This window comes from Callospermophilus lateralis, unplaced genomic scaffold (assembly GCF_048772815.1).
Source record: "Callospermophilus lateralis isolate mCalLat2 unplaced genomic scaffold, mCalLat2.hap1 Scaffold_300, whole genome shotgun sequence".
Lineage (NCBI taxonomy): Eukaryota > Metazoa > Chordata > Mammalia > Rodentia > Sciuridae > Callospermophilus > Callospermophilus lateralis.
In genome coordinates, this window is record NW_027513641.1 from 929,601 (window position 1) to 1,073,779 (window position 144,179).

General features: G+C 43.5%; 1 protein-coding gene and 2 pseudogenes across 7 annotated transcripts; all 3 read left to right on the top strand.

The window, feature by feature from the left end:
* The first annotated feature begins 31,766 nt into the window (after nt 1-31,766).
* On the top strand, nt 31,767-54,142 carry LOC143388597 (phosphatidylinositol 4,5-bisphosphate 3-kinase catalytic subunit delta isoform-like). Of its 7 annotated transcripts, none has more exons than XM_076842263.2 (22): nt 31,767-31,910; nt 33,444-33,672; nt 33,770-34,002; nt 34,406-34,585; nt 34,739-34,888; nt 35,269-35,358; nt 36,419-36,640; nt 37,281-37,377; nt 37,465-37,595; nt 37,949-37,999; nt 38,072-38,244; nt 38,322-38,447; nt 38,643-38,786; nt 38,932-39,031; nt 39,149-39,327; nt 39,465-39,577; nt 39,740-39,818; nt 40,295-40,462; nt 41,021-41,144; nt 41,316-41,461; nt 41,808-41,940; nt 54,005-54,142. In XM_076842263.2, the coding sequence occupies exons 1-22, from the start codon at nt 31,767-31,769 to the stop codon at nt 54,140-54,142; spliced, it is 3,150 nt and encodes a 1,049-aa protein (XP_076698378.2). The 7 variants fall into 7 exon arrangements, with proteins under 7 accessions (XP_076698378.2, XP_076698380.2, XP_076698379.2 ...); XM_076842265.2 differs by having other exon boundaries at nt 38,072-38,239; nt 38,326-38,447; XM_076842264.2 differs by having other exon boundaries at nt 38,075-38,244.
* Nucleotides 54,143-79,266: 25,124 nt separating this feature from the next.
* LOC143388615 (atypical chemokine receptor 3-like) lies at nt 79,267-80,356 on the top strand (annotated as a pseudogene).
* Nucleotides 80,357-89,488: 9,132 nt separating this feature from the next.
* LOC143388620 (ubiquinol-cytochrome-c reductase complex assembly factor 3 pseudogene) lies at nt 89,489-89,858 on the top strand (annotated as a pseudogene).
* Nucleotides 89,859-144,179: the final 54,321 nt, after the last annotated feature.

The window sequence follows — 144,179 nt, forward strand, 5'->3', positions numbered from 1 at the left end:
CTAAATCTTTTATGGTATTTAGTGTATCTGGTTGACTTTACCCTATCTTTTAAATTCTGTTGTTAAAAACTGTTTTTATTCTTTGGCTATAAACCATAAAGAGTTGATAAAGAATGATGTAGATTGTCACTTAATTATTTGAACTTGTCTATGAATTTAGGGCAATGAACAAAGGCTGATTAAACCAAACAGATGTGTATACATTTTGTATGAGATAAAGAAAAGGCAGCATAACATTTCCACATCTTTATGTTGTTTTTCATGCATGTTGAGGACTAATACATGGAACAGATCTAGCTGGTAGACTATGAGTTATTCTAGGTCTAGAGAGAGATCTTTTGGACATCACTGTTGATGGGCAGTAGAACTATTTATGTTAAATCATTTCCAACTATTTTAATCTTTGCCAAATTCTACAAAATAAAGATTATGTTTTGATATTTTGTTTGAAAGGGAATTATATTGAAATGCTATTCTATATTAAACCACTGAGACAAAAAATGTTGTGAATTTGCTGGGATTTATATCATCTGATTGTTCATGACCCATAGTAAGCATTCTAGTGTTAGCTTCTGCTATTATAATTATTATCATTTCCTTGTACTATGTGATTGCTACTTTGTTTATCCGCATTTTAAGAAACCAAGTTATGCTGGGTATAGTGGATTTAGTCATCTCAGCAACTGGCAAGGCTGAGATAGGAGGATTGCAAGATCAAGCCTAGCTTCAGCAACTTCTGCCCTAACCAATTAAGCAAGACCCTGTCTCAAAATCAAACAAATAAGCAAAAAAAAAAAAAAAAAAAAAAAAAAAAAAAAAAAAAAAAAAAAAACAACTAGGCATAAAACTCTGTGGAAAAGTGCCCCTGAGTTAAATCCCCAGTTCCAAAAGTGAAAAAAAAAACTTGTACAAGGTTACTTACCTAAAAGATCTCCCTAAGCTTTTCTGCCAGTTAAAAGGCCTATTCCTCATTATTATGGGTTCCTTATTGCAGAGTCCTTCAAGGATAACTGAATTTGTGAAGTAGATATTTCTAGCCCACCATAAACCTTCTCTGGCCTGTTCACCATGGGCAATCACAGGTAGTCACTAGGCAGGCAGATGAGTTTACCTGGTGAGCACTTCTGTGTTCAAAGGAAGAGTAGGGAAGTTATTGACCCAGCAGCCAGCTGGGCATGAGGAGAGAATGTGGGGCAAACACACTTCAACTTCAACATGGGCTGTCAAAGTGCTAATTAAACATACACATGTGCACATGCACACTCATACATGGACTGCTTAAAATCAAAGAGTTCCTAGTTGATATTATTTTTTGCTACCCATTTGCCCTACTTTTATATTTCTAGTCATAGATTTCTGTAAGATGGATAAATGTCAAATAAAATGTATCTTTTGGATACCATGTGTCTTTCTAGGTAGAATTTCTTAACTGGTACATTTTTTAAATTCAAAATGACATTTTATACCTTTTATCCAGTTTAGAACCCAAGACAGACTTAGGTTCATCAGGGAAGCTTTCTCTGGCTCCCTGAGGTGGCATGAGCACCTCCCTATACACCAGCCTATTGCACATAGGGCTTTTCCCTGTCACAGTAACAGTGGACATTTGAGTTTTCTTTAAGTTATTGGCACAGAGACACTGATCATTTATAATCTTAACTATTCTTTGTAATAATAGCACCCAAACAACACAGAGCTACTCAGGTCACACTTACGTTTGACTATGGGACACAGACACTTTAGAAGGTGTACAGAAGAAATCAACATAATCTGCTTCTAGAAAGCATGGCTGAATGAAGGAAGAGAGCACAAAGGAGAGAAGATCATGATACTACTACTGAAGCAGTTCCTACACTGGGGCACTGTGCTGTGTGCAGGAAAAATCCTGCTCAACAAACAGGGGACCCCAAGCTATATTGTACAGTATCTGTTACAGTTTCAATATTAGATGTCCCTCAATAGCTCATGTGTGAGACAATGCAAGAAAGTTTAGAGGTGTTATATTATTCAGTTATAAGAGACTGAACCCAATCAGTGAATTAATCCCTTGATAGAGATTAATGGTTTGATAACTGTAGGCAGGTACGGTATGGCCGCAGGAGGTGGGTCTCTGGGGATGTGCCTTTGGGATATATGTTTTTTGAGCTGGGCTTAGTTCTGTGCTTTCTGGCCTCTGACCAATTCTCCCACCAATGTTTTGCCTCACATAAACTCCCAAGGAATGGTGCCTGCTGGAAATGCACAGATATCTGTGAAACTATGAGCTCCAAATAAACTTTTCCTAATCTAAATTTGTTCTTGTTGGCTGTTTTAGTCACAGCAGTGAGAAAGTTCACTAAAACAGTTATCACATTTCATATATGAGAAATCAATCCAGATAAACCAATTGTTACAGGTCAGTCAGTCAGATTCTCAGGTCCTCCTCATGTAGAGATGGGAGCTCCACACTGTCTCAGAGGAATTTACAAATTAAGTGAGTCCTTATTACACTATTCTAATGTGTGTATGCTTAAAATTTTCCACAAAGCTATTTTATTAAAGTTGCTCATCTAACTGATCCAAAATTTACTTGAACCAATTATTTGAGATCAAGGAAATAGAAAATATTTTTTATATTTACTATCAGCTTAGATTTAAAAACTACACAGGAAATTCTCAAAGGTATACATAGCATTCCAATTATGTAAATATTTTTAAATCACCTAGATGGATATCAAATTTAACATTCACTCATTCATCCATCTATTTTGGTGCTAGGGTAGAACCCAAGGCCTTGAGCATGGTAAGAACATGTTCCACCACTCTAGCTACACCCCCAGCCTCAACGTTAATTTTTGATTAACCAACTGGATAGTACCACTTTTGTTGGCAAGAGAAGTTGTTTGTGATTTGTTTGTTTTCAAGATCATCCTTATTTTGCTATTTCTTTTTCAACAGCACTGAATCCGGCACGCAAGAACTGAGGAAGTGGTAGATATCAACTATATTATTATTTATAAATGATAGTCAGTAGTAAATGACTAATAAGCCCTTTTTCCTAACCTATAATTTCCACTGTTTAAGCAGTCCAAAGAATTACCAGAATACGAGAAAAGAGAAACTGCTTTCCATATATGTAAGGAGGCTCTATTTATTTAGTCACTGGTGATATACAGTGATAGTTTTCCCATGAAGGATACTTAATAGAAATGTACAAGAGTAACCTTAACAGGTTAAATCAAGAGCTCCATAAGCCACTGCAAACATTTGATACTAAAGGGCATAGTTGTCTTCCTTGGTTGGTGTCATTAAACAGATGAGAAGCATCACAAACCACCAACTGTGGCTGATCAGTTACAATTATCTCAACTTATAAAAACCCATTACATTTTTATTGACTACTTCACTTATTTTTCTGCTTAATGCATCCCTTAACATTACTATCTACACAAGTTCCTCCTCTGCTAAGTCTTCTTTCACATGTTCAAATTGCTCTCGAGAAATGCCTCCCCACTCTACTGAAGACATCGTCTATGCTCTTCTTCAGATTGCATGTTTCCTGAATAAAGAAACCCAAGGAGTTCCCCTTTCTTTACAGAAAAGCATGCCTCCAACTGTCACACCCAATCTCTTGGTCCAGGCATGGCTATGTTTTTGTATTCTTTATTCCAAGAAATGCCTGGAACAACTAGATGAAGATTTTTAATGAGAGGGATATCTCCTTTGTTCTTAGAGTAAAAGTGAAGAATCTAATCTCCTCAGGTTTACACATACAATTGTTCCTACAATGCAATGCTCCCCACTTCAAGGCTCTCCAGAAAATACAGCATTATATTTCCTGGCATTCTTCAGCATCCACATGAAAAATTTTCCTATCATTAACAGAGTCTCAGATGTAATGGGATTCCCAAGCTGATGTAGAGGATATTAGCTAATGATGATTTTTTTGCCCCCACAAACTTCATGCTATAAGGAAGACAATGTTTGTAAAGAACAGAATATCAGCATGAGAACAGAAATGCACAATCAAAAACATCACTCAATTTCTATCCATGCATTTCACCAAGTCTTCTTGATGGACATATCACTGGTGACTGATGGATTTCTAACTCAGGTGACTGGGATCATAAAGTCTCAGGTAAATGAGATTCCCAAATCCACTATCAAAACACATTGCCTAATTTCTAGTCCTGGCCTCCAGAATATTTTACACAAGCTGAAAATTGGAAATGAGGATCATTTAAGGTCACGGCTACCACCTGGCTATTTTATAAAAGCATAGTGCCACATCTCTTGGAACTATGAAAAGAGTGACAGCCAAAAGCCTCACAAAACTTACCTAGGAATTCAGGCTAGATATAAAATGATTCTCCTGAGATCCTCCTGCCATATACTGTCATGATTGCTGCAGGGTGAAAATGTTAAAAGTGACCTCCATGCTTACCTCTACCACCTAAAAAACAAACATTGGGAACACATTTAGACTAAGGAGGATGAGATGAGACTCTCTACTCTGCATTTCAAGTCGAATGTTCTCATCTATTCACTCAGTCCAAATGATACCTAAGTGAACTACAGAGTGTGGAAGAATCACTCACTGCCCATGATTCCTCAGGTCATCTGAGCTGTGTAAAGCTCAGATGGGACTCAGAAGAACAAGTCTTAGTTTGAAGGACAAATAGAAGGTTCAGCAGATAGCTTGTCTTTTCCTTCAATGTGTTGGAAGAATGCCTTCCTTTAAGTTAATATGTGGGGAGAAAATGTTCGTGTGTGTGTGTGTGCTTTCTTGCCTCTCTACTCCTTCCTCACTACCCCTTTTCTAAGCCCTTCTCTGCATTCTGAACCTTCTTTTCTTCTGAATCACTTAAACTGGGTTCTTAAAAGTCTTAAAAGGAAAAAGAAAAGAATGCTATTCAAACATTATCCCAATGATGACTTATTAAATGTGATATCTGCTGCATCTGACCACAAATAGCCAAGCTTTGTCAAACTCTTAACAAAGTCACATACACAAAAAGAGAAAGATGGGCAAGAAATCTCTTTAGAGAAGAACTAGATTATCTCAAGGACTTTTGAAAAATTACAGCATACACCAGGAGTACAAATCTCAGGCAGGCATATTTCTCATTGAAAGGAACACAATTCGAACACAGTAAGACTGAGTACTTTTGGTGAAACTGTCATATTTACTCTGTATTTCTCTCAAGGTTGTTAGTAATGTAGAAAATGAAAATAAATCCTTCTATAAGAGGTCCTTCATTTAGTTTTATGATTCTGATCATCTCTCTTCAAAAAATCTCAAACTTCAAGTTACAATACAAAAACTCTTAATTATTCTGTATACCAAAAATAATTAGCAGGGATAAAATTAAAATCCAAGCAAGAAAACAACAAAAATACCTTCCTTTTAGTGTGATAAAAATAATATACAATTCTGGGTGCAGAGTGGCATGCCTGTAATCCTAGCAGTTTAGGAGGCCAAGACAGAAGGATTGCAAGTTCAAGGCCAGCCTCAGCAACTTAGAGAGGTCTTAACATCTTTTCTGAAAATAACAACAAAGCAAACAAACAAAAAAATATATACACACAGCAGAAGATGCTGGTATTTTGAAAACAAATTTTATCAATATGTTTTTTTATAATTTTCTAGAATGATTACACACATTCTAAACAGTATGAAACTTAATTCTGACTGTGAATACTTAAAATGATTCTCATGTACTGTCTAGTCATGTAAACTAAAAGAAGTCTTAAATATCTGTAACTCAGTTATTCAGACAATCAGGGGAGCAACACCAAATCACAGATATCAATAAATCCTGACCATCATGAATGGTTAACATAAGAAAGGGACAACCAGACTTTCCCAATAAATGCCCCACAGAACCAAACACCACCAACAATTTTACCTTCCTACCCTGCAAAATAAGCCAAGTCTCATCAAGCCTCAAGATCTAACTTATAGTTTACAGGAAACTCAGAGGGAAGAGAAACATGGTGAATGAGCACACAGGGACACAATGAACAAAATATAGAATGATAAAAAATCTACATTAAAACATTCAATTTCCTCACTTACCAAAGGAGGGGATAAGGCTTAAAAAAGCAAGAAGGATGAAAAACCTATAGAAGAAAAGGGACTTATCAGATATCTTAACCAACTGCAACATACACTTGTTAAGAAACATTGAGAGAGACAAGCAAGGAGACTGAATACTGATTGGCTTTTTTGGTTTAAAGAATGATAATTCAATTTTAGATCAGCTAATGATAGTGGGTTTTTAAAAACTTACCTTTTATGTATATGTGTGTGTGTATATATATGTATAATAAACATAATAAAATATATATTATTTATATATATATATATATATATATATATTATAAATATGTATATGCATTATTTATAAATATATTTGAATTATAAGCAAAATTGCAGATCTAAAATTTATGTCAAATTTATCCAGAGCATGGTGTGCACACATATGCCACACATGTTATGTTTTTTCCTGTATATGCATACCTATGATAAAGTTTAACTTATAAATTAGTTATTTATTAACAATAATAACTCAATAAAAGAAATTAATAACAACTCAATAAAGAAACACAACAATAGGCTGTAATAAAGGATTTTCTCACATGCTCTAATCTTTCTGGAAAGAGTGAAGACATACTGGTAATTCAACCAAAGCTTGACCATGGCGGGGGTAAAGGAAACCATGGGAAGTGAAACCTCAGATAGGGGCAGGGGAGACTGCTGTGTATAAACCACATTCAATATAAAGTCACACATACAAAAAGAGAAAGATGGGCAAGAAATCACTTTAGAGAAGAACTAGATTAGCTCAAGAACTTTTGAAAAATTACACCATACACCAGGTGTATTAATTCAATATAAAGTGTAGAACATTTCATTAACTGACTCTGACTTATTCCACTTGTGCTACTAGAACAGAATACCACAAATGTATAACTTATAAGCAACAGAAATGTATTTTCTCCTGGTTCTAGAGGCTGGGAAGTCTAAGGCCAGGTGATGGCAGGTTGGGTAACCTGGAAAAGAGAACTTCTTCCCTGGAGGAGGGTTGGGGTGGGGGGTGATGCTGCATTCTCACACAGTGTGCAGCTTGCCCAACCTGGGCTGATGATTGAAGCTAGGCTGCACATACACAAAGCAAGAGCTCCACCACTGAGCTACATCCACAGCCTATGTAGCCTTTTCTAAGACCATCATGCTACTAACTCCTTACCTGTGGAGAGAACACATTCAAACCACAGTGTCAGATGTGCCAGGTAATTTCATTTAATTCATCCTAAATGAAGGACATAATGTGTAGCAACCTTACTTCAATGCAATGAGTATTTTTAGCATAGCTAGAGATAAGACGAATGATCCAAAATATTCAAATTCATGGGATTCTAAGTGTTTTTTTAAGAGATTCTGCCATTATAAGTATGTCTTAGAATCACTTACCTTTTATCTTGCTTTTACTAAAGCCCCTTTTGGGCCACAGCTACTACTCCTCCCCAGACACTCGCCGCTGCCATGCCTGGCCTGCCATCCTCGGCCCAGGGCCAGCACAGTACCTGAGAGGACGGCCCATCTTGGTTGACTGCCATCCAGACCTTAACTCCTCTGCAGTGCCCTTGGACCTGGGTGTCGGGGTGGGTGGGGGAACTCTCCCCCCGAACCTAGGGGAGAGGACACTCCCCCTTCCTTGGGGAGGCCACTTGGACTTGGGTATCGGGGTGAGGGGTGAGCTCCCCCCCGCACCCAGGGGAGAGGGAACTACCCTCTCCAGGGGCGAGGGCCCTCTAACCTGGGTGTTGGAGGGGAGTTCCCGAGCGCACCCAAGGGAGAAGGCACTCCCCTCTGGTGGGGGGAGGCCACTCGGACCTGTGTGTCCGGATGCGGGGGAGCTCCCCTCCGCACTCAAGTGAGAGGGCACTCCCCCCTCAGGGGGAGGCCCCTCGGACCTGGGTGTGGGCGGGGCTCACCCCATCCGCAACCAGGGGACAGGGCACTCCCCCATCCAGGGACGAGGCGCCTCTAACCTGGGTGTGTGTGTGTAGGAGCTCCCCAGCGCACCTAGGGCAGAGGGCACTCCCCCCTCCAGGGTTTGAGGGGAGCTCCCCAGAGCACGTTGGCCAGAGGGGTACTCCCCCCACTCTAACCTGAGTGTCGGGGGGGGGGGATCTCCCCAGCTCACCCAGGGAGAGGGGCACTCCCCCCTCCAGGGGGGAGGGCCCTCTAACCTGGGTGTTGGGGGGTGCTACCCAGCGCACCCAGGACAGAGGTGCACTCCCCCCTACAGGGGGAAGGCCCCTTTGACCTGGATGTGGGGGGGAGCTACCCCCCCACCCCCACCCATGGTAGAGAGCACTCCTCACTCCAGGGGGAAGGCCCCTGGCACCTGAGTTTTGGTGGGGGGGGGCAGAGCTCCCCCTCCCCCGGCACCAGCACCCAAGGAAGAGGGCACTCCCCCCTCCAGTGGGGAGGCTCCTCAGACCTGGGTTTTGGTGGGGTGTGAAGCTCCCCCCGCACCCAGGGGAGAGGACACTCTTCCATGGGTGGGAAAGGCCCCCCGAACCTTTGTGTGTGGGGGCGAAAAGCTCCCCCGCACCCCCGCACCCAGGGCAGACTTGCACACCCACCTCCACGGGGGAGGACCCTCTAACCTGGGTGTTGGAGGGGGGAACTTCCAACGAGGCCCCCCAGCCTGGTTGTTGGGGGAAGCTCCCCAACGCACCCAAGGCAGAGGGGTACTCCCCCCACCAGTGGGGAGGCCCCCCTAACCTGGGTTTCCAGTGGAGCTCCCCAGCGCACCCAGAGCAGAGGGCCACTCCCCCCACCAATGGGGATGCCCCCCTAACCTAGGCGTCGGGTGGAGGTCCCCAGTGCACCCAGGGCAGAGGAGCACTCCCCCTTCCAGGGGGGAGGCCCCTTTGACCTAGGTGTTTGGAGAGAGTTCCCCGGGGCACCCAGGGGAGTGGGCACTCCACCTTCCAGGGGGGAGGCCCCTCGGACCTGGGTTTTGGTGGGGGTCGGAGCTCCCCCCTGGCACCCAGGGGAGAGGGCACTCCCCTCTCCAGGGGGAGGCCCCTAGGACCTGGGTGTCCGGGTGGGGGGGGAGCTACCCCCCTCCCACCCCGACACCCAGGGGAGAGGGCACTTCCCCCTTTGGGGGAGCGGCCCCTCGGATCTGGGTGTCGGGGTGGGAGGGGGGAGCTCCCCCCTGCACTCAGGGGAGAGGGCACTCCCCCCTCCATGGAGGAGGCCCCTTGGACCTGGGTGTCTGGGTGTGGGGGGGGGTGGAACTCCCTAACTCACCAGGGGAATCGGGGCACTCCCCCCTCCCGGGGGGAAGCCCCTCTGACCTGGGTGTCCCGGGAGCTCCCCAGCACACCCAGGACAGAGAAGGCACTCCACCCTCCGGGGAGAGGCCCCTCTGACCTGAGTGTCGGGGGAGCTCCCCAGCGCACCAAGGGCAGAGGGGCACTTCCCCCTCCAGAGGGGAGGCCCCTAAGACCTGGGTGTCAGGGAGGAGCTCCCCACCGCACCAACAGCAGAGGATCACTCCTCCCTCCAGGGATGATGGCAGAGTTGGAGAAAAATGGGGAAAAGGGTTTTATTGTTTTGTTAGCTAAGGAGAAACATGGTGGTCTCCTGTCCCAGAGAGTGTGATTCTCCCTGCCTGGGGGAATACAGGGCTGTTAAGAGGAAAATGGAGGCTAGCTTTCAAATATGATGGGTAGATATAATTAATGGGCATCTATTGGGTGTCCTTGACAGCTGTTGCTGGAATTCCTAGTGTTGAGATTTTCTTTCTTCTTGTGGGCAGTGACAATCTTCCAGTGAATAGCCTGATAGCTTAGCCTGGGACTGGGAAAATGGTAATCTTGTTTCCCTTATGTTAAAGATAGAGTTGGAAGAAGGAAAAACCATGTCAGTTTTAAAATAAGCCACCTGATCCCGTATGGTAGCACATACTTGTAATTCCAGTGGGTGCAGATGTTGAGGACAGGAGGACAGGCTCAAAGCCAGCCTCAGCAACTATGAAGGGCCCTAACCAATTTATCCAGAGCTGTCTCAATATGAAAAGGGCCAGAATTTTTGCTCAGTTATTAAGCACCTGTGGGTTTAATCCCTGCTACCAAAAATAAATAAATTACAATGAAATAAGCCACCTAAGGTGTACCAACAGAAAATGATCCCAAATATATTTCCTTCTTTCTTGGTATAAACCATGATTAAGTAGGTGTATTCATAGGTGAATAACCATGGTTCTGCACTTTTAATCAGTGTATTTTGTGCACTTACAGATATATGTTTTCTCTCAAAAAATAGAGTAGGTACAAAGATCCTAGACTAGAATTTCAAAATGATATGAGACTGGTAGGACTATAATAAGTAACACTCCCCCCCAAAAAAATTTGGGAATACAAATGCACACCAAAATGTGCACTGTCTCCACCAATTAAGGGAAAATAGTTGTGATTATATTTTTCAACTCAACTTCCCCCTAAACTCACTCCACTCCAGTTATCTCCTTCCAAAGGATACTACTGTGCTCTATGTGTTACTCTCTTAAAGTCTTGGGTTCATGGACTCTGTGCAGCAAGGAATTGAAGAACAGGACACAGAGACTTATTGCAAGTAACAGCAATAGACTTCTCTGAAGAGAGTGGTCTTTAGTCAGAAATTTTGGAGTATTCTTTTTATAGATTCTGGATTTTCTCCTTTTCTTATATTCTCTGCTCTCCATGCTTTTCTCTCTTTTGTTCATTTTTGCCCTAACAATTGTCCATGCCTCTATTTCAGTTGTTTTCTTGGATACCTCACTTTGATGCATGAATACGGAAGTAACTATCTGACTAGGTTCCCTTCTTGTGCTCATAAGCACTTTTCATCACCCCAGAAGTTGATCTCACTGGAGGACCTTCTCCATGCTCCTCTGGTCTGCACCCACCCATGACTTCTTCACTTGGCATCTTGCCCTGCCTGGCTATGCCCTTCTACATCTCTCTCATATGGACAAAGCCAATGGTTTTTATGTCAGTCTTGGATGTCAGGAACAGGTCCACGTTCCTCCAGTTATTGAAGATTAACTCCCTGAGAAATGTTAACCAAGCATAGAATGCAAGATTTTTATTCTTTTAAATTTGTTCTTTTTAGTTATATATGATAGTAGAATGCATTTTGACATATCATATATACATGGAGTACAAATTCCCATTTTTGTGGTTCTATATGATGTAGAGTTATACTGGCCATGGATTCATATATGAACGCAGGAAAGTTATGTCTGATTCATTATACTGTATTTCCCATTCCCATCCCCAACTCTTTCCCCATTTCCCCCTGTCCAATACTGTGGACCTCCACTCCTCCATGCCACCTATTGTGAGTCAGTATCTGCATATCAGAGATAGCGCATTCAGCCATTGGCTTTTTAGAGTTGGCTTATTACTTAGCATGATAGTCTCCAGTTCCATTCATTCACTGGCAAATGTCATAATTTAATTCTTATTAATGGATAATATTCCATCATATATATGAAACACATTTTCTTTATCCATTCATCTGTTGAAGTACACCTTGGTTGGTTCCATAGCTTAGCTATTGTGAATTCAGCTGCTTAGAAAAATAAGTGGGGTCATGTGGAGTGCCTCTCCCTGATGAAGAAGCAGTATCTAAATGGCTTTTCCAGCAAGTTTTATTTATATATGTCTCTTCATCAAGTTAAAGACTATAGAAGCATTATGCTTTGTGCTCAAGAAAGTTACAGGACAAGAACCATCTATGTAGCTTTACCACAGTTGCAATGTTCAACATTAGGAGCTTTGGACAGCAGTCAAGAGGCCCAGTGTCTAAAGTTACGGTTAAGCAGGCATGCTCAGGAGTAGCAGTACTGGTGAGATATTGTGGTTATCCTGGATGCTCAGAATTTCTCTATCCCTAGGAGTTATGCACCTGAGAATAAGGTCAAAGCTGATAGGACTCTTGCACAGAGCCTCTCAGGGTGGGCCATCACCAGGCAGCAGACATGCCACAGACATGAAGTCATTAGAGACCTCCAATCTCAGTCAATGCTCTCCCACTCTCTGTCATTGCTCTCCACACCTTTTTTGTCTCTTGTCTTCTTGCTCTTATTTGAATCCTTGTCTGTCAGTGGGGAACCCAAACTAAGGCCGTCAAATTTCTAGTTCATTTATCATATACAACTGTATACAATTCATAGTATCTCTGAATTTCTGACCATTTGGTTAATAATTCCATTTTATTGTGCTTTAATAATTTCTATTGTGTATTATAATAACAATAATTGTTATCATTTACTTTTTAAAATAACTTTTACAAGCATATTAACCTAATTCAGTGTTCCTTCACTCATATTTTTCTTTTAAATGTTTTCTGTGAATTATAGAAATATCAATTGACAAGAGATATGAAAGATTACTATTAGTAGACCATTATCACTAAACTCCTAAGTAAAAATGAAAAGAAGAAAAGCAAAACTGTTTTGGAAAAAAAGTTAGGTGGGGTAGATGCAGAAGAGCTTATATTCCACTTAAAAGGTCTGGAATACCTGAAGTTTTTAATTTCTTCTTCTGCAGATAAATGGGCTTTGCTCTGTCCTATTAAATCACTGTCTAAAAAGTGACCTAGAATTGTAAAGGTGATTGAACTCTAAAAAATTCTTAAGTTGTTGGAGGTAAATCATCTCAGTATTACCAGGCATTACACTTCTTAGAGAGAAGGAAAGGGTATAGGGATGTTAGGAGGAAAGTCACTTGATTTAAGTCCCCCTGGGGTAGATTGTTAACATACTGGGGATACCTGCCTTTTTTGAACACTCTTCCTGTGCTGGAAAATTCTCCAACTTTTGATTCCAGGCCTTCCTGTGACAGAGTCAGACACCTTCTCCTAGCTCCCACTTAAATTGGAACCAGTGAGTGACACAGGATATTCTAATAAGACACACTCATGCAACACCTCAGAACAAAGACAAGCTTCCAAAAAACTTTCTGGGTCAGCCGTGAGCTGCCGTGATGATGCCATTTGGTGACTCCAATGGGACCCATCTTCTGGTAGCATTTGCACATATCTCTGGGCCTTATGACCTTCAAAACTGATGTTCTGCTCCTCCTGAAGACTCTTGTGCTACCAATAACATTTGATGCATTTCATTACTGCTTAAAATATTTAGAATTAATTTCCCTTACTAGGAACTATAACTTTAACTATAACTTTCATTTGTTCCATTATATATAAAACACTTTTGTTGTGGATAAAGTATCTCTGAAAGTTATAGTCTCATTGAAATCCTAATCTCAAAATTGTATGTCTAAGACAGGAAAATTTGTCCCTGTATTCCTTGGTTAAATTTTGTACCATTTTACTGGAAGTCTAAAAGTAAGGGAGAGTGCTGTGGTTGTGACTCAGTGATAGAGCACTCTCCTAGCACACTTGATGCCCTGGGTTCAATCCTCAACACCACATAATTAATAAGTAAATAAATAAACAAATAAATAAATAAATGTATTTTAAAGAGTTTTAAAAAAGCAAGGGGGACTTTTTCTTTTGTTGTATTTGGAGAAAATCATTATTAGCCCAGAAGCAAGTGAATTAACACTCTCTAAAATTTCCAATAATTTGGAAATTGAACATAAATTATTTTATATCATATATTTACAATTTTCATTTGTACATTTTTAATCAGTATGATTTGGGTTCCAGTAAAGTTAGAACTGTTATTTTTTAAAGTACAAATTAAATACTAATTTTAAGGACACAGAGTTTCCTTTTCAAATACTGACACTAAATTCTCATTTTACCTCAAAATTTTGGTAATATTAAGATACTAGGACAATGAACTTAAGGACCCTGAGTTCAATCCCTTCTACAAAAACAATAAGGCAATACTTAGGACATTATTTTTGAATAGACTGAAAATAAGACTAGTTATTGAAAACATATCCTGTAACAGGCTACATTTGGCTGTGTCCTTGATCATTGTTACTCTACTTCAAAATTGGAAGTGAAAAGGAAAATCCCTAATTCCAAGTATTAAGAAAGCAGTCAAGGTATCACCTCTGCATCTCTCCAGCATCTCCTCAATTCACATGAACATTCTATTATTTGGATCTGTAGATAATTGGGAAACCTGTATAGTCTTTCCTAACTTCTTTAGGAGATTGTGATGTTCCACCCTCCTTATCCAACAGATGTGACTTGTTCATTGATTGATAATTCTCTAAGATCTAACCTCCAAATTTCCAGGACAATTACCCTACATCTTACTCTCATATGTTTTTCCCATGGGGAAAGATGAAGTTGACCATGGAAAAGGCTTAATATTTTTGCTGTGAAAGACCTGCATTTTAATTGTGGCAATTTATATGAGTCTCATGTTTAATGGTGAACAATATGTATTGAAATGTTTGCTAATGTGACATGACACTTAGGGAAGAAACAACCCTTCACAGGCAACATGTGGCAGTGAGTTAATTCGCTATGGTAGTAACTTACCAGAGCCTGAGACATCACCTCCCTTTATGAATAATTTTACATAAAAACTTATGGGTGTCTGAAATTTTATTTACATGTGCCATGGGGAAAAAATACAAAAAAAAAAAAAACAACAACTAACATTATTTGGTTTGCTGTCAAATGTTGTCTCTATTTTTGTTGTCTGCAGTGCTCTCATTCAATGCGTTCTAATAAGTTTTTAAGAATGCATGAATTACAGTCAGAGAAAGGCTGGGATGACACACACTTATTATAGAATATGAAGGAATGAAACATTATCTATTGATTGGCATGCCAGAAACTCTTAATATCCTTTCTCCTTAAGAACTGAAACATTTTCAGTGCAACTGGGCATACACCACGTGGCATAATTTGAAGTGCTTCTTTAAGAGTCTTTAAATCTTAAGTTATGCTTGAGGTATTCTGCAAATTTAATGTCCTCCAGATTTTATCAGGCTACATTAGTACCTGGGCTTTGGAAAGCCTCTTCCCTCCATGGCTATTAGAGGTTCATCGTTCATTGGGTGTATCTTGGACCAAGCAAAGGTAAATGTGAAATACAGTGTTGTTTCTGTGAAGGCTGAAGGCATCCCTTTTTCTGCATGCTCATCCTCTTGATCTTTGGCATATTATATCCAGTCAATGATGAAACAAATTTAAAAGTTATAGCATTAATTATATCAATTGTTTTAGGTGAAAAAATAATTTGAACTCTTATTTGTGCTTCAATTGACCCTATACAATGGCAAATCAGTATATTCAAGTTGCCTGCCTATTGCTGGAAGTAGAGCTTGTATTTTAAGTGACCAGAACTAAGAAACTTCCCCCTGGGTCCATAGCCAATTTCTGCATGCTAAAGCCTTCAGCAAGAAATTTCCTAATGCCAAGAACAATCCTAGTGTATTCTAACACTAGCTGATATTCCCAGCAGCTGCAATAAGAATGTGTAGCCCTTAGGAGAGGATTCTGTACAGGATACCACAGTATCTAGAATAACTAGGTAATGTGCTCATGATCACAGAAATAGTAAAATGCTGAAATCTAACCCAAGTCTGTCCAACCTTAGCCTGCCCTCTTAGCTTTGATGCTATATCTGCAATATCGGTTCCCATTGCCATACCTATCTGGCCAAATTGCTACTATCTGATAGAAAATTTATATTTATAATACATTTTTTATGGTTTAGAAATGTCTAGTACACCTTGTCCTTCAAATTATCATCTGCTGAGGTACCAGTTCATTGCTTCGTGTTCTCCCTGGGTCAGAGACAGGGTCAGCCACTCTAAAATTGAAACAAAGCCAGATGTTAGTTTAGGAGTAATGATAGATCTTAATAAATAATACACTGTTGCAATGGAGAAGAGTACAGTATGTACTGAACTAAACTTACATTTATACAGTGGTGACTCAACATTTTAGTTTATTTTTGCTAGTTTTTGTGTTTTGGTACCAAGGATTGAACCCAGGGGTACCTAACCACTGAGCCATATCCCCAGACTTGCTATCTCCACTTTTTTGAGACAGTATTTATAAAACACATTTGTTGATAGTCTTTTCCCCCATAATTAAAGGTCTTTTGGGGTGGTTGGTATGAAAATAACATTGGTTTTCCAGGGCATGTGGGTATATGCCTGTAGTCTCAGCTCATTGAGAGTCTCAGGCAGGAGGATCACAACTCCATGCCAGTCTGGTCTCAAGTAATACCTGGTGTCAAAATAAAATACCGAAGTGAAGGGGTACCCTTCACCCTCAGTGGTAGAGTGCTTCTGTAACATTGGTCATGAGTCATTCTAAACTTAGTAATTTAAATCTTTTCATTTTTATTTATCTCAGTGTTTTTCCAGTGATTTCATCTTAGATATATTGATTATTTAGATACTCATTGTTCCTCTCAAAAGGTTTTTTTTAAATGTTTGGTTTTATCTATATTTTTTGAAGTTCTATTTTCTATTTTATTAATGTCTGTTCTCACTTTATTATTTCCTTCCTTTGTTTTCCTTAGATTTCTGGTTTGCCTTTTCCTTTTTTGTAAGTTAGAAGGGTAGATTATTGGGTTGAGAGTGCTTTTCTTTTATAATTTTTTTTGTAGGTTTCCATGTTCAACGAGGAAATTCAACTAAAAAAATTGCAAAGAACTTGGAAATAAATGAAAGTAAAAATGTAAGGTCGCAAAACTTATGGAGTAAAGCAGAAGCAGTTCTTACATGAAAAGTAGTAGCTTACATGAAAACTAATAGCCATAAAAAGCTGCATTATCCCAAATCTAGGAATTCCAGCAACAGCTGTCAAGGACACCCAATAGATGCCCACTAATTATATCTACCCATCATATTTGAATGCTAGCCTCTGTTTTCCTCTTAACAGCCCTTTATTCCCCAAGGCAGAGAGAATCACACTCTCTGGGACAGGAGTTCGCCGTGTTTCTCCTTAGCTAGCAAAACAATAAAACTCTTTTCCCCATTTTTCTCAAACCCTGCCATTTTTATTGGATAGGCAATGAGGACAAAGACTACGCTTTAGGTAGCAGAAAGGGTACTCCATAATGTTCCTTCTGCACCTTCTCATTTTATTATCCCTCAGAAGGGTCAATCAGTATTATCAGTGCTATCAACATCTGTTCCCTTTAATTACAACAAAATCAATGAAACAGGGCTGGTGTTTTGGCTCAGTGGTAAAGGGCTTACCTTGCATGCGTGAGGCACTGGGTTCCATCCTCAGCACCACATAAAAATAAATTAAAAAACAAACTAACACATTGTGCCTATCTACAACTAAAAAACATATTTTTTAAAAAATCAATGAAACACGAAAACAAAGAGGGACATATGGCAAATGCAAGGAATTGAAGAACAGGACACAGAGACTTATTGCAAGAATCATCTTAACAATCAGCTTGAGCGATTGTTAAATGCCAACTATCTGGCGATAAAACCCTGGTGCCAGCCATTTTTCAGTGAAGGCGGGTCCCACTGCGCCTCATGGCCAGCTTCGGACTTTTTGGGGAGGTTGGAGCAGCAGCACACCGGCGGGGTAAGGCAGCGCCCCATGCCTAGTTTCTGACTTTTCCCGTGTCAGACCAGCTGCGCCTCAGGAGGGTTAAGGCACCGCCCCCGCCAAGGTTGGGACTTTTGGCAGGGTGGACCAAAGCACAGCAGGCGGGGTAGGGCACCGCCACCCGCCCAGGTTGGTAGTTTTCTCGGGGTAGACCTGCCGCACTGCAAGAGGGGTAAGGCAGCACCCTACGCCCAGGTTGGGACATTTTGCAGGTTGGGTGAGCGTCACCGCCCCACGCCCATTTTCAGACTTTCCCCGCACTGGAGGCAGGGTAAGGCACCGCCCCATGCCCAGGTTAGGACTTTTCACAGGGTAGACCAGCCACACGCAGGCAGGGGTAAGGCACCGCCCATCCACGCCCAGGTTGCGACTTTCGTGTTGGACCAGCCGCAAGCAGGCGGGGGGTAAGTCAGCGTCCCACGCCGACTTTCGGACTTTTGGCGGGGTGGACCAGCTGCACGCAGGCGGGGTAAGGCAGTGCCCATGCCCAGTTTCGGACTTTTCGGTGGATTGGACGCACCACACCGCAGGCGGGGTAAGGCACTGCCTTTCAGTCCTGCGCACTGGGATTAGCGGGCTACCTCATTCCCTCCTGGCTCTGACCTGGATCCTGCTGGTCGAGTGCACTCGCTGCACCCCTGTGCGCATGAGCAGAAGACTGGTCGCGGCTCTGTCCCAAGGGTGGACATGAGGCGGTCCAGGCGCACTCTAGAGGTTTCCTTGACAGTGTGGGTGCAGTTGCTTGGCGGGTTCCGTGGACCCACGGGGTGAAGCGACTGAGGAGAGCTGGAGGGAGCTGCAGGAAGGAGCGTGGATGGCAGAATTGTGAGTGTGGGGCATTTGTCTCGAGACGCCGGCCGGGGTTCCTATGAGCCCGCACACCCGACATTGCCTCCCAGTCACGGAGCTTCGCCCAATTCCTCCCGACACCCAGCTCCCCAGGGGGCTGCCGCCACCTGGGTGCCTCCTCCTGTTTTCCCACCTGGGAATAGTAAGCTGCTTCTGCGTTTCTTTGCCGTGCTGTGGTGTGCCACAGGATCTGTGCTGCGTCGGATTCTCTCTGAACTTTTTGTCAGGGAGAGATTGGGATTTGGAAATAATGGATGGGGTGGCCTCTGACTAGTTCCCATGGCGTTTGTTTGAGAATGATCCTTTACAGACATCCAGACTTACTTTCGTTAAGCTTTCCGCACAATCTCTAGCCTTTTGTTTTCCTTAGGAAACATCCGTTTGTGCTGCTGGAATTTGGGATTTATTTTGTTGTTGTTGCACATGCTAAGTGTAAATAGGGTTATTTTAAAATATGCGTGCCCCCTCCTCACATTCTCTTTCTGCATCTCATTTTTCCATTGTGTATTCACACTGTAGAGGATCCTTGATTTTGTGACTCCTCAGACTTTGTAAGTGATATTGCATTGAAAGATAGAATGAATTATTACGATGGTTATTACAAACTCCTAATAGAGCTGGGTTGCAGTAGTTCAAACAGACTCGTGTGTCTTGTGTGGTATTTTGATTTAAAGTCCTTCTGCTGAAGTAGGAAATAGCTGTCTGTGATTTAGATGCTAAATGGTTGTTGTTGGTGGTAGTATCACTGATAGGAGTCGGATAATCGGTATTGGCCAATAGCATTCTCTATTGTCTGTGCATTGCACTTTTTAAATACATTATCGTACTTAATTCAATAATGATAGCATTATCCCATGAGACAGAGGAGAAACAAATGCCTAAATACCTTAATTGACCCATGCGGCTATTGCTATACTAGCTTTCTTTGGGCCTCCAGAATAAGCATTGATTGTTGGAACACCTGCATCTTTAATACTCAGGCAAATACTCATGGAACCTGGATGAAGTAAATTGGCAGTTAAGGAGCCAAGTGTGGGTGGACATGCCAAAAAGACAACCCAAAAGACAGGGTCAGTGACTTTCAAGTCATCAAAAATAAGAACAAAAATAAGATAGGAAAAAATGTTTAGTATGCATATAATCTGCAACTTGGTGGAAGGAGTCTTCAGGCACAGTTGAAGCTGTGGAGGAGAGGAAGTATAACCATTGGCAGTATTTGTTTTTTCCATCAGTAGATTGTTTTAGATGGGGACCTGTAAAATAGCTAATATTATAAACAATATGTTAAGCACTAGTGATTGTAAATTTATAAAATACAGTCAAACATTACTTCAGGATATTTTTTATCTTATTTGGTCAAACTGTCAGTATAACATCAGAAGAGGTATTAAGGAGAATATAACAAATATACTACACTGATGATGAGCTAAATCCAAATTAAAGCATTGATCAGAATCCATACGATAGTGTTTTCCTTCATTGTCCTTGGCTAAGCATTCTAAAGGTTCAAGAATTCTTTTAAAAATACAAGATACAATGGTTTGTAAAAAGCAAGGATTGCTGCACAGGGTGGCACACACCTGTAATCCCAGCTGCTCAAGAGGCTGAATCGAGAGGATCACAATTTCAAAAGTACCCTCTGCAACTTCGCAAGATGCTGTCTGAAAATTTATGGGGGGGGGGGGGGCTGGAGATGTGGCCCAGTGGTTGAGTACTTTGGATTCAATCCCTGGTAAAACAGGAAAAAAATGAAAAGAAAAGAAATAAACAAAAATATTTACTAGCCTTAACACTCTGCTTTTCATTACAAGTGAGTTATTTTCAGTTAATGTATTTCTGATCAGAAGTTGTTATAGAAATATTTTAATTAAAAAAAAACTTATTGTTAAGGAGTTTGAGTTTTATGTATAGTACTACTTTGATTTACTCTCCAGTGCCTGTTTTGGGAATTTCTCCTAAATCAGGTCAAGAAAATGAAAATACAGAAAGTGTATTTTTTTTAACACTTTTATGCTTCATTTGTTCTGGTTCCATAAGCTGAAGAAAATTTCAGAAAGCAAAATTTTAGGAAAAAATTAGGACCTGAGAAGATTATGAATGCCATTAAATTGCTAGTGTGGTTGGGCATAGAATTTGTAAATCCAGGGTGTTGGAAAATGACTTGCCAAGAGTTTTATTTGTTTGTTTGTTTGTTTTTAGCCTGCTTAATATTTATGTGGGGGTTAGGTTTTGAAATAATACGTTTAAATAAAAATGCAGGTCTCTAGCTTCTTTTAATATTAATAGGTCTCCTTCTTGGGCCAGCCATCCCTGTGGCAGTTCTACAGCATAGTAGTAGCTGCCTTAAGTTGGAACTTGGGTTTCCTCATTTACCATAGACCAAGGTACTTTTTAAAAATTTTTCCAACAACTTACATTTGATTCTGCTGTATATAATTCTAAAAGTGATAAATTAAAAAAAAAAATTGAGGCTTTATGTGGCCACATCGTAGTAGAAAAATCCAGGGGATTTTAAGGAGCGATTATTCATGTGAAAAGGCTCTTCTAACTTTAAAAATTTATTCTAAGGATTGCTATTATGGACGGTTATCATCCTTAATTAATAGTTCTTTTTGTTTTCAAGATGCAGCATGACTATTGTGAAGATAAATAGCCATCTTTGGTGGGGAAAACTCACAGAATGATTAGTCATTTATAAGGTTATGTTATCTGAATCTCCTCTTTCCACATTATATGCTCCAAACCTTTCATTACATTTTGAAGACATAATGTTCTACATCTACTTAAATTAGCCACAGCTACTTAAGCCCAATTCACTTATCATCTCTCTGATGGAAGCTCAGCATACAGTGACCGCCAAAGCAGATTCCCTGGTTATGTATACAACTCATTCCTTGTTTGTGTTGTTTGCATTGCTCTAAGGGACGTTGGATACATCATCCTCTCCCTATTTCTCTTTTCTATTTTTGTGCTCTGGTCTCCAGATTAGTATTTAAGTTGTTTTTGAGAAGTCTTATAACACTCTGGTCAAAGACGATATTGGCCATGCCATCATTTGCAACTCACCAAGCTTCAGAATAAGGGCATAGTAGTAATAGGACCTTAAGTTGGAACTTGGGTTTCCTCATTCACCATAGCCCTAGGTACTTTCTATTTTTCTTTCAAAGTCAAGGTCACATTTTTATTTGACTATAAAATTGAATTTTGTATCTAATACCTATGAATTGAGAATGTGGGCTCTTAATAACAAAGCCCTAAGGTCATAAGGTCAAATACACTCTTGTGTTCGTTCCCTGCACAAGTAGTAGGTCTTGTCCTTGAAGCTTCTCTCTCTACCAGCCTCAATCTTATTCAGGGTTGTCACAATAAACCTGGGTACCTGGTTGCACTGTCCCAAATTGTAACAGTAGGAACCATTTATTGATCACTTACCTATTGCAACTCCTGAAGTTTTGCATTTCTGGTTTAATCTTCATACAACCTTATGAGATATAAAATATATCATATTGCAGATAAGAAAACAGGTTAATTCTCAGTCAATAGTGCTTGACACATGGTTAATTACAAGTGTAAGCTGGGATTGTCACCACCTTTATTATGAAAGATTCATAATCTTTCGCATTTTAGCAGCAACATAAACTGTCATTTTCTTGTATGTCAGGTATGATTTAATTTGAAACCAAAAACCTGTTTTTCTTCTTTAACTCATCCCTAGTATTTTTAATAATTATGCATCAGTGTAATTGATCAAGTGCTTACATATATACACAAATGTCTTCAGTAATCAAACTTGACAAATTTTAAATTGAGCTAATATTCAGTAATGTGTTTTCTAAAGTTGTTTTAATTACATAATTTGAATTTTCATCATTTATAACAAAACTCAATTATTTTATGCACAATTTCCACAATCTTAATATCATTGAAATAATTCAGAATCACCTTATACTTAGTGATTTTCCCATATAAAACCTGCTCTATGTCCTTTATCATGTGTAGGACTGAATGTAAGGTTTATCATAACTGCTGTTCCTACTCTTAGTCAATAAGTATTTGAAGATTCTCAGTTATGGAGAAGGATGCATCATAGTTTAATCATATCTGTAGGCATCTACCTAGGATCAGGTTTGAAGAGCTGAGGTAATCTCATTTAGCAAGTATTTTAGAGAGCTCATTTTGCTTTACTAGTACCCTAACGTCATTTAGAGAGAGAAATGACACATGAAGCAGTCATGGTTGTCAGAAATTTGCAGTTATTTGGAAAGTGATGCTCTTGTGAAAAGGTGTGATCATGTTCAGCATAGGAGATTATTGAGCTTAGAGTGCTGGTGAGTCCTTTGGGAACAGGGTGAGGGGGAATAACTTGCTATTTGCTGGAGCAATTCCCGGAGCTAAGACTTGGGGAGGAATTAGTGGGTGATACAGTATTTTTAAGTCAGAATGAACAAAGGACTCTTTTCTGAAATATCAGGTCTTTTAGTTTTATTGATATTCAAATCTGGAGTTTAAAAATCTCAAATCTGCCTACTGGCTGTGCACCTTGATGTCATTATCTGGTAAGCAAAACATTAAGGAGTACTTCTGTTCATCTAAAATTTTGCAAACAAGGTGGCAATTCTATTGAGTATGGAGGTACATGCTTGTTATCACAGTGATTCAGGAAAACAGGAGAATCGCTAGTTTGAGGCCAGCCTGTGCAATTTATCAAGACCCTGTCTCAATGTAAAACAAAATAACAACAACAACAAAGGTTGGAGATGTATCTAAGTGGTACAGCACTCCTTGATTCAATCCCCATTTCTGCAAAAAGAACAATATAAAAAAATTGGGAAGATCCTTGTTTATGTATATATCTTGTTTTTTCTTGTCCACTTTTCTAATTTCATTTTGGCATTTTTAGTCACCCATTCTCCCTTTGTATCTATTTAAATTTCTTTTTTTCTGTATCCTGTGTTTCTCTCCCTCTCTTTTCACTCATTCCTTTTTCCACATCCCCTTTAGTTGGTTATAATCAGTATTCCTATTTATTTTTTACTTGTCAATACCCATGAAGTGATGTGGAATACACTGCCCTTTTTCTCATGGCACTTACTTTGCCTTTTTCTCTGAATTTCTCCCTGTTGCATTATTACCCTTCCCTCAAATAATAGGTTAAACTCTATCTTCTTCTTCAAACTTTGTGGCTTTGTGGGAACTTCCTTGTGGCCATTTTCTCTGGATGGAAAAGGATCCCCTAATCCTGTGGTAGGTAGGTAGTAGGGAACTATTGAGATTTTGCACTTGAAGATGCACAATACTGGAGAACATTTAGGACAGTTGGAGAGAATCCAATACATTGGGAATGGGAAGATGGAGGTGGTAGAATGAAGAGTGCAAAGTTGATTCTACATAGAATCATTGAAGTCACTGGAAGGAAAGCACTGCCTGGATGCTGCCTGTAATTTAAAACAGGATGGCAGAGATGATATATGATGGAAGGTATCATGAGGGTGGAATTTAAACTTATAATTTAAAAATAACTATTTTTTATGTTTCAGGCACTATTTTAGTAAATTTTCTAGTGGAAATTTTGTATATATATATGTAAATATATATAATTATCCATAAGACCAAGTCTGACCCCTGCCTAAAATCCTCCCATGGGCTCCTGTTGCAGTTATAGCAAAGCCTGGAATCCTGGCTGTGGCACCAGGGCCCTGCAGAATCACACGCTTGCTATCATCTCCCTGTTCCCAGTCACCTGTCTTGGGGCCTTTGCACTCCCATCCTGCTGCCTGGAACCCTATGGTTACTCCCGTGTCTTGGGTCTTTGTTAGCTTGTCTCTCATCAGGGCCTCACCTATTCAGTGTAACCTCCTCTGATGACCGTCTGCTGCCAACCCATTCTCTTTTCCACATTCTAGGCATTTTCTTCTTTGAAATTATCTTGTTTATTCATTTCCTTCCTTTTAAAATTTGTCTGTTTCTATTAGACTACAACTTCTCTAGGAGAAGGGGTGGTGCCTGTGCAGTACCTAGTGGGAAACAAGAAGGTGCTCACAGAAATGCCTGCGGAAGAACTGGGCCAAGGAGAGGGCCTCCTCCATCCCGCTACTCCTGGGGTCTCCAGGAGGCTGTGGTGGTTGAAGGGTCTTTGTGCTTTTTGTGGTAGACAGAGCCAGATGGAAGTTTCTGGGACCTTCCTGTCTAGTATCTAGGAATTCTGTTGGGAACTGGGCCCCCTGGCAGAGCACCTTCTGACCCTGAAGTGCCCACTCACTTGTACACAGAGGTTGGACAATAGGAAATGTGTCAATTTCAGTTAAGAAGGGCATCTATATATTGAACCCAGGTCAAGGAGCCAAGCCCAGACACTGCTGGCTCAGCATGGTGCAACAGGCTGGCCTCTGCGATCATGGGTCACGTACCTCACAAGTACCTCTGCAGGTTTTCTCTTTCTCCTTGGTTTAGGAGGCTGTTGGTCTTGTATCCTCCCAGGTTGGGTTTGGGGTAGACACTTGGACTGTGTGAATTTCTGCCTTCTTGAGGTTTCTGTGAGAAAGGCACCTTTCTCAGGTTAGTTGGGTTGTGAATTTTGGCTCTGGTATCCAGAAGGGAGATGATATCTTGTCATTAGATTCAGTCTCATAGGCATGGCTCCTGTGCTTGAGCATCTCATGGATACTCCATAGTCGACGTGGAGGGACGATGGCACACATAGCCTGGGGTTCCCTCAGGGAGATGCTTGTCACACAAATGGGCAGGACACAACTTCACTTCTTTCTCTCAGTGCCTGTCCACTATGCCTGCAGTGACTCATGTGTTCCCATGGAAAGCCATTGCCCAGGATGTGTTACTTAAGGTCCCAAAGCCTGTCTTTACATCAGCAGAGGCTGGTCAGCGCTGCCTGGTCAGTTAGTCACATTTGAGATGGCCAGGGAAAAGCAGTAGAGTCTACCAGACTGGGAAGGTTCTGGCCCAGAGCCCTGGCAGAGCTTTAGGATAAAGAAAGGGAATCCCTCAGGCATCCTGGGCTCAGCAGGCCACAAGCCAGTGGGACTATCAGCCTAGAGGGGCAGTCAATGGTTGCAGCTTCAGCTGGAGGAAGGATCTTCAGTTGTGGGGTATGCCCCTACTTGCCCTCCCTCAGAAGGCACAGAAGCATTCCTGCTCCTGGCAGTGAGGCCCGGGGGCCACAGTGTGTTCCTTAAGATGTTTGTGGAAATTACTTTGCTGCCTCTGCAGGGCCCAGATCAGACCCCAACATGTTCCTTAGCCTTGGGCTAGAGAAAGAACAGCCAACAGGGACACTCCAGGACACTGGAAGGGATGACAGGGTTTCCTGCGATGGAGACCCACAAGTATCTCTGCTGTCCTTCAGCTGCCTTTTGGGAACTAATGGCCAAGAGGTGGGAGGAACTGAGTCTGTGCTCTGCTACTTCCCTGATGCTCTCTGAATGTCAGGCTTGGACAGAACAGTCAGCTTGGGAAGCAGAGGCCTGGGAGGGAGGGATTGCTAAAGTTTCATCCTGGAATGATGCCACCCTTGGTCCTGGGGTGCCCCTGGCCTTCTTTGACCCTCTGTCTAGGCCATCTTACCTGCTCCCATTGGTCTCCATTTGTCACATGCTGGCCCCAGATTAAATCATTGCAACCCCACAGATGGCTCCCATGGGTTCTGGACTGGGTCACTTGGCCTCTGATAGGGGCATACCTGTCTTTACTGGTGTCAATCAGCAGTTCAGATTTCATCTGTCTGAGATGGACCACCTTTTGCCTCATCACCAGGGCTCTCCAGCCCTGCAAACTCCCAGGCCCAAACCTGTGGCTATCCATGGCTCCTCTCCACCTGAACCTTTTCCTTTTGGGAGCATGTTGTATTCTGCTTGATGTTCATTGCTGGGTCAAGAAAACTCACTGATGCTCACCCACTCCCTCCTTGACTTGATTCTCATCAGTCCCTCCATAGCACTGCCAGTGGCTTTGTCTTGGATGAAAGTCACATGCCATCATTGATTTTCCAAAAAACCCTCCTAGGCCACCCATCTCACTAAGAGCAGAAACCCAGGTGCTGCCCTGTTCTCCAGGATGTGCAGGATTTGGTCCCTCATGACCTTGACCCCCATCTCCACCACGTCTCCCCTCCACTCTCTGGCCCTCACTCCAAGTCCTCTCCATGGGGGGTCTTTCCTAGCCTACTATATGTGGTGTCCCTGCTCCCCAGCTACTCTCCATGACAGCGCCATGTGGCACTGTCCTCCCCTACATTTGGGCCAGTGTGGGCACTCTGCTTCCCTGCCTATGTACTTGTGGACCAGTGTCTCCCTGTGGAATGTGAGCTCTGTCAGGGCAATCACCACCCTATTCCCAGCACCTCCTGCAATCCCTAGCACTTAATCAGGCTTCATACTTACTAGTGGAATTAAGGAATTCATCCAAGACTGAGTGATATATATAAAATAAAAAAATCCAGTAATGCATGAATGCAAGTTATGAGATGAAACTATTAAAGATAGCCATGAGTTCTTGAATTCATAAATCAGGCAGTTGTTCCTGGACAGGCATACAGAATGTGGCTTACTTTGAAAAATGCCAGGAAGGCTGGCAGCAAGCTCAGCGATGCAGCCAGCAAGAAAGTTTTCTGGGGACTAGGGAGGGATTGTGGCACACTTTTAGACTCTGCAGGAGCTTGGTACCTGAAACATTCTTCTACGATTTGTCCCTAGAGGCCTCTCTCCAGCCATACATTGCCACTACCTTTCTCTGTTCTCATTATGAAACTGTTTCCAGACACTTTGGGCAAAGTTTGGAATTCTGAGCTAACCAGATGCTCTAGATGGGATCTTCCATCAGTGACACTGGTCAGGCGGACTGCCTGTTTGCCTCTAGATGGCAGTACAGAGGACACAGGTTGGCTCACAGAGGCAGGGCACCTTCCAAGCAAAGGACTTTCTAGACACTAGAAAGTTCCAAAAAGGAAACGTGGCTGCACTCATGGAAAGATATGGCAAGTGGCAGAAAACCCAACTGAAACTTCTCTGGAGAGAAGAGAGAGTGAGACAGGAAAGGAAGAAGGGACAAGCTGCAGACATGGTGAGGTCCAGGGACTCAGTGACATCCACGTGCCCATGCTTGTGTTCTCCATTTCCATTTGGAGTTCTGCTTTCCTATGTGGGTGTCTTCTCGGTTTCTGCCCCTAAGGGCAGTGGACAGTTCCTGGAAGCTTCATGTCAATAGTATATCTTTTCTGCTACTCCAGAAGGAAGTCTGGAAATTGAAACCTAGTTAATTGACTTGATATTCACATGCCCTTCCTGGGATTATTTGAGCCAGGGAGGTAACATCCAGGGATGGATTGGGCCTGAGTTCCATTCCAGTGTCCCATCTGACCCACAGTTGAGGGGAAACTCTGACTTCTGATGGGCTGGGCATGTGTCTCATGCCATCTTAGTGGCTAGGAGTGAAGTCAGCCCATCTGAACCATGTGGACCAAGGGTGTGAGGCACTTGTGAAAAGTCTCCAGTTCCCAGATAGAAAACCAAAATGCTTTCAACACCCAAAAGCCCCTCAGGCCCTCAGGCTTGGGTAACTCTGCTGACAACATAGATGAGCGGTTCTCCCTTGTCATTCTCCATGTGGTTGAAATCATGAGCACGTGGTTTTGATTCCAGGATCCTTTTGTTCACCCTTCTGTCTATGAGATTCATTTACATTGTGGCATTGTGTGTGCCTTTGCAGATTATTCATCCTCCCTGTGATATAACATTATACTTGGAAAGAATAACCGCAGTTTATTTCCCCACCCTACTGCTGATGTGAGTTTGTCAGGGCTGTCACAAGCAGTGATGTCACAGTCACTCTCACGTGTCTCTGGGCCCATCTGTTGAGGAGTGGATGTGTTGGTGCAGGGCACAGGTGTGTTCTCCTTTCATAGATTCTGACAGAGAGTTTTCCAAGGTGGTTATATCAGTTTGCATTCTTGGACAGTTCTGAAGTCCCTGAATGTGCTGACATCTGTGAGAGGGAGAGTGTTGGGTCTGGGCTTTGTCCAGAGCAGAGGGTTGAGGCTTTTTGGCTGATGGACTCTGAGGCCTGGCAACAGAGACAGGGAAGGAGATCTGGCTTTCTCCTGTCCTGTCTCCTCTTCACTCTCTATCCTGCACAATCCTTCATGGGTCTTCCATTTTTTCACTTTCTGTGGAATTATTTCCCTGCCACTTAGCTGGGGAAGTATGGTTGAAGACTTCACTTCCAGTGTGCTTAGGGCAGGGGAGCAGGAGTGTATTTTCTCAGAACCCAGGCCTTTTGTCCAGAGCTCCTGGTAGGTCTTCCCTTGTGTGCTCATCTTGGCCTCACCAGATTAGGTGACCCAGTGTGTCCCACTGACTTCCCCAATTGGCCAAAGAATATATGGTGTCATAGACAGATCATCCAGGATTCCTGATAGTCCCACAGGTTTTGAATAATAAAGGAAGGCTTTGGCCTGGCCATTCTAAGAAAGAGGAACCTCAAATAGGATGTGGTTTCATAATCCAAGGAATCGTCTGCCAGCAGCATTGCCCTGGGAGGACAAGGCAATGTGTGAATCACACTGCTCTGAGCCACTTCCACATCCCACCAAGGATGCCTGGCCCCAGCTGGCACTGTCACCAGAGAATAACACTCTTAAATTAAACATGTCTGTAGCTGGGCACCATTACACATGTTTGTCATCCCCACTACTCAGGAGGCTGAGGCAGGATGATCGCAAGATTGCATTCAACCTGGGAAACATAGTGAAGCGCACTCTCAAAACAAACGAAAACTAAATGTCCTTTGACTACTTTCAAAAGTAATTTAAATACAGGAGACTGTGATGTTACGGTAGATAGGGAAGTTTCATGGGATTGATTTCCTTTTTTGTAGTGCTGTAAGGTCTTGTGCATGCTAATTATCTCTAATACTGAATGACCTCCTCCGAAAACATTGATATATTTTATTGCATCAATAATGAAAACTTCTATTCACCAAAAGGGACCATGCACAAAGAGAAAAGATGACTCAGAGTAGGAAGAAAACATGTCCAGCTCATTTAATCCACAAAGAAATAGAATGTAGAATATATAGATTCTATAAACTAACAAGAATAAGATAAATAACCCCAAAGGACACATGCCAAGGTTATAAGTAGGCTTTCTGCAGAAGCTAAACATTTTGTGCATTATCAGAGAAAAGCAATTTAAGCAAAGTAAGCCAATTTCATACCCATCAGATTGGCAAAAATGAGTAAGTTTGACAATAGCAAATGCTGAGGGTAATTTGGAGATCAAGCATGATCTCATGATGGGCAGCACCACTTTGAGGAAAATATGGGGGTATTTGAGCAAGTGAATGATGGATTTATACCTATCATAGGTTTCACTATATGGGACTCTTGGTCACTTGAAATGTACATAGTGTACAGTTGAAGAATGAACTTCAAAACATCTTGTTTGTTTGGGAGGCAGCTCAGTAGTAGAGCAATTGTTTCACACACACAAGGCCCTGGGTGCCATCCACAGAATTTCACCTCCATCCCCCCCCCCCAAAAAAACCCCACAGTTTATTTAATTTACATTAATTGAAATTTAGAAATTGATACCTGTCTTTATCATTAAAGCAATATATTTTTTTGGAAAAACTTGGGTTGGTGAATATTTTTAACCTGTAAATAGTGTGAAAATTTTGAGTAGACAAAATAGTTCTTGTGGCATTTGTTTGGGTTGGGCTGGGGATAGAACCCAGGGCCTTGAACATGTTAGGTAAGTGCTCTGACACTGAGCTAAACCACCATCCAAGGCCAGTTATTTCTGATTAAAATCTGAAAGGGAAATGGCAGAAAACAAAAAGAAAAAGAAAAACTGGTAATGAAATAAGCATAAACTATACAAAAAATTTCAAAGGTTCAATACTAAAAATAGTTGGAATATCTCTAGTATTTTTTTCCTGTGTTGATTTCATGTCAACATGATGATAATTTGGATACACTGGATTAAATAAAATGCATTCTGGACCTTAATTTTACCTGTCTTTTCTCTTTTAATCCACATTTGTCCTTGACATCAAACATGAGGTTCACATACTGCTCTTGGACCAGCCTCCTCTCTGCTCCCAGGTGCAGGCTAGGAACCAGTATAGGAATATACATTGTAGCATTTTTTGTAACAACTAAGGAAAATAGAAACAAACCTTCCCAGTTTATCACCATGATCGGGCAAATACAAGGTGCTTTCTTTATACAGTGAAACACCTTGCAGGAGTTAAAATGAATGTACTACTGCTACATGTATTCATCCACATGTATGGATCTAAGGAACATAAATTAAGTGGCCAAAGCAGGTTGCAGAAAATTCACTAGTTTAGGAAGATTTAAGGCATTCAAAAACATTAGGACTTCTTTGTGGATACAAATTAGTAGTAAAAACACTGATGGAGGCTATAGGTAAACAGATTCCAGATGGTGGTGACCTGGAGGGGGAAGCTGGGGGTGAGGGAAGTAAGGGGCTGATCTGGTTCTGGAGTGTATGGAAGACAAAATTTCTCTGTAATGTTTTGTTATGTATGTGGTGGGGGCAGGTTTGGGGCTCAGTTCAATCAATATATCTCAACAGACCTTACACACACACACACACACACACACACACACACACACACAAATACACACATGGGCACACACTCTGGGGTGCACACCTGTTACTCCAATTGCTTGGGAAGGTGAGACAGGAGGATTTCAAGTTCAAAGAGAGCTTCAGAAACATATCAAGGCCCTAAATACCTCATGGAGTCCTTGTGTCTAAATAAAATACAAACATAGGCTGGGGATGGGCTCAGTAGTTACATTCCCCTGGGTTATATCCCTGTGGAGGAAAAAAATCAATAAAAAGGATGGGGGATGTAGTTCAGTGTTAGAGTGTCCCTGACTTAAATTCCCAGTGAAAAAATAAAAATACAAATTTTGTTCAGTCATAGCCTTTGGCCTTTCTCGAATCCTGAGTTGTATACCCAGCCACACTGCCATCTGTCCTTGCCAGCTGGTGGCCATGATAGCGTCTCCCTGATGCGTAATTTCCAGAGAAAAATTATTTGGTCTATGGCTCTGGGCCCGCTGTGAGGGAGGCAGATGTTTCCACCAGGGTGAGAGACAACCGAGTGCAGACAGTTATCTGGGGCAGTAGGGGCAGCAACTACCTGGGCAGTGGGGACTCTGTGGGAGGAGAACACCATGTGCCCACCTGCAAGCCCTCAGCCCTGAGCCTCACACTGCCCAAGGCCCCCATACACTATTCTCAAAGGACTCTCTACCTTTGCTTCCTTTACATGTCACGTGGCCACAGAGAAATAATAAAGCAGAATGCCCCCAGGGATTGACTATCCCATGGAATTCTGGACCGAGGAGGAGAAGAATCAGAGTGTGGTGGTTGACTTCCTTCTGCCCACAGGGATCTACCTGAGCTTCCCTGTGTCCCGCAATGCCAACCTCAGCACCATTAAGCAGGTACTGCCTGGTCTCCTGTCAGCCCTGGGAGCTCAGAAAGACAGAGGCATTGTTCCTCACACTTGAGAACCTCAGATGTAAATTCTGAAAGATATACAATGTCAAGAACTTGTATAATATGTGTGGTTAAACTCCACTTACTATCCAAATTCCACATTACCCCATGGCAATGTGTTCCCCTCCCTAGTTACCAGAGGGCCAGCTACTAGCCTCAGTTGCCCTTAAGTCTCCAGTGCTGGAATGGAACTTTGAAAATTTGACTTACATTATGCTGTCTGTCACTTTAGTGACCACAGTCTGCTCCCAGCCACATAAGGGCCTTGCAGGAATTTGTCTTTAAAACTGTTGCCAACATAGTGTCCATCATCCCTGGAAAGGGTCCTCAGGTTTATTGAATAAATTTCAGGATGAATTACTGAGTCAAAGCAATGAACATCTGCTTTGATAGATGCTGTCCTGTGGCTTTCAATGGGGTTATGCCACTTACAAATTCAGGTTTAATGGGTCATGCCTTGGACTGCCTGGGGGCAAGAATTTATTTCACAATTTTAAAAGCTATTATTGAGAACAGGAAAAAATAATAGAAGCAATGGACCACACTTGAGGGATTTTTTTTAATGTCCTGGAAGATTTCTCTCTGCCTTCCTTCCATCCTTCCTTAAATTTTTCTACTTCAAAAGTAGCTGTGTGTGTCCCCAAATGTTCCAATGGCTGAGTCAGGAGGATTGCCAGTTCAAAGCCAGCCTGAACAACACAGTGAGATTCGAAGCAATTAAGTGAGACCCTGTCACTAAATACAAAAAAGGGCTGAGGGTATAGCTCTGTAGTTGAGTGTCCCTGAGTTCAATAATAATAATGGCCCATAAAATTTTGGAAAATAAGAATGAGAAGGAAGAGATCTGCCTGTGATTCTGCCATAGAAGACAGCCACAGACACTACCTTAGCCATTTCCTGTTTTCTAACCACATTCTAACTAAATTCTGATTATGAACTTTCATGACTTGTTTTTCTGAGTGACCACAGTAACATTTTGTTCATACTCTAGTTCCTCTAAACATCATTATATGGTTCACTTGATGTGCTTACAGAACTTCAAACAATGTGACTAAACAATGTGACTTGTCTCTAGGGTCCCATCTCTCACTTCATTGTGGTTTTGATTTCTTCATATTTTTATTGATATGAAGTTTTGTGGGCTACGTGTTATGTGTCACAGTGGTTCAGCTCTGCCATGGCTCAAGGCCACCATCACCTTGGTGGGGTGAAAGCAGCCCTAGATAATGCGTCTATGGTGGGCGTGACTGCTCAGTCCCCAATCTCCACACATCAAGTCCTTCACAGAGCACAGGGTCAGGAAGCTTGCTGACTAGCTGGTTGGTCCCAAAGGCCAAAGGGGTCCTAGGAAGCAATGCTTGGGTCTCCCTTTGCCCTCTATGTGGCTCAGGCAGAGTGAAATCCCCAGACTAGAGGCCTCTGTCTGCCTCCCAGCAGTTGTCATGGCCAGCAAGGCTGACCATAACCATTCCTCCCAGATGCTGTGGCACCAAGCCCAGAATGAGCCCCTTTTCCACATGCTCAGTGACCCCGAGGCCTATGTGTTCACCTGTGTCAACCAGACAGCAGAGCAACAGGAGCTAGAGGATGAGCAGCAGCGGCTGTGTGATGTCCGGCCCTTCCTGCCCATGCTGCGTCTGGTGACCTGCGAGGGTGACTGCATGGAGAAGCTCATCAACTCACAGATCAGCCTCCTCATCGGCAAAGGTAGGGCTCGTATATCAGCCCCCTCCTCGGCAAGGTAGGGCACACCTGGGTGCCTGGTCCCACAGGCACCTGCACTGAGCCTTCTCCTGCCCTATAGGCCTCCACGAATTCAACTGCCTGCAAGACCCAGAAGTGAATGACTTCCGCACTAAGATGCGCCAGTTCAGCGAGGAGGCAGCTGCCCGCCGGCAGCAGCTGGGCTGGGAGGCCTGGCTGCAATACAGTTTTCCCCTGCAGCTGGAGCCCTCCACCACGAGCTGGGGGGACAGCAACACCTCTCAAATCTCCAACCCAGACCTGCTGGTTAATGTCAAATTTGAGGGCAGCAGGGTGAGCCCATAGCCCATGTCCTAGGGAGGCTGCCCCAGCTGCAGCACATGGGCTGCTGTGCCCATGGCAACCTTCCACTGATAAAACACTCCAGTGTCCCAGGCCCCCAAATTTCCCTTCTCTCACTGGCATCAAATGGCATTTGCCAGGTATGCAGGCATGCAAGGGGTGTCATCAAGCATCCCACCAGGTAAGCTCACCAAGGCCAAATTGGTCCCTTAGTTCACTGGACAAGTATTTCCTGGGTGTCTGCTGTTACTTTCTCCAGTGAATGACCCAGGCCCTGCCCTTGTGGGGCTCACACTTGGGGATACCCAATAAAGGCAGGCAAATGGCCTTGCCCCTTTTCCCCAGAAGCCCATGGTCCTGAGAGCAGCATGCCAACCTTCCCTCCTCCCCACAGGAGAGCTTCACCATCCAGGTGTCTACCAAGGATGTGCCCCTAGCACTGATGGCCTGTGCCCTCCAGAAGAAGGCCAAGGTGTACCAGCACCTCACAATGGAGCAGCCTGAGGACTACGTGCTGCAGGTGAATGGGCGGCATGAGTACCTCTATGGCAGCTACCTGCTCTGTCAGTTTAAGGTGAGGCCTGCAAGGAGCCCTCTGCACTCTGGGATCCCTACCACTCTAGAAGGGGCCAGCATAGGAGTGAGAGAGCCGGACTGTGGGTCTCTCTTGGTTCCAGGGAATGGATATACCACCCATTGACAATTCAACCTTACACTCTCATCTCAGTACATATGCAGCTGCCTGCACAGTGGAATGACCCCTCACCTGACCATGGTGCACTCCTCCTCCATCCTTGCCATGCGGGATGAGCAGAGCAAACCTGCCCCTCAGGTCCAGAAACCACACACCAAACGGCCCCCTACTCCCATGAAGAAGGTGAGATGGTGTCCTTTCCTTTCTTACCCTCTTTCTCTTCCTCTCTCCTTTTGGCCAATCCTAGTGCCTCTTGGGCAGCACCAGGGCTAGACGTTGATCCAGGGGACTTTGGATGGTGCAGTCCTTTTGGAGAGTCAGGGCCTTGAGCTGACACCCAGGGTGGTCCTGTTTGAGCTACTGGAATCCCAGATTGCCTACTTCTCTGCAGGTCTCAGGGGGGCTGGGACCCCGGGGCCCCTGTGTGTCAGATTGGTAAAAGATGGCATTGGTGACAAGTTTCTGAACCTTGCCACAAAGTTGTGACCCTCTCCCCCTCTCCCCAGTCTTTCAGCATCCAGGGGAATAAGCTGGGATTTAAGCCCCGCTCCTCTCCTCTCTAGCACTCCTCTGTGTCCCTTTGGTCGCTGGGGCAGCCTTTCTGCATTGAGCTGATCCAGGGCAGCAAAATCAATGCTGATGAGCAGATGAAGGTAGGAGCTTGGGTACCAGGTGAGGGCACAGGTGGTTTTTTTGCACAAACAGGGTGTGCTGTAGCCTGGAGGGGCAACAGAGAAAGAAGAGTGGGAGGGTGTCACACAAAAGTCACCTGGACACATTACTCATTATCTCTGCCTGGATTGGCTGTGAACCACATCCAAACAATAAGAGGGGAGGGGAGAAGGCCAGCAGGCCAGGGAGGTTGATTAATGGAAACCTGGGCCAAGCAACTTGTGGGTATTTGACTTTGGTGGAGCTTGTGGAATCAGACACAGCCCATTGAAGTAGGAGGCCCAGTCAGAGATGTGTAAGGCACCATAGAAGCTGGCTGCATCTGGGCTGAGGTGCTTCCAGGAGTTACCCACCCAGCGGTGCCCACAGTCTGGGGGACACTGCACATGGAAGCTGAACCCCCATGGGCTTGGGGAACAGTGCCCTGTTGTCTCTTCTAAAAGCACTTTCATGGCTCCTCTGTACTCAGAACCACCTGCAGAGGTGGATTTATTGTCCCATTTCTGGGAGGTGATGCCTGTCTGGGTCCACAAAGCATAGCATGTCTTGTCTGGGTCTCTCTTTTTGGCATTACTTTACAATCTGTGAAGGAGGGTGTGTCTGCAGAAGTCAGGGAGGATTGGGTGGGAGCAGCTCTGTGGATGGGCTGGCAGGTTGGAACTGGAACAGGTGCACTGAAGACTGATCAGGCAGTCTTATGAGCCCATATGGGGCTCAGAAGACGCTAGGCATGAAGGTAGCCAGAGCTGTTAGAACCAGAAGGGACCCTGGAACTCCTGAACCCTGATGGGCAAACTGAGGTTCTGAGTTGACCCACAGAGTCAAGTGTACTGAGACTGGCTTGCCCCAGCACAGCCTGGGGTACCAATGCCCCAAGACACCTGTACCACTGAGCTGCCAGCCTACACTCTGCTGGACCACTCTCAATGCAAGAAGTAGATTTGGACCCCTATGTAAATGGGGACCTTTAAGGAGAGGATTGGAACTTTAGATGGGGTGGGGCCTTCGCTCCCTCACCCATGCCCTGTACCCCTTCCCCAGCTGGTGGTGCACGCTGGGCTCTTCCATGGCAATGAGCTGCTGTGCAAGACGATGTCCAGCTTGGAGGTGAGCGTGTGCTCAGAGCCCATGTGGAAGCAGCATCTGAAGTTTGACATCAATATCTGTGACCTGCCATGCATGGCCCGACTCTGCTTTGCACTCTATGCGGTGATGGAGAAGGCCAAGAAGGCACACTCCAGCAAGAAAAAGTCCAAGAAGGTGGTGAGTTGGGCTGACTGGGAGAGGCCCAGGCCTCAGACGTCCAGTGAAACCCATTGCTGGGGCCTCTTGCTATCCTGCTCCCACAGGCAGGCACCCTGAGGACAGGGGTCCTGGGAGAGCCTGGGGACCCTAGTATCCCTGCCCGCCCTAGTCTGGCTCCTTAGTCTGGCTTCCTGTGCTGCCTGAGTGATAGCTCATGATTTGCCTGACTTGAAATATCTAGCCCAGGCCTCTGGTCCTTAGGGGTCCAGGAGGCAGCTCCCTTGGTGGAAGGACAGTGTTCTCAGGGGGACAGAAATGATGAGTTAGTGGTTTCCTGGGGAGTGTGTGGCTGGGCCCCAAATCACTAGACCCAGGTTGTGACTTGCTCCTTGACCTGGGCCAGTTATGGGTCTGGTGGGCTTACACAAGTGTCTCTGGATGCTGGGTGTGAAGATGCAGGTAGCCAGGAAGGGATCTTGCTGGTTTAATTACTGAAACTCTGACAGGAAAGAGGTAGCAGGTCCTTCCCCTCCTCCTGGGTCTAACTTGGTGACCTTCCATGCGGTCTGGGTCTTCTCTCCTGGTTGGCCTGGAGACTGGTTCCATTCTGCATATGAACAAGAACAGGCTCACTCTGATCTGTAGTATCCTTCTCCAGGACTGCCCAATCACCTGGGCCAACCTCATGCTGTTTGACTACAAGGACCAGCTCAAGACTGGGGAGCTCTGCCTCTACATGTGGCCCTCTGTCCCAGGTGGAACCAGGCCCAGCAGGGAGAGACTCCTGGAGGGTGAGGGATCCAGAACTGGTTCCCTACAACTACATCTGTCCCTGCCTTCAGATGAGAAAGGAGACCTGCTGAACCCCATGGGTACCGTGCATAGCAATCCCAACACAGAGAGTGCTGTCACCCTGGTCATCTGCCTGCCCGAGGTGGCCCCTCACCCTGTGTACTACCCTGCCCTGGAGAAGGTCAGTGAGGCCTTTCCTGGAAGCTGAGCGCTAACCAAGGAAATTTCCTGGAGCTCCTCAGAGGGGGTTCCCTGGTCACCCCAGGCTTTGCCCATTTCTGGGGGCTGGGTCATCATGCTGATTTGAGGCCTTCCAGTAGCTATGTGGCCCACCAGGGGATGTTGGTGATGTCTGATGACATTTTGTTGTCATAGCCAATGGGAGAGGTGCTAGTGGCCTGTGGCAGGCTGAGCCTGAAGATGCTACTGAATGCCCTGCAGTGTGCAGTAGGGCTGAGGTTCAGACCCCCTTCCTGGAGCCCTGCCAGTGCTGGCCCAGGCCTGGGGAGCTCACAGCAGGGATACTTGTTGCAGATCCTGGAGCTGGGACGTCATGGGGAGTGTGGGCCTACCACCAAGGAGGAGGTGAGCTGGGGTGCTGGTGGGGCATGGAGCCAGGTGCTGGGCTGGAGGCCTCACTCTACCTGCACCCATTAGCAGCTGCAGCTGCAGGGAATCCTGGAGCAGCGGGGGTCGGGAGAGCTGTATGAGCATGAGAAGGACCTGGTGTGGAAGATGCGGCGTGAAGTGCAGGAGCACTTCCCAGAGGCTCTGGCCCACCTGCTGCTCGTGACCAAGTGGAACAAGCACGAGGATGTGGCCCAGGTGGGTGGAGAGGGGCACCAGGGGCACAGCTGGAGTAGAGAGATAGCAGTGGGCCGCCCACCACCTGACTGCAAAGCGTCCTCCAGATGCTCTACCTGCTGTGCTCCTGGCCCGAGCTTCCTGTCCTGAATGCGCTGGAGTTGCTGGACTTCAGCTTCCCTGACTGCCACGTGGGCTCCTTTGCCATCAGGTCCCTGCGGAAACTGACGTGAGTCCCAGCTGGGCACTGAGGCCCACGGGCTGCCAGCTCCTCACTAAGACAGCTTGCCCTGGCAACCTGGAAGTGGGTGCTGGGTGGAGATGAGCCTAGGCTGGCCTCACCCTCTTTCCAGTCACCTGCCAGCTGGAGACCTCTTTCCTGAGTTTCAGAACCCCAGACTCAACCAGCCTTCCTTACCTACAGGGACGACGAGCTTTTCCAGTGCTTGCTGCAGCTGGTGCAGGTCCTCAAGTACAAGTCCTACCTGGACTGCGAACTGACCCAATTCTTGTTGGACCGGGCTCTAGCCAACCGAAAGATTGGCCACTTCCTCTTCTGGCATCTTCGGTAGCTGGATGCACGCTGATTCCTTGGGAACCTAGAAAGGCCATGGAGGATGAGGCTCTCCTGGCCTGCTGACCTCATATTTACTGGGCTGGGGAGGGGCTATGTTCCACTCCTGGCCATTCTCAGCCCCATCTTCTCCCTCTAGCTCTGAGATGCATGTGCCGTCCGTGGCCTTGCGTTTTGGCCTCATCATGGAGGCCTACTTCAGGGGCAGCATCCACCACATGAAGGTGCTTATGAAACAGGTGAGGCTCAGAGTGCCTGTGCCTGAGGCAGGCTCCCCTTCCAGGCCCCTTCACAGTCATACTCCTGGTTCTGGCTCAGGCTCATATGCACTGCTGCTACTCCATTCTGCCCACCAGGCAGAAGCACTGAGCAAGCTGAAGGCCCTGAGCGACTTTGTGAAAGTGAGCTCCCAGAAGACCACCAAGCCCCAAACTAAGGAGCTAATGCACTTGTACATGCGCCAAGACACCTGCCTAGAGGCCCTTTCACACTTGCAGTCTCCATTGGACCCCAGCACAATGCTTGCAGAAATCTGGTGAGTCCCAGGCCTAGCCCCACGTGGAGCCAGGCCCTAAGCCCCCTCCTCCACCCTAAAACACCTCCCCCACCCTAAACCCCCTCCCCCACCCTAAGCCCCCAATGGCCGAGGCCAACACTGCCCTCTGCCTGCAGTGTGGAAAGGTGCACCTTCATGGACTCCAAGATGAAACCCCTGTGGATCATATACAGCAGTGAGGAGGCAGGCAGTGCTGACAGCATTGGCATCATCTTTAAGAATGGGGATGGTGAGCCAGTCTGGGCAGGGGACATGCTGAGGCCTTGGCCTTCTCACCTAGGCCCATACTTCTCTGTGGTAGGGCCCCAGGGGGGTTCCCTGAGAAGACAGAGCTCAGATACTCTGAGCCTTGTATGGGTATATAACCCACTAGAAACTCCTGCCCTTCCAGACCTCCGCCAGGACATGCTGACTCTGCAGATGATCCAGCTCATGGATGCCCTGTGGAAGCAGGAGGGCTTGGACCTAAGGTGGGGCCTCTGTCCATCACCTGTGTGTTTGGATCTCTATCTGGCCTCAGAGCCGGTGCCTCTGGAGGAGTTCCTGGTCTAAACTGACACCACCATGTTGACTGTGAGAGGGGCTGTTCTCACAAAAGGGTTAGGGCAGCTGGAGGGGTTTGGGTAAGGCCACTCCTAGGGCTTGCTCCTATTTCCTGGTTTCCCACCCCTTGGGGAGCAGTACCACCTTCTTCCAAGCCCGCTGACTCATTCTCTTCAGAGCAAACATGAGGCCAGCCAAGGTGTGCTCTGCATCTTGGGTGCCAGTTGTGTGTCTCTGAGGCACCTTCCCCAGGGCCCCATATCCCTTCTGGCATCCTCAGGACCTTGAGCAGTGTCCCCTGTGATTTTGTTGGGCGCCTCAATTTCCTGGGGGATCCAGGTCCAGTATCCCCAGAGAATGTCCTTAACCATAGTGTCTCCCTGTGCCTCCTCTCATGTGCTAGGATGACCCCCTATGGCTGCCTTCCCACTGGTGACTGTATGGGCCTCATTGAGGTGGTGCAGCACTCGGACACCATTGCCAACATTCAGCTGAACCAGAGCAACCTGGCTGCGATGGCTGCCTTCAACAAGGATGCCCTGCTCAACTGGCTCAAGTCCAAGAACCCTGGGTAGGCTTTCTTATTCCTGGGAGAGGCTCGATAGAGTGAAAAGTGAGGGAAGGCCTGTGACAGTTTCCATGGCTGCTTGGCTCAGCTGAGCACCGGCCCATATCTGATTTGGGGCAGGACAGAGATGTCACTGTTCCTGTGTGTTCATTTTTCATGGCTGTGTTATGCTACTTAACTCTTTGGGCATTAAAACCACCACCATATTTAGTCACAAATATGTAGCTTGAGTGGGTTCTGCTGAGTGTTTCTGCTGTGGTTTGAAATAGCTGATGCTATGGCTAGCATCTGTGATATTGCCTGAGCCCAGAGTATCTACCAAGGGCCCAGTTACATACCTAGGGTCTTGGCTCTAAGTTGTGCCTCTTTATGCAGCCTCTCTTCATCTAACACATAGGCCTTGGCTTCTCTGCATGGTATTGTGTGGAAGAAGGGGGCAATTTCAAGCTGGGCATGGTGACCTATGCTCCAGAATAATGCCCTCCTTCTTGATTAATAAAAGGCTAGTTTCAAGAGGAGGGAAAATATAAGGAGCCCTGGTTTTCAATCTTTCCCACCCAGAGAAGCCCTGGATCGAGCCATTGAGGAGTTCACCCTCTCCTGTGCTGGCTACTGTGTGGCCACATATGTGCTGGGCATCGGTGACCGGCACAGTGACAACATCATGATCTGTGAGAATGGGCAGGTAAGGGGCACTGTGTTCAGCTGCCCAGTGAGCTTGTCCTACATGCCTGGTCCAGTGGCCTCTCTGCCCTGCCCACAGCTCATAGAAGAGTGCCCCAAGTCCTGCTGACTTCCTCTAACCGGAACCTCCCTTTGTGAAGCCTATTCAGTAGCTGCCCTTCCCTCCCCTCAGCTATTTCATATTGACTTTGGCCACTTTCTGGGGAATTTCAAGACCAAGTTTGGAATCAACCGTGAGCGAGTTCCATTCATCCTCACCCATGACTTTGTCCACGTGATTCAGCAGGGAAAGTCTAGTAATAATGAGAAGTTTGAAAGGTGAGGGTGCCCAGGGCCCCAGGGAGGGGACAGTGATCAGACAGGGGCAGGGATGGGGACATAGCCCTCAGCCTAACTCCTGCCTCCACCCTGGGGGTGCTGCCTTCTCTGCAGGTTCACCCCAACCCCAGAGTACACTGTTGGGCAGTGCAAAAAGGAGGTACATGGAAGGTGTAGGAGGCAGGCACAGGCAGGGGCATTGGTTAGAGGATCTGGGTACACCCATAATACGACCAGGGGCAGACACTCAGAGGCAGGTGCTGGTTGGATGCAGAACCTCTGCTGGTTTGGGGCTGGGGGTGGCTGGGAGGACCCAGGGCTTTATCTATTTCCTTCTCCTCTGCAGGTTTCGAGGGTACTGTGAACAGGCCTATAGCATTCTGCGGCACCATGGGCTCCTCTTCCTCCAACTCTTTGCTCTGATGCGGGCAGCAGGCTTGCCTGAGCTCAGCTCCTCCAAAGACATCCAGTATCTGAAGGTATGCCAGCACAGGGCCACACCAGACTGGAGCCCAGGGTCTACCACATACTTCCCAAGGCCTGCCTGAACCTCTACAGCTGCAGAGGAGTCTGCCTCCCCTATATATAGTATAAAAAATGAGCTTGGCAGAGCTCATCCTGGTCAGAGTGCATCTTGTCTGAACAGCTCAGGGACCTAGGAGATTCACCTCACAGGTGGGGGCCCTCATGCCATTCCAGGCCCAGCAGTGCAGTATGGTGGAAAGTGGCCAGAGTGGTGTGCTCCCTGGGCCTAGTCCCTCCCTGTTGCAGGTGAACTGTGATCTTTTTTGGTCATCCCATGTGTCCTCAGTGTCTTTCATGCATGAGATAAAGTCCCTTGTAGGTTTGCAAGACACTTTCCATTCCTGTCTTTTCAGTTGGTGAGAGGCAGAGTGGGAGGGGGTGTATTCCTTAAAGTTTCTCCTGCCCTTCTCTCAGATAAGGTGAGGCCTGGGTGACAGAAAAGGAAGTTTCTGGTCCTGAGAGGAGTGCATGAGAAGGCAGGGACCCCACGGCTCCCATCCCAAACATGACGCTAGAAGTGTGCAGAACCCCAAAGACAAAGCCCCATTTCCAGACTTCAAACACAAACCACTACTCTGGTCCCAAACAGCATACCAAATGCTACATAGCCTCATGCCTAGAACAAAGTGAGTAGGCCTCCCCTCATAGTTTCTAGAGGGAGAGGAAACAGAAGCAGGGTCACTGCACTTCGCATCCTAGTCCTGAGTACACTAGGACAAAGGACACAGAGAATTACAATGTATTTACAAAGCATTAAAAAGTCAGTTGATTATCTACATATTAACCCCATTCTATCACTTGTAAAAGCACTAGTTTGGAAAAAATAAATACAGACCATCAAAAAGAAAAATAAAAAATGATGATCAATTTTTACTCTTTGTCAGCTAGTCTAGTCCCTGCAACTTTTCTGGAGGTGCAAGAGTTGTGCAACTCACTGGATGGTAGGAGCCTGGAGTGCTGCAGCCCCTGAGCTGGAAGGACATGGCAGGGAGGAAAAGTCAGCTTCCAGATTTTGGGAAAAAGAGATCCAGCAGGGGTGGGCAGATAGTGGGAACCTACAGTCCCACACACTGGGCATGAGAGCATAATCAACAATGGGGGTCCTCAGACCTGCTGGCTGAAGAGATTTTGTACTTGAAGTACCCGCTGGCTGGGAGATGGGTAGCCAACATTCTGAGGTAGGAATGCAAAGTCCAGATTGCACTCACTAGCTGTGTGTGGAGCTTTCTTACTTCAGCTGCTGATGCTGGTTGAAATTCTGGCTGTTGGTAGGGCCACCCTCCTTCTCCTCACAGCTCTCCCACAGGTGGATAGTGATAATTTCCTCCTCCTCTTCTCCAGCCTCACACTTCTCTTCCTCTTCCTCCTCCTCCTCCTCCTCACAACTGTGCTAGTCCTGGTAAGTCTGCAAAGAGAGGGAGGTGCGAGTCCAGCTCATGGCCAAGTCACCCAGTGTCCACATTCCAGGAGCAGCAGCAGAAGAGAGATGTCCCCCAGTGAAGGAGAATGTCCAGGGAAAGGGGCCTAGGCCTCACTGGAAGTGGCCTCTCCATGGAGTCCAAGCATGCAGAGAGCTCCTGGATGGGGATGCTCAGTACCCTCCTTGGAGCACTGTCCCTGCATAGAGTGGAAGGAGCACCAGCCTGAAGCCAGCTCATCTCTGCAGTTACACTTACTAGGTTGTATGAACTTCAGTGAGACTTCACTGAACCTCAGATTACCCACCTGGATTTGAGGATTCTAGCTCACCGAGTTGTGTTATAAGGTGCAGGCACTTGAACATGGAGGAGCCTGGCCTACAGTGCTATGCAGCCTGGGGCCCTGTCTGCTCCTACCTCCTTTTGGAGTTCATGGTGAAGGTCAAAGCAGAGTCATTGCCATCCATCTCATTCTCCTTCCCTGTGTCCTGGCCCTGTGAGGTTCACTGATGTGCAGCCCAGATCTGAAACACCTCCAGGATGATCATAAACACCAGGAAGTAAATGCAAACAACAATCACCATGGTGGCAGGATTCAGGATGACTGTCAAGGGAGAAAAAGGACAAACAGGGCTGCAGAGAGGTCACACAGATTGAGGCTTCCCACCTGTGACTGGCTATCCTAGGTTGGTGCACTCCACCTAAACTTCAGAGACTAGAAAGCACCAGAAACAGCTTTGCGTGGCCTCAAACTTGCTGGGTCACTGTGGCTGTGGGTAGGCAATCATTTCCTCATGTGTGATGGGGAGTGGGAATGTACTTCTGTGCTCCCAGCCAGGTAGGAAAGGATCATATGCCTAAACTCTGTGTGATGCTTAGTGTTTGCACCTAGGTGCCTCCCACCTCCTTCCTGTAAATGATTGAGGACTGAGCAGGTTGTGGCCTGAGAGGTAAACAAAAAAGCATTGCTTAGGGTGAACAAACTGTGGTTGGGCAGCCATGTGGCTGGCATGTTCCACAGGATTGGCAGCATGGATCATGTTACCTGCAGTGGACAGGAAGAAAGGATCACTAGGGATGAGCATCCTGACTGTTTCCAAGAGGAGAAATGGGGCAGCAGCAGCTGTGAAAAATGCTAGTCTGAGTAGCCCCTGGGCCCTGCTGTAAGAAAATGTTGCAAGTGTCTGTGACCAGAAAAAACAAACAAATAAACAAACAAAAACAATACAAAACAGAAAAAACTCTTGTAAGCACTTAGATACCACTGTAAATCTGAGGTTGTTCCATGTTCAAGAAACAGCACTTTTCTAATAATTCCTGTATAGTTAACTTTAAAAATAATCCATCCATGAGAGCAGAGTGGCAAAGCAATCTCAGGTCCTAGTCACTTGGGAAGTGGATGGTTTAGACATTTCCCCTGCTTTAACCGAAAACCTAGAAACAGGAAAGATGACACAATTCATAATCTTTTATTTCCTTTCATGGTAAAGATGGTCAGTTTCTAATAACAATCCTGGATCCAATTCCCCAGACCACGGAGCCCTTGAGCAAAGAGGAAGCCATAGAAGATGCTGATGAAGGCTTCAGAGCAGGGTGCTGCTCTCCCTGCTGTGGTCTGACAGTGACCACTGCAAGCTAGGGCAGTGTTAGCCCTGTGTGTGTTGGGTCCCTGCATCAGTCCAAGGACCCAACTTCACTGCCAACAGGGCCAGTGACCTGACACCAGTACAAGGATCCTTTAGTTAACCAGCTGCCATTCTTTATAGAAGAGCATCCTTGTGTCTCATGTGTGAAAACTTTAGCAATAACCTTGTTCCTTCCTGTGGTATTCCCTGACACTTGCTCTCTATCACCTCCCTCCAGGGTTCCTCAGGCTCTCACTCAGAATGCAGCAGATGGTGGAATGGAGAAGCAGCCCAACCTGTCAGTACAGACTGCACAGGTCTAACCACAGCAGGCCAGGCTGAAGAAGGCCACCACTCCTGGGGTAAGCCTCATTTGCCATGATGAGTGTGCTAAAGTGTGTCTACAAACATCAGGGCCAAGAGACAGGGCCCTCTGTCACCACCACAGCTGGCTCTTCTGGGTAGGAGTCCTATACACAACTCCTCCTTAAGTTCATTGCTGAGATAGCAGCCATTTAGCTCAGAGCAGATGAGAATGAACTACCAGTTGGTCAGTTGAACTACCAGTTGGTCAATGAACTACCAGGTATGCCAGTTCCAGCAGCATAGGAGTTACAAAGCCTTTTGGTAGCTGGTCATGGTGCCACACCTGCAGGGTTAAGAAAAGTACCAGGTGGCTCAAGTTAGGAAGCAGGGTGGGGCCAGAACAAGGGCCCCAGAGGCTAAAGGTAGGCTCATGGGTTGCTGAGCCAGCAGGCTAAATGCATGTGGTTTTCTAAATGGGGAGACAAACAGCATGCTTGGAGTTTTAGGGGCATATGCTAGTCCTTTGTAAGTTAGTGCCACATGTCCCCTTCTTGTTCAGAAGGGGGACGCTGTGCAACAATTCTGCTCTCCACAAGTTTGCAGATGGTGGGAGCCAGGTGGCCTCCAGCTGTCTCTGGCCTCTCACCTGTGAAAACCATGCCCAGGTCTGCAGAAATGGCCCAACCAGATTTCACTGAGACTGTGGGGCCCACCAAAGCTGGTCATATCTAATGGTCACCCAACTCAGGCTCAAGCTCACAAACCCCTTTTCAGGAAAGCAAGAGAGCTAAGGGAGAGTCAAATTCAAGAACTGGGGGCTACTGAGGGTGTAGCTCAGTGGTAGAGCATGTCCTTGGCACACACAGGGCCCTGGGTTTGATCCCAGTGCGAAATAAACAAAGTAAACAAACAAATGAGAGCACTGCACAAATCCTGGGCAACAACAGCAGTAACACTGTCCTCCTATTGAGTGAGCCAAAAGGCATATCTCAGAGCCACAGATCAGTCAAGGAAAGGTGGAAAGACCCTGAATTGGTTTCCAAAGAGCATGATGACACCAGGAAAGCAAGTAGCTCTCTCAGGAACAGAATCTCCCAAAACCTCAGAGGGAATGAAGGTGGGTACATCAGCAACAGAGAGGAGTGTCCAGGAAGGGAAATAGGCCTCCCCATGCAGAGCGGCTGTTACCCTGAGGTCTTCAGATTCATCCTCCACGAGCTACACTTCTCATGTGATTGTGCTGTTATTTCCAAGCTCAGGGAATAGGAAAACCCCTAAGAGCTCTGAAATTTAGAAGCAGTTCAGGCAAAGCAATGACTATACTCAGGTTGATCCTGGATTCTTCCAGCTACCAAACCATGATGTACCTTTTGACTGGGGGGACTGCAATGCAGGGCACCTTATTCAAACACCTGCCACCAAGAAAGAGGCTCTCAGGGCTCTGAAAACCACCTGGGAACCCACAGGTGCAAATGATGGTGGAGGGGGACCACACAGGTTCTCACTACTTTGGGACAGAAGATTGTGGCCCCTCCAGGAACCACAGCCATCAGCCCAGTTCTCACCCCCACCATGTGGAGTGTGGTGCTGGCCAACTTGGAAAAATATCATAATAATCATGCCAAGTTACAGAAGTTACACACAATGTCTGCATGCTGTAGGCTTTCATTTAGGTAAAGCACTAGAAAATACAAAATAATGTATGGCAACAAAGAAGAGACCAGTTGTTGGTTTGGGGTGGGTGACTGGGGAGTGGGTGGTTAGCAAGGCATTAGGAAAGGGCTAGAGAAATGTTTGGGATAATAAGAGAGGGGTTCACTATGATTGTGGCAAAATAAATCATGGGTACATACATATATCAAATTTACCAAACTGCACACTACTAAACATGTGAAGTCTATTATGAGTCAATTATATTTCAACAAACTCATCTTTAGAAAATACGGGGGGGGGGGGATAGTTTCCTGCCCTCTGGAACCTGTGTCTCTCCAGCAGAGTGAATTCCTCACATCCGTGGACTCCCCAGCCCACACTGGGCAGAAAGCCTCACCTGTAGATGTCCCCTCAGGGGCCACTGCCAACCATTGGGAGGAGCTTGAGATCTACCCCAGAGTCTGTCTCAGGACTTCCAAAGAAGGCTGTGGAGGGGCCTCCCTCTCAGCTCAGGGTCGGTGCCACCGGCCCAGCCTGAGTTGCCCTGACTCCCACTATGGAGCATGAAGGGTGCAGCTTCCCAGCAAGGAGTGTCAGCCTGCAGCTCCACCTGCAGGAGGAACAAGGGAAAGCCCTGTGGGCATGGATGGCTGGGACCAGCATCAACCCAGGGCCTTCGCTTCCCTCCTGTGAGAACTTAGGATCATGGGCCAGGATGGCTCCCAGCGCCCTGCAGATCCTTTGGTGCCACAGCTACTATGCCTCCTTTACACTTGCCTCTGCCATGTGCGGCCCTCCATCCTCTGGCCCAGGGACAGCGCAGTACCTGAGAGAACTGCCCGTCTTGGTTGACTGCAGTCCAGGCCCTAATTCCTCTACTGCACCCTCCATCCTGGATGTCGGGGTGGGGAGGAGCTCCCCCCCAGGGGAGAGGGCACTCCCCCCTCCACAGGGGAGGCCCCTTGGACCTGGTTGTCAGGGTGGGTTAGGGGGGAGCTCCACCCCCCCACACCTTTTCACCGAGGGGAGTGGGCACTCCCCCCTCAGGGGGGAGGACCTTCGGACCTGGGTGTCGGGGTGGGAGCTCCACCATCCCCCACACACAGGGAATAGGGCACTCCCCCCTGGGGGGGAGGCCCTCAGACCTAGGTGTCGGGGTGAGGGGCGGGAAGCTCCCACCCTGTGCCCCGCACCCAGGGTAGAGGGCACTCCGCCATCCCGGGGAAGGCCCCTCTAACCTGGGTGTGGGGTGGAGCTCCCCCCGCTCTGTACCCAAGGGAGAGGGTACTTTCCACTCCAGGGTGGAGGCCCCTCTAACCTTGCTGGTGGAGTGAGCTCCCCAGCACACCCAGGGCATAGGGGCACTCCCCCCATTAGGGGGGAGGCCCCTGTAACCTGGGTGTCTGGGAGAGCTTCCCAGTGCACCCAGGGCAGAGGGGTACTCTGCTCTGTAACCCTAACCTTAACCCTCCAGGGTATGGGGTGGCCTCTGGAACCTGGGTGTGGGAGTGGGGGAACTCACCCCCACTACCCGCACTCAGCTGAGAGGGCAGTCCCCCCTCCTGGGAGGTGGCCCCTCGAACCTGGATGTCGGGGTTGGGGGGTGGGGGGGAGCTCCTGCCCCCCATCCCGCACCTAGGGGATACGGCACTCCCCCCTCGGTGGGGTGGGGAGGCCCCTCCTACCTGGGTGTAGGGGATGCGAGCTCTACCTCAGCACCCAGGGGAGTGGGCATTCCCCCCTCCAGTGCGGAGGCCCCTCTAACCTGGATTTGGGGTGGGAGCTCCCCCCACATCCAGGGGAGAGGGTACTCCCTCCTTGGGAGTCGCAGCCCCACTAACCTGGGTGTGAAAAGGGAGCTCTTCCTCAGCACCCAGGGGAAAGAGCTCTCCTGACTCCAGGGGGGAGGCCCCTCTAACCTGGGTGTGTGGTGGGGAAGCTCCCCATCCTCACCCAGGAGAGAGGGCACTCCACCCTCCATGGGGGAGGCCCTTCTAACTTGGGTATTGGGGGGAGCTCCCCCCATCCACACCTAGGGGAGAGGGCATTCCCCCTCCAGGGGCGAGGCCCCTCTAACCTGCGTGTTGGGAGGAGCTCCCCAGCGCACCCAGGGTAGAGAGCACTCCCCCCTCCAGGGACATGGCTTCTCTAACCTGGGTGTCAGGGGGAGCTCCCCAGCGCACACAGGGCAGAGGGGCACTCCCTAATCCAGGGTGTAGGCCCCTCTAACCTGTTTGTAGGGGAGAGCTACCCAGCGCACCCAGGGTTAGAAAGGCACTCCCCCCTCCATGGGGGAGGCCCCTCTGACCTGGGTGTGGCAGGGGGAGAGCTCCTTCCCCCCACCCCGCACCCAGGGAAGAGTGCACTCCCCCCCTCCAATGGGGAGGCCCCTCTGACCTGGGTGTGGGCGGTGGTGGACGCTCCCCCCCTGCACCCAGGGGAGAGGACACTCCCTGCTCCAGGGGCGAGGCCCCTGGGATCTGGGTGTCGGGGTGGGTGGGGAGCTCCTTAGTGCACCCAGGGCAGAGGCGACACTTCCACATCTGGGGAGGGCCCTTCTGACCTGGATGTGGTGGAGGGAGCCCCCAGTGCACCCCGGGCATTTCCAAACTCATGAGAGTAGCATTACATTGATATTAAAGAGGCAATACAAAAATGGAAATTATAGAGCTCTCTCTCTCCTGATCAAGTGAGACTTAGTTCAGATCCACATATGCATATTAATTTTATATGGATATATATAAAAACAGCACTATGATATATATATATATATATATATATATATATATATATATATATATATATATATGTAAAACAGTACTATGATAATGAAGCACAGAAGTATTTTAGGTAACTAGTTGTTTTTATCTTGTAAAAGAAAAAAAAACATTTAAAATGAATAGCATATATCCACAGCCTATATTCCTAACCAGCACCCTAAAATTGCTCTATCTGCAACTAACTACAGTTTTAGAAAACATAAAGGATAGGGTCATTATTATACAAAATACTTGTATGAAGATGTGAATTTGGTGTTAACATACCTTATATACAGAGATACCATAAATGGTGGTATAAAGGTGAATTAAGAATTGTATGCAAAAAAAATAAGAGAAAATAGGAAGGATTTCAAAGTTGATAAAAGAATGGACCAGCAGTGTGACAAAAGGACAAAAAGAACAAAATGATATGAATGGAAAAAACTAAATAGTTCACGTAAAGGAGTATTGAAGTGTGCACTTTAATAAGCACTCTAATTGATTCTCATACAGGTATATTGGAGGGTTCACTCCTGATCAACCATTACAGAGCAACCTCCAACGATATCTGTATTCTAAGAAAGAGGAGAAAGACCAATAACAAGAAAATTACAAAAAGTTCACTGGTGAAGAAAAGGTAAGTAAAACCTTTGTGAAAGGCATCAGTCCTCCCTAAGCATTTTTAAATTTAAAATAAAGTATTCTTATTTGTAACTCTTGTTAACTCTGATAAAACTGCTTGGATGGCATGCATCAAGACTCTGTGTGTGATCACAGGAATGGGAAAAAAATATTGTAGGCTGTGGCCCCTCTCCCACACAAGACTGCAGGTTAGACTGTCAGAACAATCATGACAACTAACTAGGTAACATAGTATATTAATTCCTCTTAGGGTGAAACAAGCTATAGAACTTTTGAGACAATCATTATCGGTGAAAACAGCTGTGAGGATCTTAGACTAACTGGCACTTTATTAATGGGGTAGAGTTCAAACAAGGAGAGGTGAATGGTACATCATGAAGGGGAACACTAAGGGACTACAGACCATATGAGGTCTGGGAAGGAACACCAAGGCACTACAGACCATATGAGGACATCTGTGGATATATGCTGTTCATTTTAAATTTTTTAAATTTTTTTTTTCTTTTACAAGATAAAAAAAAAACTAGTTATCTAAAAATATTTCTGTGTTTCATTGTCATAGTACTGTTTTATATATATATATATATATATATATATATATATATGTGTGTGTGTGTGTGTGTGTGTGTGTGTGTGTGCGCAACTCATAGTGATATATATATATATATATATATATATATATATATATATCTCCATATAAAATTAATCTGCATATTAATTTACAAATACTCTATCAGATTACAAATTTCTTGAAGTGAAGGACTGCTCTATTAATTTTTAATGGATTTTTCATAATAAAGTGTGCAGTAAATAGAGTAACCCTCTCTGTGTTAACTTCTACCACTGTCTATACAACATCTACACAGACTGTATGTGGATGGGCAGCCACACAACACACAGCCATCCTTAATACTAGCAGTGAGGTCACAGGGGCAGTGTGCAGGATGACTCCCTGGTTTACAGTCTAGCATCTGACATGTACATGAAGAGCAAAGTTCTGTGTGGCTCTAGCCCCAACTTCTTTCTCTCTTTCACCTTCCCATGGATCAGAGCAGCAGAAATCCTGGCTACTGGAGTGAGGATCTGACCTCAGTGCAGGAGCATTATGCAGGAGCAACCCACAGGGGCTGGGGTGGGGTAGATGCAGACAGTTTTGGAACATTCTAGCACTCTTTCTCCATTATAAGTGCAGATCCTTTAGGAAACCACTGTTATCTCCAAAACAAAGTGGAAACTGGTCAAGTGATCTGCACCACAGCTGTCAGTTTCCATGATCCACAGGGAACGTCCCCAGCAGGAACATGTACATTTATGAAGCCTCAGTACAGGAACACAAGACCTGGGTGATATCAAAGGAAGCTGCTGGTCCTGAGAGGCCAGGGACCCCACAGCTCCCATCCAAAACACAACGCTAGAAGTGGGCAGAATCCCAAAGACAAGACCCATTTCCAGACTTCAAACACAAAACACTGTTCTGGTCCCAAAAAGAACACCAAATCCTACATAGCCTCATGCCTAGACCAGAGTGAGTAGGCCTCCCTTCCTGGTTTCCCAAGGGGGAGGGAACAGGAGCATTGTCCCTGAACTTCACCTCCAAGTTCTGAGTACACTAGCACAAAGGACACAGACAATTCCAATGTATTTATCAAGTAGTAAAAAGTCAGTTGATTATCTACATGTTAACCCCCTTTTACCACTTGTAAAAGCACTAGTTTGGAAAAAAATGAAGACCTTCAAGAAAGAAAAAATGATTACTAATTTTTACTCTTTGTCAGCTAGTTTAATCACTCCAACTATTCTGGAGGTGCAAGAGGTGGGCAACTCACTGGATGGCAGGAGTGCTGCAGCTCCTGTGCTGTCAGGAGGTGGCAGGGAGGAAAAGTCAGCTCCTGGCTTTGGGGAAAAGAGATCCAGCAGGGGTGGGCAAATGGTGGGAGCCTACAGTCCCACACTTTGGGCATGGGAGGATAATTAGCAATGGGAGTCTGTAGACGTGCTGGCTGAAGATATTTTCTACATGGAGGACCTACTCGCTGGGAAATGGGTAGCAGACGTTCTGAGGTGGGGATGCAAGATTCCAGATTGCACTCAGTAGCTGAGTGTGGAGTTTTCCCACTTCAGCTGCTGATGCTGGTTGGACAGGGCCAACCTCCTTCTCCCTGAAGCTCTCCCACTGGTCAGTAGTGATGTCTTCCTCCTCTTCCTCTTCTCAAAACTCATGCTGCTCTTCCTCTTCCTCCTCCTCACCACTGTGCTGGTCCTGGTAGGTCTGCAAAGAGAGGGAGGTGAGAGTCCAGCTCATGGCCAAGTCATCCAGTGTCCACCTCCTAGGAGCAGCAGCAGAAGGGAGATGCTCCCCAGTGAGGGAGACTGCCCAGAGATAGGGGCCTGGCCTCACTGGGAGTGGCCGCTCCACAGAGTCCAGGCATGCAGAGAGCTCCTGGATGGGGATGCTCAGTTCCCTCCTTGGAGCACTGTCTCTGCATAGAGTGGGAGGAGCACAAGCCTGAAGCCAGCTTATCTCTGCACTTACACTTCCTAGGTTGTATGAATTTCAGTAAGGCCTCACTGAGCCTCAGATTACCCCCCCCCCCCCGATGGATTTGAGGATCCAAGCTCTCTGAGTTTTGTGGTTATAAGGCACAGGCACCTGCTTCAACTTTAGGCAGTAACAGCTATGTCTCTTCTCCACCCTCCCAAGGTGGTGCCACTCCCAACCCCTGAGGGGAGAGAAGGGTGTGACTGCAGGATGGCACACCTGTCCCAGAAACACTGTGAGACTTCAGGCCCAGAGGGCAGATGCAGAAGCAACAGGGCTGGATCAGAGTCCCTGAGCCTTCCCATTATCCAAGTCCACTCTGTCCTGGTTTTGAGGGTACTGTGAACAGGCCTACAGCATTCTGCAGCACCATGGGCTCCTCTTCCTCCAACTCTTTGCTCTGATGCGGGCAGCAGGCTTGCCTGAGCTCAGCTCCTCCAAAGACATCCAGTATTTGAAGGTATGTCAGCACAGGGCCACACCAGACTGGAGCCCAGTGTCTACCACATACTTCCCAAGGCCTGCCTGAACCTCTACAGCTGCAGAGGAGTCTGCCTCCCCTACATATAGTATTAAAAAATGAGCTTGGCAGAGCTCATCCTGGTCAGAGTGCATCTTGTCTGAACAGCTCAGGGACCTAGGAGATTCACCTCAGAGATGGGGGCCCTCATGCCGTCCCAGGCCCAGCAGTGCAGTATGGTGGGAAGTGGCCAGAGTGGTGTGCTCCCTGGGCCTGGTCCCGCCCCATTGCAGGTGAACTGTGATCTTTTTTGGTCATCCCATGTGTCCTCAGTGTCTTTCATGCATGAGATAAAGTCCCTTGTAGGTTTGCAAGACACTTTCCATTCCTGTCTTTTCAGTTGGTGAGAGGCAGAGTGGGAGGGGGTGTATTCCCTAAAGCTTCTCCTGCCCTTCTCTCAGCTAAGGTGAGGCCGCCTGACCATCTGCTTGCAGTTCTTTTAGGAAGAAATTTGAACAACCCTAGGGGGCAAGAGTACAGGGAGGCAGAAGGGATTGCAGATGCAGCAGGGTCAGGACCCCTGAATATTGATACAGTTGTGATGATTCTGTCCCAGGACACTCTGGCACTGGGGAAGACAGAGGAGGAGGGGCTGAAGCATTTCCGGGTGAAGTTCAATGAAGCCCTGAGGGAGAGCTGGAAGACCAAAGTGAACTGGCTGGCCCACAACCTGACCAAAGACAACCGGCAATAGTGGCCACCTCTGAGCGGCCACAGGCTGGCAAACCTGTTCTGAGGACAGCTACCCTTGGTTGTCTTAGTTGGGGCCTCACACCTGAACTGCATCTCATGGGAAAGAACAGCACAATTGCCTTTTGTTTACACTAGTTATTTAGACAGACAGGAAATGTTTCAAGATGATGGGGGAATGTGATGGACATTATTATCCAAAGTAGATGTACGAAGACAGAAATTGGTGTAAATATACTCTGTATACAACAAGAGATATGAAAAATTTTGTTCTGATTGTGTAATAAGAATCGTAATATATTCCGCTGTCATATTTAAAAAAAATAAAAATAAAAATAAAAACTCTAATAAAGAACCAAACAGCCAGGCCTGGGATTGTAAGCTCAGTAGTAGAGTGCTTGCCTTGCACGTGTGAGGCACTGGTTTCAATCTTCAGCACCACATAAAAATAAATTAAAAATAAAAGTATTTGTCCATCTACAAGTAAAAAATATCAAAAAGAACCAAACACCATAAATGCAAATGCATCCTCGGGCAGAGGATGGGTGATGCACTGTGTCCAAGCACTGTGAGTTGGGCACCTTGAGGTTGTACCTTGCTCTTGTCTTAGGATGGGCATTCCAGGTCTTCCAGCTAGTGGATCTTTCCCAGCAAAGACTGACCTCCTCTTGGGGAAGCCTTGTTCCCAGGCTCCCCACCTAACAGTTATTTTGCCTCCTGTCCACTTAGGACACCTCTATCCCCAGATCACGTTGTGCCACCTGTGTGGCCCACCCTGCGTGTTCTTTATTGACCAAGTCCTGGGCAGCTCCCAAAGAAGCCAGAGTAACCTCTAGACACAGGGATGCTTTCTCTTCACTGCTAAAGTGACTCTCAGGTAGAGAATGCCCTCACCTCTTTCGTCTTCAGGTAAGAAAATAATACCACTCTATTTACTGAACCTCTACAGCTACAGAGGAGCATGCCTTCCCTATGTATAGTATAAAAAATGAGCTTGGCAGAGCTCCTCCTGGTCAGGGTGAAAGGTCAGAGGGGGTCTGTGTGGTCATGTATGAATAGGTTGCCTGCTCTGGCAGGGTTAAGGGAGGGATGGGGCTTGATGTCCTCCTAGGGTTCACCTTTGAGGAACCATCTTGGAATAATCTTGGACCATATCAGGTGGGGTCTTTCTCTCTGAGGGTACTTGCTCTGAGATAGTCCAAGCTTAGCCTCAGTAATCCAAAAGGGCTCGACAAGAGAAACTGTCCCTACTGCAGGTTCCTGTGCCTCTTTCATCTTTCTTTAGCCCACTGTAGTGAAGCATCCAGGACTTGGGCTTTTAGAAACCCACAGTGGGCTGGGGCCAGAACCCAGTCATAGAGCATGTGCTGAGTATGTATGAGGCCCTGGGTTTGATCTCTAGCAGTGTAAACAAAAAAAAAATATGAAGAAACCCTGGTAATCCTGATGCACAGTTTGCTCACTCAGGACCTGCTGGGCTCACTGCTGATCTCTCAGTTGTCTCCCAAGACTCAGAAGAGCCAGCAGACTCTGGCCCTTAGCAGCAGAGGTGCACAGCTTAAAGGAATTCCAGATGCCAGCTCTCTCAATTTTCAATAGCTGTTGTGGCACCAGAGCACCTGTCTCATCTGCAGTAGCCAGAGATGACACTTTTGTTCCCAAATAAATGCTGAATTTAATCAGGCCACCTTCCTCCTTTACAATATAAAAAACCTCCTTTACAATATGAAAAACCACACACATGTTTATGTATTATGCTTCAAGGCGTGGGCTACAGACCTTGCACACCCTCAGCAATTTCTGGGTATATGGTCTGTTGCCCAAAACAGCTTCTATCTGTTTTCAATCATTTCATGTTGCAAGTTAAATATCACTGATGTGGGTTGAGTCTGCAGTCTTTTGTCAAAAGACAGAAAGGCACGTTGAAAGAAATTAAAGCCTTTCTATGGTCTTATGTTCTTGGCTCAAAATAAATCAAGGGAAAACAAAGTTTAAACAAGGCAATAAACAGGCATCACTCCAGCTGGAGTTAGAACCAGAACTTTACTGTAGTGTACACACATTCCCACCTAGCATCAATACATGCATCTGGGCAGAAACACCAAGGCACTACAGACCATATGAGGAAATCCCTCTCTGTAGGCTTCTACCACTGTCTAGACAGCATCTCCACAGACTACATGTGGATGGGCAGCCACACAACAGCACAGCCATCCTTAAGACTGGCAGTGAGGACACAGGGGCAGTGTGCAGTATGACCCCCAGGTTCACAGTCTAGCATCTGACATGTACATGAAGAGCAAGGTTCTTTGTGGCTCTATCCCCAACTTCTTTCTCTCCTTGACCTTCCCATGGATCAGAGCAGCAGGACTCCTGGCTACTGGAGTGAGGATCTGACCCCAATGCAGGGGAATTCTGCAGGAGCAACCCACAGGGGCTGGTTTGGGGTAGATGCAGACTGTTTTGGAACATTGTAGCCCTCTGTCTTCCTCTATTTATGAGTGCAAATCCCTCAGAAAACCACTGCTATCACCAAAATCAAGTGATCAAGTGATCTGCATGACAGCTTTCAGTTTTAATGAACCACAGAAAACTTCACCAGCAGGAAAATGTACATTTATGAAGCCTCAGTACAGGAACACAAAGCCTGGGTGACAGAAAAGGAAGTTTCTGGTCCTGAGAGGAGTGCATGAGAAGCCAGGGACCCCACAGCTCCCATCCCAAACATGACGCTAGAAGTGTGCAGAACCCCAAAGATGAAGACCCATTTCCAGACTTCAAATACAAACCACTACTCTGGTCCCAAACACCACACCAAATCCTACATAGCCTCATGCCTAGAACAAAGAGAGTAGGCCTCCCCTCATAGTTTCCAGAGGGAGAGGGAACAGAAGCAGGGTCACTGAACTTTGCATCCTAGTCCTGAGTACACTAGCACAAAAGTCACAGAGAATTACAATGTATTTACAAAGCATTAAAAAGTCAGTTGATCATCTACATATTAACCCCAATCTATCACTTGTAAAAGCACAAGTTTGGAAAAAATAAATAAAGACCTTCAAAAAAGAAAAAGAAAAAATGATGATCAATTTTTACTCTTTGTCAGCTAGTCTAGTCACTGCAACTTTTCTGGAGGTGCAAGAGTTGTGCAACTCACTGGATGGCAGGAGCCTGGAGTGCTGCAGCCCCTGAGCTGGAAGGACATGGCAGGGAGGAAAAGTCAGCTTCTGGCTTTTGGGAAAAAGAGATCCAGCAAGGGTGGGCAGATAGTGGGAGCCTACATTCCCACACACTAGGCATGGGAGGTTAATCAGCAATGGGGTCCTCAGACCTGCTGGCTGAAGAGATTTTGTACATGGAGTACCTGCTGGCTGTGAGATGGGTAGCCGACATTCTGAGGTGGGGATGCAAAGTCCAAATTGCACTCAGTAGTTGAGTGTGGAGCTTTCTTACTTCAGCTGCTGATGCTGGTTGAACTTCTGGCTGTTGCTAGGTCCCCCCTCCTTCTCCTTACAGCTCTTCCACAGGTGGATAGTGATGATTTCCTCCTCCTCTTCTCCAGCCTCACACTGTTCTTCCTCTTCCTCATCCTCCTCCTCACAACTGTGCTAGTCCTGGTAAGTTTGCAAAGAGAGGGAGGTGCAAGTCCAGCTCATGGCCAAGTCACCCAGGGTCCACCTTCCAGGAGCAGCAGCAGAAGAGAGATGTCCCCCAGTAAAGGAGAATGTCCAGGGAAAGGAGCCTAGGCCTTGCTGAAAGTGGCTTCTCCATGGAGTCCATGCATGCAGAGAGCTCCTGGATGGGGATGCTCAGTACCCTCCTTGGAGCACTGTCTCTGCATAGAGTGGAAGGAGCACCAGCCTGAAGCCAGCTCATCTCTGCAGTTACACTTTCTAGGTTGTATGAACTTTACTAAGCCTCAGATTAAGCCTTCACTGACCCTCAGATTACCCCCCTGGATTTGAGAATTCTAGCTCACTGTGTTGTGTGGTTATAAGGTGCAGGCACTTGAACATGGAGGAGTCTGGCCTACAGTGCTCTGCAGCCTGGGGCCCTGTCTGCTTCTACCTCCTTTTGGAGTTCATGTGATGGTCAAAGCAGAGTCATTGCTATCCATCTCATTCTCCTTCCCTGTGTCCTGGCCCTGTGAGGTTCACTGATGTGCAGCCCAGTTCTGAAACACCCCCAGGATGATCATAAACACCAGGAAGTAAATGCAAACAACAATCACCATGGTGGCAGTATTCAGGATGACTGTCAAGGGAGAAAAAGAACAAACAGGGCTGCAGAGAGGTCACACAGATTGAGGCTTCCCACCTGTGATTGGCTATCCTAGGTTGGTGCACTCCACCTAAACTTCAGAGACTAGAAAGCACCAGGAACAGTTTTGCGTGGCCTCAAACTTGCTGGGTCACTGTGGCTGTGGGCAGGCAATCATTTCCTCATGTGTGATGGGGAGTGGGAATGTACTTCTGTGCTCCCAGCCAGGTGGAACAGGAACATATGCCTAAACTCTGTGTGATGCTTAGTGTTTGCACCTAGCTGCCTCCCACCTCCTTCCTGTAAATGATTGAGGACTGAGCAGGTTGTGGCCTGACAGGTAAACAAAAAAGCATTGCTTAGGGTGAACAAACTGTGGTTGGGCAGCCATGTGGCTGGCATGTTCCACAGGATTGGCAGCATGGATCATGTTTACCTGCAGTGGACAGGAAGAAAGGATCACTAGGGATGAGCATCCTGACTACTTCCAAGAGGAGAAATGGGGCAGCAGCAGCTGTGAAAAATGCTAGTCTGAGTAGCCCCTGGGCCCTGCTATAAGAAAATGGTGCATGTGTCTTTGACCAGAAAAAACAAACAAACAAAAACAATACAAAACAAAACAAAACAAAAACTCTTGTAAGCACTTATATACCACTGTAAATCTGAGGTTGTTCCATGTTCAAGAAACAGCACTTTTCTAATAATTCCTGTATAGTTAACTTTGAAAATAATCCATCCATGAGAGCAGAGTGGCAAAGCAATCTCAGGTCCTAGTCACTTGGGAAGTGGATGGTTTAGACATTTCCCCTGCTTTACCCGAAAACCTAGAAACAGGAAAGATGACACAATTCATAATCTTTTATTTCCTTTCATGGCAAAGATGGTCAGTTGCTAATGACAACCCTGGATCCAATTCCCCAGACCAGGAAGCCCTTGAGCAAAGAGGAAGCCATAGAAGATGTTAATGAAGGCTTCAGAGCAGGGTGCTGCTCTCCCTGCTGTGGTCTGACAGTGACCACTACCAGCTGGGACAGGGTTAGCCCTATGTGTGGTGGGTCCCTGCATCAGTCCAAGGACCCAACTTCACTGCCAACAGGGCCAGTGACCTGACACCACTACAAGGATTCTTTAGTTAACCAGCTGCTGTTCTTTATAGAAGAGCGTCCTTGTGTCTCATGTGTGAAAAATTTAGCAACCACCTTGTTCCTTCCTGTGGTATTCCCTGACACTTGCTCTCTATCACCTCCCTCCAGGGTTCCTCAGGCTCTCACTCAGAATGCAGCAGATGGTGGAATGGAGAAGCAGCCCAACCTGTCAGTACAGACTGCACAGGTCGAAGCACAGCAGGCCAGACTGAAGAAGGCCACCACTCCTGGGGTAAGCCTCATTTGCCATGATGAGTGTGCTAAAGTGTGTCTACAAACATCAGGGCCAAGAGACAGGGCCCTCTGTCACCACCACAGCTGGCTCTTCTGGGGAGGAGTCCTGTACACAACTCCTCCTTAAGTTCATTGTTGAGGTAGCAGCCATTTAGCTGAGAGCAGATGAGAATGAACTACCAGTTGGTCAGTTGAACTACCAGTTGGTCAATGAACTGCCAGATATGCCAGTTTCAGTAGCATAGGAATCACAAAGCCTTTTGGTAGCTGGCCATGGTGCCACACCTGCAGGGTTAAGAAAAGTACCAGGTGGCTCAAGTTAGGAAGCTGGGTGGGGCCAGAGCAAGGGCCCCAGTGGCTAAAGGTAGGCTCATGGGTTGCTGAGCCAGCAGGTCAAATGCATGTGGTTTTCCAAATGGGGAGAGAAACAACATGCTTGGAGTTTTAGGGGCATATGCTAGTCCTTTGTAAGTTAGTGCCACATGTCCCCTTCTTGTTCAGAAGGGGGACACTGTGCAACAATGCTGCCTCTCCACAAGTTTGCAGATAGTGGGAGCCAGGTGGCCTCCAGCTGTCTCTGGCCTCTCACCTGTGAAAATCATGGCCAGGTCTGCAGAAATGGCCCAACCAGATGTCACTGAGACTGTGGGGCCCACCAAAGCTGGTCATATCTAATGGTCACCCAACTCAGGCTCAACCTCACAAACCCCTTTTCAGGAAAGCAAGAGAGCTAAGGGAGAGTCAAATTCAAGAATTTGGGGCTACTGAGGGTGTAGCTCAGTGGTAGAGCATGTCCTTGGCACACACACGACCCTGGGTTTGATCCCTGTGCAAAATAAACAAAGTAAACAAACAAATAAGAGCACTGCACAAATCCTGGGCAACAACAGCAGGAACACTGTCCTCCTAGAGAGTGAGCTGAAAGGCATATCTCAGAGCCACAGATTAGTCCGGGAAAGGTGGAAAGACCCTGAATTGGTTTCCAAAGAGCATGATGACACCAGGAAAGTAAGTGGCCCTCTCAGGAACAGGATCTCCCCAAACCTCAGAGGGAAAGAAGGTGGGTACATCAGCAGCAGTAAGGAGTGTCCAGGAAGGGAAGGAGGCCTCCCCATGAGAGTGGCTGTTACCCTGGGGTCTTCAGATTCATCCCCCATGAGCTACACTTCTCATGTGATTGTACTGATGTTTCCAAGCTCATGAAACAGGAAAACCCCTAAGAGCTCTGAAATTTAGAAGCAGTTAAGGCAAAAAAGTGGACTCCACTCAGGTTTATCCTGGGTTCTTCCAGCTACCAAACCATGATGTACCTTTTGACTGGGGGGAATGCAATGCAGGGCACCTTATTCAAACACCTGCCACCAAGAATGAGGCTGTCAGGGCTCTGGAAACCACCTGGGAACCCACAGGTACAAATGATGGTGGAGGGGGACCACACAGGTTCTCACTACTTTGGGACAGAAGATTGTGGCTCCTCCACGAACCACAGCCATCAGCACAGCTCTCACCCCCACCATGTGGAGTGTGGTGCTGGCCAACTTGGAAAAATATCATAATAATCATGCCAAGTTACAGAAGTTACACACAATGTCTGCATGCTGTAGCCTTTCATTTAGGTAAAGCACTAGAAAATACAAAATAATGTATGGCAACAGAGAAGAGACCAGTTGTTGGTTTGGGGTGGGTGGCTGGAGAGTGGGGGGTTAGCAAGTCATTAGGAAAGGGCTAGAGAAATGTTTGGGATAATAAGAGAGGGGTTCACTATGATTGTGGCAAAATAAATCATGGGTACATACATATATCAAATTTACCAAACTGCACACTCCTAAATATGTGAAGTCTATTATACGTCAATTTTATTTCAACAAACACATCTTTAGAAAATAAGAGGGAAGAATAGTTTCCTACCCTCTGGAACCTGTGTCCCTCCAGCAGAGTGAATTCCTCACATCCGTGGACTCCCCAGCCCACACTGGGCAGAAAGCCTCACCTGTAGATGTCCCCTCAGGGGCCACTGCCAACCATTGGGAGGAGCTTGAGATCTGCCCCATAGTCTGCCTCCGGACTTCCGAAGAAGGCTGTGGAGGGGCCTCCCAATCATCTCAGGGATGGTGCCACTGGCCCAGCCTGAGTTGCCCTGACTCCCACTATGGAGCATGAAGGGTGCAGCTTCCCAGTAAAGAGTCTCAGCCTGCAGCTCCACCTGCAGGAGGAACAAGGGAAAGCCCTGTGGGCATGGAAGGCTCAGACCAGCATCAACCCAGTGCTTTCCCTTCCCTCCTGCAGGAGCTTAGGATCATGGGCCAGGATGGCTCCCAGTGCCTTGCACATCCTTTTGTGACAAAGCTGCTATGCCTCCTTGACACTTGCCTCTGCCATGCGCGGCCCTCCATCCTCTGGCCCAGGGACAGCGCAGTACCTGAGAGAACTGCCCGTCTTGGTTGACTGCAGTCCAGGTCCTTATTCCTCCACTGCACCCTCCATCCTGGATGTCGGGGTGGGGGGGAGCTCCCCCCCCGCACCCAGGGGAGAGGGCACTCCCCCCTCCACAGGGGAGGCCCCTTGGACCTGGGTGTCGTGGTGGGTTGGGAGCGAGTTCCACCGCCCCCCGCACCGAGGGGAGTGGCACTCCCCCCCGTCTGCGGGGAGGCCCTTCGGACCTGGGTGTCCAGGTGGGAGCTCCACCCCCCCCACACACACACAGGGGATAGAGCACTCCCCTCTGGGGGGGTGGCCCCTCAGACCTGGGTGTCGGGGTGAGGGGCGGGAAGCTCCAACCCCCGCCCCGCACCCAGGGTAGAGGGCACTCCGCCATCCAGGGGAAGGCCCCCCTAACCTGGGTGTAGGGTGTGGGAGCTCTATCTCAGCACCCAGGGGAGTGGGCATTCCCCCCTCCAGGGCGGAGGCCCCTCTAACCTGGATTTGGGGTGGGAGCTCCCCTCACACCCAGGGGAGAGGGTACTCCCTCCTTGGGAGTCGCAGCCCCACTAACCTGGGTGTGAGGGGGAAGCTCTTCCTCAGCACCCAGAGGAAAGAGCTCTCCTGACTCCAGGGGGGAGGCACCTCTAACCTGGGTTTGTGGGGGGGGAAGCTCCCCATCCTCACCCAAGAGAGAGGGCACTCCCCCCTCCAGGGGGGAGGCCCTTCTAACTTGTGTATTGGGGGGAGCTCCCCCCATCCACAAACAGGGGAGAGGGCACTCCCCCTTCAGGGGCGAGCCCCCTCTAACCTGCGTGTTGGGAGGAGCTCCCCAGTGCACCCAGGATAAAGAGCACTCCCCCCTCCAGGGACATGGCTTCTCTAACCTGGGTGTCAGGGGGAGCTCCCCAGCGCACCCAAGGCAGAGCGGCACTCCCTGCTCCAGGGTGTAGGCCCCTCTAACCTGTTTGTAGGGGAGAGCTACCCAGCGCACCCAGAGTTAGAAAGGCACTCCCCCCTCCATGGGGGAGGCCCCACTGACCTGGGTGTGGCAGGGGGAGAGCTCCTTCCCCCCACCCCGAACCCACGGAAGAGGGCACTCCCACCTCCAATGGGGAAGCCCTTCTGACCTGGGTGTGGGCGGGGGTCGACGCTCCCCCCCCCCCCCCGCCCCGCACCCCGTGGAAAGGGCACTCCCCCCTCCGTGGGCGAGGCCCCTGGTTCCTGGGTGTCCCAGTGCGTGGGTGGGGAGCTCCTTAGTGCACCCAGGGCAGAGGGGCACTTCAACCTTTTGGGGGGGGGCCCTTCTGACCTGGATGTGGTGGGGGGAGCTCCCCAGTGCACCCCGGGCATTTCCAAACTCATGAGAGTAGCATTACATTGATATTAAAGAGGCAATACCAAAATGGAAATTATAGAGCTCTCTCTCTTTCCTGATCAAGTGAGACTTAGTCCAGATACACATATGCATATTAATTTTATATGGATATATATAAAAACAGCACTATGATATATATATATATATATATATATATATATATATATACACACACACACACACATACACACACACACACACACACACACATATATATATACATATATATATATATATATATATATATATATATGTATAAAACAGTACTATGATAATGAAGCACAGAAGTATTTTTAGGTAACTAGTTTTTTTTATCTTGTAAAAGAAAAAAAAAACAATTAAAATGAATAGCATATATCCACAGCCTATATTCCTAACCAGCACCCTAAAATTGCTCTATCTGCAACTAACTACAGTTTTAGAAAACATAAAGGATAGGGTCATTATTATACAAAATACTTGTATGAAGATGTGAATTTGGTGTTAACATACCTTATATACAGAGATACCATAAATGGTGGTATAAAGGTGAATTAAGAATTGTATGCAAAAAAATAATAAGAGAAAATAGGAAGGATTTCAAAGTTGATAAAAGAATGGACCAGCAGTGTGACAAAAGGACAAAAAGAACAAAATGATATGAATGGAAAAAAGTAAATAAGTCACGTAAAAGAGTATTAAAGTATGCACTTTAATAAGCACTCTAATTGATTCTCATACAGGTATATTGGAGGGTTCACTCCTAACCTACCATGACAGAGCAATCTCCAACGATGTCTGTATTCTAAGAAACAGGAGAAAGATCAATAACAGGAAAATTACAAAAAAGTTCACTGGTGAAGAAAAGGTAAGTAAAACCTTTGGGAAAGGCATCAGTCCTCCCTAAGCATTTTTAAATTTAAAATAAATTATTATTATTTTTAACTCTTGTTAATTCTGATAAAACCGCTTGGTTGGCATGCATCAAGACTCTGCGTTTGATCACAGGAATGGGGAAAAAATATTGTAGGCTATGGCCCCTCTCCCACACAAGACTGCAGGTTAGACTGTCAGAACAATCATGACAACTAACTAGGTAACATAGTATATTAATTCCTCTTAGGGTGAAACAAGCTATGGAACTTTTGAGACAATCATTATCGGTGAAAACAGCTGTGAGGATCTTAGACTAACTGGTGCTTTATTAATGGGGCAGATTTCAAACATGGAGAGGTGAGTGGTACATCATGAAAGGGAACACCAAGGGACTACAGACCATATGAGGTCTGGGAAGGAACACCAAGGCACTACAGACCATATGAGGACATCTGTGGATATATGCTGTTCATTTTAAATTTTTTTAAATGTTTTTTTTCTTTTACAAGATAAAAAAACTAGTTATCTAAAAATATTTCTGTGCTTCATTGTCATAGTACTGTTTTATATATATATATATATATATATATATATATATATATATATATATATATGTGTGTGTGTGTGTATCTCATAGTGATATATATATATCTCCATATAAAATTAATATGCATATTAATTTACAAATACTCTATCAGATTACAAATTTCTTGAAGGGAAGGACTGCTCTATTAATTTTTAATGGATTTTACATAATAAAGTGTTCAGTAAATAGAGTAACCCTCTCTGTGTTAACTTCTACCACTGTCTATACAACATCTACACAGACTGTATGTGGATGGGCAGCCACACAACAGCACAGCCATCCTTAACACTAGCAGTGAGGTCACAGGGGCAGTGTGCAGGATGACTCCCAGGTTTACAGTCTAGCATCTGACATGTACATGAAGAGCAAAGTTCTGTGTGGCTCTAGCCCCCACTTCTTTCTCTCTTTCACCTTCCCATGGATCAGAGCAGCAGGAATCCTGGCTACTGGAGTGAGGGTCTGACCTCAATGCAGGAGCATCCTGCAGGACATCCCACAGGGTCTGCAGTGGGGTAGATACAGACTGTTTTTGGAACATTCTAGCACTCTTTCTCCATTATAAGTGCAGATCCTTTAGGAAACCACTGTTATCTCCAAAACAAAGTGGAAAGTGGTCAAGTGATCTGCACCACAGCTGTCAGTTTCCATGATCCACAGTGAACATCCCCAGCAGGAACATGTACATTTATGAAGCCTCAGTACAGGAACACAAGACCTGGGTGATATCAAAGGAAGCTGCTGGTCCTGAGAGGCCAGGGACCCCACAGCTCCCATCTCAAACACAACGCTAGAAGTGGGAAGAATCCCAAAGACAAAACCCATTTCCAGACTTCAAACACAAAACACTGTTCTGGTCCCAAAAAGAACACCAAATCCTACATAGCCTCATGCCTAGACCAGAGTGAGTAGGCCTCCCTTCCTGGTTTCCCAAGGGGGAGGGAACAGGAGCATTGTCCATGAACTTCACCTCCAAGTTCTGAGTACACTAGCACAAAGGACACAGACAATTCCAATGTATTTAACAAGTAGTAAAAAGTCAGTTGATTATCTACATGTTAACCCCCTTTTACCACTTGTAAAAGCACTAGTTTGGAAAAAAATGAAGACCTTTGAGAAAGAAAAAGTGATTACTAATTTTTACTCTTTGTCAGCTAGTCTAGTCACTCCAACTATTCTGGAGGTGCAAGAGGTGGGCAACTCACTGGATGGCAGGAGTGTGGGGTGCTGCAGCCCCTGTGCTGGCAGGAGGTGGCAGGGAGGAAAAGTCAGCTCCTGGCTTTGGGGAAAAGAGATCCAGCAGGGTTGGGCAAATGGTGGGAGCCTACAGTCTCACACATTGGGCATGGTAGGATAATTAGCAATGGGAGTCTGCAGACCTGCTGGCTGAAGATATTTTCTACATGGAGGACCTACTGGCTGGGAGATGGGTAGCAGACATTCTGAGGTGGGGATGCAAGATTCCAGATTGCACTCAGTATCTGAGTGTGGAGTTTTCCCACTTCAGCTGCTGATGCTGGTTGGAGTTCTGGCTGTCCCCAGGACCAACCCCCTCTCCTTGAAGCTCTCCCACTGGTCAGTAGGGATGTCTTCCTCCTCCTCCTCCTCTCAAAACTCATGCTGCTCTTCCTCTTCCTCCTCCTCACCACTGTGCTGGTCCTGGTAGGTCTGCAAAGAGAGGGAGGTGCGAGTCCAGCTCATGGCCAAGTCATCCAGTGTCCACCACCTAGGAGCAGCAGCAGAAGGGAGATGCTCCCCAGTGACGGAGACTGCCCAGAGATAGGGGCCTAGGCCTCACTGGGAGTGGTCGCTCCACAGAGTCCAGGCATGCAGAGAGCTCCTGGATGGGGATGCTGAGTTCCCTCCTTGGAGCACTGTCTCTGCATAGAGTGGGAGGAGCACCAGCCTGAAGCCAGCTCATCTCTGCAGTTACACTTTCTAGGTTGTATGAATTTCAGTAAGGCCTCACTGAGCCTCAGATTACCCCCCGATGGATTTGAGGATCGAAGCTCTCTGAATTTTGTGATTATAAGGCACAGGCACATGAACATGGAGGAGCCTGGCCTGCAGTGTTCTACAGCCTGGGGCCGTGTCTGCTCCTGTCTCCTGGAGCTCATGGTGATGGTCAAGGAAGAGTCATCACCGTCCATCTCATTCTTCTTCCCTGTGTCCTGGTCGCACATGATTCACTGATGTGCAACCCAGATCTGAAACACCCCCAGGATTATCTAAAACACCATGAAGTAGATGCAAACAACAATCACCATGGTGGCAGTACTCAGGAAGACTGTCAAGGGAGCAAAAGGACAAAGAGGACTGCAGAGAGGTTACCCAGATAAACGCTTCCCACCTGTCCTTAGCTATCCAAGGTTGGCATACTCCACCTGACCTACAGAGAGTAGAAAGCACCAAGAACAGCTTTGCATGGTCTCAAACTTGCTGGGTCACTGTGGATGTGGGCAGGCAATCATATCCTCAAGTGTGATGGGGAGTGGGAACTGTGCTGCCATGCTCCTTGCCAGGTGGGACAGGGGCATCTGCCTAAGACCTGTGGTGTTTGCACTTAGATGCCTCCTGTGACATTCCTGCAAATGGTTGAGGACTGAGCAGGTTGTGGCCTGACAGGAAAACAAAAAAGCAATGCTTAGGGTGATAGACTGTGGTTGGGCAGCCATGTGGATGGTGTGTTCCTCAGAATTGGCAGCATGGATCATGTTCACCTGCAGTGGACAGGATGAAAGGACCACTAGTGATGAGCTCTTCTCTCTGTGGTCAGTGGCAGATTGGCGACCCCTGAGCTGGTGGGCTGGCTGCGACCCTGGTGCTGACCCACAGGGCCCTGTGTGGCAGCCAAGACCCTCATTGGTGGCTGCAGATGTTGGGCAAGTCTGGCGCTCCAGCACCACTTGTTCCAGGGCAAGGTAGGTGGCCGTGGAGTTGGCGCCGCTGGGAGGGTGCGAGGCTGCTCTGGGCTCAGATATGGTGGTCTCAGCTGGGCACAGGCATGGGGCGCCTCCTCATTGGGCTTGGATGGGCACAGAATGGGTGCTGCCAGGGTGGCCTAGGGTGGGCACTGGTCGGGGTGCTGCCTGGGTGGCCTACGGTGGGCACAGGTTGGGGTGCTGCTGGCCTGGACTAGGGTGGCTGCAGGTGCTGCCGGGGTGGCCTAGGGTGGGTGCAGGCTCGGATACTCGGTGGAGCAGGGAGGGCCCACATGGTGAGCTTTAATTGCGTGAGATTCTGGTCCCCAGGCATTAGCAGGTAGAGTTCTTTTGCCCTTTCTGCAGTGCCTCATTCTGTGGATATCCCTGGGTGATAAGTTGTTCACAGTATTGTGTTGTTCCAATTGTCTTTGAACAGTTGTACAGAGGGATAGTTTCATGTTTGTCCACCTTTCTGGAAGTACAATTGTTGTAGAAAAGGTCTGCAGTCTTTTCAATATGAAATCCCTGAAACAAAATCATTTATCCTTGGTTTTTCTTTTATCACTCCCAATTGTATTGGGGGTGATAAAAGAAATTCTTCCTGTAAGAATTGCTGTAGAGTGCACACTTAATGCTCACCCAGAACATTTACTGACCCTGATAACTGGCACTTGAATATTTTACAGTATTTAGCACTATATTTAACAATTAAATTCCATAATGGGAAACTCCAAATACAAGAGGTATGTGCCCATTCCAAATGATCTTTTATGTTCAACTGAAAATCTTAACATTGATGTGAGTGCTCAATGGGTTTAGATTTTCACATAAGGGAAAACAGGTCCACAGGCGGTTAAGGAAGAGTGCCATCCTGCCTTCCACAACCACTTGCTGGTCTGCACGCCTGCACATGGCCTTTTAAATTATCTCTTTCCTTTTTTTTTTTTTTTTTTTTTTGAATGACAGTAGTTGCTAGGATTGGCTTAAATAATGTAAAAACCCCACCACACTGTTACTGGTTATTGTTTACTCTTAATCTGTTATCATCTTTCCTTTGCTTATAACTTTTCTCCCTTTGAAGGATCAGGAAGATGCTTTCTCCTTCACAGGTTTTCACTATTTCACCCAGCTAGAATAACCTCTTATGTCTTATAGCATTTTTCTAAATCTTTGTGGTAGTACTTGGAAGCTTCTGTCTAGCGTTAAACATAAATAAACTCATTCAGACCACAGATTGTCTTTCTTAGAGACTTCAGGACATTGCATGCTCAACCAGTTAGAGCTGAGCTTTTTGAGTGAATTAATGTGTAAGATGACATTAACTAGCCAAGTTTGATTTTTCCTTTTCTTTTCTGCCACATATGTGTAGATGTTCTCCAGGTTCCACCTGTGATCTTTTCTAATTTGTAACTACATCAGTTCTTTGGTGCTATCATTACTAAACAAATGGATTCACAAGTATTCTCATATTTAACCTTGGGTCTGATTCAACCTACCATAACTCAAATGCAATACTCCACAACTAAAGTCATCATTACATTATCTAGAGCTGCATATGACCTAGGGAAATGCTTTTGTGACTTTTTTTTTTTTTTTGGTGCTAGGGATTGAACCCAGAGTTGATTATGCACTGAGCCTTCTCACTAGCCCTTTTTACATTTTTTTCTTTAGAGACAGGGTCTCACTAAGTTGCTGAGGCTCATTTTGAGCTTGCAATCTGTCTGACTCAGCTTCCTAGTCTCCTGGAATTACAGGTGTGTGCCACTGTGCCTCTCCTGGGGCTAGTAGTTTTTGGTTTTGGAGTAAGTACATAAATGTTTGAAGAGTTTTTCATCTATATTTTTATCTTACTTTTAAGGTGATGTTACTCAGACCCTTTTGAAAGCACTTGTCTGATCCATTGCTGACCCCATTGTTTTTACATGGAAAAAAAATCACCCTTTGTGAAAATAATCTCTTCAGCAGAGGCTGTGTCCTATAGAGGGAAGACTGTCTACTAGAGAGGGGGGACACAGGGAAAAACACCTGACATGCAGAGGGGTGTTTTGAGTATTAAATTGACAATGCCCTTTCCAAACATGTAAGGAGGACTTTCAAATGACAATCAGGATAAGAGTGAATCTTTATGGAAGATAAGAAAGGTTTAACATTTAGGATACAGAGGAAGAATTACAGCATCAGTACAGGGCAAAATAAAGTCTGAACTAGAAGGCAAGATAAATAATTATGTCATTTCTGCATTTAGGGAAAAAGGAGATTTTAAAAGTACGTGTTGTGACTAATTATGTGTGTGAGTGATAGAGTGCCTACCTAGCATGTGCAAAATCCTGGATTAAATCCCCAGTACTGCAAAAACAAAATGTTGGTTCACACTGTTAAGTACTGCATGGAGGTCAAGGAGTGTGAGGCCTAGAAGGCAGTCAAAATCACTTTTTAGTCTTAGAAGATGAAATTTATTTACCTTTGGAGTGAAAAGCAATAAGTTTAAGTTTAATTATAAGAAATTGGAAACTTTCTTAAAATGCTTTACTTCTTATAATTCTTTTAATTGAATTAGTAGTAAAATTTGGAGCCTGGACTTATCCTTTGACTTTTCTTCCCATTTTTAATTCATATGTTTTGTTAATTGAAAATTCTAATATTGAGTAATAGGTGACATTTGTCAGCTCAGAGATCCTGTTGCAAACCTCGAATGTGTTATGTATCTGTGATTCTTCTCAGCAGAACTTAAATGCAATAGACATGTTGCCATGAAGTGAAAAATGTGCTAATGCTCACCTGGAAAATCTGCCTTTTAATGCAGTACATTCTCTTGTTCATACTGATTCTTCTCATTTTTATTGAATACTTTATATCTCATCTCTTCATATTTAAAAAAAAATGTCACCTGGTTTGACTATCACTTGAGAACAACAAACTAGGAACTTTTGTGACTAACTTGTTTAACTGCTATGAGGGCTATATATTTAAGTAAAACAGTCCATATGGACCTCATTTAATGCTATGTCAGTAGTCTAAGTTTCTTTTGTTGAAATTTTAATCAGGACAAGTTTATTTACATATATTTCCTATAATTCTGCCAGTCTTATCTCTAAGCTTTACATGTAATAGAACAAGTATTTCCTTTGAAAAAGTAAAGACATCCACCCTTTTTGGTCTGGTGTCCAGCAACCTCTGTGATACTCTTGATTTTGAATTGTATCTCCTTCCTTTCCGTGCAGAAATACTCAGCAATAAGGCTTGAACAGGGCTTTGTGTGTGACAAGTCTGCCTGTGGCTCTCCTGTTTCATTTCTGCACATCACCTGCAGGTCACACTCTGTGAAAATAGTGTTCTCTGAGACTCCTACATAAGAACTGTGCCTGTTATTGTTTGTTGGGTGCTGTGGGATTTATAACACCCATTTTCTCATAGCTTTAGTGTTCTTACTTGTGATATTGGAGTGACAGTGGCCATGTCAAAGGACTGCTGGTAAAATAAGAGATAGAATGCATGTGCAGGCCACTGCTTGCCTCCTGGCACAGGGTGAGCACTCCAGAAATGTGCCCCGTTCAAGATTACTGAGCACAGCACTGGGGCTCTTCCCAGGGCTTGTCAGCCAGGTTCATAATCTACTCTGCAGCACTTTCTAGCCACACCCAGCCATATCCCATTGTGAAATGCCCACCCTTGCATCTAGGTGGTGTGGCGTGGTGCTTGCTCCTTGCTCTTCTATCAAACATCTTCCAGTATTGGTACAGGCCATACTCCTCCAGGGTATATTCTCCGTCCTTACCACCCCAGGCAAAATGCGGTCCTCCTTGCCCTTAATCCCCAGGCTTCCTGTGTGTCAGTGCTACAGGAATTGTCCTAGTAAATTTTAGTCCTTTCTTGGGTTGTGGCTCCTTTGTTCACATTATGATAACCACATACATTTTAAACTATTCAAATTAATTATTTTTTTAAAAATTCTAAGCACCAGATATTTCATACATGTAGGCATGCATGACATGACACCAAGTTAAACAATTATGAATATTTTAAAGAATTACAGTTTTTCACATAGCCTGATGTTCTTCCAGCCCATTTTTCTTTCTCCTTTTCAGAGCTTAGCCGACATTGGAGCTGCTCCTTCTCATCCATGTTTTGTATATCCTATCTAGCACATATTCTCATTACTGAGATTCTACACAATGAAATATCATTTGGCTATGTTTAAATGTATACAAATATTTCTGTTCTTGGAGTGGTCACTCTCAAATATTTAGCACACATATTTGACTTTACAGAGTCTAACATTAACCAACATATCCTGAAATGAACCTACATCCTTTTCTTAGTGCCTTACATCTATAATCCCAGTGACTGAGAAGGCTGAGCTAGGTTCAGAGCCAACATGAACAGCATAGTGAGGCCATATCACAAAATAAAAATTATAATGTAACAATAAGTCACAAAGGGGACTCATCTGTTATCTCTTTCACATGGTAGACTTTTCTTTTGTTTTTGTACCAGGGATTCAACACGCTGGAGCCTATCCACAGAGCATGTACCCAGACCAAGCGGGCTGCAGTATCCATCGCAGGTCCACAGGGGTCTCAGCCAGCGCGGGAGACAGGGAAATTGCAGGCGGGCGGGCCTGGTGAGTTTTAAAAATAGCCTTGCACGAGGGGGCGTGTCCAGAGCTAAGCCGCCTCTCTCTGCTAATCCTCCTCAGGCGGGAGTGGAGGCCCCACCTGGAGGCAGGAGTGTGGGCAAGCGATCTTTCTTTCCAGCCTAAGGTGAGAGCAGCTACCAGTGCAGGTGGCGTGGGTTGAGCTAAGCATTTTCCCCAACTTCTCTAGGCCGTTTCTGAGGCCCAGGCTGCTGAACCTCAACCCGTGTCACTGCCTGGCTGAGATCTTTCCCACCAAGTGGCAGCTGCTGGGGCCCTGCCCACGTGGGCACCCAGGACCCCAGCTCCTGGTGTTCCAGCTGTACCTGTTCCAGGTCAAGTTATGAGGGAATGGGCATGGGCATGGACACAGGTACTGCAGGGGCCGGTTGGGCACAGGTTTGGAGTGCCTCCTTGGTGGGCTTAGGTGTGCACAGACCAGGTCCCTACCTGGGTAGCTTAGGGAGGGTGCAGGCTGGGCGGACTCTGAGTTCAGCTTGTGGGCAGAGAACCGGCATCTTGAACTTTATGAGCATGAATTTCTGGGTCACTGACTTTGTCCCAAACCACTGTATGCTTTTGGTAATTGTCAAAGCAGCACTTTGGTAAGTACAAAGAATTTCATAAAATAAATAAAAAGTACTGCCTTTCAATGTGAAATTGATAAACTCTTCTATTAAAGGTGAAAAGAAATGAAAACTGTAAGCCATGGATATTATATTCTCAGAGTAAAACACATATGAGCCATATCATTATGTAGAGATTGTAAACGTGCTCTAAATTTAATGCCAAATATTTTGCTTGAAGAGAATGTTGGAATTCCTATGTGGATTGTTATTGTTGGATGTTGCATAATATCACTGGCATACAATGTTCAGGCCAATTAATCTCATGTGTAAGTACATGCTAATATTTATGGTTCTGTTGAAGCCAGGCTGTGCAGGATGAATCAGAACTTGGCCATCTGTGTGGTATGTAAGGGGGAAGGATGCTCGGTGAAGCTCTTCTCCACGGAAATCTCAAACTAAAAAATATTTTCCTTACTAGTTCCTACTTTATGATCCATGTCATGAACTCAAATAGAGGCATTCAGATGGTTATGATAGATTGTCAGCTATGTTTGCAGCAAGGAAGATTGCCATTCTGTTCTAATATGTTAATAAAATAGATCTACTGCTACTGTGTTCATATAGAAAACACTGGTAGCTTATGTATTTTTGGTGATGAAGATAAACATAACAAAAATAATCAAAATGAAGTAACTAGTTAAATGACTTTCCATCATGCTAGGGGACAGGCAACAACTTGGGAAGCATGAGGAAGATGGGATTCTGTCTCCTGGGAATAGGTGACATTCAGTGCCCCTGAATGAGCATCAAGAAGGGAAAATTCATCAAGATTACCTCCTTAACTTAGCCAGATTTGTGAACTAAGTTTCAGTGTCAAATTAATAATAAAAAAGTGGGTGAAGTACTGATTTCCTGTAATCCCAGACTCTCTAGAGACTGAGACAAGTTCAAGGCCAACCCCAGCAACTTAGTGTGATCCTGTCTCAACATAAAATAAATGGGAATGTGGTTCAAACAAACAAAAAACAACAAAATAAATAATACAATGGGCTAGACATGAGGAATACCTCATTCAGTCCCCTAGGCACTGAAAGGGATAAAAGTTAAAATCAACCAAAACAGTTTGTAGCTTTCATGATAGTAGGAAATTGGAGAGAATGATTTTTTTTGTCAGCAGGGAGGCATGATTTTGAGGACCCTGCATTAGAAATCGCTTGCTATAAATCATTATTCTAAGAGAAGAGGAGGGATAACTAATCCAAATCAAATAAGGTGATCTGGAAAAGATGCTCCTAATATTGAAAAAGGACAACATAGCACAGTGTGATGATATATAGATACAAGCAATTCTGGCAAATAAAACAATGTGAATAAAAGGCACAAAAGCATAAAAGAAGACAAATAGTGACAAAATTATAGGCAGTTGATTGTTGCAGTACAGAGATTAAGATAGGCAGTGTTAAAAGATGAAACTGGAAGGCACTGAGAATTATGCACAATGAATTAACTTTTTTGGCCATTAGGAAATTCCTGGTATTGCCAGAAGACAAAAATTAAAGACAAACTGGTGGGATTATGAATGAACCCTCTTCATGAATACAGTTGGTTCTATGACTTATGTGTGTGTGTGTGTGTGTGTGTGTGTGTGTGTGTGTGTGTATAATCTAAATGTACAACTTTCCATAAAATAAGAGTAGAAAAATGTCTAGTAGCATTTAAAAAAAAAGACAGTTTCATGGAGAAACCTACCAAGTATTTAAGAAACAGATAATTCCAGTAATTTTTTAAGTTTTTAAAGAGTATTTAAAAAAAGAAGGAAAACATCCATTTTTTTTTCAAAACAGATATTTCAGTGATTATAAATCCTGCCAGGATTGCATTGTAAAAATCATATCAGACACTATTGTTACATAGTGTGTATGGTAGGTGTACGAAAATGATTTTTGAATGAGTTAAAATATCAACTTCAAGAAGGCTGAAATGAGATAACATAGTTGACTTCAAGTATTTGAAGGGTTTCCACATGGAAGACACTTGTTCTCTTTACTTCATTAGGTAGTATTAGGATCATTAATGTCTGGAGTTGTTCAGATTTAAACAACTACCTCATGAAGCACTGACCTTTCCTTGTTTCTTTTTGTAGCACTAGGGATGGAACCCAGGACCTTAAGCATGCTAGGCAAGTAATCTATTACAGAGCTCTATGCCCATCCCCTTCTTGCTCTATAATAATGTAAAGCAGAACATGAACATATTGTAGGATACTATAAAAATATTGTGGAATTGAGTTTTCAAATGATTTTTAGGCTGTAAACCTTACAGGATTTTATTATGGCTTGATCTCCATTGTCCTTCAAAAGTGTCATATCCTGAAGGCTTGGTTCCAGCTGATGGCACTACTTCTAGGAGGTGAACCCTGTAGGAGGAGGGCCTAGTTGAAGGAAGTGAAGTAATAGGGTTTGTGTCCTTGAAGGTTATACTTGGACCCAACTCCAACCCTTCCCTTTCTCTCTCTTTCCTGGCAGCCATGAAATGAGCAGTTTGGTTCTACTACATTCACTTTGCCATGATATTCTGTCTTGCCACAAGCCCCAAGCAACAGATCCCAGCCACCATGGGCTGAAACAAAGCAGAAACAAATCTTTCCTCCTTTTAAGATGATTTTTTCTCAAAAAATCTGATTAATATAGATTCTAAAGGGTCACTTCAGAACTAGGAGAGGGGTGAAGGCAAAGGAAGAGAAAAGCTAATCAAATAAATTTTTAATCCCCTATTTTTCCTCTGTAATAATAGTTTTGACATTCTGGGATTTCTGCTACAATATATAATCAATAAAGAGTCTTTTAGGGCTGGGTATGTGGCTCAAGCAGTAGCGCACTGGCCTGGCATGCACGGGGCACTGGGTTCGATCCTCAGCACCACATACAAATAAAATAAAAATGTTGTGTCCACCATAAACTAAAAAATAAATATTAAAAATTTCTCTCTCTCTCTCTCTCTCTCTCTCTCTCTCTCTCTCTCTCTCTCTCTTAAAAAATTTTTAAAAAGAGTCTTTTACATTCCATTGATGAGGACATACATAGCATGTGTGTTTGCTCTCTCTCATGCTCTCTCCTTCACTTCACTCACTCTCTCCCTGTGCACACACACATTCACACATTGCTTGCTTCAATCTTGGGCAATAACAGCTGTGTCTCTGTTCCACATCTCCCATGGTGGTGAAGGGTGTGACTGCAGGGTGGCCCGCCTGTCCCAGAAATACTGTGAGACTCCAGGCCCAGAGGGCAGAGGCAGAAACAACAGGGCTGGATCAGAGTCCCTGAGTCTTCCCATTGTCCAAGTCTACTCTGGCCTGGAGGATACTGGAGGTTCCCAGCTGCCAGGTGCAAGGGATGTGTCAGAATTGATTTGGGGGAAACTGGAGGGGCCTAGAAGGACATTGCTCAGCCCCAGGAGGAGGTTTCTCTTATTCTGTGCCCTTGCCCTTGTCTGGGACCATTCTCATTGGACTGCACCAGGGCCACAGTGTGCATGCCCTGGCAGGAAAGGGAGGTCAGGCCAGAAAAGCATCCCAGGTGTGAGGGAGTGGCACATGGGTTAAAATCCTAGTGCAGGCTATCAAAGGCTCAGGGTTCTTCATTTCTTTGAGCTCTAGGATTTAATTCTGTCCCTGCCAAGTACCCAGGCTATGCCAGTAGGGCAGAGAATTGCCACAGCCACCTCCAACAGAGCATTCTTGGGTTTCCATGCCTGTGGGGCTCCTCTACTTCCAGTGACTATGAGAGCAGATGAGATTTGGGGGAGAAATAATACCTTAAACTAAGTCAAACTGCAAATGTGTTTCATTTTAAGGAAATGGGAAGGAAGAAGCAGGGCTGCTACCAGGGGCCTCTGCACTGGAGCCATGTGAAAGAGCAGCGGCAGCATCCATCTGGGATCACAAGTGCAGGGTGAGGGTCTGCACAGAAACTTTTTGTCCTAGGGGAGGTGGCAGGAGTATCTTCCATACAGCTTGGGGCTGGCTGGATAAACCGAGGCCAGTCCGGGAGGCCAGAAGCCCATCTCTAGCATCACCCTCCACAGCCTTGCTAGGCAGATATCCTTTTGGAATCCTTGAATCTGTCTTAGGACAGGACACCTGATGATGAGGGTTTGTTTGTCCTGATTCCATGTTGCCCCCTGTGAGTGGCCTCATGTGCCTGAATGTCAGCTTCCAAACACTGGAGGTCACTGGGCTTTGGGGACTTCCTGGCTGCTGGGCTGGTGATGTGGTTGTAGAGCAGAGGGTATATCACTACCCTGGGATGCTCAGGCCTTCTATCTGCACATGGAGCCTGGGTTGGACCACCAGGAGGGGATCCTACAACCACCTCCATCCCCTACCTCCCACAGAGGGAGCTGCCAGGCCTCCCATAGTCTCCCTGGTTGGGATTCAGGAGTGGGCCACCTGTTAAATTTTGAGGCTGTGGAGGTAAGCAGCAGGTGTCCTCCATAGTTAGGGACTCTGTTCCATGCTTTCCTAAGGAGGGCCTGATTCAGCTGCATGTCCTCTGTGGGCTCCTGGGCCCTCTTTGGGGGTGGAGGTTATGCAGCAGTAAAAGCCAGTTTCTCAAGTGGAGAAGAACCAAGATGAGGTTTTGCATTTCTGCTAAAGAGGAGAAGCTGATTGCTTCTCCTGGACAGTTGCAGGTGACAGGTCATTAAGTAATATGTATTCCCCTACATATTTGGGGATAGGCCCTTTGTCCCTAAGGTAATGCTGAGGTGGGTGAAGCTGTCCTAGTGCAGCAGACACAATCAGGATAACCAATACATCTTATGTTGGACACTATTGGGTGGAGGAGCCATAATTCTAACCTTGGAATGTTCCTGCTTTGGTTTCTGAAACAGTTGGCAAGGCCACCTGGCACACACTGAATCTTGTCCTGGATCCTGCAGAAGTTGCTATGTGTAACATGGAGTCACTTTGAGTAACCCATGGTAGCCTGAATTTCAGCTAGTCACCACCTGTGGCAAGTGACAGAACTGCCCCCTACATAGAGGGGACAAATCAGGTCTGGTGTCCCTGTCTATCACTCCCCACAGCATGCAGTGAGGTTTGAGTGGGTACCACATCCTGGAAGGACTTCAGGGCTGTCAAGGTACACAAGGACACTCAAGGATAGCTCCTGGCAGCTCTCACAGAATCTGAGGAAAGTCACTCTAGATCTGAGGCTACCTTTGACCGAACACTTGCTGGCTATGAGAAGCTGATCATGGGGCTTGCTGGCCTAAGGTTGGGTTAGCAGGTAGAAGCTGGCAGATCATCATCCCTCCAGAAAGGCAGTAGGCAGTGACCTCTGTGCTTTGGGTCTAGGCACACTTTGTTCCTGAAGCAGTTGAATAAAGAAAGAAATGGAAAACTATGCAAAGGCCAGGGCCTGAGGCAGCTGGTTGGTTGCCCAAAGCTGATGTGGCACAGACAGCCCCCAGCCTGTGGTTTTGGAGTGCATTTGGACTATGGGGCATCGCACACATGCTGGCCAAGCTCCAAGTGGCCTATTGGTTTAAGTGAAGTTGCTAATGATCTAGGTTTGCACATGAGGTTTCCAGAAAGGTTATAAGTGCTAAGTCATGTTTAAAATGCAAATTGTGTTGAGAATTTTAAATACTCTCATCCAAACACTGAAGTGGCATGCTTATAATTCAGCATTCCAGGGGTAGACCAACCTGCCATTCATGGGGGAATCACGATTCCCTGTTGAGAAGGAGCAGGCCTCCAGCACTGCTGTGGCCAGGCTCAGCAGCCTGATGTTTCTTTGGCTCTGTACCATGTTGATTTCACACTCTGGGCACAGCCAGGTTGATGGTGTCTGGAGAAGACAGACAATGAAGGATAGAAAACCAACATTGTGTCTGTCTTTGGACACTGTGTCATCGAGACTCTGGCTGTTTGTTTATGTGACACAGTTCTCGTGTGATTGATTTCTTTTCTCCTTTCTTTATGAGACACCTCAGAACTTGGGCAAAATTTCTGGGTCTTATTAGGACCCCAGAAAAGTGTTTTGACTGGAAGTTGAGGTTCCCTGATGAGTGATTTCTCTCTCCCATCTCTCTTGGTTGCTGTAGGTCCTTCTCACTCCCCCTACCATGGATCTGCATCTCTTTGACTACACAGAGCCAGGAAACTTTTCTGACATCAGCTGGCCATGCAACAGCAGTGACTGCATCCTGATCAAGACAGTGCAGTGCCCCACCATGCCCCACAAAAGCCTCCTGCTCTACATACTTTCCTTCATTTACATTTTCATCTTCGTGATTGGCATGATTGCCAATTCTTCGGTGGTCTGGGTGAACATCCAGGCCAAGACCACAGGCTATGACACCCACTGCTACATCTTGAACCTTACCATCACGGACCTGTGGGTGGTCATCACCATCCCCATTTATGTGGTCAGCCTGGTGCAGGACAACCAGTGGCACATGGGCCTTGGGCGAGCTTACCTGCAAGGTCACGCACCTTATCTTCTCTGTCAACCTCTTTGGCAGCATCTTCTTCCTCACGTGCATAAGCAACGACCGCTACCTCTCCATCTCCTACTTCACCAGCACCTCCAGCCGCAGGAAGAAGATGGCGCACCACATCGTGTGCATTCTGGTGTCGCTGCTGGCCTTGTGCATGTCTCTGCCCGACACCTTGGAGACCGTGGTGTCTGCTCCCAACAACGAGACCTCCTGCTGGTTGTTCTATCCTGAGCACAGCATCAAGGAGTGGCTGATTGGCATGGAGCTTGTCTCTGTTGTCTTGGACCTCATTGTCCCCTTCTCCATCATCACTGTCTTCTACTTCCTGCTCTCCAGGGCCATCTCAGCCTCTGGTGATCAGGAGAATCAGAGTATCCGGAAGATCATCTTTTCCTATGTGGTGATATTCCTTGTGTGCTGTCTCCCCTACCACGTGTCAGTGCTGCTGGACATCTTCTCCATCCTGCACTACCTCCCCTTCACCTGCCAGCTGGAGAACATGCTCTTCACAGCAGTACATGTCACATAGTGCCTGTCCCTGGTGCACTTCTGCATCAATCCTGTGCTCTACAGCTTCATCAACCACAAGTACAGATACAAGCTGATGAAGGCCTTCACCTTCCAGTATTATGCCCAAACAGGCCTCACCCAGCTCACCAACACCTCCAGAGTGTCAGAGACAGAGTACTTGGTGCTGGAGCAAAACTCCAAATGACCTGCTGTGCAGAGGCCACATCATGGAGCTTGTGAACATGGCTTATGGTCTTCATAAGAGAGCAAGGGAGCTTTGGGTTTGATGCCCAAGTGACATGAAGAGGAGAAGGTGTGACGTTGTGCATCTTACTCTCTGTCCAGTGCTGTATGTCAAAGTCAGCTTCAGGAAACACTTGACTGGACATCTATACAATAGAACCTTCTGCTCTTCCTGAAATTTTTATATGTTGAATTGTATTTAAGTCTTCATTTTCTCACTATTGGCATACTGCATAAAAAGTATTGGAAAGTTAAATGTATTTTAAATATTGCAAGGGAGGTATAATCCTGACATACTCAGATTGCTTTAGTTTTAAGATTAGTTTGACTTTAGTTTTACTAAGGGTGTCATTTTTAACTAATTTAAAGTTATGTATTTATATACATGTATATGCATATATATAACTGTATACCATTCTTCACTGAGATATGTTCTTTATAAAAGTTTTATAGCTCTTTAATGGGTTGTATTTGCACAGGATATGGAACAAAAATGGCTTCGTAATGCTGTTTGTAACATTAATAGTTTTGCAGAGTTACATTTAAAACAAAAGAAGACTGTTACAGTCTACAAACCTGTGCATACAATGAACAGAGTTCTCTTAGTCTGTAAGTTGTTTCTTTAATAAAGAACATTGTTTCCTAAAAGTTCATTCCGGAAAGTGTGCCCAACATTGAGGTAGCATTCATGATGTTGCTATGTGGACACACCTGGCACACACAGTCAAGCTGAGCAAGAATAAAGAAAGAACTGCCACAGAGCAAACTGGAGGGTTAGTGTGGGTGAGTGGCATGGAAGGCACAGCATTCAAAGTGCTGAGCATGTTTTAGAAGCTCTTCAGGTGGTGTTGGGGAGGGAGGTGGTGGGCAGTGAGATATCTGGAGGCAGAAATGCAGGAAATGTGAGCCTGGATTGGCCAGGGCTCCTCTGCTCCTAGCACCAGTGTGACATCCCCTCACGCAATCCCTGCTGAGAGTTGAAGGCAGTACTGCTTTCACATTCTTAGCAGACCTAAGAAAAAGCTGCAAAGGAAATGCATATTTTCTACTTACCATAGACCAACTAATTACATTTGTCCCCTGTCATCTTCACCAGATATGTCCCAAGATCCCCTGAAACCTGGAAAGTATCTGACTCATTGTGTATATTTTATGTATTTACTATGCATTCTCCTAGACATACACATCTACCATACATTTTAATTTATAAAGTAGACACAGAGATCAACAATTATGAAAATTAGAATGACTATATAATTTTCTGTTATAAAAGTTATTTAAAACTTAGGAATTATGTACTTCTAGAGTATCCCATTTAGCATTTTTTTGGGCTGCAAGTAACTGAACTGCAGAAAGTGAGCCTGTAACTAAGGGAAGGCTATTGGCTGTGCTTGAGGCAGTAACCAAACTCTGGCTTCTGCATTTCCACATGAACCTTCACTGGGAAGACTCCTTGGAGGAGCACTCTCAGAGCCACAGGAGCCACAGACTTCTACAGACCTGACTTTTAGGTGGGAGCTCAGGGAAGTGTCCTTCCCCTCTTAGCACAGGTGAGACCATCCACAGGTGGGTCTTCTTGAGATCCAGGGGCTACTGACCTTTTGGAAAGTTCCTGAACATATGGGCTCACCCAGACTCACAGCCTAGGGGTCTATGGGGGTTACAGATAGCACCACTTGCAAAGGCTGCACAATCTGAGTTCTGAGGCCAGGCAGTGTGGCATGCTGACTCCAAATCACTTGACACATGTACGCAGGTGTATGCACACTGTCATGAATGCTGTAATAATAGAGGATCAATAAGTGAAAATGCAAGAGAAAGGAAAAATAACACAAGGAGCTCACAAACTTGGGGAGAATCATGACGTGATTAACACTTATTACCATTAAAATGTGGCCATGTTTGCCCTGAGGTTTCTACAGGTCAAGTTCAAACAAAACTCCCAACCAGTGAATTGAGGATGAGAATGGAGAACAGAAAAGCTGAACTTAAGTTCAGTGTTCAGGCTCCTCCCATTCATTGTGAACCCCTCCTAGCCCAGGAGTTCAGGCATGTAGATGCATAGTGCTGGGTTCAGGTGGGGTTCCTTATCCATTCACAGACATCTCCTGTGCCACCCAACTTACTGACTCCTATTGCCCTTGCTGAGTGGGACCATGGACTACTTTCTTACCACTCTGTAGAGCCGGGTGACCACTCAGTAGCTTGCACCCACTCTTAGGTGCAGAGCAGTTAGGAGGTTTGTGGAGAGCAGAGCAGACTGTGCTGTTCCAAGCCATTTCACACTATGCAGAAAAGTACTGCCCAGACCAGAGCTACCCTGTTTTAAAAAGCAGCAGATTTCCCTGGGCTACACACTTCTGAGTGCAAGTGAAGAGGCAGAATGACTCATGCCTTGACAGACCAAGTGGATAACCACCAGATGCTGGGCATATAGAACTTACTGGAAAGAATTAACCCAACTGGGCACAATGGTGCATGTCTGTAATCCTAGCCTCACAGGAAGCTGAGGCAGGAGTATCACTGGTTTCAGGCCAGCCTAGGTAACTTAGTGAGTTCCTGCCTCAAAATAGAAAATAAAACTCTGACAGGTAGCTCAGTGGAAACATGCCATGCTACGAGGTTCAATCCCCAGAACCACATACAAATAAATAAGAAAGAAGGCAATGACCCAGCTGTGCATCAGCAACATAAGGCACAAATGGATACATAAGTGAATCAGGTTAGTAAAAAATTACTCCCCCTGCATTCACTAAATTAAATCAGATACACATGGACTCCTAGGCACATGAGAACCTCATCCAGGAAACCAGGACCATGAGCTTACCAGACACTGCAGACTCATCACTGAAACACCAGGAGAGGCACCTGGGACTGTGGCAGTGATATTTACTTCTTCATCTTGTGTTTTAGTAATCTGACTTTTTTCTCATTTTCCCTTCATTAGCATGGGCAGAGGTTTATCTATTTTATTTTTCAAAGAACATCTTTTTGTCTTGTCATTCATTTCACTTGTTTCTTTTGTTTGAATTTCATTGGTTTCAGCTCTGGTTTTATTTATTTCCTGTCTTTACTGTTTTTGGTGTTGATTTTTTTTCTTTTTCTAGGGCTTTGAGATGTAGTGTTAGAGATTTTGATATGTTGTATAAGTGTTCCCATTTACATCTTAGAATTTTTTTCTATTTCACCCTTGATTTCTTCAACTGTCCATTTATCAATCAATAGTGTATTATTTAGTCTCAATTTGTTAGATATTTTACTTTATCATTGATTTCTAATTTCATTCCATTGTGATCTGAGAGAATGCAGAGTATTATCTGTTATTTTGTATTTATTCTTCCTTTGCTGTGTAATTTATGGTCTATTTTAGACAATGAGCCTTGCTGTGGAGAAAAAAGTATATTTGCTCATTGATGGATGAAATATATATATATATGTGTGTGTGTGTGTGTGTGTGTGTGTGTGTGTGTGTGTGTTTGTGTAATATCTGTCAATTCTAAATTATTGATTGCATTATTTAGTTCTATGGTATATTTAATTAGATTTTTTTGGGAAAAAAGACTCTGCTAAGAGGAAAAAAGATAAGCAACTGAATTGGAAAAATATTTTGAAAGGTCATACCTGACATAGGATTTGTATCTGGAATGTATAAAGGCATATAGAGATGTATACACAATTAAAGTTATTGAGGTGTACGTGTGTGTGTGTGTGTGTGTGTGTGTGTGTGGGTGTGAGTTTATGGATAGAATTTTATTTTCAAAATTAACCTTTAAATTATGTTTAATTGCAGGTGAATATTTAGGTTGTTTGAAACTTTCTGATTGTTTTGTGCTCCTGGTAGTTGTACACAGGGACATGTGTGTTCTTGGCAATAACAACAGCACTTACATCACATCCCAAGCCTTTTCATGTTTGGAGACAGGATGTCTAGATATTCCCTGGCTACATGGGAAAATGACATCAGCCTGCCTCAGCATCCCAAAGATCTGCAAATACAGATGTGGCCCTCTTCAGCCAGGGCATGTTGAGTCATTTAGGGAGTAATTGGACTGAACCAATACTTAAGAGACACTAGAAGTTATCATGGTCAATGCATATGGAAATTTTTCTGCTGAAGGAAATATTAAAATTACAATGGAACCAAGGAACTTCACACAGTTTACTATGTCATGTTGTAATAGTAATTTTCCAAGGAACACTGCACATCATTTTTTGTGACACACACACACACACACACACAGAAATCACACATATACCTTTACCAATGAGCTCCATTCTCCTTTACTTTCTTTTCTCTTCATTTCTTGCATTGGGATGCACACTGTTTTTTGAAGCCTCCCTCCTTGTGCCTATTATACCTGACATATACTGTCTTTGCTTCCCTGGTGTTACCTCAGATATTGATCTGCTTTTGTACTGGGTAGTAACTTCTTTTCTTGTAACTTATGCCTTTCCCTCTCTAGTTCCTTAGGGTATAGACTTCAGAGGGCTGCTTTTCCATCACAATGCTGTCAACAGTTTATATATTTCCATTGAAAATTGGGTGTGAGGTAAGAGTCTGATCCAGTATCAGGTGCCATGGAGGGTGACTGTTCTAGACATAGGGATGTACAGAGACTTGATGAGTGATGGGATCAGCCAGAGGCAGGGAATGGTGAAAGTGCAAAAGGCTCGATCATAACATAGAGACAAGGATTAGCTCTATGTATTTGTCTGATGGTAATACAGGTATGATGTTGCTCACGGCTGGCCTGTTGAACCACGTCCCCAGCCTTCCTTACCATGTAAATATTCTTGCAAGGAAACATGGACCATTTTGGGTCAGCACCTCATCTATCTTCTGGTTCCTTTCATGTTTTCTGGAACCTAGTCTGAAGCTTAATGCAGCTTTGTCTGAGCAGATATCAACAGTGGCCAAAGAGATTGAAAACAAAAAATACAAAGAAAACCAAGGATGTCCACAAATCACCCCAAAATGGCCTGATCACACTACTATTCAATAATACAAAGAATATATTTGTTCTTTAAGTCATTGTACTATTGGATTCCTTGCTATATGAGCTTGGTTCTTACCCTAAAACATGCACTCCATATGCTATTCATAAAAGGAAGTTGTGTTTATTAGCGTTCTGCTGAAAAAATGAGAGCAATAATGAAGTTTAACTGTATAATAAAGAACTAGGATGGCATATAACTTTAAACAGAATATGTGCATGTTTGTGTGGCACACACATCAGTTATTTATTCTTCTAATATCCTTTAACCAGAACTTCCATGGGATACTTTTCATTGATATTCTTTACTTAGTCCACAGTCCCCTTAATAAATGATAATCTCCTTCCCAAGTTCAATACTGCATTGCTCATATTCTATGTCTCATTATAGTGTGTAACCCAGTGTCAAACTTTCCTTTATGAGAAATTTTATTCTCAACTGTAGTTTGCCTTTTAAGTACATAACAGTTACTTTTCTGGCCTTTCTAGATACCTTTTCAAAGAGAGTCCTCCTCAGAGTCCATTTTTTAATTTCTCATTTTCGTATTACATAAATTCCCTGGTGGTTCATGTTCATTTTCCCATTCCTCAGATTATGAGTATATAAGGACAGTTCCCAAATCACATTTCTATGTCTAACTTTTATGTCTTGCATTTCCAACTGCCTAGCATATATTTCCAAGTAAGTGTTCAGCCAGTTGAGCAAACATAGATATTCATATATTGGAAAGATTTTTAAGGCACTTAATAGCAGACACTGTGCTAGGCATTATAGTGACCAGTAAAAAGCGTAAGGCCCCTGCTCTATGAAGCTTATATACTATGGGTCAGGAATTACCTAAAGAGCCTATGGGAAGGAGAACAGAAAGTCCAAGGATGTAAAGATCAAGATCTTTCTAGCTGAAGGGGGAAGTAATGGAACACATAAGAAGCAGGCACAGGATAGATTTGCATGACTTGTAAGCCAGAAATGTTTAAGCAAGCTTAGTCATCTTTGCCTTGAAAAGATTACTGTGGATCTGGGAATGTATCACATGTTTGGAGAGCAATGGTGAATTAAAGATAAAGATTATTTGGAATACTTTGTAGGCAAAATGGACAGGATTGGGCTATAAGTGAATATGGGGTGTCATGTAAGAGATGACATGATTCATTTCAAGGCTTCTGGGCGTGGAAGGTTTGTGGTACCATTCACTGAGGTGGGGACTGTTGGACAAGGACCAGGGATAAATGCTAAGATCAGTGCTAAATAGGTAGTTGGATATCTTGACTGATACTTTATAGTATCTGGTGTGGAGATATGATTTTTAAGTTTTATATGATGATGATAACAAGGCTTGGGTGTGATTTCCTAGGAAAAGAGAATATAGTGAAAAGGAGCAAAGTCAAGACAAAAACACCAGAAACCAAGGCCTGTTAGAGATTGTGCCAGAAGATAGGGCTGAGAAGGAGGGGCGAGAGTAGCAGGAGAAAAACCAGCAGTGGAAGACAATGTTTTCAGAAGGAGGAAATACTGAACATTGTACATGCAGTTCAATAAATTAAGGAAGAATTACAAAATAGTCAAAGGACCTAGTGGAGTAGAGGCCTTGAGACATTAATACTACAGATGGAATGATGGTGTGGAAGCCAGTTTAGAGATACCTGAAAGGGAGGGAGAGAGAATAAAAGGAGAGGGCCAGCATATGTAGCTCTGGAAGGAAGATGAGATAGGAAAGATGCGAAGAGGAGACATGGTGTCCATAGTGGTGTGTCTTTTTTTTTTTTTAAAGAGAGAGTGGGGAGAGAGAGAGAGAGAGAGAGAGAGAGAGAGAATTTTTTAATATTTATTTTTTAAGTGGTGTGTCTTAATGGGAGCTTCTGGGACACATTTAAATGTGCATGGGAAGGGTCCAGTTAGGAGGAAAATGGAGATTCATAAGTTTTCTAAGAGGACTTTGATTTGAATTCCCAACTCTCCAATCTTCCATAGTCCTCTCAGATTACCCCAAATGGAGATTTCTATTCCAGTACAAGTGTGAATACATTTGTAATCAATATTTTAATTTAATTCTTTCAGATTTACCCAAATAGAAACTAAAGGTATTTACTGAGAGTGATAAAAATTCTGTGAATGTTTATGTGTGAATATGTGCACATTCAGGCATGTTTGGGAAGGGGTGTTTGTAAAAGTTTCAAGACTCTAGGGAAGTAGTGTAGTCATATGTCACTAATTTGAAGTTTTGAAAACAATTCCAAAATCAGTTTTATTATTCATTCATCTTTCACATAAAAAGTGCACACTTTGAAAACCTTAAATTGTTATCACAACTTGAAGCAAAATAATTTTCAGGGAAAAAAGGAACTCTTTTCCATTTAAATCAGTCTTGGTATTTGCAGGTAAGACCGCAGATGTCATAAAACTCGAATGTCTAAACTTTTGTTTATCAAATGTAAATACAAGAATACTTAAGGAAATCAGCTTACATCAAGGAAGAGGTCTAGAGCATACTGTCACCCATACTTAGTAGTCCACATGGAACTCCTTCTAGACAGAGACTTGGAAGAAGAGATGTGAAAGAATGCTAAGGAAAGCCATCTACCCTCAGGGGTAGATGGGGTTTAGTCATGGTCCACCATTCTGTCCTGCCACACCAAAGTTTGTTTCCACAATGTTGACAGGATGCCTCTAGAGCAAGACTGGCACAAAGTCAAAGAAAGAATTGCTGAGAAGACTGGATCATGAAGAAATTTCACTGTGACCAGAATCTGAAAAATTATATACAGTACCACTGAGAGCCAAAGAATGATCTGCATGAGATATAAAACGACATAAGTTAGACATTCTAGGTTCACAACATCACAATGAAGTCCACCAAATACCAGCAACAAAGAAAGTAGCCATGGATTATCACCATTGAAGTAGGGTTTCATTAACAAAGTGAATACAACATTAAAGTAAGTGTTTAACCTGATGGAGCTAAATCATGTAATTAAATGTTAAAAAGGGACACATACATCTGTGTTTGTGTGTGTGTGTGTGTGTGTGTGTGTCTGTGTACTGTCATAAGTTTATGTATACTGTCATAAAAGCTATGAAATGATGCAGAAACCAATGCATAACTTGAGTATTTTTAGCTCCCTTGGCTTTGAATTACACTACTATTATAACCCATAAAGGGACACTGGGTCTGGGAGCAGTGACACATGCCTGCAATCCCAGCAGCTCTGAAGGCTGAGACTTGAGGATCATGAGTTCAAAGCCAGCCTCTGCAAAAGTGATGTGCTAAGCCACTCAGTGAATCTCTAAATAAAATACCATATAGTACTGTAGATGTGACTCAGTGGTTGAAAGCCCCTGAGTTCAATCCACATCACCCTCCCTATGAAAAGTAGAAATTGGGCTGGAGACAAAACTCAGTAGTGCTTGCCTAGCATATACCCATGGCCTGGGTTTGAATTCCAATATTGGGAAAAAAATAAAAACAACTGAGTAGACTTGAAAGTAAGATTTTTTCCAAACTTCAAACTCATTAATCTTGTTTTTAATTTTTAGAGTGATAAGTGCAGCAGAGAAAAATTGAACTGAAGATTGTCTTCAAGACAATAAGAAATAACACCTGAAGAGTGTCTCTTTGGAATTTTGCTACTCATTTTTCAACATTAGGAATGTATTAGGAGTATGGGGTTGTGGCTCAGTGGTAGAGTGCTTACCTAGGACATGTGAGTCCCTGGGTTCCATCCTCAGCACAAATAAAAATAAATAAATAAAAGAAATGCATTGTTTCCAATCACAACTAAATAAAGGAATACATAAATAAGTGAAGAATGTGTTAGCTGAATCACATGAAAAGCTAATTGTTTAGGATACAATGTGTACTTTCCCCAAGACCATCATTGTAAAATGCCTCAACACATCTCCATTTCCTGTCCTAAACAGATCATATAACATTAATGCAGAAGAGCTCTTTGAAAACATAAAACATGCTGATACTCTAGATTTATTTTTTCATTATATTAATATGAGTCTTGATTATCTTTTTATTGTTATTCTTAAAGAGACTACATTTTAGGCAATCAAAATCTTTTACTTCTATGGGCAATCAAAATCTTTTCCTTCTATGGATTCATTCTTATATTAAAAATAGTTAATTTTCTGAGTAGCGGTGCTGGGCGCTGGGGCTGGCGTGGGGTCCCGCGCTCTTTGCTCTGGTAACCCCAGGAGAGCTGCGGAAGCAGGAGATGCTGAAGGAGATGCCCGAGCAGGACCCTCGACGCAGGGATGAAGGGAAGAGGAACCAGCAGCTAGTGATGGCCACGCTGCAGGAGGCCGCGGCCACGCAGGAGAACGTAGCGTGGAGGAAGAACTGGTTGGTTGGCGGCCGCGGCGGGAGATCAGCGTGATGCCAGACCTGTCCGAGTGGGCGCTACGACCTTGGTTTGAGCGCAGATCACAAGCAGCCTTTCAGCTCCGTGAAACCGGCGGGGAATCCGGACCTCGGATGCCGCACTCCAGGTCCAGGAGAGCGGCCGCCGGGCGAGCATCATACCCTCTCCAACTCTGCGCTGATTGCTTTAACGTCCACATCATCCTCCAAAGTCGTGTCCGGGGTCGGTTGTGGTGAACAGAAAAAACCAATAAATTCTGTGCCTCCCAAGTGAGCCGTGCAGTCGCACACCTACTGGTGCTGAGAGATGTGCGGGTCATCGCTCAAGCCGGCTTGGGGAGCTCTGCTGAGCAGGGCTCCGGCCTACCCCGCCCCATTGTCTGAAGTTCTATGGGCTTAGTAACCACATTTTCAATACAGGTCTTGTTATGTAAGCGTTACTTCTGGGGAAAACCAAGCGACATTCCCTAAATCGAAACTATTCTGGAAAAGCTTGTTAGCAATGGATACTCATAGATGACATCTGTTCTTTGAGGGAGGTTGAAGAGGGGCATCTAGCACATATATGCCTTCTGTGGCCATTACTTAATCTCTGGTTAAAGAGGTTTAGAGAGGCTGATTTACTAGGGGTGGTGAAAGAAGCATACTTTTAGTCAAGATCTGGTTCAACTCCCGAATGTTACAAAACCTGAGTCTGCCCTATTTTGTAAAAGGTCATAACTATCTCCAGGGTTATCAATTGATTATCCCTAACTCTGTGGCTCATACCTGTAATCCAACAGACCTGGGAGGCTGAGGCAAGAGGATCACAAGTTCAAGGCCAGCCTCTGCATCTCAGTGAAACCCTGGCTGAGAATGTGGCTTAGTAAAAAGCACCTCTGGGGTCAATCCTCTGTATCAAACAATATAAATAAATAAAGGGACTGGGAATGTTCCTTCATATTACTCCTAGGTTCAATTCTCGATACCTCAAATAAAAATAGGCTAGCCTGCATGATGGTGCACATTTGTAATCCCATCGCCTGAGGAGGCTGAGGTAGGAGGATCTCAAGTTCCAGGCCAGCCTGGATAATTTAGTCAAGACTCCCGTCTCAAAATAAAAATGAAAAGGACTGCAATATTGCTTAGTGGTAGAGCATTTGCCTATCATGTGCAAGGCCCCAAGTTCAATCCCAATACTAGACAGGGTGTGGGGGAATAGATTTAGAAATGTAAAGGGCCTGACATAGCAATGTAATGGGTCCTCTCCCCTCTAAAGGTTCACACTGTAGTTCTGAATCCAGTTATAGGACCTATGGGAAATGCCACTGAGAATGAGATAAATCACTGGGGTTGCAGCCCCATTGTAGTCAGGTCACTCCCCTGTTCATTTTTGGTGCTGGAGATGTTTGAACCTAGGTCCTCAGGCATGCTAAGCACATGCTCTACTAACAAACTACACCCTCCAGCTTCTTTTTTTTTTTTCTTATCAGTGGACTTTATTTATGTGGTGCTGAGGATTGAACCCAGTGCCTAATGCATGCTAGGCAAGCGCTCTACCCCTGATCCACAACCCCGGCCCTTCCTTTGTTTTATACCCTGTGGTTCCCAAGCAAGATTGCAATTGACAGAAAACACTGCTTTTATTGAATTGAGTCAAAACAATAAATAAAAGTTGTATAACACTGTGATGAACAGTTTATAATCAGAGATGAATGCTGGTGCTTTTTTCAGCTGCTGGATTGTAGAGTCATGTTCAATACATTTGTTGTGATCTTTAAAACCTCAGTCATTTATAAACTACCACATCTTTATGGTGCAAAAAAAATAAATAAAAATAGTTAATTTTCTTCCACATAATTCTCCAGGTTCACCATGTCCTTAAATCTCCTTTGTTACTAAAATATTTGTGAAAATCTCAAGGAAGAGGCTTGTCTTGATATGTTTAATAGAAAAGAAAAGCAAACTTTCTCAGGATTTGCTTTTTTCTTTTCTATAATGTATTAAAGACACCACAGTAGATATATTTCCTAAATATATTATCTTTATGTATAAATATTTAGAATATATATATATATATATATATATATATATATGTATTATAAGTGCTCCTAACTGAAGTATGTTTCCAACTATATAATAAACAGGTATTTACTAATTTAGAGTTTACACCTGGGTTTAAAAGATTTAACATATTCTTATATGAAATATATTTTTATAAAAAAAAACTACAAATTCTACTAAGCAAGATTTAAATCCCTCCCTGAAATTTTGCTAAAAAAAACCCAAACCAAAACCAAAATCAAAACAAAAAACAATAAGAAAACATTGCTTAGAAAAATAATCACTCAGATGGAGCACCTGACATTGGAGGAATTCCCCCATTTCCTTCATCTTTTGAGATGAAGCAAAACTGGGGTGGGAAAGAGAGGAATCATCCCATGGGTCGGTGGTGCCTTGGTTCTCTAATTACCGTTTTCACTCTCAAGAGAAGAGGAGGTACTGGTTAATACCCAGAGCCAGAACATCTTAGCTGACTTCCACTACCACCTAACAACCAAATGAGAAATGAATTGAGACATATCCACCATTTAACAAGGGCCTAGAACTGACACCCACACAAAATGCATAGATGCCTGAAATGTATACAAAGAAAAGCAGTCATTTGTTGAGTGAGTGAATTCTACTACTTGATTAAACTTGTAGATCTTCCTCAAAAGAAAACTAATTCTTAGCTCTTTTACTAATGATTGACACCCACCCTTTCAATGTAAAGGGCAGGAGGAGGAAGGAACATGGAGAGCTATGGGGAAGAGAATTATCATCTATTCTAACATAAGAAAGTATCCATATAAGGAGAATACTTAGATTGCCTAAAACACAAGACCCATATTAACACAGTGGAAATATAAATCAGGAACATCAGTAAATTTTTTTTTTGTTTCCAAAGAGCTCTTTTTCTGTATTAATATTTTTTGATCAAAATTAGTTATAAGGAATTTTCACATAAAGAGTATCTTTTATAAACAGGGCCAATATAAACCTTAAATTTTAGAATGATTTTATATTTATTAATTTAATTATAAGTCCAAGTTTAAAAAAAATAAAATGTGATGGATTTCAAATGTCCAATCTCCAAACCAACTTATGAGAGGTTCTTGAAGGTAAGGATTAAGAATCAGATAAAATAACTTCTCACTGAGAGTTAATGGCAATCTAGCAAGGGTTTGATTACCAGCATGGTGTTTAAAACCTCAGTCATTTATAAACTACCACATTTTAAAAAAATATATGATGTCCCTAGAAGGAGATGATTTCTAATCTGTAACATACACTGAATCTGAAGACTGATATGTGCTCTTACCTGATGATTGAAAACATTGAATTAAAATTTTTGCATTCCCTAAGGTGCAATGCTCTCTTGATAAAATGCTTAATGAGCTTCATCCTCTTCAGCTGGTTTGTCTCTAGAAGAATTTCAGATGCCATCCAAAATGTCTCCTGGTTAATGACTTCCTCATATTTCTTCAGGTTGTGACAGCTGGATTGTGACTTAAGTTTAAATAAATCATCTATATATTCAGTAGGCTCAATGTTGCAGAAGAGTTCAAAACTCTGCATGGAGAGCTGGGTGGCAACTTCCACAGTACTGAGCTGAAGGAGGGAAACTTGACCCTCTCGCAAAAACTCCTGAGCATCCTCATCTGAACAAAACACTTCTATCTCCATGTTGTTTTTCAGATAATACCTGTGAAAGCAGAAGTGTGTTAGATGTAGTCCAGCCTAAGCAGAAGCCTCATGATATCTGTAAAACATAATCCTACTTTCTAAGGGAAGCTTGACATAATACAGAATTGAAACCTGGAAGAGCTCTGTTTACCCATGACGGACAGTGCAGTTGCTGAATCCATTGGTAGAAAACAGAACCCAGAAGTCAGAAAAGGAAAAGTACAAATCACTTGGGATTTCATTATTACTGACTGAGATACTTTTTCACCATTCCTTTTCTGCTGTCTAAACCATTCTATCTTTTTTTCTACGGATGACAGAAAATAGTTATTTCTAAGTTTAACAAAAGGTACAGGCTCTATGTGTGAGCAGAAAAAGCCAGATCAGGGACATTACTCCATTTTGAAAGAATAAAAAGAAAACCTGATCATTGAGGGGCCCAAATTAGATCAGTTAAAGATCATTTAATTTTTAAAAAAATCCCCAATAAACCTAACAGCTATTCCTTCATGTGATCTTATGACAACAACCCTAAAGCAGAACTCAGAGCTAGTCCATCTCATTTTAAGCAACTTATTGAAAACGGCATTTAGGTATTTGCTATTTTCTATTTTCTCCCTTCATCCCCTCCTTCCTTCCTTCCTTTTTGGGAGGGCAGATATTTTCTCTAATCAAAATTCTATAAATGAAGAAAGAGTGGAAGTCCCATTAAGCTGGTCTTTTGCAAATTTTACAAAATATCTCTGTCAGATAACAATGCATACTGGGCTTTTGACATTCATAGATGGAATGCTCTCCATTTTGATTACACATTAAGCCTATGACAGAGATCCACACATATATTTTTTGAATAATGAATGTGAATCATAAACTTGCAGCTCCATAGTGATCTGAAGAATTCCACCATGATTACAAATATATCAATGTACATTCAAATGATAATTGAGAAAAACCAACTTCCTAAAATAAAACTATTTACTACTGTTGAGGTTGGAAATAAAACTGAAGGTTACGAACATTATAGTTGATAGCTATAAAACAAATTTTGAGCAAAGTCAATGGTAGTTTAGATCTATAACAAGGAAAATTTGAGCACAACAGAACCCTCCAGAAGAAAAATAGAATAACGTTATTTTTGTGAAAACTCAGTTTTCAGTCTGTATTTGATCTGAGATCCTAAACCTAAGTACTGCTTTTCAACTTCTAGTTAGTTGTGGTTTGAAAATAAAATTACATATCCCCAACAACAGAAATGTCACTGAAAAGAATGACAAAATCAGCACTGCCTTCTTCCATGTACCATGGGGCACAGGCACTTACACAGCAAGCAACCAAGCTCTGTAGCAACTGGAATTTGGTTCCAGCATTCAGGGGTGGTTTCTGTAGTGTAATGCACAATGACTGACTGGACAGAGTTATTCTGCCAAATACACTGTCATAGATATCTCAGCCTAAAATAATGAAGTTCCTTGAAAATCAGGCCTGTGGGAGCATATGATAATTGAAAATGATTAGAAGCACTGTTTGTTAATGCCCACATATAAATAGGAGGAAGCAGCGGGCTCTACTCTGCGACTGCACCTCAAGCTCCCTCTGTTTTATCAGCAGGTATTCCAGAGGGCAAGACAAGGGGAGGTTACAAAATCACCCTCAGGAACGGACACCAGAGGCTCTGGGACAGTTTCACGAAGATGGAGGTGACACCTCAAGGAAGTCACTGCCACACATGTAGGACCTCTGTGCTGCTGCTGCTGCTGCTATGGCATCTGCTGCACCAGGGCTGCTCCCTGTGGGCCTCCCTCCCCAGGAGGGCATGTACCATGGCTGGTGGGCAGGCACAGAGGCTTTGCTTGCTGTGCCCTTGTTGGTTCTGCTCTTGGCGAAGGCACTGAGCTCTTGTCACTGTCCCATGGTGACCCTACTGTGGGCAAGGTGGGCTGCAGCACAGAGAGTCCACTTTCTGTCCACTTCAAGCTGTGGGATTCCTCTGAAAGGCAGTGAGGACCAGCCCTGGGCCTTCCACCTCATGAGTCCATCCAGCATCCAAGCACACTGAACTCGGTCCCTCCTTCCCACTTCACTTAATTCCCTCTTTGCCTAATTCCTTCCAGGTTGTCCACCCCGCTGGATGATACTTCCTGTTAGAATTATAAACATATAATTCTATTCCCAGAGAGACCGCTGCAGGGTCCTACTCAGCCAACACCTGTCAGGGTGCCAATGGGGTCTGGGAGTACAAGGCCAGAAGGCAGGGTTATTCAAGTTGCTCACTGCACAAAGTCCCCCAGCCAAGACAGTAAACATCACATATTATATCTATCAATGTTACAAAGTTAACAATTTATATAACTTTCACACAATTTTGTCTGCCAATGAGGATGATAGAATAAATAAGAACAAATATTCTCAGAGTCATTATATTGAACTCCTTATTCACCATTTGAGGTTCTCCTCATCTGTTCCTATGGATGTGAGATACGATCTGATGGGGTTTCTTACTCCTATAACAGCTTCGCTACTGTGTGCTCACTTTGTGCTGTCAAATATTTTTTTCTTTCTTTTTTTTTTTCTTTTTGGCATCTTGGGAATTGAACCCAGGGGTGCTCTACCACTGAGCACCATATCAGCCCTTTCTATTTTGTATTTTGAGACAGGGTCTCCACTATGCTGCCAGGCCTGGCCTGGAATTTGCCATCCCACCTCAGTCTCCCAAATTGTTGTGATGACAGGCGTGCACCACCTCACCCCACTAATTACATTTTTTGTATGTTGTAGGTTCAACAATACAATTATATATTGTTCTATGCAACTGCTTTTTTAAATCAATTAAGAGAAGAAAGGAAAATACACTTTTTGAGTGTCTTTTCTAATTACATAATTGCCTTTGTCGGAGTTCTTTCTTTTCTTCTGTGCACTGGAAGTGTTGTGTGGGGTCACTTGCTTTCAGCTGGAGGAAATTTCTTTAGCAGCTCTTGTCAGGCAGATCTGCCAGCCACACAACCTCTGGGTCTAGGATATCTGTGGATGGCCCACCTTCATTTGGCTGTGTCTCAGATGCGCAGCTGACCGTGTTTCTCTTTGAGCACGTCATTCGCTGCCTTCTGGGAGTGAGAGCTTCTAGTTCTGGTGAATATGAGCAGCTTTTCTATTGCTGGTTTCTGCTGTCTTCTTTGTTTTTCAGAGGTTTAATTCTGATGGGTCTGCTGGGGCTCTCTTTGCACAGGACCTACAGGGTGTCATTGAGATGAATGGTTTTCCTCAAATCTGGGAAGTTTTATGCCATTATTTCTTCCAATATTTTTCCAACTTCTTTCCCATTCTCCTTTCAGGCCCTCTCATCACGTGGTGCACTTAATGGTGTTCCCATTATCTGACACTATTTCCTCTCTCTCTGGGGGATTATGTAAACTGTCAATTTGTGTTCAGATTCACAGATTTTTTTCTTGTGCCAGTTCAAATCTACCATTGCGTCCCTACCGTGATTTTTAAAATTTTAGTTATTGTACTTCTTCTGAATTTTCACTAGATTCATTTTTTCCCCTTCTTGTCTCTGTTGGTATTCTCTCTTCAATGAGACATTTTCCTCATACCTTCCCTTACTTCCTTAAGTAGAGTTTGCTTTAGTTACACATGTAAAACTCTGCTTCAGTCTTTGCTAATTTGACATCTGGGCCCTCTCATGAGCAGTTTCTGTCACCTGCTTCTAATACTGCTATGGATGGATGAGACTCTCCTGCTTCTTTAACCGTCTTCTATGGTAGTTTCTTGTTAAAAATTGATCATGTTCGTTTATGTATCACAGTAACTCTAGATGCTGAGTCCCCTCATTCATTATTCCCTGGGCCTTGATTTCCTGTTTATTTATTTTATGACTTAGCTGGACCATGGTAGTGGAAACAGTTTCTCTTAGTGTTCGGCCTCTGATGTTGATGCTCAGCAATTACAGCCTCGGGCACACAAACTACACCTAGGGAAGACAGCAAGGCAGATCTCCAAAAACTGGCTCAAGTGATCCCCTGGGCTGAGCTTCCTCTTGACTCTCCTTGCTGAGTCTCTCTGCAGGTCTCACTTCCAACTGTTAATTTCTACTAATGGCCAGATGATTGCTCATCTGTTTTTGGCAATGCCCTGGAGGAATTAAATTTATGTGCCTTTGCAGGGTGGTTTTGAGACAAGTTTTTGAGGTGTGACACTAAGATGACCATTTTGTTCTGGCTCTCCTGGTGAATACCTACCTGGACTGTGGTCTAGCCTGTTCTTGTGAAGTGACAAGTGTCCTCTTAATTGCTGGCCATCCAAATCTCCATGCCTTCTCAGTGCCTGCAGACTTGACTCTCGCCATACTCTGTCCTGATGAAGTCAGTTCCCTTGGGCAGAGCTTCAGAGACCTTGTTCTCCTGGCCGCTCTACCCCTGGCCAGAATTCAGCGCCACTACTGCCTGGGCTGGGCTGGGGGCCTGGTGGGGAGAAGTACAGTGGCATGCCCCCACCCCGGGGAATGCAGCAGTCCTCAGCTGGGAGTCCAGGAAGGGGATCTCTGTCTTTGCTGCACCCACTTAAAATGGAGCCCCTGTCACAATGCAGCAGGGGTCAGCAAGGAGGGCAAGGGAGAAGCAGGCTGTGGCTGAAGGCCAGAGGCTCACTGTTTTTATTACGTGTTAGTAGATTTTCTTGATTCAATGGGTTTTTTCATGTATTGTATGCCTGAGGACAATTTCCAGATACTTCAAGTGGTTGTTTTAAATAATTTGCCACAGTTGCGGTAGCTTCACTAGGGAGAGGGTGCACAGCCATCCTGGAGGCTGTCTCAGGTACACATTGTTTTCAGAGTTGTGTAATCTTACATCCTTCTTTTTTCACTTGGCTTAATGCTTTTCCACATTATTACAACCTCTACAAATGTCATTTCTGATTATTGCACAACAGGCTACCAATGTGGGATGGGCCATCCTTTCACAAACTTCAGTTTAGAAGAGTTTCAGATTTACAGTAAAGTTGGGGTGACAGTGCAGATTTTCAGTGTATCCTGCACCCAGTATTACCTATTACTAACATCTTACATTAATCCACGGTTTGCTTTTACTTTTTTGCTTTGTTGGGTGATGCTGTGATCATCTTGCTACGTACATGGGTCTTTGTATTGTTGGATTTTGGACTAGATTTTTTTCAGAAATAAAATCAGCCAGTCAAAGCACTTTAGAATATATTTGACTATAACTTCAAAGTCTCTTAAGATAGATCTATTGTCAAATTCTGCTTAATGTCTGAGTGGTCTTTAAATTATAATTTCTAGCTGGGTGCAGTACGCACACCTATGTGTGGTCCCAGTTTCTCAGGAGGCTGAGGCTGGAGGAACATGGGTTAGAGGCCAGCCCGGACAACTTAGCAAGATCATGCCTCATAATAAAAAGATTTTTAAAGGGCTGTAAATGTAGTTCATTTGTAGTGTGCCCCTGGGCTCAATCCCCAGTACTTGAAAAACAAAAACAAAGCTGTGATTTCTAGATTTGTTCAGGTAAAAGGTGTGCCTCTTCAGCATGGCTTCTAGCAAAAGGACTGATTGTGGTCCTTGTTCTGAGATGATCTTGACAGCACAGGCCAATCTGTTCATGCCTAATCATGCCAGTCACCCTCAGCGATGCGGCAATTCAGACGAAATATATTAAAGGACATTTTCCAGTTCAACCACAGATAGAACATCAAACAATTTTTATGCCAGTTTAGCTCTCTGTGGTAGAATGTTCATCTACACCAATGAGTCTCCAGTGTGATTCTCTGACCAGCAGAATTTCTGGCCTCAGGAGGTCAGAATGTCAGAGAGCAAGGGCTGATACTAACATGCAAGTGTGGAGGTCAAACCTCAAACCATAAAGCCTGACATGCTTAGGAGTCACATGTAGCCCCAGAACTTGTGTGTGTGTCTGATGCCGACCTTTTACCTTTTCCCAATGGATAAGATAAAGAATGAATAAAGGATGTGAGATTCACTTCATGATAATCATTTGGGAGTGATCTGATATAAGAAAAGGATGTAATACATCATTAATGTTATGAAGCCACTTTTTGGTATTCAGATCCGTCTGCTTCTGACTGCAGGGAGGTTGCTATGGCTCAAAGCACAGAGCAGGCAAGCTCAATGCACTCTTTGAACTGGGATCTGAGAGCAAGGTCTTGGTACTGCCTCTTCATTTCCTGCCAGGAACAAACCCCATGAAGTAGAGATGGGCACGCTGGAAAGTCCCTGCCATTCATGTCTTAAACTGGAGAGACCAGAGTAGCCACTGGTCACAGCCCACTGTGGGTGACACTGTGGTGGCAGGGAACTGTGGTTACACATCTTTGAGATGGTGCCTTCCTCCACTCAACCCCCAGATGTGATAAGACTACAAGGGTAACAGCTTAGCTTGCAGGCCCTCTTATAAGTGCCTGGAGTGCAGTGTAACTCCATGTCTCTGTTACCTTCCATCTGGATGGCCTGTCCATTGTGGAAGGTAGGGTGTTGGAATCCACTGTTCTCATGTTGCCCTCCCTTTCCCTTTAGATCTGTGAGTGTTTGCTTTATATGTTTATGTGCTCCAATGTTGGGTGCATGAGTACTTAAAATTGTCATATCCTGTGGCTGTACTGGCTCCTTTATCACTAGACAATGATCATCTTTGTGTCTTTTTATAGCTGGTGAGTTAAAGTCTATTTTATCTGATGTAAGTGTGTTCCTCCTGCACTTTCCTGGTTTTCATTTGCATGAAATATGTTTCAAAGTGTAAGGGACCAAGCCTAACCCTAACACCTGGGAGCTTCCTTAGAGTTCAAAAGCTCTGCCTTCTCCCTCAAAGCAGTCCCTTGAGAGGAGGGATGATGGTTGGCCTGGGGCAGGCAGAACACACAGGAGGCTGAGCCTGAGCCCCCTAGGGAATCTTCCTCACCATCCTGAGCTAGAGGCTAAGGAATGGGCAAGAGAGGAGTTGGCCTGGATCTAAAGAGAGAAAACGGGAAGTGAGAGGGGACCATGTCACTTGGAAGAGAAGCCTAGCCAGGCAACAGAAGGGCCAGGCACCCTTTCCTAAAATAAACTGAAGCCAAATTTCTGATCGGTGGCTAAGGTGAAAGAGGGAAGAATATAGGTGTCTAGGAGAGCTCGTGTATGGGAACCCCACTTCTGAGTGAGGAGGAACCCCACTCCTGGGTGGGCAAAGAGAACAGAATAGCTTTAACAGGTATAATAGCATCCACCCCTTCCCCAGAACTTAATAATTACTAGGAACACCCCAAAAGGGCTTGAAATTCTTATTGTAATCAAAAGTGCCTCCTGGTGCTTGCCAATTTGGGATAAAAAGGGTGCTTCTTCGGCAGGTACTACCCTGTGTATCCAGTGATCTAGTGCCAAATCCCCCCTGTGTAGCCATTAGACTCCTGACCCCACAGTAATCCTCAACCCACTGTGATTCCCTGGATGGATCAGAAAGTCTTTCACAGCGCCCCGCAAGGGAGCCTGGTGCACTACCTGAGCCTTCCTCCAAACTGAGTGCTCAACCTTCCCTGCAAGCCAGAGCCCCAACAGTCTCCACAGAGGGCCATCCACAAGCAAAACTCTTTTGGGACACCCTGTGGCTCTGGCAGAAGAAGCCAGTAGCCCTCTGCCATTGTCTTGCTTGATCTGGAGACCAAAAGAAATTAAGATATTCAGGCAAAAGAGCACTCTGGAGTTCAGAGACCAGACAGGTCAGAATGTACTATGATCTTATAGACACAAATACGCACCATGCAAACTGGCATTCCTAATAATGGCCTTTGGTAAACAGCAGTGTGCTATGGTGCTCAAGGGGTTCATCGTGGCTTTAAAATTAAGAGACATAATATAACTTGCACATGCAATTTTTCTATTTTTCCCCTTAGATCTAGTCTTCACAGATTGTCAGAGATGATAATGATTATTGTTCACTCTGGAAGCTTCTGCCTGGGAGAAGACAGCAGAAGGAAACTGCCAAACACAACATTGGTCCAGTACATGGATTCAGGAATTGCTACCTATGACCAAGGTGGACCATGGTGCAGTGAAGGAAGTGGCTGGTGGAGGAGAGGATCCATTGGACTGGATCCTTATAATCCTCTCCTAGACAAGCACTTCATTTCCAGTGGTCAAGTTTGTATTCCTCTGCTCCCCACAATCAGCCTGGCAGGAGAGGCTTCATGTAGAAACTGAACAGCCCTGGCTGGCCAGCCCCAGGCCCACACAAGCATTGCAGGCTCTGATCCCACCTGTGCTCCTGCCTGCCAACCACTGCTCCACAGCTCCAGGACAAGGGCTTGGCATAAGAGGGCTGTGAGGAGTTCTTGTTTAACAGGTGTAGCTTCTGTTTGGGATGATGAAAAGGTTTTGAAAGTAATGGTAATGGTTGTATAGCATTGTTAATGTACTTAATGACACTGGATTTTACACTTAGAAGTGGATAAAATGGCACATTTATATAACATGAATTTTACCATGATAAAGGAAGAAGTAAGGCTTGTAAAAGGACAACAATGTAGTATTGTATTTGGTGTTATCACTACTCTGGGGTTTTTAAGAGTAGCCAGAAGTTATGATTAGCATGGAGTAGCTCCTGTTTTAACTTTCAAAATTTAATAATGGCATTGAGTCAGGCAAAATAATTTTGTAGGCACACGAGCTGTCAATTGAGACTTCTAGGGAGATACCCTGGCAGGTTATTATGGGGTGGGGAGAAATACTGTGGTTGGTCAGAAAAATCCTGATTTGAAACTTTTTTTTTTTTTTGGTTTTGGGAATTGAACTCAGGGGCACTCAAACACTGAGCCATATCCCCAGCCATATTTTGTGTTTTATTTAGAAACAGTCTGACTGAGTCGATTAGTGCCTCATTTTGCTGAGGCTGACTTTGAATTCGTAATCCTCCTACCTCAGCCTCCTGAGCTGCTGGAATTATAGGCCTGCACCCCAGTTCCTGGCTGAGATTCTAATACTTTTGAATCACTTTCTAGTTCGTTGCTTATATTTTCCTAGTCTGTAAAATGAGACAAGTAATAGCTGTTGCGTCAATCTCTCAGAAATGCTGATGTAAAGACACACTGATCACATAGCATACTCACCTTGAAATATATGGTCTGTGACCTCACATCTGATATCACTGTATTGGGAACATTCATAAAGAAAATGTTTCTTTCATCCTCCACAGAGAGAAATGGAGGATTGTTTGAGTGGCAGGGATTCTACTGAGCAGGAGTCAGGATGTTGACTTCCACCAGTTTAGTCTAGTATTCAAAGTGTTTTTCATCTGTCAGTAGTAATCCTATTTCAACCTTATTAATTGGAAAGCTGCTTGGTTATGTAGAGAATCCTTCTTTGAAGTTCTAGTGAGATGACAATCTTCTCAAATTCATTGAGCTTCTGTTTCTTCAACTGTCACATGAGGGTAAAATTTACCTTGTCTACTTGACAGGATTCTTTTGAGGATTCAGTGAGGTCTTTCCATTCATTTTATTCATTCAGTAAATATTCATGGTGTGCTTATCACTTATTCTGGAGGATGGGAATGTAATGTTCATAAAAGCAGACAGGTTCCACACCTTCCTATAGACTCCAGTTAAGTGGCATAGACAATGTATGTGAGGCACCTACAATGGTGCCTGGCATGTTCGTAAATGCCAGTAAACATAGCTTTCTACCTGTGATGTTTAATTGTATGTGTCAACTTGACTGGGCTGTGGAATACCCAGACATTTGGCTAAACATTATTTCTAGGAATGTCTGTGAGGGTGTTGCTGGATGAGATTAGCATTTGAAGTGGTGGATTCAGTAAAGCAAAATGCCTTCCTCAGTGTGGTGGGACTGCTTCAATCCACTGAGGGCGTGAATTGAAAGACAGAAAAAGGAGGAATTCTCTTTCTTGACCTGCCTGCTTGAGATGGGAAATGGCCTTCTCCTGCCCTCAGACTAAAACTCACACCATATATGCTCTTGGATCTAAGGCTCTTGTATTTGGACCTGAGTCTCCAGTTTACAGACAGCAGATTGTGGCACTAATACGCTAACCCTTGAGGTAAGCATCCTCAAATTGACTCGTGGGTATCCAACTCAGTGCCGTGGAATAAGGAAGCTGGATCTCAGTTGCAAACTAATTCCCTTGCTCGTCCGGTCATGTTGTTCATATTCACAATTCTAAGCTATTGCTACCCATACTGTAAAGAGTCATTCTTCTCCATATAATATGAAATGAGGTGAGGGGCAGGAGAGGGAGAGAGTGTTCTCCCAGGTCATTCAATTTGTCTTCCCTCTAGAGCTGGTAAATGCGATTTTATGTCTAGAGAATAGAGGATTTAAAAGTTTACCAAAGTCCTGGGAACTTAAATTGAAGGCAGGGATAATATTGCTGTTCATCACTGTCTACTTATTTTCTATTTAAAGAGTTCTATCTTCCTAGTATAAGGGGTTAATACAGTGTCAGGGGAAATGTCCAGTGAATGTATTGATTGAATGTATGATGATAAATGTGGCCAACTTACCTCCTAATCTTCCTCTAAGTTTGCCTAGCTGAAGGTGAATGAAATTATTATTTATTATTTTTTTTTAGTTGTAGATGGGCACATTACCTTTATTTTATTTATTATTATGTGGTGTTGAGGATCGAACCCAGTAACTCATATGTGTGAGGCAAGTGCTCTGCCACTGAGCCACACTCACCACCCGAAATAATTTTTAGTACAGCCATGAAGGTCTTTTTTCTTTGCCTTGGGACTGTGGTACCATATATAATTATTATTATTATTATTATTATTATTTTCATTTTTTATATATACTTTTTTAGTTGTCAATGGACCTTTGTTCATATGCAGTGCTGAGAACTGAACCCAGTGCCTCACACATAGTAGGCAAATGATCTACCACCACACTACAATCCCAGCCCAATATTATTATTATTTTTCTTTTGCAAAGAGTAAGAATTTGGGGCCTGGGGATGTGGCTCAAGTGGTAGTGTGCTCCCCTAGCATGCATGAGGCACTGGGTTTGATTCTCAGCACCACATAAAAATAATAAAAAAAAAGATATTGTGTCCACCTAAAAAAAAACTAAAAAAAAATATTTAGAAAAAAGAGTAAGAATTTGTAGATTGGCATCAGGTATAAGATATTTTCATATATGGCACTATATGCCTGAATATAAAGTTTTAACATTTCAGCTAGGAACAATTAAGTTATGCCAGGATAATATATAAGGAAGGAAATTAAGAATATATACACTGTTTACATGTCAAAAATGTGTCCACATTTTACCAGGGAAGATGGCTATAATACCTGTTCCAGAAAAGGGAAGGACATTTATTAGCAAGGGAGACAAAAGGTTTCTAAGGAACTTTACATATTGCATGCAAAACCAAAGTGACCTGGGTGCGTAGAAAGAATGAGTCTGTTTAACAAAGCAAGTTAATTTTAGTTTTAAGACTGTATTCTCTATTATGCAATATTTCTAAAAACAAAATAGTTGTATTGAATGTAGCATTTTTGTTGTACATCTATCTTTGGCTTGCTCAAGACAAATGCAATGCTGAAATTTTTTTTTCTGATGATCTAATAAGAAGTGTACTTCTGTCACATCCAGAGTGACTGATAATGCTAAGGTCTATCCATTACTCCATTGAAATAATAGGGTTTGCTTGCTTTTAAGGTCACTGGGCTATAATGTTGTTATTGTCTTTCCTGCTGTGCTGTAGTCTCATTTTCATGGAGGACTGGTAGAAGAGGTAGGTATTGGGCAGCACTCTTCACAGACATAATGCCACTGTCAGACCTCTTTGCCTGCAGTCCTGAATTTCCTTGCATACAACAGGGGTTTTAGTGGCATAAGAAAGGCAGCAGAATACAACAGACACCAAAATGGCAATATGTAAATCAATGGTTGTGCAACTGAAGTGATTCTGCAATCTGTATATGGGGTAAAAATGGGAGTGCATATCCCACTTGAATCAAAGTGTGAAATATGATATATCAAGAACTATGTAATGTTTTGAACAACCTACAATAAAAATTAATTAAAAAAAAAAGAAACTTGACTTTCACTATGGATTCAACAATGCAACAACAGAAATCATTCTTGAATATTATTTGTCTTCAAGTTAGAATGTAGGATGAAAATATTTAACAGTTTGCATCTCAAGAATGCTTTGTGGTGCTTAAAATAAACAAATCATATATTTGAGGGTGGAGGTATAGCTCAGTGGTAGAGATTTGCCTGGTATGTGCAAGACCCTTGATTAGATCAACATCAGAATAAATAAATAAAATCATACTAAGCAGAGTGGTAGGAGGAAAAGGCTTTTAAGTCAGAATTTAACTAAATTTCTGATCATTTGAAGTTCCGTTAAATAGCAAACCACATCTTGAACATTATAGTCAAAAACATTCACTTGCATTTTAAATGAGGTCTCATTTTTCTGTAGTGGATATAGACTAATCTGCATTTCTGTCTTGTTGTTTTTATAAAAGGATATACATAACCTCATACTTTTCTCTCTGTTTATGTAATTTCCTATTGTAGGTTTGACTTTATTAACTTCCAAAAATTTTACATGTTTCAGGTTTTGGTTTGTAGTCTCATTTTCATAGAGGATTGGTAGAAAAAGAGAGAGGAATTGGTAGAATTCGTTCATGCAAAAAGTCCAAACTTTTTATTAAACTGAAATAGCTCAGGAAATTTTAGATTGTTGTTGTTTTGTAGAAATAATTGTACATGAGGAAGCCTCAAATGTTAATAGAACACAGGACTCCTGGGTTCGAAATCCATCTCTATTGTTATGTTGTGTGACATGGGGTGAGGCATATCTCTCTGAGCCTCTGTTTGTACTATATCATCTCTGATGTCATATTTCACTACATAAATATATGCAACCCTTCCTATGTCGGCAGGGAATTGGTTTCAGGACCTCCTATGGATTCCAGAATCTGAGGATGCTCAGGTTCCTTATGTAAAACAGCATAGTGTTTGCATGGAATCTTCACACATCCTCTTGTATGCTTTAAATTTTTTCCAGACCACTTATATCTAACACAATGTAAACGTCTCGTAAATAATTTTATACTGGATTTTTTTAGGGAATAATGACAAGAAGAAATCTGTACATGTTCAGTAAACACAATTTTTTTTTGGGGGGGGTTTACTATTTATGATCTGAGGTTCATTGTGCCTGGAGAGATAGAACCTGTCCTGAAATTTCGAGTCTACATAGCAATGTTTGTTGTATACCTGGTGCTGACCCTGCTCCCCATGCTCCCCAAACTTGGAGACCTCTGTGTTTTCTCAAAGCAAAACATGTTGGCTTAATGTAAATAATTAAACCCAGGACTTCTTTCCCTAAGAAAACATTTCCTGAGAAGAAATAAAGCCACAATTTTTTAAAACATAAGGGTTATTAAATTTTTCAGAACCACTTTTTTGCATGAGCATCATTTGGTCACCAGCAGGCATCTTTCATTGGCTTCATATGGCAGCGACTGAAGAATATGTTTGCAGGATCGCTGCGGGGCCTCGCGCTACCACTCCCTCTGCCGCGCCTGGTCACGCCCTGGCCCGGAGCACCCTCGTCTGACCCCTTGGGTCGCCAGGGGCAAACGTCCTGGGGCTCCTCGGGCGGGTCAAGGAGCAAGTGCCCCAGGAAGGCGCGCCCTGCGCGCCAAGGGTCGCTCCGGATGTCGCCCCCCAGCTCGCCCCCTCCGCTCCTCCCCCTCGTCCCATGTCATTCCCCCCCCTCCCCACGCGCAGCACCCCGCTGCCTCCAGTGCGCAGGCCCGGCTGCTCCAGCGCGCATGCCCTGGGTTCGCGCTGCCTGGCCCGGACGCCGCCGGCTGCGCGGCCTGGACCTCTTGTGGCCCGGCAGTGAGTATCCTGCTTGAGCAGCGGCAGGGCGTTTTCCCGCACCAGGGCGGGCAAAGTTCCGCGACCCTACTTTTCCGCGACCTTTGGGGGCCCGCCGGCGGGTGCGGGCGGCGAGCGTCTGCGCCGGGCGGAGGGACGCCATGCCGCGGGAGGGCTCCGTGTCAATTTTTTTGTGCGGCCGCGGCCAGAGCCTGTGGCGCGCGGTAGGCGAGCGCGGGGACCCCGGCGTGGCAGAGCCATGGATGGACCGGCTCGGGGCCATGGACTCGTAAAAAGCGGCGGTCCGGGTCGCAGCGAGACCGGGAGGGGCGCTTCTGGAGCGGTCTGGGGGCCAGCGCGGCGGTCGGCGGCGGGGCCGACTGGAACCAGGCGCCCTCGCTCACCTCGTCGTCGGGCTCCAACAGGGAAGACAACGGGAAACCCCCGTCCTCCGCCCGGTCCTTGCCCAGATCCCCGTGGAGGAAGCGGCGCGAGTCCACCTTGGCTGAAGAGGACATCACCCATGGGTTTGCCATGACTAGCTTTGTCACTTTTGAAGGGCTGGAGGTAAGCGCCCCCTCCCCCCATCTACCTTTATGCGCAGCCTCCTCGTAGGCACCGAGCTCCCAGCTGGGTTGGCCTTTCTAGGCGCTGTCTGTCAGTCTGTCTGGCCTGCATTTTCCTTGTGTGTCTATACCAAGTTTAGTTTAACCATTCATTTTTTATTTTACATGTGAGGTGCTTCTGCTTCTTGGCTGTTGTATATATAGTGTTGCTATGAACATGGATGTGCAAGTCTCTTTGCAATCCTCTTTTCTGTTTTCTGTGTGTGTGTGTATGTACATACATAGATATCTATCATCTATATATATACACACACACACAGAAGTAAAATTGCTAGATTACATGATAAGTCTGTTTTTATTTTCAAGGAACTGTTTTCCATAAATAACTAGATTTTTTTTTAAAGAGAGAGAGAGAGAGAATTTTATTTTTTATTTATTAATTAACTAATTAATTAATTTTTACTAATAGAACATCTGAGAGGTCTTAGAACTCCATTTTAAAAAATAAAATAAGGTCGAGTGTTGTGGCACACAACTGTAATCCCAGTGGCTTGGTAGGCTGAGGCAGGAAGATAATAAGTTCAAAGCCAGCCTCAGCAATTTAGCCAGGCCACAAGCAACTCAGCAAGATCCTTTCTCTAAATAAAATACAAAAAGGGGCTGGGAATGTTGCTCAGTGATTGAGTACCCCTGGATTAAATCCCTGGTACCAACAAACAAACAAATCAGTGTGCCTTGTGAATTCCTGAAGGGATAGTTGGGGTTAGGTATGTAGCAGTTCTCAAACTTATTTGACCACCATACAGTTATATTGCCAATATACATAATCACATTACTTGTAATTGTTTCTTTAATGCCTCCTCTGACTTTGCTATTAGTTTCCTCTCTTATCTCCTCCAAGTTGGAGGATTTTTCTGTTTGAGAGAGAGAATTTTAATATTTATTTTTTAGTTATCGGCGGACACAACATCTTTGTATGTGGTGCTGAGAATCGAACCGGGCCGCACGCATGCCAGGCTAGCTCGCTACCGCTTGAGCCACATCCCCAGCCCAAATAACTAGATTTTAAAGATATGTATTTAAGGTCATCTTGTTGGTCCTTGATCTCTAGATTGTTTTGAATTGACCCTGGGTAAGTACTCTCAGTAACCTGCTGTAGCATACCTTGAACTTGAACACACTCCCACCACTGTCTATTGCTCACTGAGGCCCAGACCCAAATAACAGATTCTCAGGATCCATGACTGGCCAGAGAAGTAAGTTGAATCTTAGTAAGCCTGAGCTTAAATATTTCTTAATTGTTCAGATCTTTTAGTGCCCCACTTGGAGATTACTGTCATCACTGTGTCTCATCAGTTCTATTGTAGTTATACAAGACAGTTTTTTTTTAAATCAGACTTTATATTCCTTTGTGTAGGTACCACGTTTTAGTTCTATCTCCTCCAAAACCTGCAGAATTTGGTACAATACTCTGTTGGCAGTTTTCTAGTGAATGTTTGGTTCATCAGACGAGTGATTGATGGAAAGGTATATGGTAGAATTAGTGTCTTTAATCTTGACCATGGCCCCAGATGACTGTTTGGCCACATCTAAGCTACCAGCCCTCTTCTTGTCGTGTCAGATTATAAGCTGAAAGAAAGAATGAGCATAGGTTAAAGAACATTTAGCACTTACCTTGTGCTAGGTACTTTGCTAAGCACTTACATTAGCTCATTCCGCTTTACAGTAGTGCAGTGGAATACATTTCACTTTTGTAGGCAATGAAACAATAGAGAAGGGAGATGGTCTGCTCAGCTCAAAGAGGGAGACTAGACACAGGATGTATATTTATTTTCCATGAGACTAGTAAACTCATGTTATAGTTATAGCCAGGAGCTAGGATAGTTTCAACACCACCAGCAACGAACTATAAGCTGTAAGGTTTAGAAGAATGAATAGGAAGATCCTGAGGTGAGGTACTGAGACCCTGTATAAAAGAACCACATTTTAATTAGTAACAAATGGAAGGAGTGATCAATGAAAGTTGAACAGTGGAGAAGGTTATGTGCTATCAGAAAGTGTTTGAGAGAGACAGTTGCCCTGATTTGGAAGAAGGGGAGTTGAGGGAAAATGAGTTCCAGAGGACAAAATGAGAGGATGAGAAGATAAGTTCCTTCCCAAAGGGGCTTGGGTTTTCCAGTCTCCAAGCAGAACAGTGAAATGTGACCTGATGGCTTAGGTGGTGTCAAGGCTCCAGGTAGCAAGATAGCATCCTTCTTCTTAGATTGGGCCCTCAGCATCCCCACCATGGAGCATGTGGGCCGAGTTTTCAGCACACATTTTGCACATATTCTCTTCCCCCACTGTGAGTTAAAGAGAACATGAAGGAGAAATCAACAAATACTCTGAATCTCTTGACATAGAGAGCAAAACATATTGATAGTGTCTTACAACTCTTGATAATTTCATTGAACTATATGAAACTTAAAGTTGATATGTAGGCCTACCCCTGATTAACATTATTACTGTCATTCTGACTTGATTGGATAAACTGATATGGAGTAATCTATTAAATATGTCACACTTGAACAAGGAATGTAAATTATATTTCATCTATAATTAGGTGGGAGACAAAAATCACATAGAGACGATTTTAGTGAATATGTCTTGATATGTACACAGCATCACTAGAATTTTTTCCCTGTTCCATGGGGAGAAAGAAGTTGATTGCCTTTCAAGAATTGATTGCTGTCCAGGAAATGAGAGGCTGAGGGGTGAATTATGTAATGTTCACAGAGTGGGTTTTATTAATGGATTCAATGAGATTAGCTGTGGTCTTCCTAAAGTTAATGGCACTGGAAATGCACCATTCTATATTTAGCTGGAAATACCTAACTTTCCAAGTTAGAGACCTAATTGCTTCTCAGATTATAATGTGTTTGCATTTGTATCTCCTTCGCCTTTTATGGGAGCTGTCTGCTGCCTTTACTGTTTGTGAATTAATGTTGCAAACCAGAGCTTGTGAGTGAAAAGGATGGTATATTTTCAGTTCTTTGGTGCTCTTGTTTCCCAGTCACAGAATAATCTATAGTGAACCTGATTATTGATGATAAATAAGAGACATAAACCAATGTAAAAAAGATAAAGACAGTGTGTTTGGAGGGGTCATTGAACCAAACTGTAGCTAGGAAATAAGATAATTGTAGCTTTTAGCTCATATGGTTGTTTTGAAGGGTAAAAACACATGCTAAACCTTTAGAACACATGTAGAATGTGTTTCAGTGCATTTTATTTGCTTTCATTATTATTAGATACATAGTTGGTATTTGTGGTGAATGGTGAGTGTGGTATAAATGTGAATGTTAAGAGCATAAATAGGCATGTAACTGATATGTTTATGTCTTTTTCCAGATGGTTGGCATAATGAAACAAAAGATGACATTATGGAATTGTTCTTATTTGGGACTAACATATCAGAGAATGTTTTAAGTTGTAGTTTCATTTTGTTTTGTGAGTTTTTTCTTGACTGTTGTTGGTTTATAGTATTTTTGGTGCTGGAGGTTGAACCTGGGACCTTGCACATGGTAAGGACGTGATCTACCATTAAGCTATACCCTAGCCCCTTTTTGTTGTTTCTTGACATATTAGTTTGATTTATTTCAGGTGATGTTCTCATAATGTATCAAAGCATCTTTTTATACTTTTAAAAATATAAATGAGGACCATACCATCATTTAGAAAATGCCTGTAATACTAGGTACTCAGTAAATGTGTGGGAGTATTTTTTAATGAGGATTATGTTTAGAATTTATTGACTCTGTGACACTGCCCTCAGACTTGAGTTATAGGGTTTTCCAAAAATGAGGTGTGAGTGCTGCAGTAGAATCATCCAGGGTACCTGAGGTGTGTTTTTATGGTGCCAGCCTTTTGCCTCCAGCGTTTTTGGAGCAGGTAGTTATGTCTTGAGTCACCTGGACTATTGGGCATGGGCTGCATGGTTATACATAGTATAGGGTTATGTATGTGGAGTTAGGTGCAGCTGTGGTATTTCACCTAAGTCATAGCTTTTTGTGGAATGCTTCATTACAGAAACTTGGTGGATTTCAGAGATGATGTACTTTATAAACGGAGTCTAGAGAGGCCTATGAGAGAATAACAGAAGACCGACATTTCCCACTCTCAGTGTAGTTTTGATTTGCATTTCTCTAATTGCTGGAGATGTTGAAAATTTTTTGACCATTCATATTTCTTCTATGAAGTGCCTGCTCAGTTTTTGTTGTTGTTGTTTTGTCTTTTTGTGGGTTTTTTCCCATTTATTGATTGGGTTATTTGTGGGTTTTGTTGTTGTTGTTTTGTTAGTTTTGGTGTTAAGTTTTTTGAGTTCTTTGTATATCCTGGAGATTAATGCGTCTGAGATGCTGGTGGTAAAAATTTCCCTCATGCTGTTGGCTCTCTGTTCACATTATTGTTTCCTGTGCTGTGAAGAAGTTTTTAGTTTTGATACCTTCCCATTTATTGATTCTTGATTTTGCTTCTTGCTATTTAGGAGTATGTTGAGAATGTCAGTTTCTAAGCCAACGTGATAAAGACTTGGGCCTACATTTTCTTTGAGTAGGTTCAGGGGCTCTGATCTAATGCCTAGGTCCTTGATCCACTTTGAGTTGAATTTTGTGCAGGGTAAAAAACAGGGGTTCAATTTAATTCTAGTACATATGAATTTCCAGTTTTCCCAGCACCACATGTTGAAGAGGCTATCTTTCTGCTAATGTATGTGTATGTTGCCTTTGTCCAGTATGAGATATGGGTTTTTCTGTGTGTATTCGATTCAGTTCTGCTGGTCTTCTTGCCTGTTTTGTTACCAGAAGTATCCTGTTTTTGTTAGTGTGGCTCTGTAGTACAATTTAAGGTCTGGTATTGTGATGCCTCCTGCTTCACTTTTCTCACTAAAGATTGCTTTGACTATTCTGAGTCTTTTATTTTTCCAAATGAATTTCAGGAATGCTTTTTCTATTTCTATGAAGAATGTCACTGGATTTTAATAGGAATTTCATTAAATCTGTGTATGCATTGGTAATATGGCCATTTTGACAATATTAATTCTTCCTGTCAAAGAGCATGGGGGATCTTTCCATATTTTAGGTTCTTCTTCAATTTCTTTCTTTAGGGAAATGCAGACTTTAGAATCCAAAGAGAAGACTGGGGTTGTGGCTCAGTGGTAGAATGCTTTCCTAGCACATGTAAGGCACCTGGTTCAATCCTCATCAACACATAAAAATAAATAAATAAAATAAAGGTATTATATCTATCTGCAAGTTAAAAAGTTAAATAAAAAAAGAAGATAAATACCTCTGTGCTAGACACTAGATGAATCCATGTATCCATGTCCCTATATATCGTACACCAGGACACCTGTGCAACATCCAGGAACAGATACAGTACAGTAGAAACTTCCAAGGTGGGTCATTTGTTACAGGTTCCATCAATCGCCAGTAGCTTCCTTTTCATCTGTTTATTAGAGGCTTCTTTGTTAATAAAGTAAAAAAAAAAAGTGTTCCTTATTTCTTTTTGCCTCATAATACTCTCTGTATTTCCTCTTTTTGCAAAACTCAAAATTACTGTTTTTAAATGTGTTTTTGTCAATTACCATAATGTGAAAATATTTTACTTTTTTTAAAAAACATAAATTAATTAGTTCAAACACTGTTCTTACCTTAGAAATATATCTAGCAAAATATCTCATTCGTGCAATATTAATGTAGATACTTTGAAATTATTCCTTAAATGACAAATCCATGTAGTTTATTATAGAACCAATATATTCCTTATTTAATCTCCTAGGCCAGATGGGATTCAGAATGCATTAGACAATACACAGTTTACATATTAAAACTAATTTATGAAGTGATAACTCTGAATTGTGTTCCCTTACTGATTACCATAAATTATGCCGTCAAATTATTCAGTTGATTTCATATGTTGACCAGATTGTAAATCAATTAAGAATATCCTGTAACAAGTTGGTACAGTATATAGTTCCAGACAGATGTTATTTATTGAGCACTTTGTTAAGCAATTTATTTGAAATCTCATTTAATCTGAGAATAATGCTGTAAGATAGGTTCATATATATATATATAAATATATATATATATATAGTTAAGTAAGTTGCTGGAGGGCATACAGGGATTCAGAGGAGAAGATAGGATTGTGCAACTCCAGTTCACAAGCTGGCACCCCTCTTTACTACTTGATTTAAAATGAAACTTAACTCATCTTGATTCACCCACTAAATGGTGAAAGCAGATCATTTCACACAACTGGAGGAAGAGAGAAACAGACTCAGAGAAGGAGAGGGAGAGAGACTATTGATCAAAATTCTCAAAAGTAATTTCTGCCTTTAAACTAAAAGCATTTTTATGAAGTGAAAATTACTCAGAGGTAAATATGGTCACACATCAATTTGGATCTTTTGTAAACATTGATTGTTTCACTGGCTTTACAATATAACTAAGGGATTGAATTCAGTGAGGAAAATATACATTTTACAAACTAATAACTTTGCAATTTCTACATTAAAGTGTAAAAGTGAGATTTGATCAGCCTCTGTTTTTTTGATTTACAAAACAAATATGGCTTTTAGCAGAGAAGTTTATTTAAATTTTGGTGTTAATAAGGATTGCATCGTAACTCTCAGTTTCATTATTTTTAGACCATCACCATTGAAATGTAACAATTAACAGGAAGTTTAGTAAAGTCATTGAATCAAAGCACTACTTTTAAATCTTTTTAATCAGCTCATTCTATAAACTAGTTCTCAGACATGGTGACTTGTGTTTTCATAAACATCCAAAGTGAGAAAAAGCACCATTCTGGTCTCTGAAGCGGTGTGTGTGTGCATATGAATGCAGTGTGTATGTATATATGTGACACTATGGCAGTTGTCTTGCACGCTATTATTTAAACTTACTTTGGGTTTCAGATCCAGCCTAGTTTCTTTTAACACTAGCCCAGAAGCCCAAAGATATACCTACTTTGCTTAAAATTAGTTAGATCCCTGAGGGCCATTGAAGGGATCCCTAGGTTGTCACTTATTCTGAGGTCCTAATTTCACCACCCTGTAGGATGACAAAAGGCTACTTTGGCCTTCTGCTCTTGTACCCATGCCTCCTTCCACATCTCCCCTCTTTTGCAGTGCAGGTGAGCAATCTCTTTTATCACACTGAAATGCCCAAAAGGTTGTTCCCTCAGCGACTCACCATCCTCAAAGAAACTTTTCATGGTATTTTTCTAAATAAAGACAAGTACTTCCCCAAACAAATGTTGTTGCAAACTTTGAATCAATTTTTCAACCCACTATATATATCATCCCCACTATGTATATCATCTGCAGACTGTCATGAACATCCGGACACAACTCTAACTAGGTGAGCTACAGATAGTTCACCAATGTTGATATCAATTTAATTATAATAACTAGCTTATTGGTAAGTAAATTGTATTCCCAAAAATTCAGATTATATTAATAATAGATTAATAATAGACTCATTTTTATTATTTTGATGATCAAAATTTGTAAAACATTTAGTAGGGGAATAAATAGTTTCATGCTCTATTTTTAAAACAACTAATGCATCTACTAATATTCCTGGTATTTCAAAGTAGTCCAAATCATGAAGTATTTTGGGCACCTTCTCTACACCCTTGAGCACCTTTGTCCACTCAGGGAAGGACACTGATGGCAGTTTAAGCATTCTCACAGAGCCCCCGGAGTGTGGTGGATGAACTGAGGAGGGTTGGACAGCTTTTCTGTGAAGGGCCGGGTAGTGTATTTACTGGGCTTTGTGGACCACACAGTCTCTGTCACTAATAATGAACTCTCCCTCTGAGGACAAAAGCAAACAAAAGATACTCAAATTAATAGACACAGCTGTGTTACAAAAATACTTTATTTACCCAAACAGGCAGTCCAGATTTGCTCTCAAGGTAACCCCGGGCCTTATGGGACTGATTCATAGACCACAGGCACCAAAACCATTTCATCTCTGTTGTATTCCCTTAAATGAAATTCCCAGTAAATGTTACTTCTAAAGACAGTTAAAGGGGTTTGTCTCTGCAGTCATGTTTTTATAGAAATTTATAGTCACTGTGGTAGTTGCTTAATTAATGATTAACAGTCACATTTGTATTACTGATTGGTTCCACATGTGTAAATAACTAATAAAAAATTCAGAACAAAGTTCATCCTATATATTCTATTCATCAGATGGTGGATAAAATGAAATCTCATCTGGTTAAAATAGATTGAGAGTTTGTTAAAGCCGGAAGTCATTTTTCTAAAGACAACTACAGTATTTGATCCCCATCTCTGCAGTGCTGATGCCTGTTTAGGCTGCAGGAGCAAAAGGCTTTCATCAGTATAGGAACAGAGTAGTGTACTGTTTCTTTTTCTTTTATGTGAACTATAGAACCATTATTTTAAAAGCATTTTCAAATGATGTCATAACCTGCAATGCCCATGGGCCAATTCCAGAATTAGTCTCATTTTAGAAAACATATATCTAAAAACCTAAAATGTTCCACATGTCTGCAATTTTTCTTTTACCTGCCCACCTTAATTACTGCTCCTCTCTGCCCACGGCAGACAGGCCCTCCATACTCCCTGTATCACCATTTAAGAAAGAATATTCTAGAGGTCTTTTATGATCTTGCTTCCAGAGAAAAACTGACAAAGCTGTCACAGTGACACCATGTTCAAACTGCTTCACATGCTAATTGCCATCAGTCTCCTACTGGAGTCTCAGGTGTCCCTTTAATGGCATCTGCTGGTGTGTAGAAGCTGGGTGAATGAGGTCAGCCACAAAGGCATGCTGAGGTGCTGGGTAAAACAAAGACCTACCAGACTATTCTGAATAACTTTCACACATCTCTGGTCTTGGATTCAAGTTGGAAGCTCGGGTCCATCATATTAGAAGTTTATTGAAGCAAGGTAAGAGCCTCAGTTCAACCAGCCCTCTGGAGTTGGTTGTTCTTCATGATGAGACAGAGACACTCATGTCCCTGTTCTGCTCACCTGTATTTCACAGCACGCTTCTAGAAGGTTCAAATGGGTGCTCTAGAATTAGGATTAGGCTCTAAGATACACCCCCACACACTGCCTGAGTCCTTCCTGCCAGTGCCAGTGCCAGAGAGAAAAACACTGTGAGATGAGAATGACTGTTAGCTACCAACTCTTTCCTTGTGTGTCTCTTGCAGGAGTCCTGTGGAATCTCTCTTCATGTGATGCACTCAAAATGCCAATCATCTAGGACGCCCTGACAGTATTGACCAACGTGGTGATTATCCCCCATTCAGGCTGGGAAAATTCACCTCTTCAGGATGATCGGAAAATACAGCTGCATTCATCACAGGTACTGCGCAATGCCACTGGGTGCCTAAGGTCAGTCCCGCGACACAAGGGCCTGCTCCTGCCATCTTCCCTGGGTCCTCCTGGGTCAGGCACTCTTCCTTGTAGTTTTCGCTGCTGCCTTCCTAAGGGTAGGATTGTTCTGCAAAGATGAGTGTTGATGTGGCAGTACAGTATAAGAAGCTAACTGAAAGTTTTTAATCCTGCACTGAACTGGTGTAGGCATCTTCCACTGCCCTGTACCTACACCTGTGTCTGACTTATTTAACATAATTTTTTTCAGTCTAGGGCCCCAAACACATATTTTATCTAAACAAATATAAGTCACTTTAATTGAAAACAATAGTTTGGGGTAATTTGATGTAATATCATGCATGTAGAATAATCAGATAGGCCAGTTGTTTGGGGAGTTAGACAACAGATGTGCAAGGACCTACTTAACTATCACCAGTAGCTGTTTTTGTTTTTGTTTTTCAATTCTCTGTGTGACTGTGCAAGTCTGTGGTTCTTAGAAAGAGCTGTTTCATAATGCCTGTTGTGTTAAATGCTTTTTTAAATAATAGAAGTTGTAAATATGTGGTAATTCTCTCCCAAAGCATTTTTACAAAATCATTCCCTAGAAATCTATTGAGACTTCTTAGAGCCTCTTTATGCTTTGTTTAATTTTCACTCCTACGAAAGAAAATAATAATCAAGAAACAGTTATAAACTCTGGAACCTGTGCTCCCAAGGATGTTTTATTTTGTGTCAAAGCTGGAAATCTCCCCAGGATAAGGTTAATTATGGGATGGGGCTCAGGAGGGGGTAATTAAAAGCACCTAGTCAAATAATCTGTATTTCAAGACTAAAATGTACAGAGTTGCTTTTGCTGGGCTGGTGCAAATCTGCCATTTCTCTTAACACTTATTCGGGTTCTAGGTATAAAAACATGTCTCTGCCAAGTAGGAAGGAAATCACCTCAGTGACATTAATAATCGTCATGTCATGAATATTCAGAATAACACTCTCAGCCTAGTCTTGAGAAGGGCCTCTGTATGAATGTGTATGCAGAATGTGAGATAAAGAGACAGGCTCTATGTGTATTTCCACACATTCACAGCAGTGGGGACCCTCTAACAATTTTGCTTATCTTCCAGGTCACAAATTCATGAATTTTTGCCATGGTTAGTCTCAAAAGTAAGCCAAATTTACAGTTTTCCAAAATACCTCCATTGTGGCATTTATTTTATGACTTCTTCAATTGTTACCCTTCAGAAACCTCTTGCCTCACCAGGAGAAATGTAACTCTTCCAAAGCTCAAGCTTCAGGCACTCCCACCTTTCATGGCTGATCTTTCTAGATCAGTTATTTCCACTTATTAAAATTAGTTTTTCCCTCCCTGCTGCCGCTGACTTACCAAGCCTGTCATAGTTCTTAATGACTTCTGTGTGTCTCAGACTCAATGGCATAAGAGTAGAGACCTAGTTAGTCTATCAGTTGAAATCTGAGTACCACAGGAGCATGATTATGTCTTCTTGATGTCTGACTCAAGGCTTGGGGGTGCTGCCATTAAGAGCATACACATGTAGTGCTGTGATGAAAAAGTAGCTGAAGACGCTAGACTGGTGCATTTCAAGGGCCCCTTTGTAAGCCCTCAGCTGAGGGTGAGGTGAGAACAAGGGTAGGTTATACTCAGGAGACTCTTCATCCTTCTCTGTTCACTCAGAGCTTTGGCTTTTGCTGCTGGCTAGAAGTGGTAGCAACACAGGAAGCACGAGAAGAGAGCATTTGGTTTGGAAAGAGTTTGTTGTAGCCAGAGCAGGTTTCCTTAGCCAAGATGCAATCAGGGCTTGTGATTTCCCATGTTTCTGGGTTTATCAGGCGAGTGACAAACCAAAACTCATCAAAATCAGTGAAACTTTAACTTCTCCCTTAATTCATTAAACTTCCATCCTCCTACAAAAAGCAGTATGATTTCGCGTCTCTTATTTGTCTTTGTTTTTTGTCGTCATTGTGTGTTTGGGTACAGGGGATTGAACCCAAGGTGCTTACCCACTGAGCTACATCCACAGACCTATTTTTATATTTTATTTAGAGACAGAGTCTTGATGAGTTGCTTAGGGGCTCTCTCAGTTGCTGAGGCTGGCTTTGAACCTAGATCCTCCTGCCTCAGCCTCCCGAGCCACTGGGATCACAGGTGTGCACCACCATGCCCTGGGCTCCTCTCTTGTTTGAATGTGTTTATGAATCATATCACTTTGATGATCAGATTTGACTGGGAAAGGAAGAAAGCAGCCCTAGAGGATGCCAAAATTAAGTTATCAAAGTGTGAATGGATATAAGCTTTCAAGGAATTTGTTTTTCCATTTATTGAAAACAATGTTGACAATATACCCAAATGGGTGCGAATGCCTACATCATGATAGAAGATTTTAGGTTTTAGTATGAGTTTATTTACATTCTTGCTTTTTCTAGAAACTCCTAGATCTTTATTCATATATTTTTTAAAAATCTTCCTAGGCTGCTTTTGCTTACAGTAGTTTTATCTTGTAAGCATTTACTGAACACTAGGTGTGTGTCTTGGGGAACCAGACAGGAGACAAGAAGTCAACACAGCATCTCCTGCACTTTAGAAACTTGTGCCTAGTGGAAGAAAGGGCCATCCATACAGTTAGCCCTAAGGTGGTGTCCTACTCTCAGACTGATGCCACGGTTAGGGTACCACAGGAGGAAAACTGCCACGGGAATCACAAACTCAGCCAGGTGTGGTCAAAAATGACCTCAAGGATCAGGTGATATTGGGCCAGGCATGGAGAGGACTGCCCCAATGGGTGCAAGGGAAAGCATCATGGCCAGAAAGTGCAGCTGGCATGGTCTGGTACAGGCCTGGGAGAAGTCCAGGAATTACAAAGTGCATTGTCCTTAGAGACTAGACTCTTAAGTCAACCTTCAACAATTATTATTATTTATAGAATCTCTGCCTTCCAAGGACCTGAAAGTTTTGATCCAAATATAGTCAAGCCACCTACTAGGTGGCCTCTACTTGGCCAACATCCCTCTTGCCTTAAAAGGCCAATTGCTTTCTTCCTCTCTCCAATTCCTTCCTTTCCATTTCCCTCTGCTAAAGCCTTGCTGTGGTCTGGATTGACTTGTTCCCCAGAGTTGCTGTGCTTTGTCCTCAGTGTGTTGAGGAGGAGAGATGGTGGGGCCTTTCAGAGACGGGGTCTGGTGGGAAGGGATTGATGTGGTGGGGAGGACCTTGTTAGTTCCTTTGAGACAGATTGTTGTTAAAAGACTGATCCTGGTCCATGAATCTCTGTGGCTTCTCGTTTTGCCACATGATCTCTTCCATACAAATTCCTGCCTTTGTAGTATCACTGCCAGGAGGCCCTTACCACAGCTGAACAGATGGGATTGGCCAGTCCTGGACTTGCAGTCTCCAAAACTCTGACCTAAATAATCCCACCCCTTATAATTAATTCTTTTTTATAATAACAGAAAACAGAATAAGACAGAATTTAAGTATAGAGTGGCAAGTGGCTTGGACAGAGTTAGTCTCTTAGCCCAATCTTGAATCTTCATTTAGACAGTTATAGTTGCCTTTTCTTTTCTTTAAGAGATGGCTGTTTTTAAGGAATATCCTAGACAGTGACATTGACATGATTTTTACAGTACTCAGACTTCTCCGTCATTGGATAACATTAAGATAAGTTGATATTTTGGGCTTGTTTCTGTTAACACAGGAATGGATAAAGAAAATGAAATATAAAAGAAAATAGAACTCTTCCCAGGATAGTATTTGCTAAGCCAGTGTAGCTTACCAGTCCAGTAGGAGCATATGGTAGAGAAGATCTATCACTTCACTATTAGAAATCATTACTCTTGATTTTTATTCCTGAAGAATTCATACGTGTTATGTCATCTTGGGTGAGAAGCCAAGGTTAAAGATTTAAGCAGTTGCTATAAAGAGATCACATTTTTATTGTTTTTCAGAAAGAAAATACAATTTTATGCATGCAAAATTCACTGCTCCTATATGTCCAAAAAAAATGCTCAGCAAAGGGAAATATGAGTGAGAGAGATAAGTCTGTGCCTCTGTTATATGGAGCTGAGAGGCTGATATCATCCTGCCTTTACAAGCTCCAATCTTGGGAGACTGTGTCCACTGTCTTGTGCTGTCTCTTAAGCAGTGGGTGTGGTCCAGCATCCGTGGCAGTGGCTCCAGACCCTGCCTGGGGAAGGAGCCAGCTTCAGGGTACCTTCTAGAGAGGGACCACTTGCCTCCGCCTTCCCTAAAAGGCAAGAAAAACACCTTCATGGAAAAATCCTGGCATGTTGACACAGCAAAAACTTAAGCACCTAGCAAATATAATATGAAAAGTGGATGCCCTTAGTCCTTTTCCATTTAAAATTCATTTTGGAGTAGGAAATGGATTTTTTCTCAATCAGATCTGTTTGTTCCTGAAGTATCTATCTGTCACTGAGGAAAGAGGACAGAAATGAAAAAAATAATCTCTTACATTTTGTTGGAGAAGCGGGTTGATGAGAGTGATAGTGGCTGGCTTGTGGGAGGGAATGGGTTAGTGTTGTGAGATCAAGAGCAGGACGGGAAGGGCTTCATTCCCTACTGTGCCCCAACTCATGCTCACCTTCCTCATTTCTTCTCCTTCTCTCATTGTGTCTTTTGCTCCAATTCTGTCTGATTTAATCTTTAATGTCTGATATTTTTAAATATGGTTCAGCCTGGTATAGTGGTGCATGCCTGTAATCCCAGCAGCTCATGAGGCTGAGGCAGGAGGATTGCAAGTTCAAAGCCAGCCTCAGTAACAGTGAGGCGCTAAGCAACTCAGTTTGACCCTGTCTCTAAATAAAATACAAAGTAGGCCTGGGGATGTGTCTTAGTGTTTGACTGTCTCTGGTACCCACCCCACCAAAATAAAAAAAAAAATATGATTCAAAATAAATATAGCAAATAGTTAAAAAGACTGAAGACATGTACATGAAGGATATTGCTGATCTTTTCTTCTTCATTTTATGATTAAGAACTCTTCTGGTGAAAGGACTTCAGATAGCCTGTCAGGCTGTGCAGATCTTGAAATGGGTTTAGTTTTACCCATGACTATTTTGTTGCACACAGTGTAATCAGATGTATCTATTAACCTTTGGCCGGCACCATCATGAGCTACTTTCCATGAATTAAATCTTCCTATCACTTCTGAAAAACAGTTGTCTCCAACATCTACAGGGAATTGGTTCCAGGACCTCTCTGCTCAAAAAACAAAACCCATGGATGTTCAAGTCCTTTGTATAAAGCAGCATAGTATTCTCATATAACCCATGCACATCCTCTTCTACACTTCAGACCCTCTTTAGATTACTTCTAATACCTAATATTCTATGTAAATAGTTGTTCTACTCTATTGCTTTGCAAGTAATGACAAGAAAAAGAAAGCCTTGCATATTCAATACAGATGCAATTTTTAAAGACATTTTTAAAATTAGTTAACTGAATTCATAGATTTGGAACCTGAAAATATGGCCAACTATTCTCCTCCCCCTCCCCCTCCCCCCCTTCCCTTCTCCCACTCTCCTTTTTGCTTCTACCTTGTGCCTCATGCCTGGATGAATTTGAACTGTGCTCTTGTTTTATGGAGGCAAGGCAGTATGTGTTTTGAGTTGCTTTTGAGTCTTTAAGACAGGATGTTTTAGAAGCATCTCCATCTAGTATCTAGTTCCCTTCCCATCCCCTAACACAGGCGTGGCATGCAGATACCTCTGGGCTTTGGTGAAGAGGCTGCCTCAGATGTAATACAGGAGAGAAGATAATTGGTGCCCTTGAAGTTCAAATCTTTGGCCTTCCTTTTTTCTGCTAAACTAAGAAATGGCAAATGATGAGGAGACCCAAGAAGTGATCCCACTGTGCAGTGATCCTGATATTACCCATCATTAAATGTCACCTTCTGTGACAGCTCACTTACCCCCCAAAAATAATGCCTGAAATCTGGTTCCTTCCTACTGATTCATGCTATTGGCCTAGGCTAGAGGAGAAGAAGTAGAAGATGAAAGAGAAAGTTGGTGATGGGGATTGGCAAGGATGTTTGTGGAATGAAGAAGTATCATTTCTAAGACTCTTCAGAGGGGAAAATTGAGAAACTACTCAGCTACTTTCCATTAGGTAAGGGACTAGAATTAGCTAAAAACATTTGAGTCACAGATTAGAGGAGCTCCTCTGGGATCCACATTTCAAACTTCAAGCATGTGACAGTGTTACTATGGATTGGATAGTAACAATCTCTGAGTAACAATGAATACTGAACATTCAGTAATTAAGTATAATTTGCAACAAAGCCCATCATAAATGGGGTAAGTGACCTCGTGTGTGTAAACATGATGATCCTCCATGGTAATTAAGTACAAATTGGAAGAGACAGAGTAAGTCGGGCTTAGTCTTCTTCCCACTTTGATTTAAGGCAGTGCATAGCTTCTCAGATTCCAAGCTGGCGTCAAAGACCACCCCAGCCCCCCAAGTATGGGCTCCAGGCAGGAATAGGACACAGTGGAGGATTTGGAGGTGTTAGAGTGGGAGGGACATTCTGCAGACAAGAGTCAGTAATAGCCACAACTGCAGTGCAGATCTTTCAAACAAAAGTTGAATAAAGAAACTATAAAACTCAATAATCAATCAATAACTTAGACTTAACTAACATATATAGAATATTTCAACCTGTATCAAGTGGATTCTTTCTTCTCAGCAGCACATAGATCCTTCTCTAAAATAAACTATATAATATGACATAAAGCAACTCTTAGCAAATACAAAAAAGTAGAGATACTACCCTGCATTTTATCAGATCATAATGGAATGAAATTGGAAATCAATGACAAAATTAAAAAAATAAAAATTACTTCAACACCTGGAAACTACTGAATGAACAATGGGTTGCAGAAGACATCAAGGAGGAGATTAAAAAATTCTTAGAGGTAAATGAGAACATAGACACAACATATGGAAATCTCTGGGACACTATGAAGGCAGTACTAAGAGGAAAGTTCATTGCATGCAGTTCATTCCTTAAAAGAAAAAAAAAAGTCAACAAATAAATGACCTCACGTTACAAAACTCAAAGCCCTAGAAAACGAAGAACATATCAACAGCAAAAACAGTACAAGACAAGAAATAATTAAAATTACAGCTGAAATCAATGAAATTGGAACAGAAGAAACAATTTTTAAAATTGGCAAAATAAAAAGTTGATTCTTTGAAAAAAAATAAATAAAATTGACAGACCCTTAGCTACTCTGGGAAACCAAGCAGCCAACTCAGGGACCTGCCCAAAAGGAACACAGAAAACACAAATCACTCCCTAGACCACATCCATCTAAGTAGGAAGAGTGTGATTGAAACTCCTCCAGATTTTGCCATTTCCTAGGTTCATCACTTTCCTTTAAGAATTATGCTGAATTTTCAGGAATGAATGCTGCATTTCTGTTTGGCTTTGGTAAGACAGAGTGGGATGGTTTTTAGATCATGGAGCTGACAGAGCTGGGGAGACCCAGGCTTGGGGAAGGGATCAGACAGCTGTAGGTCAGCTCTGGCTGTGTCAGCAAGGAGAAGACAGGACGACTCCCAGAACTGACTTAGGGAATTCGAGAGGAAGGCTGGGGTCAGGAAGGGGATGGGATGCCTGGAGGGAGGCACATCTCCGGTGACCTCTGCCTCTTCTACCCCCTCCAACTGCCTCTCAGACTCACTTCCCACTAGCAGCTGCTGAGAACCAGTCTCTGTTTTGTTCTGGAGTCTGTAGGTCCAAGACTTTCCTATCTACATATTTTACCTTGTCTCTGCTCAGATATCCAGTGACTAGATTCTCCTCTCTGCTTGTTTCTTTCTAAATTCAAAGGCACATGAGTTTCCTTGTTTTAAACACAGTAAAATGTGGGATCAACTAAGTACCTAAGAATAGCCCCATAACAGGGCTGAAAGGAGCTGGGATCTTAACTTAGAGAAAGGAAGGGGAATGGGATGGAAAAGAACAGACCCTGCTATAAATATCCTGGGGAGGACACATATCTGTTCATCCCAAGCCCTGCCCCACCAAGTGGCCTGAAGTTCTGAAGTCATTTTTTTTCTTTCACTGGCCTCTCCTGGCTCTGGTGCCTGTTCCTGATATTCTCCTTGAAAGGTTTTGTGGTCTTGTCCAGGATCCCCAATGATGGCCAAGGGTAGCCTGACCATCCAGGCTGCAAGGGGTCTGTGTCTGTTTATTGACAGCATCAACAATTACAAATCATTGACAGAATGATTAAAGGCTGGGAGCCACAGTTTATTTTTTGCTTGCTAACTTTCTAAGACTGTTGTATAGCTATTTGCTACTCCTTTACAACATCACATTAAAAAATTTTTAAATGTACCACAAATGTAATTCCTGTGCTGTATTCTACAATAAAACTGACATATATCCTTTTAAAATATGTCTAAGAAATCTGAATATTACAGTGGTTTTATATCCACTGTCATCCTCTTTAATAATATGTGAGTAAATGCTTCATTAATGTTAGAAATTCAACCTTGTTTATTTTGCTCCTTGAACATAGGATTCTCCCACATTCCTCCAAATTTTACCCTGATTAATGTCTCTTATACTTTAAGGTCTCTGATTGATCATTGTCTCTTGAAGCAAAATATATGCAAGTTAAATTTTAATTTTTAATACTTCTAATGGTACCAGATTTTCAATTAAAACTTTATGAATTAAGTTATTACTGTAGGTGTTAGCAGAATGAAATTGACCAAAATCACATATGTATCACAAATATTATTGAAATTTTTAAGAGTAGAATTTCACTGGGAATACATTTTTTAGATGAAAGAGCTTCACCCCTCAATTTATATATCCAAAGGAATATTACTTATTGTTTGAAAAAAAAACAGGGTTCAGTATCATTCTGTTCTTATTTTTGTTTTGCTTTGATTTTATAGACTTAAATACTGAGAACCATATTTACAAACCTAGGCAAAGATCTTTCCTTATAGCAATGCCATTTGATTCTTTGAACTTCTTATATATGTGATTTCAAAAATCTCATTGGGGTCCATTATCAGAAGTGATTTTTAATTCTCTATTAATGGACAACTTGATTTAGCCCCCTTTCAAACTTGTTGAAGGTAATGAATTAGAAACTCACCTTCTGGAAAAAGCGATGGATCCTCCATCATCAGAGCCATTTCCTTTTCCTTGTGACTTAGTCACAGCCATGTGCAGTACCTGGATTTTGTCTCACAGAACACGTGCCCTTTCAGAGCAGGGAGGGATATGACCTGGCTCTGTGAAATGGGAAAAGGTACATTGTGAAAGGGCAGGCCTCGTGTTCTCAAGCAGGTAGGTCTTGCTGTTACAGCATGCAGGGAAGTCAAGGATCTAGAGAGGCTTCTCTGAACCCCTACACCACACATTCCCTTGTCAAGCCCCAGGGCACACAGGCTCCTTCTGGAGACCAGTACCCCAGGATAGCCTGACCTTGACAGCGCTATAGCTATAGCCATGACCTTGAGGTTGTTCACACAGAATCAAAGGTTAATGGTGGGAAAATGTGCTTCTCACCTGAATGAGCTTTGGTTTTCACAAGCTATTTCTGCGTATACCAGTGCTGAGCTGCAGATCCCCAGAGGGAGCTTACTACAAAGAACAGCAACCATCTGCATGGTGGGAAGCACCAGGCGAGATTTAAGGGTCACTTTTGAAGCTAATTAAGACTACAGGATGAATTTCATGTTAGATAATAATTTCTTATCTCTATATAGAGGATCATTATTGGGACAATAAGTGCAGTATTTAAAACTTCCTAGGGATCAATTAAATATAAATAATTCCTGCTTTCAGACTACAAGTGCCATAATTCAGTTTTCATACCACGAAAGTTCAAAGCGATTATTTAATTTAGTTACTGAGATTCTGTAATAAAAAATAGTTGGCATCCATTGCCCAAATAGAAATCAGGAAATATTAGTTTGGAGCTCAAGACTGAGATACCCCTCTGTGGGTTATCAGTGAAATTAAAGGGGAAAAAGATAAGTCATGGCCCAATTATGTTCATTTTCTGAGTACACAAACAGATAGAAGGAAGCCTAATCATCTTTAAGTAAAAAGCCTAGCTGCTGGTATACAAGCCTTTTGTGGCTCATTAACCAAAGACAGGTTTCTTACATAATTTTCTTCTTCATTGTTACTTGTGAATAAAGAAAACAAAAGATAATGTTGTTTCTTTCTGGATAAACTGAGACCACATATGTTCACGTAATTTTGCATGACCCACAGGTCGTATTGTTAAGTGCTTTGGTGGTCTTCCTACTTGCCTAAGTATGGCATTTAAACCTGTGCCTGCAGAATAACTGAATTGTCATGACTGTTAGCCATCCCCAGAAAAAAAATATGTCCAGGTGGGAGAGGTCAGTCATTTAAAACTGATGAGAAGTCTGCATTTTCATACCCTGGTCTAGACTTCCTTGGGTATTATTTGTTTTATTTTCTTAGTGTTATTATTTTGGATGGTCACATTTTACTACTGAAATTCCCATCTTTCAAGTAATATTTGTGTGTGTTTAGTCATCTGTCAATCTATTGCTGCAGGGACTTGATGGATCCCTGTGAACAGGACAGCATACCTAGTCATTCGGCTCTGTTCAGTTTTCTGTGTGGCAGAAATTATTATAGGGACCTGTATATGAAGTGCTGAGTTATTTATCTGTGGAATTTATTAACATGGAAATAGTTGGAACTGCTTCTTTGCTCATACCTTCATACATGCAGGAGAGCAGTAGCCTCCCTTCCACACCTGCCATACAAATGCTCGGGTTGTGAATTCATCTCCCAATTTTCAGCTGTGTGCAGGTCTTGTCAGGAGACTCTGTCAAACATTTAGAAGTGAGAACAGCCTGTGGTGAGGCAAATGCTTCTAGGACACATAAATCTAATTGATAGAGGACCATTGGAGACACCTTGTAGCCAAGTTTACCTTATTTTTCAGGGGGGGAAAAAGTATTTTATTTCCTCTTTTTTTTCAACCCTATGTAAGGCTCAACAGATTACTATGAGATGGGAGTGGGTGGGTTCAGTAATATTTGTCCTTTAAATTGGACACTTTTACCCCCATTATTGGATTTTATTTGGCTATGTGTGAGTGATTTTCTTCCCCTAATATCCATATATCTTTGTATGCTACAAGAGTTTTTCAAGCAACATGATTTTTGTCCCAAGGTATTTTTAGAGATTTATGCGATTCTTTCAGAATGGAAAATCATCATTGCTCTGTCTTAAAATTCCCAACATCTTTTCTGTTTGTTCACTCAGTTCTGAGACCCAGTTCTGTGGTATTGATGATCTATCTATGCCTACACCATTAAGCAAATCAATATACCAATAGACCCCCCTTCAAACTTCCTGTTTCCTAGTTACTGTGCCCGTGAGGCTGTTTTAACAGCCTAGAATGTCAGTCTTAGGGCAGTCATCATATTCTTAGATATGTGTGCTGGAGGAGGGGTGTTGGTAAATGGACATGGTTTTCCTTTGTGTAGACCAAGGGCAGCCATAGTTATAGACAAACAGATGTCCCAGAGGTATGGCTCCAGCAGGTTCCACACAATGGAATTCAGTGAAAACTACTCCATCAGGAATCAGCTTCAGAAATGTATAGGAAGACACCTGCCCTGACCTGACCCAGGCCTCCTGAATCTTTCCATCTGGCAAGGGCCCCGAGCATCTGTCTGCAGAAGTCTCCCAGGTGACTCTGGTATATGGTCTGAGCTGGTCACCAGGTTCCTGCCTTGTAAAGTGTTATCCCTCACCAGGCCCCTCCTCTTGTGTGGTACTGCCATTTTTAGTCTCATGGCACTACTTTCTTAGCTCTAAATTTTCACTTGAAAAGGTTTTTAGATCCTTAAAAAAAATAAAGCTCAAATCAAGTGTCATCAAGACTGTGCAATGAGCCTGTGGGTTTAAAATACATAAGCAATTTAGAGCGGCAACTACATCATTATTTTTAAATAAGTTAGATGAATAGTGTCAAGTTCCATCATTCAGGAAACGCAGGGAGAAAAATTTCCCAGATTCATTTAAATTTATTCTGCATCTCATTTTTCAGCATTTCTTGGGTAGTAATCTAAGTTGCTTCAGTCATGAGCATTAACTGAGTGATTACTATATTCAAGACATCATGCTAGGTGCTGATTCAATGCCAGGCACTTATTTTGATTCTCAATTTGAAAGGAGATTCATGAATAGTATTGAAGTGCATTGGTTTACTCTCAGAAGTGAAAGCCATTGTTTGAACATCTAGTTTGATTCAAGTATGTACTTAGCAAAGTCTGGATGATGGGAGACACCCGCACCCCACCTCTGTTATTCAGGGCCCCAGCATGTTGCAGTTATACCAAGGACCAGCTGGAACCCTCTGTTCATGAGCAAGTGTGTCTGAGATCCCACACTAGGCTGTGACCATAGGAGCTGACTTCTTTTGCAGACAGGAAGCCAACCGAAACCTGGGTTGGTGTTGCAGGTGGACCTCCCTGTCCTCAACACACCAGTCAGTGCCAGGTCCTGACGGGGTGTCTTTGTGGGTTCCTGCTGTGGTTCCAGTGCATACATAGCAATCTCAGGTGGAGGCTGGTCACTGTCTATCTCTGACTCCTCCCCACTTGTGTCTTCTGTCCCTAAAGCCAAGGACCACTTAGCACAGTACTGCTAGGCACTGCCTCTCTCTGGGGTAGCTCACTGATAGCTCCCTTGAACAGCTTGTGCCTTGGAATGCCACCTCCTGACTCCAGACTGATGGGAGTAGAACTTTCCTCTACCAACTCAGGTCCATAGACAGAATAACAGGATAAAATTCAAGTTTAGTCACATATACACAGGAAAGCTCAGTCAGGAGTAACTCACTAAACAGCGGGGGAAACGGTTTACACACCAGCTTAATTGGAATGAGGCATAGTTAGGATTTCTAGGGAGACTAAAGAAGATGTGAGAGAAACTAAACAGAGGTCCAGAAGCTTCTGATAAAAGTTGTTTATGCAGTTTCTCAACCCAGTGCTAAGGGCCAGTCTCCTTTTTGGCGGGAAGTTACCCAGAGTGGGTTATAGCACCTTTATTTTTAGAAAGCTCTTCCTGAGACCCACAAGGGAGGCTCAGAAAGGCTTCTTCTAGGTTTCATATTCATGCCATTCTGGTTGGTCCATTTGAGATCCCAGAGGCTGTGTCTGGGTCATCTTGCCTCTAGTTCCTATGTTCTTAACCCTGACTTCTCAGACCCTTTCACTTTTCCATTTCTTAGTCCAGTCTGTGGTGTAAAGAAATGAACTAGGTCTTGCAGACTCCAAGGTGGAAATCAGCACCTTCAGCATGGCTCATCTGTGGCCAAGGCTTGCTCTGAAAAGTCCCTCCAAGGCTCTCTGTGTAAGGCCGAACATTAGAAGCACACATTAGGAGTAACACAGCAGAATTGTTCAATTGCTGTGAGAGGGTGGAAATGTAATGGCTCCACACAAATACAAGCATAGAACAATATAGGGCCACCTAATGTGGGACCTGAGCTCTTGGGACAATATTACTATAGTAATATTATCATGCTCCCGAAAAGCCGCTGAACCATTTAGAGAGTGTTAACCTTACTCTATCCCAAGTTTTCAACTTTCATAGAGAAAAGAGTCTAGAATGTCCAGCAGGGGTAGGAAATAAACATGCCTGGACTTCAAGGAGAAATTGGGGTGTGTGGAGATGGGAGGTAAGTGTTGGAACTAGCTGTATGTTGGGGGTGGGATAGTGGTCCTGGGGGTCCAGATCCCAGCTGAGGTTTGCAGGATTAATGGGGGTCACTGAGGGGGCACTCCCACTCCTTTTATTTCTTTTATTTCTGGGCACTGGGTATTGCACGTTCTCTAGCTTGAGTCCCTTGGGCAAGTGAGTGATTCATTTTCTCTGTGCCTTTGTGGAAGATGCAGAGAGTAGAACCATTAACCCCCAAGGCCTGTGGTAAGAGGTAGATGAAGACATAGAGTTCTTAGGCCAGTGCTTGGGACGTGGCGCCTTGGGTGCCATCCAGACCTAACGCCTGTCTGCAGCAGCCCCAGCACCAGCAGCTCTCATCCCTGGCTTGCCTAGATGCTTTCCTGGACTTCTCTAGGTGTGGGGGCCTGCGAGGCAAAGGCTCCTTCGCACCTCTGCTCTATGAGCAAGAGATTTAACTGTTTGGTGTATTTATTTATCTTTAGCCTGTTCTAATGAAGTTTTTTTTTTCCCAAAAGCACGTTTTTATTTTCATTTTATTGTAGGCACAAATCTTTCTTATGCAGCTGCTTAATGTTTTCCCAAAAGAAACTTACTCCTCCTGCCCAGATTTTGTGTTTGGGCATCACATCTCTGTTCTTCCAAGTAGCCCAGGGGTGCACGGTGGGTCTCTGAAGCCAAGTGTGGGCAGTAGAGAGCATTCTGCAGTAAAAGGACCTGTGATCTCAAGCACCTGCAACTGTGTTATCCTACATATCTGCAGATTTGGATAAAAGGAGAGATGGCTTGTTATGCCTTAACAAGAACATTGGGTTTTAACTACCCAAATAAACCTGCTTTAAACAAATTCAAACACATGAACACAAAGGAGATCAGGCACATCTTGTGACCCAGAACACACATGCCCTCCCTAGGGTTGGAGGTAGTGGTGACTTACTCTTCTATCCAGATGTGGCCACCAGAAGATCACTGTCTCTGGGAGTCTCCAGGGAGTCAGGCAGAGCCTCAGATAAAAGCCTATTCCCAGGCAAATCCTTGGAGACAGGATTCTTGAGGAGGACTTGAGTGCATTATTCGATGAAGTTGAGTTCCTTTCCTTGGTATCAAATTGCTTTGGCCTTATACCAAAGAGCTCAGCCTTTTCCTACAGACATTGAAATTTGTCTATTTCGCTCATGAACCATTTAAGCCTTTTTTTATTTCCTCTGAAACTTATCTGGTAAGCTTGCCTACATTTTATAAACATATCAAAGCCTAGTAGGAAAAATAATAGAAGAGAAAAGCACCTTTATTTTAAGCTTCAAATAAGACTGAATTGGTTAGTCATCTGAAATTAGTGTGGCCTGTGAGAGAGTACACCAAGCCACAGCTGTCACCCTTGTCTATTCTAATTCCTCTTTGAAACTTAAATTGTTGACATTAGGTCATATCTGTAAGGGACTCTGATGAACTCTAAAACTTAACTAGCCACTGCCCAATTTGAGTTTTGTTCATTCTAATAGAGACAAAGAAATAAACTTATAGTCAAGCATTATAAGAAGAGGCCAGAACTCATGTCTTGATAATGAAAATATCCAAAGTTCACATGATGCTATACAATAATTTTACAGCATAATGAACAAAGGGCCAGCATGAAGTCTAGCTGCCTCACATGCTCACATCTGCTTGAATTCTAGTGGGAAAAAAAGTCCTCAGTGGTACCCAAGACTTGCTTCCTAAATATCATCAGCACAACTCGTCGCTAAAACAAAGCTGAACTTCTTCCATGCCATGTTGAGGGAAACACCACTTAAAGGAGCAGGAGCCATACCTCATTAAGGTTGGGGGAAGTCTCGTGGGGAGTCTGAAGCCTGGTTTACAAAGCAGGGCTTTCAGCGTGGGGCTTGCCCAGTTGAGGGTTGGTGGAAGCAGGTGTCCAGAGTCTCCAGGTGTAAGCACGTATGTTGATAGTTTCCACTGAAGTGTTGGTGGGTCTTTTCACAAGTTTCTGCATTGAATTATCAAGTTCTCTGCCTGGTCAACAACCTCATGAAAGAGTAAATGATGCTAATCATGATGATTAAGTGATATTCATGAAGCAGATGTGCATGTAAATTCATTGTCCAAGTTGTGCATGTAGGGCAGCATGGATGTGGAGCCATAGGGTTCTTCACTTGAAAATTCTGTGTGTCATGAAGGACAGAAAGCCGGGAAGGAAATAAAATCACAGTAACACAAAGCTATCAATCATCTAAAATTCATTTTCACTTAACTTTAACAATCATTTGCATCCCAGTGTCCCAGTGTCTTCATTTCTGGACTCCCACTTAATTATTCCCTCCCAACATGATGTAAGAGGAGAGGAGATCTCTAAGACAGGGGGTCATTCAGCTGGAGCCTGAGCTCTGTCCCATTTGGAAGCACACTAGGTGTTCACAGATGCTGGGATTGTGGTACGCGCTGTAAGTGCCTGTGGATGGCCATCGAGGCAAACACAATGCTTACTCAATGAACAGCTCTAGGTCACCAGGAAACAACAACAATTAAGGATTTCTGAATCACACTATTTTTATGCTTAAGCCCAGTTGATTTGGACACAGGTCTGATCATATCACTCATACTTAACTTTTGAATAAATCCAAAGCCAACAAAATGTTAGCATGGCAATATGTAAGTGTTGTATTGAGTGGATAAGCAGTGGATATTCATGATTTAAGTTCATAAAGAACAAGCATCATAGATTCTCTCATTTCCAAAAAAAAAAATCTAATGCTGAAAATGTAGGGGGAAATGACCCCACTCTTATTTAGAAAAAATCATTTGCAATTGTGATTTCCCAATTAGTAGAACATTGCCATATATTATACTGTCACAGGAGAGTGGGGTGCTGAAGCTCTCAACCTCAGGTCTCATGTTCTGAAAAAAGAAAATTTAAAGTCAGACACCAAAAGTCATGAAAGAGAATTTTAAGTCAAGACAAAATGGAAATGGAGTGAGAAAGGGGTGAATGCAGAGTAAGGATGAGCAGAGAGCACTCTCAAGGGATAGCAGGGCCATTCCACTGCTCATGACTACTTACTATCTAACAATGCAAACTTATCGATTAGTACCTAAGGTCTGTATTTTTCTGTTCTCCTCTAAGAAGTGTAGATATGATCAAGAAAAGTTCAAATGCATGAGATTGAATGGTGGCTTATAGTATGATGTTCTTGTCAATGAAAACTAAGGTTCTTGTTAGTTCATTACAAATTCCTAACAAGATTAGGAAAATTAGCCAGGGAGCAATGTCCTGTCTCCATTTTTCACATGCTTCTTGCCATGACCAAATTCTCCATAGCTAATAGCCTGTCTGCCATCCCAAATTCTCAGCAATTTCAAATAGCCCTGGTATTTCACTGTGTGTTCCATTTTCCATGGGTGGCCATTGGCAGCCTGGCCATGGACAGATGTGCCCCATCCTGAAGATGGCAATATTTTGAAAATTAAGAGCCTCTTTGAGTTGCTTGAGAAAGAAAACCACCAGTTGAGCAGAGCAGTTGACTTAAGAATGTACATATCCTCCTGCTTATAGGGTGAGTGCTGTGGACATAAACACCAACCAAAGGAGACCAGCAAAGGTGAGCTATTCTGGTCTTATTGTAGCAAGGGAGTCAGCACCTATCATTTAGGTTCTCCAGACTCTAAGGCAGAAGAGTAGTAAATATTATAGGGCAAAAAAAGGAATTTTGAGGTGTAACTTGTTGGCGCCTGATGATGGAAAGAAGCTGGAGGCAGACACACCTCATGCAGGTGTGTGAATAGGAGGATGTATCTGCCTTTCCCTGGTCAGTCCTACATAGGAATCAGGGAAAAAATAAGGAAGCTGTCAGTTATTAATTGAGTCTTGGCCATTTTGAGCCAATTATTAAGAGTTCTGAGTTGTCACTAGAAATAGCATTCCATCTATGCAAGAGTGGCCTTCAGCAGGCTGGTTCCTAGGTTGTTGCTTGGTTAGGTGGCTGCAGGTTGTGAGTCAAAGTTCTATTTTTCTGCAAAGTCTGGCTGTTGTCTATTTGTATATTTAGTCTTTTGGTGGAGATATGTGTGAGCATTATAATGGAGCAGAGCTCTGATTCTAAAATACATTTTGTTTCATATTAGTTTTAAATTAGATTGTAATAAACATAAGCATAGCCAGGTAAATGAGGAATAGATTATGTACTACAAGTTTTTCCCCCTCTGGTATTGCATGGAGTGTCCCAGTCTGTGGGACTAAGGCATGAATCACAAAGGAAAGCATTGGGGAGATTTTGTAAGTAGCAGAATTAACTGTGGGAAATGTCTGGCTGAACTTGGCATGTCCTGGTGTCTTCCTGACATGGTGGATACTTTTGAGTATGTTTTTTACATGAAAGTGTTCATGATCTCCTAGTCCCCAGTTTATGGAGCAGGAGACCTGGGAAGAGATGGAACATGGCTTAAAAGAGGAAGGAAAGACATCATGGGTTGGTAAGGAATGAAGGAAGAAGAAAGAGCATCCAATTGAAATTCCATAGGCTAAAAATACATACAGAATCCTAGAGTCTATATCATTTTTAAAAGCAACCTGTTAAGACCATATTTAAGAAGTGGAACTGACCTTAACTTGCTGGACCCTCACTGAACACTTGTGCCCTACTGGGAGCCTGGCACTGGAAATAGTCTGTGATACCTTAATAGTAGTCTGCAACAACGTGGGGGAAACAGAATGTGCTCTGGGACAGTGGGACTGCTTGAGCCTTGAAGATTTTCTATTCAAATGAAATGGCTACTAAGAGATACAAATGGTGCACTTTAATGTTACTTTTACTTAAGGGGTGGGGAACCCAGTTATTTATGGAAGACATACCATGGAAGGAGTGATATGGCTGGGTGTGTGGAAAATGGATAGGATTCTAGATCTAAGGGAAATTCAGGAGGCCTTATAGATAGGGATAGGAATGTAGACATAATGCAGGGGAGGCAGTGGATATGGTTCAGGAGTGGACAACTCCAGACTCCTCCAGTCCCCATGAGAAGGATGCAATTTCCTTGCCCCTGGGGAGTTATCACAACACACTTGATGAGTCTCACATTTCCATTCCCAGGATCAGAGTCAGCATTCCATCTGTGCTGGTGCATGTTTAGACATTTTTTTTTTTTCTGCATGTGTTCCCACCATTGCACTCTTCAGATGAGAGGGAGGGAATTTGATAAGCAATTTGTATTATGTCATTACACCAAGTCATCTCTTGTCTGCCCTTCTAATCACGCAGAAGCCTCCAAAAGCACATGAGGCATGAAGTTCCCAGGGCTTATGAAGTTATTGAAGCAATATGAGAAGTGGAAAATAGACATCAGGAGACTTAAGCACAGAGGATCCTCACTTTGGCTCCCTGAAATATCCACCCATGACTTTCAGAACATTACTTGCTTCCCACATTCCCCGAGGATATCTGGATTCACCTGTGAATCTCTGAAGCATCACTCCCAGCAGGGGACAGATCTGTCCCCCAGAAGATATTTAATAGTGTCTGGGAACATTTTTTGGTGGCCCACCTGTTGAAGATGGGAGGGTTCCTACTGCCACCTAGTGGGTGGAGGCCAGGGAGGCTGCTAACCCTCCTACAGTGCACAGCACAGCAGCCCCTAGGAGGGGAGGGTGATCCAGCCCCAGATGGCAGTAATGCCAAGGTTGAAGACCCTGCTTCAGATCTCCCAGGAAGCCTTGGAGACCTGGAAAATTCCATCTCTTCTCAACAGCAGTATCCCTTCCTATCTTTTAAAGTAGACATAATCATGTCCACTTACATCTGAAAATCACAACTAGGAAATCCACTAAAATCCAGAGTGCAGTCCAGCCAGATGACATTAGCTGGAAACAGGACTGGTGTGACCGCCTGCAAGTTGGAATTCAAGTCACAGATATTCCACATATCATCACCTGTCACACAGTACCATGAGAGCAGTGTGGGCTGGGGTGTTCCTGCAGCTCAGGTGTGCATGTTGTACACCCATTGAGCAGATTTCACCATGACAGAATGTTCCAGAAACATTTCTGTTCACACACTCAGAAATATTTCTCTCACTGAACATACTCTTTTGGTTTCCCAGGCAACTAAATGTATTAGCACAAATATATATATACAAGATTTTTATGGAAAAATAAAACAACATAATATTAAATTTAGGTTCAACAAATATTCATGATCATTTAAATCTGAGGCAGCTGCCATCACTTTGGGAATAGCTTATGTTTCAAACTTGGAAGCTCCCCTAGGAGGCCTGAGTGGTGTTGGCTGTGGTCTGGTCTGGTTGGGGTTCTGGTTGGTTGCTTGCTTGCTTCATGGCTAAGTAGATGCAGAGACTAGTTGGCGTGCCTGGGGACCTTGTGCAGTCAGTTCCAGTGCCAGGGCTTGGGTGATACCTGTATCCATTAACTCAGATCATGAAGCTGAAGGATCCCTCGCACTAGTCTAGAGATGCTGGGATCTGGAGTGGAGGAGGGGCTGCTGAAGCAGCCTTGCAACGAGGAGGATTCAGGAAAAATCTTCCTAAATGGTAGGATCCCTAAACTGAGCCTGGAGAAGTCAGGGTGACCCAAGCAAAGGTGTTAACCATGCAGGAAGCAAGAGCAACAGGAGTTAAGCCTGAGCACCCTGCTCACAAGATTAAAGGAGGGCCCCCTGGAAGGAAAAGAGAGCCCCAACCACAGGGGTCTCACTGGAGTTTATCTGGAAAACAAGGGACCACTGATATGGTCAGTAGAATGATGCACATGGCCTTGTGCTTCCCATTTTATTCTGCTAGGACTAATACATAAGGGATTTGTATTTATTAAGACATCTCTGGACCTATTCCACAATATGAGGTGGTTAAATGTATTGATCTACATTTTTATTGACCTTTCAATGAACAAGTCAGTGTATATGCATGCATGTATGTGTATGCAGAGAGCACATGCCACATTCTCCATATGCTAAAAAACACACACATGTTCTATCCCTCATCAGATAACAAACCTCTAACTGGAGAATTCTCTGCCTCTGTTGTAAACTCACAGTCCAGCATTTTTGCATTGCCATTGGTGGGACTGCATGTGACATGATTTCATCCCTGTATTCCTTTAAAACTGAAGGCCCAGCCCCCCTCATGACATCGTCTTCCTGGACAACTGGAAGTGGGCACTGGCAGTTTTCCCTCACTGTTATGAATAATCTTTCATTTCTAAGATAAAGACCCTGTATACACATGCATTTCCCTGAGAAATCTCAGCTTTACAGACGTATTTGCAGTGATGAAATTCATCTAAAATGGATGGGGGACTGAGAGGAGTCCCTTACGACAGAATTTTAAACTATTTTTCCATTCCCAGTAATATTGGTGATTATCCTCATGAAAATGTGTGGGCTTTATGTTGTTGAGGACTTCCTAGAGAAATCAGTCATGTTTTCTTTGCAATAAAGTAGGATAAAGAAGAATCCACTTCCAGTGATGTCAGCAGCCTATTATAATAGGCTAAAACATCATCAGTGATACTGAAGTAATAGATCACTTGCTTTGGGTTATTTTGTCATCTATACCATTCTTCGATATTGGAGACCTAGTGAATGAGTATGTCATTCAAGAAGATTTCAGAATGCTAAACATGGAATGATGTATTACATGGAATTGCATACAACTGAGGATATGTGAATATTGGTCAAATAAAACAAAGTATAAGTAATTGTTATTTGTATTTTCCTCTTCAGAGTAGCTATTTTAAACATGTACCTAAACCCAAATGTCTAGCAGTGAATATAGTTTGCTAGAGCTTCCATAGAAAAGTACCACTAGTTGAGTGGGATAAAAATGGGTATTTATGGTCTCACAGTTTGGGAGGTTAGAAATCAGTGTCAACAAGTTTGATTATTTTTGAGGGCTGAGAAAGGAGATGTATTCCAAGCCTTACTCCCAGCCTTCATTGGTTTTCTGGCAATCTTTGGCCTTGCTTGGCTTGTCGAACCATCCCAGGTTTCTCCCTATATGCATCTATCTCAATCTAAATTTCCTCTTTTATGAAAAAGTCATATAGGAATGGGAACCCCCAAACCCTGCACTGTGGGATGACCTCATCTTAAGTAACTATAGTTTCAATTATCCTCTTGCCAGATAAGATCATATATTGAGGTTAAAATGTCAAAATATTATTTGGGGGGCACAAATCACCTCATTGCCAGCAGCATGACTGTTCCCATGCCATCCTCACCAGATGGCCCTACCAACTGCTCAGCAGGCAGACTCTCCACCCTTCCTTGTAGCATGAGGTCAGCCACTTCATATTTCTGTTTTAAACTCTAGGGATGGAGGTTTGGAACCTCCAATCAAATAGAGGAAGAGAAGGAGAGAAGGATAGGGATACTCCAAGAAAAATGAGGGGTGGGGAATAGGGAAGAAATACACGGTAAGTTGCATGGTGGCCTCCACAAGAGGTGTCCACATCCAAATCCCCAGAATCTGTGAACGTGACATTATTTGCATTTGCAAATAAGAGTCTTGAGAGCATCCTGAGTTACCCAGATGGCTCCAAATCTTAAGACAAGTGACCTTGTAAGAGACAGAAGAAGAGACAATGTAGACACAAAGGAGAAGACAATGTTGAGACAGAGACAGAGAACGATGTCATACAGCCCCAAGCCAAGAATGCCAGAATCTAGCTGGGGACAAGGAAGGGTTCTCTTCCAGAGCCTCCACTAGGAGTTCAATCCTGCCAACACCTGGATTTCATACCTCTGGCCTCTGAACTATGAAAAAATACATTGCTGATTTTTTAAAGCTGCCTATTCATGGTCGTTTGCTAATTACAGTAAAACAATGCAGAAGGAATGAAGGAAGTGTCCTTTGCAGGGACCACATTGAAGCCCACATTCCCCTCTAGCTCTGCTACATCCCCTGCTGATCCTGCCACCTTTCCCAAGGGACAGTTTCTTAAGAGTGTCAGTATTTGTCTCATATCTGCTCAACTCGGCTCCTACACCTGCATTCAGGCACTCAAACCTGTACTTGACCTCAGCAGTTTATCTCTAGGAGGAAAACAGTTGCTGTGTGAACTGGGTCTAGCTAATGGAATTATATCAAGTCAAACAGCCATCATTGAAACTTCAGACTTTCAAAGAACCAAATAGCTGATGCTCTTGTGCACATACCTTGAAGCTTTTAATGACGTTGAGAGTGAAGTAGTCAGAGCTGCTCATACTAGATTAGGAAATGTATGTTGGAGGAGTCTCCCTAACATGAAGCCTGCTACTTGCTTTAGTTTGGTGAGTGGTTTGGGCTTGCATGGTTTTGTTTGGGTTTGGTAGTGCCTGGCACATCCATCACATAATAATAACCATACTATTTGTAGACCAAAGTGTAGGCTCTCCTATGATCCTTCAAGATTACCAGGAATCTCACTGCCATCAATCTGAGCATGCCAAATGGGGCTTGAGAAGTGTCAGAGGAGACTGTGCAGTGCATACTTGGTGCCTATGCTGTAGAAAGGGACACTAATAGGAAGCCATTCCAACCCAGGACCTTGTGGCACAATACTTCATTGCAACAGTGAGAGCAGATATCCAGAAGGCTACCCCTCTGCTAGCAGATTCAAGGAGACAACTGTAAATGACAGCCACTCCCTCCTGCCTGGGCTCCCTAGTGAGCACACACCTGTAATCCCAGAGGCTCAGGAGGCTGAGGCAGGAGGATCATGAGTTCAAAGACAGCCTCAGCAATAGCAAGGCACTAAACAACTCAGTGAGACCCTGCCTCTAAATAAAATACAAAATAGAGCTAGGAATGTGGCTTAGTGGTTGAGTGCCCCTGAGTTCAATCTCCAACACCCAAAACAACAACAAAAACTGAGTCTGTTTAGATAAGAAAACTCAAATTCCAATCACATTTCTGGCTTTGAGGTAATTGACCTCAAGTTTTCTTCTGTTTAGAATCTCCCACGTACTCTTTTTCATTCATAGTATCTTTCTTCTTTGCAAAATCCCATCATAATAAAGAAATTGTCAGAGGACTGTTCAATTTCCTTTCTGTTCCTAGTATTTTTCAGGGTTAAATATTGCTTGTAATAAGTGGGTGATCAGCTGGGCTCAGATCTAATATCTAGCCATTTTGATTGGGAGGGATTAGGGGAAATGACCATTGGTTTATTTTTGGTTTCTAAGCTAAGTTTTAAATTCGCTTTTGTATCCACTTGGCCCCCTTTATTCTTTATCTTCATATCTAATTGTTTCTACCTACCTATTGCTGAATAGTTCATATAGTTATAATATTGAATTTTGTGGCATTGCACAAACTCACTTGCCAAAGTTTAAATGTAATCAAATATCAATCCCATAAATTTTAGTTCTGTACACACAGTGGAAACCTACAATATTCATGCTGAAGCTCTGGGTAGAATAATAATGAGAACAGTTCCCTCCATTCACAATGTGCACTGTGGTTAATTATCAGAGAAGTGGGACATATTACAGAGCCCAGGGTATTTTTATTATTCATAGGAGCAGTGTTTTCAGTATCTTGGGAATTTGGGGAAATATCTAAAACACAAGCCAAATTTTATTAGAATAATTTCTCAATATCTTTGAGTTCTCATGTTCTTTCTCTTGTACTAGAAATTCTATGTACTACAAAAATACAAAATATATATAAATATATATAAAAGGTACCAAATCTCTTTATCCTGAAAAAAATCAATAAGCCCATGAGCAGAAATTACACAATAAGTTTTGACATAGGCATCATATTTTATAAACTAATACCATTAAAAAAATCTCCAAGTGAGGGCAAATGCTGGGAACATATTTTCAAAAGAAAAGAGAGTGTTACTTTTGTTGGAAAGGACTACTATAAATTTCCTTATATCCAGGACAGGAGAGTATCTCTGAAGAATAGGGAGACAAGGATGTTATAAGATTTAGTGCAAACTCAAGTCCCTGACCTATAATTTGGGGCCCTATTATGTATTTTGGAAGTAGAAAGTGAGAACAGTTCAGCCCAAGCTGCATTGGGCTGGCTGCCTCCTCAGTTTACCTGTCTCCACATGAAGGTTTATATAAAAAAATTACACCCTGGGGAAACAGTCACCCAGAACCCCAGGATACTCACTGCTCAGTTCAGTATTTAGAAGCAGAATTAGAATTGTTTATTGGAAACCAAAAATTGACTTGCTCTTAGGTACTAGGACCAAAATCAGCTTGGGTAATGAAATTAAGTGAATTTCAAACAGTGAACTTCCTTAATTTAGGAAGCTGTCCTGAGAATTCTCCCATGAACATCTCATTGGAGGAAGATGATATTTTTAAACAAATGCGATGTCCTTCTTATATCTGTGAGTCAGCACACGTGGGAAATCAGAGGGAGGTTGCATATATGGGATGAGAACATGATATGTGCATTTGAGAGACCTGTGTACACTGTGTGAGCTGCTCCCCTCAGCAGAGCTTCAGATTATGCAGCTTTCTATTTTCTCTGACTATCCCTTTTTCATAATCAAGCGATTTGCTCAGTTCTGATTTTTATCAATATTAACTCAATTTTCCATGAAATTATGATTTCATTGGTAGTAAAGATGTATGGGGTACTAAGGGGTAAGCATAATAGTGGGTTTAGTGACAAGAATCTCAGGCTCAGAGCAAAAAGACCCAGAGTGACTCTCTCAGCATCCCAGTTCTCTGGGAAGGGAATGGGTGCCGTCTTGAAAAGTTCTCTCTTCAGATAAGTTTGGGGAAACCTAAGCTAAGCTCTGTTAATCAGGCAAACTATGCTATGTTAAACTGAATGGAGCCTTTACCTCACTAACTGTAAATACATTTGCTAATGTATTTTAAGTCAGTGACTTGAATATCAAGTGCAGCATTTCCAATACTTATGTCAGCAATAAAACCCCTTTTTAGCACTCACCATCTTGTAGAACTTCTCCTCAGAGCTGTCACAGAGGTAAGTGACAAGAAGAACAGCAGGATAAATGTGAACACAATTCACAAGAGTCAAAGCACTACTGCATCTTTGATGTGTGGCGTGAGGGCCCCACTCAGTTGTTTAATAATTTATCAGTAGACATGAGGTTGCTAGATATCATCCTGTCCTCAATTGATAACATTGCTGGGAAGGTACATCAGATACACCAGCTAACAGGATGCAACTTATAGTGGATGTTTGTAGGATGACTGACTGAATAAAGGAACAACAGAAATGTTGCACAGATAGAAAAGTACCCGTGAAAGAGCTCAGAGAAGGAGTGAGGGAGTAGGTTAGAAAGGGGAACTTGGGAGCTTTGGATCTACAGGTACCAAAGTTCAGAAGAAAACTGCAAACCAGCACATGTCACTCAAACTCTACAGACGGTATTTGTCTACTGTATAAATTGGAAATTTCATCTGCCCCTTTTATACACCATGGAGGTGTAAAACAAAAAAAGAGAACAGATGTGACTGTTCTTAACAAAAGTTAAGCCGCCATATAAAGTAACCTGTGAGAAGTCGCATAGGAAGAAAACTGAGAAATCATTCCTTCTCTGGATATCCTTAATTGAGGCTGATTTTTATTTTGGCAGAGGTGGAAATCAATTGGAGAAACCAAGAACAGGGAGTGTGGTTTTGTAACCCATCATTAGCTCATTCACAGTACCCACACTATCATCCCAGTGTGCTCAGGTCAGGGGATGGATTTCAGATTCTGTTCCTGTGAACAAACTTTTTTTATGGAACTGCTGATCTCAGTCTGTCTCAGGCAGACTGTTAGACTGTTGTCTTCTGAAACATTTACCCTAGAAGTGTGCTTGGGTCTTTTATAGATAGCAATCTTGCCATAAAAATAAAAAAGCCCTTTCTAGGTTTCTCACCTGAAGCTAGAATCAGTTAGGTTAAACTTTTCATCTTTATTTTCTTTCTGCAAAACTTAAGCAATGAATTAAGATAATTTGGGGGCTATTGTGCTTAATATCTAATCAAATTATTGAAATTCTGTTAAAATGTGTCATCTCATTTGCTTGACTCATTTTCAAAATTTCTCAAAAATCAATTTATTTTTAGTTCAAAGAGGTGCTCCAGTGAACTTCTTGTTAATTAACTGCCATTTTTACTTGTAGAATCATTTTTACGTGAGTTAAATATGCATATCTTAGCTGCCTTCTTGTGTTCCCTACAGC

What these genes read in the sequence shown, in the direction of transcription:
- LOC143388597 (XM_076842263.2), top strand. Translation starts at nt 31,767, where the DNA reads ATGCCCCCAGGGATTGACTATCCCATGGAATTCTGGACCGAGGAGGAG. An exon ending in CAGCCTCCTCATCGGCAAAG is followed by an intron (nt 33,673 to 33,769) that starts GTAGGGCTCGTA and finishes CCTGCCCTATAG; the next exon opens with GCCTCCACGAATTCAACTGC. An exon ending in ATGCTGATGAGCAGATGAAG is followed by an intron (nt 35,359 to 36,418) that starts GTAGGAGCTTGG and finishes CCCCTTCCCCAG; the next exon opens with CTGGTGGTGCACGCTGGGCT.